This window comes from Astyanax mexicanus, chromosome 12 (genome assembly GCF_023375975.1).
Source record: "Astyanax mexicanus isolate ESR-SI-001 chromosome 12, AstMex3_surface, whole genome shotgun sequence".
NCBI lineage: Eukaryota > Metazoa > Chordata > Actinopteri > Characiformes > Acestrorhamphidae > Astyanax > Astyanax mexicanus.
This window is the reverse complement of record NC_064419.1, coordinates 50190922-50326128: the sequence shown is the minus strand read 5'-3', so window position 1 is coordinate 50326128 and position 135207 is coordinate 50190922. Positions and strand designations below refer to the sequence as shown.

The following is a 135207-nucleotide window of genomic DNA, read 5'->3' as shown; positions in this document are numbered from 1 at the left end:
GCTCAATAAGTTCTACAGGTCCTCAATTGGTTTCATCTTCGTATTTCAAAAATTGCGACGTCCACGGGCGTGCAAAGTTCTGCCCATTCATTGTCAATGGGCAAAAAAACGTGTACTTACGAAGTTTTTACGAAAAACGTAAGTCCGATCGGAAAGCTGTATACAAGCCCACCATTCCCGATATAGACGCACGTTTTCTCTTTTGAACGAAGTCGATATTTCGAAAACTGCGGCACTAGTTAACCGGACAAAAAACAGGTGGAATAATAATAATAATAATAATAATAAGAAGAAGAAGAAGAAGAAGAAGAATAAGACTTAAGAAGATCAATACTGTGATTGCATTACTGCAATCACACTAATAAGAAGAAGAAGAAGAATAAGACTTAAGAAGATCAATACTGTGATTGCATTACTGCAATCACACTAACTAGATTGCAGTTCCTACAGAAACTGCGAGTGTGATTGCAGTGCTGGCTGGTATCTGCTATGGTGGTGCTAAGGTGTTGCTAAGTGGTTGCTAGGTGGTTGCTAAGGTGTTGCTAGGTGGTTGCTAAGCTGTTGCAATGGTATCCGGGGTGGTTGCTAAGGTGTTGCTAGGTGGTTGCTAGGCGGTTGCTAAGGTGTTGCTATGGTTTCCGGGGTGGTTGCTAAGGTGTTGCTAGGTGGTTGCTAAGGTGTTGCTATGGTATATAGAATGGTTGCTAAGGTGTTGCTAGGCGGTTGCTAAGGTGTTGCTATGGTATCCGGGGTGGTTGCTAAGGTGTTGGTAGGTGGTTGCTAGGTGGTGGCTAAGGTGTTGCTAGGCGGTTGCTAAGGTGTTGCTATGGTATCCGGGGTGGTTGCTAAGGTGTTGCTAGGTGGTTGCTAGGTGGTTGCTAAGGTGTTGCTAGGCGGTTGCTAAGGTGTTGCTATGGTATCCGGGGTGGTTGCTAAGGTGTTGCTAGGTGGTTGCTAAGGTGTTGCTAGGCGGTTGCTAAGGTGTTGCTATGGTATCCGGAGTGGTTGCTAAGGTGTTGCTAGGTGGTTGCTAGGTGGTTGCTAAGGTGTTGCTAGGCGGTTGCTAAGGTGTTGCTATGGTATCCGGGGTGGTTGCTAAGGTGTTGCTAGGTGGTTGCTAGGTGGTTGCTAAGGTGTTGCTAGGCGGTTGCTAAGGTGTTGCTATGGTATCCGGGGTGGTTGCTAAGGTGTTGCTAGGTGGTTGCTAGGGTGTTGCTAGGCGGTTGCTAAGGTGTTGCTATGGTATCCGGGGTGGTTGCTAAGGTGTTGCTAAGTGGTTGCTAGGTGGTTGCTAAGGTGTTGCTAGGCGGTTGCTAAGGTGTTGCTATGGTATCCGGGGTGGTTGCTAAGGTGTTGCTAGGTGGTTGCTAGGTGATGTATATGCATAAATTAGATTAAATGGTGTTTGCACGTTGCTACGCAACGTGCAAATACATCAATCAGCTATGCACGCTAGGTTGCTCTGGCCGTTCGGGGGTGTCCAAACTTTTGACCCGTGGCTCCATTACACACAGTACTGGGGGGCCGGGGTGTCCAAACTTTTGACCCATGGCTCCATTACACACAGTGCTGGGGCTCTGGGGTGTCCAAACTTTTGACCCGTGGCTCCATTACACACAGTACTGGGGGGCCGGGGTGTCCAAACTTTTGACCTAATGCTGTTTTATCCCATAGCTGCTCCATACACTCACAGTACTGGAGTTCTAGCTACCTGTCCTTCGATCTAGCTGCCGTCCTCCGATTGGCCCCATTCATTCCAATGGGGCCACTTCGTACGACAATCGTACGAAATCCGTACGTCGTAACTTTTCGTAACGCATATTGTCGGAAAGAGCTCAATAAGTTCTACAGGTCCTCAATTGGTTTCATCTTCGTATTTCAAAAATTGCGACGTCCACGGGCGTGCAAAGTTCTGCCCATTCATTTTCAATGGGCAAAAAAACGCGTACTTACGAAGTTTTTACGAAAAACGTAAGTCCGATCGGAAAGCTGTATACAAGCCCACCATTCCCGATATGGACGCACGTTTTCTCTTTTGAACGAAGTCGATATTTCGAAAACTGCGGCACTAGTTAACCGGACAAAAAACAGGTGGAATAATAATAATAATAAGAAGAAGAAGAAGAAGAACTAGATTGCAGTTCCTGCAGAAACTGCGAGTGTGATTGCAGTGCTGGCTGGTATCTGCTAAGGTGTTGCTAGGTGGTTGCTAAGGTGTTGCTAGGTGGTTGCTAAGGTGTTGCTATGGTATCCGGGGTGGTTGCTAAGATGTTGCTAGGTGGTTGCTAAGGTATTGCTAGGCGGTTGCTAAGGTGTTGCTATGGTATCCAGGATGGTTGCTAAGGTGTTGCTAGGTGGTTGCTAGGGTGTTGCTAGGCGGTTGCTAAGGTGTTGCTATGGTATCCGGGGTGGTTGCTAAGGTGTTGCTAGGTGGTTGCTAGGGTAATGCTAGGCGGTTGCTAAGGTGTTGCTATGGTATCCGGGGTGGTTGCTAAGGTGTTGCTAGGTGGTTGCTAGGGTGTTGCTAGGCGGTTGCTAAGGTGTTGCTATGGTATCCGGGGTGGTTGCTAAGGTGTTGCTATGGTATCCGGGGTGGTTGCTAAGGTGTTGCTAGGTGGTTGCTAAGGTGTTGCTAGGCGGTTGCTAAGGTGTTGCTATGGTATCTGGGGTGGTTGCTAAGGTGTTGCTAGGTGGTTGCAAGGTGGTTGCTAAGTTGTTGCTAGGCGGTTGCTAAGGTGTTGCTATGGTATCCGGGGTGGTTGCTAAGGTGTTGCTAGGTGGTTGCTAGGTGGTTGCTAAGGTGTTGCTAGGCGGTTGCTAAGGTGTTGCTATGGTATCCGGGGTGGTTGCTAAGGTGTTGCTAGGTGTTTGCTAGGTGGTTGCTAAGGTGTTGCTAGGCGGTTGCTAAGGTGTTGCTATGGTATCCGGGGTGGTTGCTAAGGTGTTGCTAGGTGGTTGCTAGGTGGTTGCTAAGGTGTTACTAGGTGGTTGCTAGGTGATGTATATGCATAAATTAGATTAAATGGTGTTTGCACGTTGCTACGCAACGTGCAAATACATCAATCAGCTATGCACGCTAGGTTGCTTTGGCCGTTCGGGGGTGTCCAAACTTTTGACCCGTGGCTCCATTACACACAGTACTGGGGGGCCGGGGTGTCCAAACTTTTGACCCGTGGCTCTATTACACACAGTACTGGGGGGCCGGGGTGTCCAAACTTTTGACCTAATGCTGTTTTATCCCATAGCTGCTCCATACACTCACAGTACTGGAGTTCTAGCTACCTGTCCTTCGATCTAGCTGCCGTCCTCCGATTGGCCCCATTCATTCCAATGGGGCCACTTCGTACGACAATCGTACGAAATCCGTACGTCGTAACTTTTCGTAACGCATATTTTCGGAAAGAGCTCAATAAGTTCTACAGGTCATCAATTGGTTTCATCTTCGTATTTCAAAAATTGCGACGTCCACGGGCGTGCAAAGTTCTGCCCATTCATTTTCAATGGGCAAAAAAACGCGTACTTACGAAGTTTTTACGAAAAACGTAAGTCCGATCGGAAAGCTGTATACAAGCCCACCATTCCCGATATGGACGCACGTTTTCTCTTTTGAACGAAGTCGATATTTCGAAAACTGCGGCACTAGTTAACCGGACAAAAAACAGGTGGAATAATAATAATAACTAGATTGCAGTTCCTACAGAAACTGCGAGTGTGATTGCAGTGCTGGCTGGTATCTGCTATGGTGTTGCTAGGTGGTTGCTAAGGTGTTGCTAGGTGGTTGCTAAGGTGTTGCTATGGTATCCGGGGTGGTTGCTAAGGTGTTGCTAGGTGGTTGCTAGGTGGTTGATAGGCGGTTGCTAAGGTGTTGCTATGGTATCCGGGGTGGTTGCTAAGGTGTTGCTAGGTGGTTGCTAGGTGGTTGCTAAGGCGTTGCTAGGCGGTTGCTAAGGTGTTGCTAGGCGGTTGCTAAGGTGTTTCTATGGTATTTGGGGTGGTTGCTAAGGTGTTGCTAGGTGGTTGCTAGGTGGTTGCTAAGGTGTTGCTAGGCAGTTGCTAAGGTGTTGCTATGGTATCCGGGGTGGTTGCTAAGGTGTTGCTAGGTGGTTGCTAGGTGGTTGCTAGGGTGTTGCTAGGCGGTTGCTAAGGTGTTGCTATGGTAACTTGGGTGGTTGCTAAGGTGTTGCTAGGTGGTTGCTAGGTTGTTGCTAGGGTGTTGCTAGGCGGTTGCTAAGGTGTTGCTATGGTATCCGGGGTGGTTGCTAAGGTGTTGCTAGGTGGTTGCTAGGGTGTTGCTAGGCGGTTGCTAAGGTGTTGCTATGGTATCCGGGGTGGTTGCTAAGGTGTTGCTAGGTGGTTGCTAGATGGTTGCTAGGGTGTTGCTAGGCGGTTGCTAAGGTGTTGCTATGGTATCCGGGGTGGTTGCTAAGGTGTTGCTAGGTGGTTGCTAGGTGGTTGCTAGGGTGTTGCTAGGCGGTTGCTAAGGTGTTGCTATGGTATCCGGGGTGGTTGCTAAGGTGTTGCTAGGTGGTTGCTAGGTGGTTGCTAGGGTGTTGCTAGGTGGTTGCTAAGGTGTTGCTATGGTATCCGGGGTGGTTGCTAAGGTGTTGCTAGGTGGTTGCTAGGTGGTTGCTAGGGTGTTGCTAGGCGGTTGCTAAGGTGTTGCTATGGTATCCAGGGTGGTTGCTAAGGTGTTGCTAGGTGGTTGCTAGGGTGTTGCTAGGCGGTTGCTAAGGTGTTGCTATGGTATCCGGGGTGGTTGCTAAGGTGTTGCTAGGTGGTTGCTAGGTGGTTGCTAGGGTGTTGCTAGGCGGTTGCTAAGGTGTTGCTATGGTATCCGGGGTGGTTGCTAAGGTGTTGCTAGGTGGTTGCTAGGTGGTTGCTAGGGTGTTGCTAGGCGGTTGCTAAGGTGTTGCTATGGTATCCGGGGTGGTTGCTAAGGTGTTGCTAGGTGGTTGCTAGGGTGTTGCTAGGCGGTTGCTAAGGTGTTGCTATGGTATCCGGGGTGGTTGCTAAGGTGTTGCTAGGTGGTTGCTAGGGTGTTGCTAGGCGGTTGCTAAGGTGTTGCTATGGTATCCAGGGTGGTTGCTAAGGTGTTGCTAGGTGGTTGCTAGGTGGTTGCTAGGGTGTTGCTAGGCGGTTGCTAAGGTGTTGCTATGGTATCCGGGGTGGTTGCTAAGGTGTTGCTAGGTGGTTGCTAGGTGGTTGCTAGGGTGTTGCTAGGCGGTTGCTAAGGTGTTGCTATGGTATCTGGGGTGGTTGCTAAGGTGTTGCTAGATGGTTGCTAGGTGGTTGCTATGGTGTTGCTAGGCGGTTGCTAAGGTGTTGCTATGGTATCCAGGGTGGTTGCTATGGTGTTTCTAGGTGGTTGCTAGGTGAGGTATATGCATAAATTTGATTAAATGGTGTTTGCACGTTGCTACGCAACGTGCAAATACATCAATCAGCTATGCACGCTAGGTTGCTCTGGCCGTTCGGGGGTGTCCAAACTTTTGACCCGTGGCTCCATTACACACAGTACTGGGGGGCCGGGGTGTCCAAACTTTTGACCCGTGGCTCCATTACACACAGTACTGGGGGGCCGGGGTGTCCAAACTTTTGACCTAATGCTGTTTTATCCCATAGCTGCTCCATACACTCACAGTACTGGAGTTCTAGCTACCTGTCCTTCGATCTAGCTGCCGTCCTCCGATTGGCCCCATTCATTCCAATGGGGCCACTTCGTACGACATTCGTACGAAATCCGTACGTCGTAACTTTTCGTAACGCATATTTTCGGAAAGAGCTCAATAAGTTCTACAGGTCCTCAATTGGTTTCATCTTAGTATTTCAAAAATTGCGACGTCCACGGACGTGCAAAGTTCTGCCCATTCATTTTCTATGGGCAAAAAAACGCGTACTTACGAAGTTTTTACGAAAAACGTAAGTCCGATCGGAAAGCTGTATACAAGCCCACCATTCCCGATATGGACGCACGTTTTCTCTTTTGAACGAAGTCGATATTTCGAAAACTGCGGCACTAGTTAACCGGACAAAAAACAGGTGGAATAATAATAATAACTAGATTGCAGTTCCTACAGAAACTGCGAGTGTGATTGCAGTGCTGGCTGGTATCTGCTATGGTGTTGCCAAGGTGTTGCTAAGTGGTTGCTAAGGTGTTGCTATGGTATCCGGGGTGGTTGCTAAGGTGTTGCTAGGTGGTTGCTAGGGTGTTGCTAGGCGGTTGCTAAGGTGTTGCTATGGTATCCGGGGTGGTTGCTAAGGTGTTGCTAGGTGGTTGCTAGGTGGTGGCTAAGGTGTTGCTAGGCGGTTGCTAAGGTGTTGCTATGGTATCCGGGGTGGTTGCTAAGGTGTTGCTAGGTGGTTGCTAGGTGGTTGCTAAGGTGTTGCTAGGCGGTTGCTAAGGTGTTGCTATGGTATCCGGGGTGGTTGCTAAGGTGTTCCTAGGTGGTTGCTAGGTGGTTGCTAGGCGGTTGCTAAGGTGTTGCTATGGTATCCGGGGTGGTTGCTAAGGTGTTGCTAGGTGGCTGCTAGGGTGTTGCTAGGCGGTTGCTAAGGTGTTGCTATGGTATCCGGGGTGGTTGCTAAGGTGTTGCTAGGTGGTTGCTAGGTGGTTGCTAGGGTGTTGCTAGGCGGTTGCGAAGGTGTTGCTATGGTATCCGGGGTGGTTGCTAAGGTGTTGCTAGGTGGTTGCTAGGTGGTTGCTAGGGTGTTGCTAGGCGGTTGCTAAGGTGTTGCTATGGTATCCGGGGTGGTTGCTAAGATGTTGCTAGGTGGTTGCTAGGTGGTTGCTAGGGTGTTGCTAGGCGGTTGCTAAGGTGTTGCTATGGTATCCGGGGTGGTTGCTAAGGTGTTGGTAGGTGGTTGCTAGGTGGTTGCTAGGGTGTTGCTAGGCGGTTGCTAAGGTGTTGCTATGGTATCCGGGGTGGTTGCTAAGGTGTTGCTAGGTGGTTGCTAGGGTGTTGCTAGGCAGTTGCTAAGGTGTTGCTATGGTATCCAGGGTGGTTGCTTTGGTGTTGCTAAGTGGTTGGTAGGTCATAACTAAGCAGTTGCTAGGTGGTTGCTAAGGTGTTGCTATGGTATCCGGGGTGGTTGCTATGGTGTTTCTAGGTGGTTGCTAGGTGATGTATATGCATAAATTTGATTAAATGGTGTTTGCACGTTGCTGCGCAACGTGCAAATACATCAATCAGCTATGCACGCTAGGTTGCTCTGGCCGTTCGGGGGTGTCCAAACTTTTGACCCGTGGCTCCATTACACACAGTACTGGGGGGCCGGGGTGTCCAAACTTTTGACCCATGGCTCCATTACACACAGTACTGGGGGGCCGGGGTGTCCAAACTTTTGACCAAATGCTGTTTTATCCCATAGCTGCTCCATTACACACAGTATTGGAGTTCTAGCTACCTGTCCTTCGATCTAGCTGCCGTCCTCCGATTGGCCCCATTCATTCCTATGGGGCCACTTCGTACGACATTCGTACGAAATCCGTACATCGTAACTTTTCGTAACGCATATTTTCGGAAAGAGCTCAATAAGTTCTACAGGTCCTCAATTGGTTTCATCTTCGTATCTCAAAAATTGCGACGTCCACGGGCGTGCAAAGTTCTGCCCATTCATTTTCAATGCGCGAAAAAACGCGTACTTACGAAGTTTTTACGAAAAACGTAATTCCGATCGGAAAGCTGTATACAAGCCCACCATTCCCGATAAGGACGCACGTTTTCTCTTTTGAACGAAGTCGATATTTCGAAAACTGCGGCACTAGTTAACCGGACAAAAAACAGGTGGAATAATAAGAAGAAGAAGAAGAAGAAGAAGAATAAGACTTAAGAAGATCAGTACTGTGATTGCATTACTGCAATCACACTAATAATAATAATAATAAGAAGAATAAGACTTAAGAAGAACAATACTGTGATTGCATTACTGCAATCACACTAATAATAATAATAACTAGATTGCAGTTCCTGCAGAAACTGCGAGTGTGATTGCAGTGCTGGCTGGTATCTGCTAAGGTGTTGCTAGGTGGTTGCTAAGGTGTTGCTAGGTGGTTGCTAAGGTGTTGCTATGGTATCCGGGGTGGTTGCTAAGGTGTTGCTAGGTGGTTGCTAGGTGGTTGCTAAGGTGTTGCTAGGCGGTTGCTAAGGTGTTGCTATGGTATCCGGGGTGGTTGCTAAGGTGTTGCTAGGTGGTTGCTAGGTGGTTGCTAAGGTGTTGCTAGGCGGTTGCTAAGGTGTTGCTATGGTATCCGGGGTGGTTGCTAAGGTGTTCCTAGGTGGTTGCTAGGTGGTTGCTAGGGTGTTGCTAGGCGTTTGCTAAGGTGTTGCTATGGTATCCGGGGTGGTTGCTAAGGTGTTGCTAGGTGGTTGCTAGGGTGTTTCTAGGCGGTTGCTAAGGTGTTGCTATGGTATCCGGGGTGGTTGCTAAGGTGTTGCTAGGTGGTTGCTAGGGTGTTGCTAGGCGGTTGCTAAGGTGTTGCTATGGTATCCGGGGTGGTTGCTAAGGTGTTGCTAGGTGGTTGCTAGGTGGTTGCTAAGGTGTTGCTAGGCGGTTGCTAAGGTGTTGCTATGGTATCCGGGGTGGTTGCTAAGGTGTTGCTAGGTGGTTGCTAGGTGGTTGCTAGGGTGTTGCTAGGCGGTTGCTAAGGTGTTGCTATGGTATCCGGGGTGGTTGCTAAGGTGTTGTTAGGTGGTTGCTAGGTGGTTGCTAGGGTGTTGCTAGGCGGTTGCTAAGGTGTTGCTATGGTATCCGGGGTGGTTGCTAAGGTGTTGCTAGGTGGTTGCTAGGTGGTTGCTAGGGTGTTGCTAGGCGGTTGCTAAGGTGTTGCTATGGTATCCGGGGTGGTTGCTAAGCTGTTGCTAGGTGGTTGCTAGGTGGTTGCTATGGTGTTGCTAGGCGGTTGCTAAGGTGTTGCTATGGTATCCGGGGTGGTTGCTAAGGTGTTGCTAGGTGGTTGCTAGGTGGTTGCTAAGGTGTTGCTAGGCGGTTGCTAAGGTGTTGCTATAGTATCCGGGGTGGTTGCTAAGGTGTTGCTAGGTGGTTGCTAGGTGGTTGCTAAGGTGTTGCTAGGCGGTTGCTAAGGTGTTGCTATGGTATCCGGGGTGGTTGCTAAGGTGTTGCTAGGTGGTTGCTAGGTGGTTGCTAAGGTGTTGCTAGGCGGTTGCTAAGGTGTTGCTATGGTATCCGGGGTGGTTGCTAAGGTGTTGCTAGGTGGTTGCTAGGTGGTTGCTAAGGTGTTGCTAGGCGGTTGCTAAGGTGTTGCTATGGTATCCGGGGTGGTTGCTAAGGTGTTGCTAGGTGGTTGCTAGGTGGTTGCTAGGGTGTTGCTAGGCGGTTGCTAAGGTGTTGCTATGGTATCCGGGGTGGTTGCTAAGGTGTTGCTAGGTGGTTGCTAGGTGGTTGCTAAGGTGTTGCTAGGCGGTTGCTAAGGTGTTGCTATGGTATCCGGGGTGGTTGCTAAGGTGTTGCTAGGTGGTTGCTAAGGTGTTGCTAGGCGGTTGCTAAGGTGTTGCTATGGTATCCGGGGTGGTTGCTAAGGTGTTGCTAGGTGGTTGCTAAGGTGTTGCTAGGTGGTTGCTAAGGTGTTGCTATGGTATCTGTGGTGGTTGCTATGGTGTTTCTAGGTGGTTGCTAGGTGATGTATATGCATAAATTAGATTAAATGGTGTTTGCACGTTGCTACGCAACGTGCAAATACATAAATCAGCTATGCACGCTAGGTTGCTCTGGCCGTTCGGGGGTGTCCAAACTTTTGACCCGTGGCTCCATTACACACAGTACTGGGGGGCCGGGGTGTCCAAACTTTTGACCCGTGGCTCCATTACACACAGTACTGGGGGGCCGGGGTGTCCAAACTTTTGACCTAATGCTGTTTTATCCCATAGCTGCTCCATTACACACAGTCCTGGAGTTCTAGCTACCTGTCCTTCGATCTAGCTGCCGTCCTCCGATTGGCCCCATTCATTCCAATGGGGCCACTTCGTACGACATTCGTACGAAATCCGTACGTCGTAACTTTTCGTAACGCATATTTTCGGAAAGAGCTCAATAAGTTCTACAGGTCCTCAATTGGTTTCATCTTCGTATTTCAAAAATTGCGACGTCCACGGGCGTGCAAAGTTCTGCCCATTCATTGTCAATGGGCAAAAAAACGCGTACTTACGAAGTTTTTACGAAAAACGTAAGTCCGATCGGAAAGCTGTATACAAGCCCACCATTCCCGATATAGACGCACGTTTTCTCTTTTGAACGAAGTCGATATTTCGAAAACTGCGGCACTAGTTAACCGGACAAAAAACAGGTGGAATAATAATAATAACTAGATTGCAGTTCCTGCAGAAACTGCGAGTGTGATTGCAGTGCTGGCTGGTATCTGCTAAGGTGTTGCTAGGTGGTTGCTAAGGTGTTGCTAGGTGGTTGCTAAGGTGTTGCTAGGCGGTTGCTAAGGTGTTGCTATGGTATCCAGGGTGGTTGCTAAGGTGTTGCTAGGTGGTTGCTAGGTGGTTGCTAAGGTGTTGCTAGGCGGTTGCTAAGGTGTTGCTATGGTATCCGGGGTGGTTGCTAAGGTGTTGCTAGGTGGTTGCTAGGTGGTTGCTAAGGTGTTGCTAGGCGGTTGCTAAGGTGTTGCTATGGTATCCGGGGTGGTTGCTAAGGTGTTGCTAGGTGGTTGCTAGGGTGTTGCTATGGTATCCGGGGTGGTTGCTAAGGTGTTGCTAGGTGGTTGCTAGGTGGTTGCTAGGGTGTTGCTAGGCGGTTGCTAAGGTGTTGCTATGGTATCCGGGGTGGTTGCTAAGGTGTTGCTAGGTGGTTGCTAAGGTGTTGCTAGGCGGTTGCTAAGGTGTTGCTATGGTATCCGGGGTGGTTGCTAAGGTGTTGCTAGGTGGTTGCTAAGGTGTTGCTAGGCGGTTGCTAAGGTGTTGCTATGGTATCCGGGGTGGTTGCTAAGGTGTTGCTAGGTGGTTGCTAGGGTGTTGCTAGGCGGTTGCTAAGGTGTTGCTATGGTATCCGGGGTGGTTGCTAAGGTGTTGCTAGGTGGTTGCTAGGGTGTTGCTAGGCGGTTGCTAAGGTGTTGCTATGGTATCCGGGGTGGTTGCTAAGGTGTTGCTAGGTGGTTGCTAGGTGGTTGCTAGGGTGTTGCTAGGCGGTTGCTAAGGTGTTGCTATGGTATCCGGGGTGGTTGCTAAGGTGTTGCTAGGTGGTTGCTAGGTGGTTGCTAGGGTGTTGCTAGGCGGTTGCTAAGGTGTTGCTATGGTATCCGGGGTGGTTGCTAAGGTGTTGCTAGGTGGTTGCTAGGTGGTTGCTAGGGTGTTGCTAGGCGGTTGCTAAGGTGTTGCTATGGTATCCGGGGTGGTTGCTAAGGTGTTGCTAGGTGGTTGCTAGGTGGTTGCTAGGGTGTTGCTAGGCGGTTGCTAAGGTGTTGCTATGGTATCCGGGGTGTTTGCTAAGGTGTTGCTAGGTGGTTGCTAGGTGGTTGCTAGGGTGTTGCTAGGCGGTTGCTAAGGTGTTGCTATGGTATCCGGGGTGGTTGCTAAGGTGTTGCTAGGTGGTTGCTAGGTGGTTGCTAGGGTGTTGCTAAGGGGTTGCTAAGGTGTTGCTATGGTATCCGGGGTGGTTGCTAAGGTGTTGCTAGGTGGTTGCTAGGTGGTTGCTAGGGTGTTGCTAGGCGGTTGCTAAGGTATCCAGGGTGGTTGCTATGGTGTTGCTAAGTGGTTGGTAGGTCACTCCTAAGCTGTTGCTAGGCGGTTGCTAAGGTGTTGCTATGGTATCCGGGGTGGTTGCTAAGGTGTTGCTAGGTGGTTGCTAGGTGGTTGCTAAGGTGTTGCTAGGTGGTTGCTAGGTGATGTATATGCATAAATTAGATTAAATGGTGTTACATCAATCAGCTATGCACGCTAGGTTGCTCTGGCCGTTCGGGGGTGTCCAAACTTTTGACCCGTGGCTCCATTACACACAGTACTGGGGCTCTGGGGTGTCCAAACTTTTGACCCGTGGCTTCATTACACACAGTACTGGGGGGCCGGGGTGTCCAAACTTTTGACCTAACGCTGTTTTATCCCATAGCTGCTCCATACACTCACAGTACTGGAGTTCTAGCTACCTGTCCTTCGATCTAGCTGCCGTCCTCCGATTGGCCCCATTCATTCCAATGGGGCCACTTCGTACGACAATCGTACGAAATCCGTACGTCGTAACTTTTCGTAACGCATATTTTCGGAAAGAGCTCAATAAGTTCTACAGGTCCTCAATTGGTTTCATCTTCGTATTTCAAAAATTGCGACGTCCACGGGCGTGCAAAGTTCTGCCCATTCATTTTCAATGGGCAAAAAAACGCGTACTTACGAAGTTTTTACGAAAAACGTAAGTCCGATCGGAAAGCTGTATACAAGCCCACCATTCCCGATATGGACGCACGTTTTCTCTTTTGAACGAAGTCGATATTTCGAAAACTGCGGCACTAGTTAACCGGACAAAAAACAGGTGGAATAATAATAATAATAATAATAATAATAAGAACTAGATTGCAGTTCCTACAGAAACTGCGAGTGTGATTGCAGTGCTGGCTGGTATCTGCTATGGTGTTGCTAAGGTGTTGCTATGGTATCCGGGGTGGTTGCTAAGGTGTTGCTAGGTGGTTGCTAGGTGGTTGCTAGGGTGTTGCTAGGCGGTTGCTAAGGTGTTGCTATGGTATCCGGGGTGGTTGCTAAGGTGTTGCTAGGTGGTTGCTAGGTGGTTGCTAGGCGGTTGCTAAGGTGTTGCTATGGTATCCGGGGTGGTTGCTAAGGTGTTGCTAGGTGGTTGCTAGGTGGTTGCTAAGGTGTTGCTAGGCGGTTGCTAAGGTGTTGCTATGGTATGCGGGGTGGTTGCTAAGGTGTTGCTAGGTGGTTGCTAGGTGGTTGCTAAGGTGTTGCTAGGCGGTTGCTAAGGTGTTGCTATGGTATCTGGGGTGGTTGCTAAGGTGTTGCTAGGTGGTTGCTAGGTGGTTGCTAAGGTGTTGCTAGGCGGTTGCTAAGGTGTTGCTATGGTATCCGGGGTGGTTGCTAAGGTGTTGCTAGGTGGTTGCTAGGGTGTTGCTAGGCGGTTGCTAAGGTGTTGCTATGGTATCCGGGGTGGTTGCTAAGGTGTTGCTAGGTGGTTGCTAGGTGGTTGCTAAGGTGTTGCTAGGCCGTTGCTAAGGTGTTGCTATGGTATCCGGGGTGGTTGCTAAGGTGTTGCTAGGTGGTTGCTAGGTGGTTGCTAAGGTGTTGCTAGGTGGTTGCTAAGGTGTTGCTATGGTATCTTGGGTGGTTGCTAAGGTGTTGCTAGGTGGTTGCTAGGTGGTTGCTAAGGTGTTGCTATGGTATCCGGGATGGTTGCTAAGGTGTTGCTAGGTGGTTGCTAGGTGGTTGCTAAGGTGTTGCTAGGCGGTTGCTAAGGTGTTGCTATGGTATCCGGGGTGGTTGCTAAGGTGTTGCTAGGTGGTTGCTAGGTGGTTGCTAAGGTGTTGCTAGGTGGTTGCTAAGGTGTTGCTATGGTATCTTGGGTGGTTGCTAAGGTGTTGCTAGGTGGTTGCTAGGTGGTTGCTAAGGTGTTGCTATGGTATCCGGGATGGTTGCTAAGGTGTTGCTAGGTGGTTGCTAGGTGGTTGCTAGGGTGTTGCTAGGCGGTTGCTAAGGTGTTGCTATGGTATCCGGTGTGGTTGCTAAGGTGTTGCTAGGCGGTTGCTAAGGTGTTGCTATGGTATCCGGGGTAGTTGCTATGGTGTTGCTAAGTGGTTGGTAGGTCACTCCTTAGCAGTTGCTAGGTGGTTGCTAAGGTGTTGCTATGGTATCTGTGGTGGTTGCTATGGTGTTTCTAGGTGGTTGCTAGGTGATTTATATGCATAAATTAGATTAAATGGTGTTTGCACGTTGCTACGCAACGTGCAAATACATCAATCAGCTATGCACGGTAGGTTGCTCTGGCCGTTCGGGGGTGTCCAAACTTTTGACCCGTGGCTCCATTACACACAGTACTGGGGGGCCGGGGTGTCCAAACTTTTGACCCGTGGCTCCATTACACACAGTACTGGGGGGCCGGGGTGTCCAAACTTTTGACCCGTGGCTCCATTACACACAGTACTGGGGGGCCGGGGTGTCCAAACTTTTGACCTAATGCTGTTTTATCCCATAGCTGCTCCATTACACACAGTACTGGAGTTCTAGCTACCTGTCCTTCGATCTAGCTGCCGTCCTCCGATTGGCCCCATTCATTCCAATGGGGCCACTTCGTACGACATTCGTACGAAATCCGTACGTCGTAACTTTTCGTAACGCATATTTTCGGAAAGAGCTCAATAAGTTCTACAGGTCCTCAATTGGTTTCATCTTCGTATTTCAAAAATTGCGACGTCCACGGGCGTGCAAAGTTCTGCCCATTCATTGTCAATGGGCAAAAAAACGCGTACTTACGAAGTTTTTACGAAAAACGTAAGTCCGATCGGAAAGCTGTATACAAGCCCACCATTCCCGATATAGACGCACGTTTTCTCTTTTGAACGAAGTCGATATTTCGAAAACTGCGGCACTAGTTAACCGGACAAAAAACAGGTGGAATAATAATAATAATAATAACTAGATTGCAGTTCCTGCAGAAACTGCGAGTGTGATTGCAGTGCTGGCTGGTATCTGCTAAGGTGTTGCTAAGGTGTTGCTATGGTATCCGTGGTGGTTGCTAAGATGTTGCTAGGTGGTTGCTAAGGTGTTGCTAGGCGGTTGCTAAGGTGTTGCTATGGTATCTTGGGTGGTTGCTAAGGTGTTGCTAGGTGGTTGCTAAGGTGTTGCTAGGTGGTTGCTAGGTGGTTGCTAAGGTGTTGCTAGGCGGTTGCTAAGGTGTTGCTATGGTATCCGGGGTGGTTGCTAAGGTGTTGCTAGGTGGTTGCTATGTGGTTGCTAGGGTGTTGCTAGGCGGTTGCTAAGGTGTTGCTATGGTATCCGGGGTGGTTGCTAAGGTGTTGCTAGGTGGTTGCTAGGTGGTTGCTAGGGTGTTGCTAGGCGGTTGCTAAGGTGTTGCTATGGTATCCGGGGTGGTTGCTAAGGTGTTGCTAGGTGGTTGCTAGGTGGTTGCTAGGGTGTTGCTAGGCGGTTGCTAAGGTGTTGCTATGGTATCCGGGGTGGTTGCTAAGGTGTTGCTAGGTGGTTGCTAGGTGGTTGCTAGGGTGTTGCTAGGCGGTTGCTAAGGTGTTGCTATGGTATCCGGGGTGGTTGCTAAGGTGTTGCTAGGTGGTTGCTAAGGTGTTGCTAGGCGGTTGCTAAGGTGTTGCTATGGTATCCGGGGTGGTTGCTAAGGTGTTGCTAGGTGGTTGCTAGGTGGTTGCTAAGGTGTTGCTAGGCGGTTGCTAAGGTGTTGCTATGGTATCCGGGGTGGTTGCTAAGGTGTTGCTAGGTGGTTGCTAGGTGGTTGCTAAGGTGTTGCTAGGCGGTTGCTAAGGTGTTGCTATGGTATCCGGGGTGGTTGCTAAGGTGTTGCTAGGTGGTTGCTAAGGTGTTGCTAGGCGGTTGCTAAGGTGTTGCTATGGTATCCGGGGTGGTTGCTAAGGTGTTGCTAGGTGGTTGCTAGGTGGTTGCTAGGGTGTTGCTAGGCGGTTGCTAAGGTGTTGCTATGGTATCTTGGGTGGTTGCTAAGGTGTTGCTAGGTGGTTGCTAGGTGGTTGCTAGGGTGTTGCTAGGCGGTTGCTAAGGTGTTGCTATGGTATCCGGGGTGGTTGCTAGGGTGTTGCTAGGCGGTTGCTAAGGTGTTGCTATGGTATCCGGGGTGGTTGCTAAGGTGTTGCTAGGTGGTTGCTAGGTGGTTGCTAGGGTGTTGCTAGGCGGTTGCTAAGGTGTTGCTATGGTATCCGGGGTGGTTGCTAAGGTGTTGCTAGGTGGTTGCTAGGTGGTTGCTAGGGTGTTGCTAGGCGGTTGCTAAGGTGTTGCTATGGTATCTTGGGTGGTTGCTAAGGTGTTGCTAGGTGGTTGCTAGGTGTTTGCTAGGGTGTTGCTAGGCGGTTGCTAAGGTGTTGCTATGGTATCCGGGGTGGTTGCTAAGGTGTTGCTAGGTGGTTGCTAGGTGGTTGCTAGGGTGTTGCTAGGCGGTTGCTAAGGTGTTGCTATGGTATCCGGGGTGGTTGCTAAGGTGTTGCTAGGTGGTTGCTAGGTGGTTGCTAGGGTGTTGCTAGGCGGTTGCTAAGGTGTTGCTATGGTATCCGGGGTGGTTGCTAAGGTGTTGCTAGGTGGTTGCTAGGTGGTTGCTAAGGTGTTGCTAGGCGGTTGCTAAGGTGTTGCTATGGTATCCGGGGTGGTTGCTAAGGTGTTGCTAGGTGGTTGCTAGGTGGTTGCTAAGGTGTTGCTAGGCGGTTGCTAAGGTGTTGCTATGGTATCCGGGGTGGTTGCTAAGGTGTTGCTAGGTGTTTGCTAGGTGGTTGCTAAGGTGTTGCTAGGCGGTTGCTAAGGTGTTGCTATGGTATCCGGGGTGGTTGCTAAGGTGTTGCTAGGTGGTTGCTAGGTGGTTGCTAGGGTGTTGCTAGGCGGTTGCTAAGGTGTTGCTAGGGTATCCGGGGTGGTTGCTATGGTGTTTCTAGGTGGTTGCTAGGTGATTTATATGCATAAATTAGATTAAATGGTGTTTGCACGTTGCTACGCAACGTGCAAATACATCAATCAGCTATGCACGCTAGGTTGCTCTGGCCGTTCGGGGGTGTCCAAACTTTTGACCCGTGGCTCCATTACACACAGTACTGGGGGGCCGGGGTGTCCAAACTTTTGACCCATGGCTCCATTACATACAGTACTGGGGGGCCGGGGTGTCCAAACTTTTGACCTAATGCTGTTTTATCCCATAGCTGCTCCATACACTCACAGTACTGGAGTTCTAGCTACCTGTCCTTCGATCTAGCTGCCGTCCTCCGATTGGCCCCATTCATTCCAATGGGGCCACTTCGTACGACAATCGTACGAAATCCGTACGTCGTAACTTTTCGTAACGCATATTTTCGGAAAGAGCTCAATAAGTTCTACAGGTCCTCAATTGGTTTCATCTTCGTATTTCAAACATTGCGACGTCCACGGGCGTGCAAAGTTCTGCCCATTCATTTTCAATGGGCAAAAAAACGCGTACTTACGAAGTTTTTACGAAAAACGTAAGTCCGATCGGAAAGCTGTATACAAGCCCACCATTCCCGATATGGACGCACGTTTTCTCTTTTGAACGAAGTCGATATTTCGAAAACTGCGGCACTAGTTAACCGGACAAAAAACAGGTGGAATAATAATAATAACTAGATTGCAGTTCCTACAGAAACTGCGAGTGTGATTGCAGTGCTGGCTGGTATCTGCTGTGGTGTTGCTAAGGTGTTGCTAAGTGGTTGCTAAGGTGTGGCTATGGTATCCGTGGTGGTTGCTAAGGTGTTGCTAAGTGGTTGCTAGGTGGTTGCTAAGGTGTTGCTAGGCGGTTGCTAAGGTGTTGCTATGGTATCTGGGGTGGTTGCTAAGGTGTTGCTAGGTGGTTGCTAAGGTGTTGCTAGGCGGTTGCTAAGGTGTTGCTATGGTATCCGGGGTGGTTGCTAAGGTGTTGCTAGGTGGTTGCTAGGTGGTTGCTAAGGTGTTGCTAGGCGGTTGCTAAGGTGTTGCTATGGTATCCGGGGTGGTTGCTAAGGTGTTGCTAGGTGGTTGCTAGGTGGTTGCTAAGGTGTTGCTAGGCGGTTGCTAAGGTGTTGCTATGGTATCCGGGGTGGTTGCTAAGGTGTTGCTAGGTGGTTGCTAGGGTGTTGCTAGGCGGTTGCTAAGGTGTTGCTATGGTATCCGGGGTGGTTGCTAAGGTGTTGCTAGGTGGTTGCTAGGTGGTTGCTAAGGTGTTGCTAGGCGGTTGCTAAGGTGTTGCTATGGTATCCGGGGTGGTTGCTAAGGTGTTGCTAGGTGGTTGCTAGGTGGTTGCTAAGGTGTTGCTAGGCGGTTGCTAAGGTGTTGCTAGGGTATCCGGGGTGGTTGCTAAGGTGTTGCTAGGTGGTTGCTAGGGTGTGGCTAGGCGGTTGCTAAGGTGTTGCTATGGTATCCGGGGTGGTTGCTAAGGTGTTGCTAGGTGGTTGCTAGGTGGTTGCTAGGGTGTTGCTAGGCGGTTGCTAAGGTATCCAGGGTGGTTGCTATGGTGTTGCTAAGTGGTTGGTAGGTCACTCCTAAGCTGTTGCTAGGCGGTTGCTAAGGTGTTGCTATGGTATCCGGGGTGGTTGCTAAGGTGTTGCTAGGTGGTTGCTAGGTGGTTGCTAAGGTGTTGCTAGGTGGTTGCTAGGTGATGTATATGCATAAATTAGATTAAATGGTGTTTGCACGTTGCTACGCAACGTGCAAATACATCAATCAGCTATGCACGCTAGGTTGCTCTGGCCGTTCGGGGGTGTCCAAACTTTTGACCCGTGGCTCCATTACACACAGTACTGGGGCTCTGGGGTGTCCAAACTTTTGACCCGTGGCTTCATTACACACAGTACTGGGGGGCCGGGGTGTCCAAACTTTTGACCTAACGCTGTTTTATCCCATAGCTGCTCCATTACACACAGTGCTGGAGTTCTAGCTACCTGTCCTTCGATCTAGCTGCCGTCCTCCGATTGGCCCCATTCATTCCAATGGGGCCACTTCGTACGACAATCGTACGAAATCCGTACGTCGTAACTTTTCGTAACGCATATTTTCGGAAAGAGCTCAATAAGTTCTACAGGTCCTCAATTGGTTTCATCTTCGTATTTCAAAAATTGCGACGTCCACGGGCGTGCAAAGTTCTGCCCATTCATTTTCAATGGGCAAAAAAACGCGTACTTACGAAGTTTTTACGAAAAACGTAAGTCCGATCGGAAAGCTGTATACAAGCCCACCATTCCCGATATGGACGCACGTTTTCTCTTTTGAACGAAGTCGATATTTCGAAAACTGCGGCACTAGTTAACCGGACAAAAAACAGGTGGAATAATAATAAGAATAAGACTTAAGAATAACAGTACTGTGATTGCATACTGCAATCACACTAATAATAATAATAATAAGAAACAGACTTAAGAAGATCAATAGTGTGATCTGCAATCACACTAATAATAAGAAGAAGAAGAAGAATAAGACTTAAGAAGATCAATACTGTGATTGCATTACTGCAATCACACTAATAAGACTTAAGAATAACAGTACTGTGATTGCATACTGCAATCACACTAATAATAATAATAAGAAGAAGAAGAAGAAGAAGAATAAGACTTAAGAAGATCAATACTGTGATTGCATTACTGCAATCACACTAATAATAATAATAACGAGTGTGATTGCAGTGCTGGCTGGTATCTGCTATGGTGTTGCTAAGGTGTTGCTATGGTATCCGGGGTGGTTGCTAAGGTGTTGCTAGGTGGTTGCTAAGGTGTTGCTAGGCGGTTGCTAAGGTGTTGCTATGGTATCCGGGGTGGTTGCTAAGGTGTTGCTAGGTGGTTGCTAGGTGGTTGCTAGGGTGTTGCTAGGCGGTTGCTAAGGTGTTGCTAGGTGGTTGCTAGGTGGTTGCTAGGGTGTTGCTAGGCGGTTGCTAAGGTGTTGCTATGGTATCCGGGGTAGTTGCTAAGCTGTTGCTAGGTGGTTGCTAGGTGGTTGCTAGGGTGTTGCTAGGCGGTTGCTAAGGTGTTGCTATGGTATCCGGGGTGGTTGCTAAGGTGTTGCTAGGTGGTTGCTAGGTGGTTGCTAAGGTGTTGCTAGCCGGTTGCTAAGGTGTTGCTATGGTATCCGGGGTGGTTGCTAAGGTGTTGCTAGGTGGTTGCTAGGGTGTTGCTAGGCGGTTGCTAAGGTGTTGCTATGGTATCCGGGGTGGTTGCTAAGGTGTTGCTAGGTGGTTGCTAGGTGGTTGCTAGGGTGTTGCTAGGCGGTTGCTAAGGTGTTGCTATGGTATCCGTGGTGGTTGCTAAGGTGTTGCTAGGTGGTTGCTAGGTGGTTGCTAGAGTGTTGCTAGGCGGTTGCTAAGGTGTTGCTATGGTATCCAGGGTGGTTGCTAAGGTGTTGCTAGGTGGTTGCTAGGTGGTTGCTAGGGTGTTGCTAGGCGGTTGCTAAGGTGTTGCTATGGTATCCGGGGTGGTTGCTAAGGTGTTGCTAAGTGGTTGCTAGGTGGTTGCTAAGGTGTTGCTAGGCGGTTGCTAAGGTGTTGCTATGGTATCCGGGGTGGTTGCTAAGGTGTTGCTAGGTGGTTGCTAGGCGGTTGCTAAGGTGTTGCTATGGTATCCGGGGTGGTTGCTAAGGTGTTGCTAAGTGGTTGCTATGCGGTTGCTAAAGTGTTGCTAGGCGGTTGCTAAAGTGTTGCTATGGTATCCGGGGAGGTTGCTAATGTGTTGCTAGGTGGTTGCTAGGTGGTAGCTAAGGTGTTGCTAGGCGGTTGCTAAGGTGTTGCTATGGTATCTGTGGTGGTTGCTATGGTGTTTCTAGGTGGTTGCTAGATGATTTATATGCATAAATTAGATTAAATGGTGTTTGCACGTTGCTACGCAACGTGCAAATACATCAATCAGCTATGCACGCTAGGTTGCTCTGGCCGTTCGGGGGTGTCCAAACTTTTGACCCGTGGCTCCATTACACACAGTACTGGGGGGCCGGGGTGTCCAAACTTTTGACCCGTGGCTCCATTACACACAGTACTGGGGGGCCGGGGTGTCCAAACTTTTGACCTAATGCTGTTTTATCCCATAGCTGCTCCATTACACACAGTACTGGAGTTCTAGCTACCTGTCCTTCGATCTAGCTGCCGTCCTCCGATTGGCCCCATTCATTCCAATGGGGCCACTTCGTACGACATTCGTACGAAATCCGTACGTCGTAACTTTTCGTAACGCATATTTTCGGAAAGAGCTCAATAAGTTCTACAGGTCCTCAATTGGTTTCATCTTCGTATTTCAAAAATTGCGACGTCCACGGGCGTGCAAAGTTCTGCCCATTCATTTTCAATGGGCAAAAAAACGCGTACTTACGAAGTTTTTACGAAAAACGTAAGTCCGATCGGAAAGCTGTATACAAGCCCACCATTCCCGATATGGACGCACGTTTTCTCTTTTGAACGAAGTCGATATTTCGAAAACTGCGGCACTAGTTAACCGGACAAAAAACAGGTGGAATAATAATAATAAGAAGAAGAAGAAGAATAAGACTTAAGAAGAACAATACTGTGATTGCATTACTGCAATCACACTAACTAGATTGCAGTTCCTGCAGAAACTGCGAGTGTGATTGCAGTGCTGGCTGGTATCTGCTAAGGTGTTGCTAGGTGGTTGCTAAGGTGTTGCTAGGTGGTTGCTAAGGTGTTGCTATGGTATCCGGGGTGGTTGCTAAGATGTTGCTAGGTGGTTGCTAGGTGGTTGCTAAGGTATTGCTAGGCGGTTGCTAAGGTGTTGCTATGGTATCCGGGGTGGTTGCTAAGGTGTTGCTAGGTGGTTGCTAGGGTGTTGCTAGGCGGTTGCTAAGGTGTTGCTATGGTATCCGGGGTGGTTGCTAAGGTGTTGCTAGGTGGTTGCTAGGTGGTTGCTAGGCGGTTGCTAAGGTGTTGCTATGGTATCCGGGGTGGTTGCTAAGGTGTTGCTAAGTGGTTGCTAGGTGGTTGCTAAGGTGTTGCTAGGCGGTTGCTAAGGTGTTGCTATGGTATCCAGGGTGGTTGCTAAGGTGTTGCTAGGTGGTTGCTAGGGTGTTGCTAGGCAGTTGCTAAGGTGTTGCTATGGTATCCGGGGTGGTTGCTAAGGTGTTGCTAGGTGGTTGCTAGGTGGTTGCTAGGGTGTTGCTAGGCGGTTGCTAAGGTGTTGCTATGGTATCCAGGGTGGTTGCTAAGGTGTTGCTAGGTGATTGCTAGGTTGTTGCTAGGGTGTTGCTAGGCGGTTGCTAAGGTGTTGCTATGGTATCCGGGGTGGTTGCTAAGGTGTTGCTAGGTGGTTGCTAGGTGGTTGCTAAGGTGTTGCTAGGCGGTTGCTAAGGTGTTGCTATGGTATCCGGGGTGGTTGCTAAGGTGTTGCTAGGTGGTTGCTAGGTGGTTGCTAGGGTGTTGCTAGGCGGTTGCTAAGGTGTTGCTATGGTATCCGGGGTGGTTGCTAAGGTGTTGCTAGGGTGTTGCTAGGGTGTTGCTAGGCGGTTGCTAAGGTGTTGCTATGGTATCCAGGGTGGTTGCTAAGGTGTTGCTAGGTGGTTGCTAGGCGGTTGCTAAGGTGTTGCTATGGTATCCGGGGTGGTTGCTAAGGTGTTGCTAAGTGGTTGCTATGCGGTTGCTAAGGTGTTGCTAGGCGGTTGCTAAGGTGTTGCTATGGTATCCGGGGAGGTTGCTAAGGTGTTGCTAGGTGGTTGCTAGGTGGTTGCTAAGGTGTTGCTAGGCGGTTGCTAAGGTGTTGCTATGGTATCTGTGGTGGTTGCTATGGTGTTTCTAGGTGGTTGCTAGGTGATTTATATGCATAAATTAGATTAAATGGTGTTTGCACGTTGCTACGCAACGTGCAAATACATCAATCAGCTATGCACGCTAGGTTGCTCTGGCCGTTCGGGGGTGTCCAAACTTTTGACCCGTGGCTCCATTACACACAGTACTGGGGGGCCGGGGTGTCCAAACTTTTGACCCATGGCTCCATTACACACAGTACTGGGGGGGGCCAGGGTGTCCAAACTTTTGACCTAACGCTGATTAATCCCATAGCTGCTCCATTACACACAGTACTGGAGTTCTAGCTACCTGTCCTTCGATCTAGCTGCCGTCCTCCGATTGGCCCCATTCATTCCAATGGGGCCACTTCGTACGACATTCGTACGAAATCCGTACGTCGTAACTTTTCGTAACGCATATTTTCGGAAAGAGCTCAATAAGTTCTACAGGTCCTCAATTGGTTTCATCTTAGTATTTCAAAAATTGCGACGTCCACGGGCGTGCAAAGTTCTGCCCATTCATTTTCAATGGGCAAAAAAACGCGTACTTACGAAGTTTTTACGAAAAACGTAAGTCCGATCGGAAAGCTGTATACAAGCCCACCATTCCCGATATGGACGCACGTTTTCTCTTTTGAACGAAGTCGATATTTCGAAAACTGCGGCACTAGTTAACCGGACAAAAAACAGGTGGAATAATAATAATAAGAAGAAGAAGAATAAGACTTAAGAAGAACAATACTGTGATTGCATTACTGCAATCACACTAATAAGAAGAAGAAGAAGAATAAGACTTAAGAAGATCAATACTGTGATTGCATTACTGCAATCACACTAACTAGCGCTAGCTAACCTAACTATATAGATAATAAAACAAGTGTCTGAATGCTTAGTGCTTATGATATAGACATGTTTTATCCATAATCTGGTTCATCTGTATATGAACTCTTTATTATTACAATTTACAGATTATTTTATTTACGGCCTTGTAACGTTTCCTGGATATTACAGATATTATTTTATTTACAGAATGAATGTTTACTCCTGTTAACACTTCTGATACTTTTCTTTAAAACCCACAGACTTTTATTCTTTTCAGCTGCAGCTCCAAAACAACCAAGTCCAACTATCCTAACAGTAAAGATAATCTGCTGTAAATCAATGAAACTTGTGATTTTACTGTTATAAAATATATTTAGATTAAAGAAGGTTTCAGATCCAAAATCTTCTCAAAGCTCTGGTAAAACAGCATAAAATACAATCAGTAAAAAAAACCCCACCAAAATAAAACATACTCAGTGGATTATTTGTGACAATGACATAATATAATTGAATAAGACTTGCATAAATACATTTGTATCTTTATATACATTACATACAAATCTTCATGCACATATACCTTCTCAAATTTACTTTATAAGGAGAGCATATTAATGTAAAAGGGCTGTTTTTTTTTTTTCATTTTATGTATGTTGTATATGTTTTATTTATTTAGAATATTGTAATATTGTAGTTTGAATTCCAGTGTCCAAATATTCTTAATTATCAAAAGTTATTTATTTAAAATGGACTTAATAACAATAATTTCTGGGACCATATACTATCATCCATTAATTTATTTTATTCAGACCAGTCTATTAGTTGCCACTATTAGCAGTGGCATAACATAGTCTTGAAATAAAGGTATCTTTTATTTTAATAATTTCTGAAACAATATATTGACCACTACAAGACATACTGGTATTGAGACAGGCCTGTCAATATAAAACATTAATTGCTCTTTTTATGCTATTAATTTATCACTATATCATATATCATAGCATTAAAAAAGTTAAAAGTTGACATCAACATTAATATCTCAAATAAACAAAATAGTAACAGAAGGATGGATCTACTCAGTCCTGACCATAAACGATTTTAATAGTGTCCACGTCTTCCTCTTTCAGCATCTCTTTATTGAACTCATCCTTTAATGGTGAGAACAGACTGGCGTTTACTCGGATGATCCACTCGATTATCCTCTGCCTGCTGTAGTACTCCTCCTCCTCTTCCTTTTCATCATCATCAATATCGTTCAGTACCGCTCTTCGTTCTTCGCGTCTCGTTTGGTGGTTATTGTTCCTGTGTGAGCTGAGAGTTTCCTCCGTCTCGATGGCGGAGTCGGAGAGTTCCTGGGTTGGCCGTTGGGTCTTTGCGATGCTCCTGGAGTCTTTAACTCCATCCCTGATGATTCCACTGTCCTTAGCGTTGGGATTATTCTCCTCAAAATGTAAAATCTTACTGGATTGGTCACCTGCTGATGGATTTGGTGTTCTAATTCCAGGATCTGGAGAGTTTTGGGCCACGGTCAGCGTCGCAAAGCTGCGACAGATCAGGCCAACCGTTTTGTCCAAACGAGCACTCTCTCTTGGTTTCCATGAGAAAGCCCGGTGCCTTCGGAAACTTATCGCTAAGATATTCGTTTTCTTGCCCATTTGCAGTGCCTCGTGTTCCGTTATGCGATTCTGAAACAGAATCTTCGCTCCAAGCTTGGTGGACGTCACTCTCGAATCAAATATCGGAGGCAGTGAGTTGCTCTTCGCCAAGGTCCTACAGTTGCTTCCGTTGGGTTTATTGGTTTTATCCAACGATCCAGTCCGCAACACAACCTGTCGAGGTCTGAGCAGGAAATCTGAACGGTTGGCTCGATTCCCTTTCAAGGAACTCTCAGGAACTGATGACGCTAAAGGCCCAAACGAACCAGAAGCCTTGGGCCAATCGATCAGCCTGGAATGAACGTCTTCAACCATCGCATATTCCTCAAATCTGCTCAAACATGCTTCATTAGCCTTGGTCTTCCCACCCAAGCCGTCCTTCTGATTCTGATTATCCCGATTAATGGTTCTCATCGCGTTATTGTAGACGCGAGTGCAGTTGCGTTGTTGGGCCGCATGCTGAGAGAGACTGATCTGGTGGCTTCCACAGAAGTTCTGACTGAACCCGAGCTCCTCGGCTCATCCTTTATATCTCAGGACAGTGGAGTCTGTCTCTGAGACGCCTCGGCTTCACGTTCCCTCAGGCCGCCGGTCACCTGATCCGTAACCGAAGCCGCCGCTTTCACAACAAGCCACAGATCCCCAAACAAACACACGCCGCGGTGACCCGCCGCCGGCGGCCCGAATACACAGAGAACCGTTCAGCAGATTCAGCTGATCTAAAAAAAGAAAGCTTTGATCCTGGAGATGTTCCAGAAGAGCATCCAGTGATGTCCTGTGATAAATGCGTAATTATCAGATCATTATCGGCTCAGTCTCGTCTCGTCTCTCGCGTGACTGAATCTGAAATCTGATCTTCAGCAGGGATTATATCATGTCAGGTAGCTGAATCCTGAAATACAGCACATGAACACCCTGGTTTAAAGGAACAAAATGTTTCTACATGTTTTCTTAAAAAATCTATTTGTATTGCATGAAAAATGCAAGAGAGAAAGACGAAAACAAGATTAACAACTTTTTAATAACTTTTTTTTATCTTTTCCCAAATAAGGATTAAGCCCAGGCATAGACAGTATTTTTCAGTGCAAAATCACCATTTTAAAGCATGTGTAATCTAAGACATATATTGTTTAGTAAGTCAATCGATCAAAAAAATTACAACTGAATTCAGTGATTAATCAGGATTAATCTCACATTTTCTTCTTTTTAAGACTAGGTGTTTAATAATTGGTACTGAAATGTAAATAGAAGTGTTGGTAAAATTAAATTTAATTTAACTTAGTGGTGTCAATCACATATGATTCATTTAAACCCTGGTATTTCCCTGTATTGTTTGGAACATATCGTCGCTGTCCAATGAAAAACACTTATCTCCAAAACAGCAACTTTACAGTAAGTCAATGTAAAAAGAGTTTATTTCTGGTAATTTTGAAGAGTTTCCATTGTTTCTTTCATCAAGAAATTTAGGCACTGAGTAAGGGACAGTTTGTCTGTTCAAATTATGTAGTAAACTAAAAATCGACAAAAATAGAGTGTTTTTTATAAGAAGTCACAATATGCAGTAATAATAGTGTAGTGTAGTTTGTTAGGTCTAATTTACTGTATTACATCATCTAAGGGTAGATTTGATGCTTTGTAAACGAAAATATTATTTTAATGTGCTTTAGGTTATGTACTAAGTTTAATGTATAGCTTTAAATGGGGTATATAAATGCTAGTGTAGCTCCATATTCCACACACAACAAGCTGGAAATAGGAAACATGCTGTCAGCTAAGTGTTTGAGTGTGTGTGAGTGAAAGAGAGCCTATATTTCAGCATAAATTTAAAGTAATCTACCTTCGGAACCTGACAGTTGCGACATTTGTTGTCTCTAAACAAAACTGCGAATAAGTCAGCAGTTTCCGTTAACTCTCATGTTAATAATTCGGGTAAAAAAAAAAACTAACAAGTTAGTTTCCAGCATAATTGTGTGCGTTAACATGTTCATATTAAAAACACCAGAAATTATGAATTAATTTATATTATTACCAAAATCCAAAAGGAGATTGCCAGAAGACACGTACATACATTTCTTTATCCGATTTGCACTTGAAGCACAGATCTGGGACTTAATCTGGTTCGTAATATATCATAATAATAGTTCCACATTTTAGCCCTGTGGTTTGATCGATTCTTAACTTCCTTTCTTAACTTTTAACGATTCTGAGATGATTTTTGCAGTGCTGTTTTCTGTGTAAAAACTGAATAAGATGTTGAAGTTTGTGAAGAAGAGGTAAAAAAAAGAAAGAACCAAAAAATCTTTTCCAAAATCTCATTATTTTAATAAACAGAGATTAAGTGCTGAGCAATACTTTTTAAAAAAAGTACTTTTTATACTTTACACATCTTAGTGCTAACACATTAACTCTTCATTTATTACATTTGTAATAAACAGCGTGAATTATGGCATTAAATAATATTTGTAAACATCATTAAAAAAAAGAATCATGTTTTATGTGTAAGTTTAAACCCAGTATATAATTTAACCGAGGATATAAACAGTGAGAGTTACTGACAGCGTAAACAGAGTGTTTATTTATTTATTTATGACAGGCCTGTATCAGACGGGGTTATCGGATGATGTTCAGATGGCTGGTGTCGGAGGTCAGGTCGGTTTTGGACGGGTAAACCACCTTCAGGTTCCCCTCAGCATCCACCACCCTCACCTGCAGCACGCTCAGCTCGGGAGAGGCGGAGCTATTCACCGAGGGGTCAGAAGTCGCGTCATTCTCGCCGTCTGAGCCCGCCTCCTCCTCCTTATGATCAAAGGTAAACTTATTAAGCTCCGCCATTTTCTAAAAAAGAAAAATAAAGAAAAGATGAATCAGACAATCAGTTTCATTTTAATATCAGAGCTGCAGACAGTCTTACTTAACATCCTTTTAGGGAAATTTAAGATTTTACTTTTCTTTTTACATGCTTTTATTATGGATTTTTACATGCTTTATTTTTATACATTTTCTTGTTTATCACTTTTTTCCATATTGTCTTAAGTTTCATTTTATCATACATTACTGACATTTTTATTTAGTTTTTCAATCAATTAAATCAGTAATTCAACTAGCTTTTATTTTCACTCGGAAATACATTTAAACCACTTATTAGTACTTCCCCTATCACTAGTAATGCTCCAACAGAGAGAGAGCGTGTGTGTGTGTGAGAGAGAGAGAGTGAGCTCTGAGTTTCATCTTCTGAAGTCTCCGTTGCTCCACTAGCCGCTCGCGTTCAGTAAAACTGAGCCTGATCCTCTTTTAGAGGCTGTACGTGTGACGCAAGTATGTAAAGACGTGTGACTTGACCAGAAGAAGAACTCCCGCGAAAAACGACCCAACACCCCATTTTTTTGAATGAATATATTAGGACAAATGGTACCATAAAAATAAATATTTTATCCATATTCCTCCCCACTCAGAAATGCTTCTGCTTTCAGTTTAGAAACTAAATAATACAGACCACTGCTTTAAAGTTATGTAATCACATTATTATGCTTTTAAAATTATCAACAACAGAAGTGCTGGCAATTATTTCTGGAACAATACAATCTCCACACAAAAATAGTTATAGTTATTGTGACAGCAGCAAGACGAACATCTGAACTGAGAGCTGTATTATCTGGAACGTGCAGATCACGTTCTGCGGTTGGTTAAATATTTAGAAGGACTCGGAGCTGACGTAAAAGCCCAACACAGGAATGTAGGACAGACGTTTCAGGTGCTATCAGTGCGGGAATCACGCGCCCACGCCACAAACCTGTATCTCCTACTGCCCGTCTAACATTACAGCCCTTTATCATGCTAATGCTAATTAGAGTTTATATAAAAACACACTAATAAATAAACTCTAATAAATCAGCAGAGTGAGCTGATAATAATCAGGGGTCTGTTTCTGTAGCAGATCTAATGGTATGTAATAAACAGCAGTGTACACAATAAACAGCGTATGCAATTAATTGCGTATACAATCAACAGCGTATACAATACACAGCCAGTGATTCAGGTAGATGGAGTGAATACTGGAGCATGTCTGGTGATAACACACCTGAGAGAGCACTCAATCACAGGTGTATTGTTTGGTGCTTCTGTGACACAGGACACTCAGGGTTTTTTTTGTGTGTACATGAATGTGTATGTGTGTGTGTGTGTCACAAGTAAAGCCCTATCTGGACGGTATTATTTTCTCAGGGGGTTCTGGGTAATTTTCTCTTTTATGGGTGTTTTTTTTTATCCTCTGTGATTTTATTCCCGTCCAGAACGATCATGTACATGTTTTTCTCAGACGTCCTCTGAGAAAATTACAGGCTGAATTATCTACTGTTTTTCTCTGAACTCCGTGCTCCTCCGGTAATTTTAGTCCCGTCCGGACGCACATCTCTGAGTTTCGTCTCCTCGCCTTTAATAAAATAGATATTTGTCCACTGCTGCGCACCGTAATTTTACTTTGGGCACACCACGGTTTCCACAGAGATCCACGTTAAAAAAAACAACAGCGAGTGGAAATGGAGGAGCTACTGAACGCTGCTATGAGGTCATGTGACCGAGAAAAACTAAAGCCTAAGAACTCACTGATCCTCCTGTTTTTACAATTGCAGTCCGGATACAGGAGTTTTATCACTGTGAAATGTTTTTCACAGAAACTAATCCTGTCCGGATAGAGCTTTTGTATGTGTGTGTGTGTGTGTGTGTGTGTGTGTGTGATGCCGGTGGAGAAAGATGAGCTCAGTTCTTCCACTGTTGTTGTCCGGCAGGTCGAGCCTTGTCTATAAAAGGAGCTCGAGACCCAGAAACAGATCCTCTCCACACCACATCTCCACTGATTATTAATACTGTAACAGAGCCTCCATTACACTGCAGCGCTCTACACTAACCTTCCCAGCATGCTCAGCTCACAGCGCTCAGCAAGGGAAATGACTCTTCAGAATTATTTAATTGAAAATATTTTTCCTTTAGATAAGGCTGCAGATTCAGGGGTTTATGGACGTAGGGAATTGTGGGTAAACGGAGATGCTGGTGTTGTTTGGTCACTCAGGTTTGTGGAGAGTGGAGTGGGTGGATGCTGGTGTTTGAGAGAGCCTCCATGTCTGTGTTACCTTCTGGTTCTCTCTCTTTAGTTAGGCTGTTTTATAACAGTGGCTTATAAATACCAGATTTATATAAAACAGCCATATTCCTGCAATAATGTCCTGGAATAAGCTTTACATTCACAGGACATTTAAATGCTGTAGAGTGATTTATTTTCCATTATCTGCCATTATAATAGAAATAATAATACTAATAGAAAAAACATTCTGCAGTAAGACTTTTAAAATCTACTGTTTAATCTTACAACACTTACTATGATCAGCATGTCCATGACATCCTTACAGGTCTGCAGACTCGTAGAACTTGTGACCTCAAGGAACAGCTCACGTGTGGTCTTTCTGATCTGAGAGAGAGAGAGAGAGAGACACAGAGAGAGGAAGAGAGAGAGGGAGAAAGGGGTGAATTATGGGAGTTGTAGTGAGAGCTAATAGCGGGTGTAGCTTGATGGGACGTTCCATTTACACTAATATTACCACCATTAATAATGGTGACCAGGGGGTTTCTAGCTGGAATTGTCCATGTAAAAAGCAACAAGCTATTCTGTCCCATCACTTTTGGTATAACAGTGGATGTACATTTATTAGGATAGTATAAACACCATGAATAATAACAATTAAATTAAACAACCCAATCTTAGCTCAAAACGTGCAAAAGTCATGCACTAATTGTCTTAATTAGTCATGGGTGTGGTTAATTTTGGGCGTAACGTGAAATAAACCAATCAGAGTGTCTCTTGCTCATCAAGAGTAGAGCAGGTGAGCTCTGACTTTGGTGGATTGCTATTTTAACGGTGCAGCTACCTGGACGTGTCCAACAAACTCTTCTCAGCAGAGGAAACTGAGCTGCTGGTTGACGCTGTGAAGGAGCTCCAGCAGCTCATTTACGGGAACAGCAATGTTATTTTATTTACTATTCTGTTTATTGTTGATGTAAAAGTTGGGTTTGTGCTGCTGTGTGTAACGAACGTGCACGATAATCTTGCATGACTAGGATTGACTAGGATGACTAGGATAGGATTGGACAGCTGACTGTTGTCAGGGTTTTAATCAGTCAGTGGCGCACTTATATTTCCCGTCACCAAGATAGAAACACAAAAAAAATTAGACTGTTGACAGGGTGTAAGATAGTAATGAGCATCGTGCCGCGCCTTGTGCTGTGTGTACGATAGAGCCCTATTAAATCTAATAAATAATTCAGAACAGAGTTTTGACGCTCAGACTTCAATATTTTCACCATTTCTAAATTCAGCTGATTTTATTACAGCATATTATCCTGTAATGAACACCTGCGTAAAGAAAATAGAGAAGTTGATGCACTGAACTGAAACCACAGTGTGGTTTTTACGCGGACTCCATTAAAAATAAAGCAGAACATAATAAAGCAGGTGCTATTACACATTAACAGTGGCAGTTAGGGAAGTTATAATAATAATATTTATAGTGCAGTCCAGAGTATAACCACTGAGCCAGCAGATGATTTCCGATCATTAACCGCATCAGCAGAGTAACAGAGTGTTCTCTGGTCACGCACCGTTACTCTCTGACGCTGTTCAGTTCTAGAACATCACACCAGTAATCACCATTACTGCAGATTACCTTTGTCCTCTCGCTGTTGGTAATGGGAGGGAATGAGATCACATGGCCGTCAGCATCAACCAGGCAGGGGTAACGATCCTTCCCATCCAGCAGCTGAAGATACCTGTGATACAGAGGAAGCTGTTAGGGGTTTAACAGTACAGAAAATTCACGGTTCAGTTCACACCTCGGTATAAACTCCACGGTTCAGTATGTTTTCGTTACGTTTTCGGTAAGGTTGGTATAAAATATAAAGATGCTGGTTATACTGTATAGCCTCAACCTTAATTATCTTCATAATAAGAATGAATCTTCATTATAATCATGTTTAGTTTTTTGGGATGGGATGTTGTAACAGGGCTTGAGCTCTTTTATTAAATACTGAAAATCAGGATTCGCTCATACTGTCATCAACAGAATTACTTTAACTGATTAAACCACAAATATTTCTTTCTAAGAATATTACTGAATGCATTTCAGTGTTTGAGTTGTTTTAAGAAATATCAGCATTAGATCGTTAAAAATGAATTAAAATCGTGATTAATTTTTTTTAATGCTGGAATTTACCAGTATTATTGTGAGGGACAGTAATAGTGTAGTGTGGATTAGGTCTGGCAGACTAGATTTATTTGTGCTATATTATAATATCTTAGAGAGAGAGAGAGACAGGCCGACAGAAGGCACAAGCCAAAGAGAGAGACAGAGCGACAGACAGACGGTGCAAGCGAAAGATAAAGAGACAGACAAAAGGCGTGAGCGAAAGAGAGAGACAGAGACAGACAGAAGATGCGAGCGAAAGAGAGACAGAGAGACAGACAGAAGGCGTGAGCGAAAGAGAGACAGAGAGACAGACAGAAGGCGTGAGCGAAAGAGAGAGACAGAGACAGACAGAAGATGCGAGCGAAAGAGAGACAGAGAGACAGACAGAAGGCGTGAGCGAAAGAGAGAGACAGAGACAGACAGAAGATGCGAGCGAAAGAGAGACAGAGAGACAGACAGAAGGTGCAAGCAAAATAGACACACACACCGTACCGTGGCGGTTCGTAAAGAATACGCATATTGTTACACCCTATCAGCTACCTAAGTTTTTATCATCAATACTGAGCCAATAACGGAAATATATCGCAAACATAGAGCTGCAACAAAAAAACCCAGTTAATTCATTAGGGGTCCATAAAAATCTTATTTATTAGCATGATAATATAAAACAAATGGAAGCACTTTACAACTTTAACAACTATCAGATACAAATATTCAGAAACCAATATTACGTGACAGAGTGGCAAAAAAGCAAATTTAGCCAAATAATTCTCATTAAAAAAAAAACAGTGTTTTCTCTAATATTAGGATTTTTTTTGAGGCAGCAGTGGTGGTGTTTCACTATATCAGAGCTGTATAAATGCTTTGTTGTGCTGTTCTATCTATTCTACAATCAAAAATATACATTCAACTCAATCTGACCATTCATGATCATGTTCTGCCCACAAATTGAAAGCCTATCTGATCTAGGACCACATACGAAGAGCTAGGTTCAACATTAACAGACTGTGGGAACATGTCAAAACTGATCTTTACAAATCCGATGTGTGTGATTTTAGCCTGGTAATGTGAACGTAGTCAATATTTAAATCAGGTGGTTCACACAATCTTCTTTTACTGTGACCCATATCTGAGATCTGTCTGAACGGTTCGCACTGTGTAATTAGCAGGCAGACCAGTGCTTCACGTTAAGTTTTACTTTTATCCAGTGCCAGAATCACACGAGCTATGAATGAGTTCAGACTGCAGCTAAGCTCATCACAGAGAATTCACACCAGCATCGCGGAAACTGACACGTTATTCGTCCACGATCGGGTTTTTGTTTTTCACTTTCCTTTGACACGATAACAATTAATTACTCACTTGTGGAGCCCCGATACATTCTGTCGCTTCTTCTGTTTCCTCTGTTCATCCGCTTCCTGCTGCAACATCCGCAACAGATCCACAGCCTTCATCTCCTTACGACCCAGAGGAACTATCTACACACACATTAACACACACACACACACAAACACACATTACCACTAGTTACTACGTAATTCCATATGTGTCCCTTAATCGTTTTCATCTCTTTAATCAAGATTAATTTACCATGTAGAAACGTATAAATTAAATAAAGAAATAAAGAAAAACATTGAACGAAAAGAGGTGTGTCCAAACTTTAGACTGCTACTGTATATCTGGACTTGCATCTTATCCAATACCTATGCATAGATAATGTAAACATCTATGTATTCAGAATGTGTATTTTACTACATTAAACATTTAAACAGGGCAGTAATGTGTGTATAAATAGCAGTTCTGGGAATCAGCACTGATTTCCCAAATCAATTCCAGTCTGATTCACATGATTCAACTTGATTTGATTCAATATTGATTCACTTAGTAATATTTCATTTGCAATAAAATTATCAAAGTTGTAACTGTGGAAGGATTATTACACCCCTGTTAATATTAGTAGTGTTTACATAAAGAAGCAGTAACAATATATTTTTTGTAGTATATTTTCAATTCTGTCCAAAACAGGCTAATACTAAAAGATCCATCTTGGGTTTATATATGAGATATCAGATTCTTATGGGGGTACAAGAGACACTTGACTCAGTTTAAAATGAAAATGTACTGTGTTTTGAACGTCTGTGGCAGCTTTAGATATTGGGCTAGATTAAGCTTTTAATGGGCGGGTTTTAAGACAGTGATTTTTTTATTTGGTGGAACTGGCAACCCTGGCTGCAGCTCTCGATAACTCGCTTTCTGCTTTTTTCTATCAATCCAGAGACAACAGAAGCTCTTTATGTGGGGTTTAAACTCTGAGAGTAGGTTTAAATGTATAATAATCTGATGTACAGTGAGTACGGGTGTTGTCTTGTCTCTTATCTGGAGTGAGAGAGTGAGAAGTGTGTGTAAGCCCATTTATTACCCCTCCCACAGGGTGTTGAGCGCCCAGTCACTCATTCACAACACATCAACATTAGTCGAGGTTGTGGATTATGTTGAATAATAGTTGCAGTTTTATTTGCTATTACTTAATATTAAAATAAACGGCCGAGTGTGTTGATTTTTCTGAGTTAGACTGTAATAATCACAGTGCAGCATCATCAGACCTGTATCAGGAAATACACAGGAAGCATGACAGAGCTTCAGCCACTGCTGTCTGTACAGAAACAGCTGCTGTTCGAATGTTCTGCACAATGAAAAATCACAAAAAGCAAAAGCACCTCATTTATTATTAAACCCCTGAATTATCCGTATTCTCAGTGACAATTTAACCAGCAGATTAGAAACCAGATTCCACACCATTCATAAACGCCCGCACCAGATCTCATTAAATATGCATACCACCCCCTACTAGCTGTTATATAAGCAGTGGGTGTGCTCTGATTGGAAACTTACGCAATCTGTTATTGGGTAACCAATTACTGAGCAGCGTAGCGAGTAAGGATCGTTTTGTTCGGCAGGTAGCGAACTTTTACTACACGTTTTATTTTCTCCCTGAGATTCGCTTTAGAAAACTGTGTGTACTGTGTGCTCCAGCAGCTCATTTACGGGAACAGCAATGTTATTTTATTTACTATTCTGTTTATGGTTGATGTAAAAGTTGGGTTTGTGCTGCTGTGTGTTCATGTGTGTGTAATAAGTGGGGGTGTACGCTCGGCTCGGCACGGCGCCTGTGTTACCGAGATAGCGATGAACGACTGACTGTTGGCGTCTGTCTAGGTTGTATTCAGTCAGTGGAGCTCCTGTGTTTTCTGTTACCAAGATAAACAAGCAAAACTCCAGAAATGTACCTGAAGACACCTCATTTCCAGAACACCACGCCCATCAGTGTAGATATATTCAGAAGCTCTGCTGCTGTTTAAACCAGACAGGAGGAAGGAGTAGTGATAGACTGTTGGTGGGGTAAAAGATAGCAATGATACTTATCTCGTACCCTGAGAGCATCAGGAGGTCTGGCGTCGTACTGCAGCGGGGCTTTCAGTAAGCTCAGGTCGTGTGTAGCGATGGTAGCTGTTGTCCTTTTGGCACAAACGTCATCATGAAGCTTAGTCTGAAAAATAAAGACAAAATTGGTCACTTTTAAAGATAACAGGAGAGTTCAATTAGGATATATGAATTTTATTTTAGATCATATAAAAAAAAATCACCTTCTCCTTTTTATTCACGTTTGTCTACAACTTTTAGTTGCTGAGTTTCCTATTTATCGTTATCCATCAGAAATAATCAAGGTGTTTGGTTTCTGAGCCTTTTTTAAATCACTTTTTTTGAGGGATGCCCTGAAATGATTTTTTTTTTTTGGCCAAATTTACAAACCAACAATAATGAGCTCCTCCCCCAATATGAACCCAAAACTGGTCTCTGTGGAGTATGACTCGTTAATTTGGGAAATAAATTGTGAATTCGCCTTAAATAAAGATTAATTGAATTAACCTTCTAAACTGGTCTGTTGCTATAAATAAGCTTTAGAATGGATGGGAGGTTTGTAGGTAGTTTTTAAGTTTTCTTTAACAATGCAGCACATTTTAAACATTTTTAAGAGGTTACATTTTCTGTAATTTTGTTCTTCATTTTTCTACATCATTCTAAATCATTATTTTAGTGATACACCGAACACAACCGAATTAACATTCAATTTGTTTTCTTGTCTCGTTGTTTACCTGAGCTGTGAGGAACCTTTTAAATGCATTTCCCGGATTCATGCCTTTATCAATGCAGCACATTTAGAACATTTTTACAAGAGATTACATTTTCTGTAATATTTTTCTTATTAATTATTCTACATAAGAAATAAACATGTCTTTTGTTTCTGAGCCTTTTTAGAAATCACTGTTTTAGTGATGCACCGAACATTTTTATGGCCACATAAATTACCGAATTACCAGTTTTATGCAGCACAGTTAGAAAAATGTTAACAGAAATATTATTTTTTTCTTATTTATTGTTCTACATCAGAAATAAACATGGTCCTTTGTTTTTGAGCCTTTTTGAAAATTGCTATTTTAGTGATGCACCGAACACAATCGAATTAACGTTTTTTTTACGCTTTCATTCAGTTTGCCACTTTTTTCTCCACTGAATAAATGTAATAGCCACAAAATATTTTTATCTCGTCTCATAGTTTACCTGAGCTGTGAGAAACCTCTTGAGTGCATTTCCCAGATGGAGGTTCATTTTCTTTATCAATGCACATTTTGAACATTTTTACAAGAGATTACATTTTCTGTACTTTTTTTCTTATTTATTGTTCTACATCAGAAATAAACATGGTCTTTTGTTTTTGAGTCTTTTTGAAAACCACTGTTTTAGTGATGCACCAAACATTTTTTGGCCACATTAATGACCAAATTAACACGGTTTTTCACGTTTTCGTTCAGTTTGCTGCTTTTTTCTCCACCGAATAAATGATATACCCACCAAATATTTTTCTCTCGTCTCATATTTTACCTGAGCAGCGAGGAACCTCTTGAGTGCATTTCCCGGATGGAGGTTCATACCCTTCACGATGCAGCACACGATAAACGGCCTCACGTCCTTCACCAGCGGAGAGACCGTCACCGTCACCGGGGAATCAGATATGTGCAGAATCCGCACCACCATCTGCTTCAGCTCATCCACCTCCTCCTCTTCCTCCCTCTCCTTCCTCCCCTTCTTCCCACTCTTCTTCTTGGAGGCCGGCCGATTCGTATCGCTCTTCTCAGCGCTCTCCTGCTTCCACTTCCCCCGACCCCCGACCCTCAGGTACTCCAGCACAGACTTCGCCTGGCAGCCGTTCACCATCTTCTCCAGCCGCTTATCCTTCAGCTTATTCCCCTTAAAATTAATCTCCTTCAGTTTGGAACAGTCGGCCAGCTCGTACGGGATCTCCTGCAGCTTATTGTTGGACAGATCCAAAACCTGAACAGCAGAGAAAGATGATTAAATCAGCATTATAATAAACACACAGTAAAATATTAAAGATGCATTAAATAAACTGACTGAAATCATCCACAGCAGAGAAGAGGAGCTTTAATACAGCTATAGTTATAGAAAGCGGATAGTTCAGAATTGGAACCTCAATATAAAATGCTGAAATGTTCTAAATAAATAAATAAACTCAGTTTGGTTTCACTTATTTTTACTCTACCTCGCTCTACCTCCAGTCTTGACATGTTACATGATCACAGTCTTCAGTGTGAAGAGTTGGTGTTGGACATGAGTAATGCAGCTCTTTCTACGTGTTTAGTGTGAAATCTAATTTTAATCCTATTAATTGAAATATGATTAATTGTACAGCTCCAGTGCATTTCTAATAACAACAATCTCAGATAAAGAATGATATAAATGCATATAGGGCTGGACAATATTACAGTATTAATATAATCAAAAGGAAGCTGGATTATCAAAAGCCATCAAACCAAACTGAACTGCTTGAATTTTTGCACCAGGAGTAAAGCAGCATAAAGTTATTCAAAAGCAGTGTGTAAGACTGGTGGAGGAGAACATGATGCCAAGATGCATTATTTGAGGTCTGAAAGCTCTGCATCTTTTTGTTATTTCAGTCATTTCTCATTTTCTGTAAATAAATGCTCTAAATGAGAATATTTTTATTTGTAATTTGGGAGAAATGTTGTCTGTAGTTTATAGAATAAAACAACAATGTTCATTTTACTCAAACATAAACCTATAAATAGCAAAATCAGAGAAACTGATTCAGAAACTGAAGTGATCAGAGCTGTATATATATATATATATGAACCCTGGCGGACCTTGAGAGCGGGCAGGTTGTGTATGGAGGAGCTGAGCTGCTGGATCTGGTTCTCGGAGGCGATGATGGTGTTGAGGAGCTCCAGGCTGGGGGAGTACAGGTCTTCTGGAAGCTCCTCCAGGCTGTTTTTGGAGATGTTGATGGAGCTGAGTCTGGAGCAGCGGCTCAGGCCGCCGGGCAGCTGGGTGAGCTGGTTACAGCTGAGGTTGAGGGTGGTGAGCTCGGCCAGGCCGCTCAGCTCCGCCGGCAGCTCCCGCAGCGCGTTAGCGGACAGATCCAGCACCCGCAGCCCCGGCAGCTCGCCCAGGCTTCCGGGCACCGAGCGCAGCCCGTTCCGGCACAGCACCAGGCTCTGCAGCCGGGCCAGGCTCCGGAGCTCCGGCCGCAGGGAGCGCAGGCTCGGGCACTGGCTGATCTCCAGGTAGTTGAGGGCGGTGAGTGAGTACAGGGCGGGGTGCGGCTCCCCGCTGCCCGCCATCCGCTCATCCACCCCGGGTCCCTGCAGCACCAGCTCCCGCCGCCGCTCCTCCTCCGCCCGCTGCAGCTCCGGCCACACCGCGCCGTCCGCCGCCATGCTGTCCTCACCAAAACACAGGAACAGGACTTCCGGAACAGGACTTTTATTATTTAACAAATAATAAATAACAGCAGGATAACAAATAACTGTATTTCTGTAAGTTCTCTGTTTATTATGTGTTTATTTTATTTACGTATTTATTAATGTATGTGTTTCATATGTTTATTCTTATGTTTATTTATGTGAGGTTTTAATAGGATAACAATTAATTTATTTTGTCTTTTGTATTTTGCTATTAAGTTATATTGTTTTGATAGTTTCCAGGAGGATAACAAAATATTTTATTTATTAATTAAATAAGTGAGGCTTTTAGTAGTATAACAAAATATTTTTATTTTTAAGTTGAAATTCACGGTGGGGTAACAAATTGTTTATTTGTTGTTTAAATTGTTGTTTGATTTTGTGTAAAACAACATTTGTAAAATTATAATTTTTATTTATTTTATTTATTATTATTTCATTTATTTTTTATTTTTTTAATTAAAGTATTCCAGTAGGATAAAAAATAATTCCTTCATTCATTTACTAACTTAACTTATTTAATTATTTGGTATTATATTTTAGGATTTCCAGTAGGATTACAAATGGTTTATTATTATTATTATTATTATTATTATTATTATTATTATTATTGATTAGAAACTGTAAAACAGACAAATAATACAAAAAACATAAAATTGAAATAGAAAGTATTTATATATAAACCTAGAAGAGGTAATGCTAAATGAATCTTTGTGAATCTTTTTTCTTCACACATTTAGTATATAGAGGACTTAAAACTAATTAAATCTCTTGAGAAGATATGTTCCTTTTCATATAAAATGTTATATTTTGTTAGTATCATAATAAGGTTGATTCACTGGCCCAAAAATGATTAATAATCTTAAATATTTCTGATTATTAAAGTAAAACGTAAAGTAAACACAAAAAATACAAGTACCAGAATCCCTTTCGAAGCGCGCATGCGCAGGGCACGGCAACAGTTGTCAGGCAGTTGGTTATGGAGGTGAGAGGGGGAACAGGCTGTTTGTGGATTTTTGGGGTAAATAATGTTTAAATTCTCTAATTTCTCTGTGAATTCAGCTCACAGTCTCACACTGAGCATCTGTACTGTATTATAGAGGGGTTCTGGAGTGAATATTAGCGGTGTTAGCGCTGTAGTTAGCTGCTGTGTGTGGATTTATACCCGGTTTAGCTAAAGCTAGTAAAGCTCGTTCAGCGTTTCTGTAGAGATAATCCAGAGAGCAGCTCCTAAACCTGCTGTTATACACTGTTATATACTGATATATACTGATATATACTGTAATAATGTTACAAACTGTTATAAACTGTAATTTAACTAATGTACTGTAATATAAGTATAAGGGCAGAAGCTGGCTGGGAGCTGCTGTTTGTGCTGGTTACTAAAACACCGACTTAACAACGTCTGAACAACTTGGCAGCAAAAACAAAACACTAACTTAGCCAGAACTCCAGATACACACACACACACACACACACAAACACACAAACACACAGACTCACACTCTCACACATAAACACTTAAACACTTATAAACACACATTCTAACACAAATACAGACACACTCTTATACAAATACAGGTATACAATCTCACACTCATACAGGCAAACAAGCACTCACACAAACACATACAAATAAAGGCATACAAACTCACACACACACACACACACACACACACACACACACACACACACACACACACACACACACACACACATACAAATGCAGGCATACAAACTCACACAAACATGCGTACAGAAAGACAAACAAATAGACACAAACACTCACTCACACACTCATACAGACGCAAACACACATAAACACGAACACACATACAAATACAGATATACAAACTCACACACACACTCACATACAAATACTGGCATACAAACTTATAAATTATACACACGCTCACATAGAAAAACAGGCATACAAACACTCACTCATACAAATAAAGGCATACAAACTCACAAATACACACACACACACACAAACAAACACAGGCATACGAACAGACAGACGCAAACACATGCACACAGAAACACATATACAATAGACACTTACACTCACTCACTCACACATGCAAACACTCACAAAACTAACACAAACAAACACTTACACATACACTCGCACACACAGTGAGTATCATTGTGTCAATGGCATACAATGATTTTAGAATGAGAATAATAATGTTTATTTAAACAAATGAGACCAATTATTATAGAGTCTTTATTTTATGTTTTCTGATGTTGACCCACACTCTCCTCTGTGCTGCAGGTCGGGGCAGGATGCCACGTAAGATAGGATTCACTGTGGTCAGCTGGTCTGGCCATGAAGAGAATTACAGTGCCAAGGAGCTGATGATCCACGCCCCCACCGTCAGCGGCTGGAGATCAGCCAGGTAAACCACCCCACTCTCAGCATTACTGTATATTACAGTTTATTACAGTTTATTAGAGTATATTATAAATAAAACCAAGCAAACTAGCAGCTTCACAGTTTACACCCATATAAAACATTGAGTGAACTGAATACAGAGTTGGGGTTCTGAACCTGGTCTCAGCTCTGGGTTGTTGGTTCTGTTCTGGTACAGGTTCTGTCCGTTCCCACAAGAGATCACCCTGCAGATGGTGGAGAGGTGCCACGTTAAGAAGCTGCAGCTGCTGGCCCACCAGTACCTGATCTCAGCCAAAGTGGAGTTCCACATCGGAGACCGGCTCCCAGAACCCGCCTCACCCCAGAACTCCCAGCAGCTCCGCAGACTCGGGTCAGAGCATGAGCTTCATGTGTTACACTGTGTTCTGTTCTGTGTTTAATCTGGTTATTCCGGCCCAAGGGGAGACAGATTTCAGCACAACACCGCTTCTTTTTCTTCTTCTATTGTTTAATAAGTGATGATAGCGTCACTCTGGTTCAGTTGATCCAAACTGAGACACCCTCTTTTAGTTGGACTAGGTTTTTGTGGTTTGATCCAGACTGAAAAAATCTGAAACTCTCTCAAATGTAGACACTACGGCCACGTCTCCATCAGCAGCCGGAGTCTGAGAGAGAGTAGATTGTGCTGTTTTTTTCTGGGTGGGTACACACCCATTGTCATGCTGGTCGGCACAGGCGTCTCTTAAATTTTATTTAAATCCAAAAAAAACCCCTGCGAGCTGTCCGATCTCTTACAAACTGTTTCTTGTTTATCATCTAGCTATTAGAAAAATTTATATTAAAAAAGATGTTTGCTGAGATCAAAACAGAACAAAGCAAACATAAAAAGATTTGGCTGAAACAAAAGACCACAGCAACACCTTAGAAACCACCTAGCAACAACACAGCAGTTGCCACAGATGCCATAGCAACACCTTAGCAACCACCTTGCAACCACTTAGCAACCACAACGTATACCATAGCAGCACCTTAGAAACCACCTAGCAACCACACAGCAGTGCCACAGATACCATAGCAACACGTTAGCAACACCATTGAAACCACCACAGATACTAGTGATGGCAAACCGAGGCTTTCTGAAGCACTGAAGCCTTTTTCCTAATTGTATCGAAAAAAGGTTAATTACTCGGAGCTTCATAACACAGTGGACATCAGAGGCACCTGGTGGGCAAAACCTGAAAGTGCTTTGTGTATTTAAAGGACGAGGGGCGTTTTTTTTGTCTTTTTACAGTTTTTAAACCTGTTCCAGTGCATTTACATGACATTTGAGGTTTAAATAAAAACTGAAAAAAGGAAATGGAAGAATACTTTGATGTCTGGATAATTTAATGCATTATATTAAAAGACATAACTGTAATATATTTTTAATTAATATATAATACAATTAGAATGTACCTTGATAAGGCACACTGGAGAAACTACACTTGTAATTCTAATTGCATTCACATTGTTGCTTTTTTCCCTTCACCATGTTATTAATCTGTTAATATACCAAATTTTAAAATTATATTATTCACTATTATTCACATCTTTCCAAGCAGGGTTTGTAACATGTTTACATGTATCAATAGTCCATTGCCTATTTTTCCATGGGCAAGGCTCATGTAGATATGCTGCATGGGGGATATGGAAGAATTTGATGAAAGAAATGTATGCTCATAAAGGTGAAGGTGCTTGTGTAAGGGGCAGGGGGCACATATTTAATGGACGTGGTTATGTACATGTGTAATTTAGTTTTTATTTAGGAATAAATTTTTTTCCACAGTGCTGGGGTTCAGTTGGTTATTTCAAAATATGTTGTCATAAGGCAACACTTTTACTGGATGTATGCCATGACAGTACACACATTGAACTATGAGGATATATATGTATATATATATATATATATATATATATATATATAATTATTGTACACTCTTACAGAACTAATAAAATGCCATATGTCTAAAAGGCATAGTTTTCTTTCAAAGTTTATATTTTCTAAATAATAATTTTCTACCTTATTTGATGGCAAAAGTTCAAAGTGTTCCCAAACTTCAGAACGGCCTCTTTTTCTTACTGGTTCCATTCTAATATTTTATTATCTACTATCTATATCTTATCTATCTATCTATATATGACCTATCTATATCTTATCTTATCTATCTATCTATCTATCTATCTATCTATCTATCTATCTATCTATCTATCTATCTATCTATCTATCTATCTCTCTCTCTCTCTCTCTCTCTCTCTCTCTCTCTCTCGCTCTCGCTCTCTCGCTCTCTCGCTCTCTGTATCTGTATCTCCGCTAACAACCCTCGAACTGCGCGCCAGGATTTGCCGCTTTTGAATCTTTCCCTGAAGCAGTCACGTGGTTGTGTGCCGAAATGAAGCTTCGGACGTCATTGGTCACGTGATCTTTGTAGAACGAATCAAGCATCGGCTCAGTGATTCGAACCAATGCGTGTCGTTTTTTCAACACACGCCTCGAAGCTTCAGGTTCAAGGGTAGCATCACTAACAGATACCATAGCAACACCTTAGCAACTGCCTAGCAACCACAACGGATACCACAGCAACACCTTAGAAACCACCCAGCAACAATACAGCAGTGCCACAAATACCATAGCAACACCTTAGCAACCACCTAGCAACACCTTAGCAACCGCCTAGCAAACACAACGGATACCACAGCAACACCTTAGAAACCACCCAGCAACAACACAGCAGTGGCACAGATGCCATAGCAACTCCTTAGCAACCACCTTGCAACACCTTAGCAACCACTTAGAAACAACATGGCAATGACCATAGTGAACAGTGGGAGCCATATTAGCTGGGCAACCATCCTGCTTTTCCTTCAGGAAATGCACTTTTCTATTTTTTATTACTATTTTTATTTTATTCAGCCAAATATTTGCTGAATTCCTATAAAATATTATGTAATCAGGCTATAGAGCTCATTAATCAGCTGATAAATATAAGTATAAATGTTGTATCTATATGTATCTGTGTGGAATTCTCCAGTTTGTACAGGATTGTGTTCTGGTTCTGAAGCTGGTTGTTCTGCAGGTACGTGTCTCTCTCTAATAACGAGAAGACGGGTCTCCGAGCGCGAGAGCTGAAGTCTGTGCATGTAGACGCCGTGGGGACGTACCTGAAACTCACCTTTCACCGAAACCACGCCAATCAATACAACCTCTATAATCAGGTATTAAATACCTTTAATAAACAATATAGTGTCTTTTTATTTAGTTTTTACATTATCTCTTATATTCTCTTATATTCCTCTTATATATTCACTCTTGTATTGCAGGTTGCTCTGGTGGCGATTAATATTCTGGGAGACTCTGTGGATTTCAGTGATGTGAGTCCAATTGTAAGTAAAGCTAAATTCAGTGTGTTTGTGTTATTGTTGTTGTTGTTGTTGTAATACACCTCCGCGCCACCAGAGGGGGATATGTGCTTTAGATTACTGAAGATTACAGTGTTTAACAGTTTAAAGAGGGATCAGAGTTACTGTTCATTTATTTTAGTGCAAAAATCTCTATCACAAAGCAAATACTCACTCATATATATATATATATATACGTATATATATATATATATATATATATAAGTATTACAATTAGAGTACCTGCCAAATGTAATGTTTTTATTTCATCTATTTTTTTTCCTACATAGTAAATGAATAGTGAAATGATCTATCAGACTATGAAGGAACACATAATGAATCATGTAGTGATTCTCCCTTTCTCTCTCTCTCTCTGCTCTATCTCTCATTTTTTTCTCTTTCTCTCATTCTCTCTTTCTCTCTCTCTCCTCTCTCTCTCATTCTTTTTTTCTTTCTCTCTTCCTCTAATTCCATGCTCTCTCTATCTGTCTCCCCCCCTTTTTCTCACTCTCTCGCTTTTTCATTATTTCTCTAATCCCTCTCTCTCTCTCCATCTCTTATATTCTTCCTCTCATTCTCTCTCTCTCTCTCTCTCTCTCTCTCTTTCTATCTCTCTCTCTTTTTTCTCTCTCTTTCTCTCTCTCTATCTCTCTCTTTCTTTCTTTCTTTCTCTCTCTCTTTCTCTCTCTCTCTCTCTCTCTCTCTCTCTCTCTCTCTTTCTTTCTCTCTCTCTCTTTCTTTTACACCTGTCTCTCTACAGTCAGGCTGTAATCACTGAGTCTGTACTAGGTCAGGATCTGTCTCTGCTTTTCTAACAGTCAGGAGATATTCTTCTAATTTATACTCTGTTTTAGGACCTGATAGCGTTCCAGTCTCTCTTTCTGTCTGTCTGTCTGTCTGTCTGTCTCTCAAATTCAAATTCAAATTCAAATGGCTTTATTGGCATGAACTGCAAATAACAACTGTTGCCAAAGCTCTCTCTCTCTCTCAGCTCTGGTTTCATATTCTCTTTCTGTGTGTGTGTGTGTGTGTGTGTGTGTATTGTTGTGGTAATCTCTCTCTCTCTGTACAGAAACAGTAGAATAAGCTGCACAATAGAGCTGCACTATAAATGTGCATGTAATTAATATGAGTAAACTCACACAGAACACAGAGAGAGAGAGAGCTGTGCAGTCATCACTATTACACAGAAAACTGCATTACACACTGTGCATGACTATTTAACACAAAACTCAAACTGCACTACACACATTCAGCAACAGAGGGAGATCTTTACACCGCAGACTGTTCACAACACATAATAAAGCTAGTGATGGAGATAGTGTAGAGTTCTGAGGTAGAGAGTTTTTGTTTTTGCTTTTTTAAAAATGCATTTTATTTGTTGTATCATTGTATGATTTTAAAATTACAGATATAGTTATGGGACTGTATTATGTTAGAAATATTAGTTATGGTTATAGTCGCACTGGTGGACACAGATGTGCTGTTATGATATATTTTAATTTATGGTACCTCTTTCTTTTCTGCAGTCCAGCAGAGATCAGCTGATTGAGCAGTATCTCAGCAGTACTCAGCACAGCTCAGCACTGGACAGCTCATACACGGGGTGAGTTATAATGATGGAACTGGCACTCATCAGGATGCAAGTTAACAGCTCCCCAGATAAGAGCATCTAAATACTTCACAGAGTATTTAGGTTTGTTTAACACTGTTTTTAAGTTACTACATGATTCATTATGTGTTCCTTTATAATCTGATAGATCACTTCACTATTCATTCACTATGTAGTAAAAAAGTTTTTTCAGTGATGTTGTTCTCTGTTTGTAACAGGTCTAAGTACGAGTCTATCTCTCCTCTGGATGATTTGGCGTTTGATATGTATCAGGACCCCGAGGTTGCCCATATCATTCGCCTTCTGGATGACAAAAAGCAGGACATGGTGCGATTAGAGAGATACGACCTGGCCAAAAAACTCAAACAGGCCATCGCTGATCTACAGAAGGTACAGTTTCATCTTTACACAGTGAATCTTTATCTGTGTGAATGTAGTGATGATATTTTAGAGTGAAAGGGTAACAAATGTGTTTATTTGGGGTAAAACTGTTCTGTAGTCTCTAGTTTATATCCTGTTGCTTCCTCTATGCCGGATATAAGATGAGATTGAGAGGGTTGTCACAGTAAACATTTTTTGCAAACGATATATTGTCCCATGAATTATTGCGATAAACAATATTGTTGGCATTTTAAGACCATTCAATGGCACTGATATAATGACAACATAATATCATGAACAAAAGGTATTGTTCACGGACTTAATTCTGGAACCTGAAAAGTTCCCAGCTTGAACCAAAGTAGTTTATAGTCATTAATAATATATATACACATTGCAAAGTGCAATGTGTATCGTGGGGGAATCATGGGTCTGCCCCACACCATGACATGCAGCCCCGGTCTGTCCCAGCTGGCACACGTTGGACCGGTATAAAGAGCCTGCCTTAGCTGTCACTCGAGAGATACACTGATGGTACGAGGAAGGCTGAGGCAAAACAAACCTAAGAAACACTAGAGTTAAGTGAGTAGAGCTGCTCTGGGCCGTTAGTATATTTTTTAAAGTTTTGTTTTGGGTGTTGATTGTTCCATTTTTCCTATAAAAAAAAGGTTTGTTTTAAGTTTTAAGTTTACTCTCTATGTCTGTGTCTCTCAGTACGTCTGCGCTAGTGGGTCATGGTCACATTCACAATATATGTAAGTTCATTTTGTAAGTGCAAACACAATGGACGATATCACAATTATTAAAATGATTGAGATAATGTCCATTTATTGAACGATAAGTCGATAATGTAATTATTGTGACAGGCCTATTATAAAAAAAATAAATTGACACAATAAAAAACTTCATATAGTGATATAGCTGTATTATTGAAGGCAGTCTATTTTGAAATAATTTAGCTATTTACTGTATTTATTTATGTTTATTTGCAGTTTGTATAAATGCAATAAATATGCTGCGCTTTTCTTTGGTGGTCGATTTTTGCAGTTACATTAGCTTTACATTTTTGTTCATTTTTTTTGTTACATTATTATTTTTATAGAATAACAGACTCATGGTAAATAACTGTTTACAATATGGACAAATGCAAATGCGAATTTTTCGTTTTACCAAATGTTTAAAAATACTGTTTTATTTATACTACATAAAACAAACTTATTTTTATTTAGTTGCAGTAGTAATTTTTTTTTATCGAAATTATCGATATTATTTTAGGACTGCATCAGCCAGCCCTAATTTATACCCCTCTAGGTATGAAGCTAGTAGGTTAATTTTCATTTATCTGCTCCGTGGAGTCCTATTCTATTGGCAGTACTTATCTGTTGCCTTACATTTCTCAGGATATAAAATGTGAATGTAATCCAGATAATTCAGATAAATATTAACCACAGAATGTAAAGTATGACTGAAATGTTTGCCTGCTTATCAGTTGTACTGTAGAGCTGTGAGGTTTAATATTTTGAGATAAATTTAATAAATAAAACTTGTCCTTATCTTATTTAAATAACATTCTTTAAATGATTTTGGAACAATTTCCTAAAGGAATCTACAGCTAAGCTTCGTCCCCTTTAACCCTTTAAACCCTACAGACGGATTTACCATCCAAAATCTCACCTTGTGTTCTCAGCTAAATTACTCAGGAATCCCCTCACACATAAACATAATCCATATATGGTTAGAAAGGGCGGAGCTTACTCTTTCTACAAATAGTGATCACATCCCAGTACAGTAAAGCTAAATCTACCCCATTGAGAGAAAAACACCTAAAAAAGTGAAAAATCTCCTTCCCCAACCAATATTATTTACCTTTAGTGCTTCAAACATATTTATATGATGTTTCAAACCAAATAATATCAGTAAATAAAGACTCAAATGTGTCCACAGGAAAAGTGTGAAACTACCTGCTTTACTCAAACTAACACTAGGTATGGTGTGCGCACTACTTTATATAGTTTTTATTTTACTTGCACATTTTTACACTGAAAGTTCATAGGCTGCTCTGAGTGTCAGGTTGTTAGTATCTACATGTATCCTAGAGGTGTGATTATTGATTATTAAGATAAATAACTCCGTCTGATGCTGTTTCTCCATGTATTTTATCAAAGTAACAATTAATAAGCCATGTAATGAAGTATATATCATCAATATTCTTATGATTTCAACTCCATAAACACTCTAATCTATACACCATTTTTGAAAAGATATCTTAGGTGTGAATATATTTAAAGTCTATACATTCAAAAATAAGTAAAAACAAAAAAAAAACAGGTGTTTTTGGTAAAATTTAGAGCAAAACATGATCAGTTTCAGGAAAATATATCAATTCTGCTTCCTTTTACATTTTAAATGATGATATTTTGGAGCAGCCGTATGTCTTCTGGAGTAAAAGAGATCAGGGCATGTGTCTGTCTGATATAATTACTGTGTTATAAGACCTGAAAGAAGAACTGAAAACAAAAACGAAGAATAAAAAACTCACTAAAACAGCCTACAGTTCAGAGGGTTAACTGTGTGTGTGTGTGTGTATTTGTGTGTGTGTGTGTGTATTTGTGTGTGTGTGTGTGTTCAGGTGGGCGAGCGTCTGGGCAGGTATGATGTGGAGAAGCACAGTGCTATAGAGAGGGAAGATTACGACACGGCGAAGGAGAAGAAAGAACAGATGGAGGCGTACAGACTCAGAGTCTACCAACAACTCCAACTACACGACCTGCTCGACATCACACAGGTAACATAACCCCCTCCACCATTCATCCACCTGAATTACCCATTTATCCCTCTATAACACACTGTCTGCTCATCCACCCCCATCTCCACATCCATCCATTCATTTCCCATAAACACCAGCATATCCTGTAGCTGATCTACAGCGTATATCTCCAGCAGATCCCCCCCTGTACGCTCCAGCTTAGCGCTGTGGTTAGCAGCTAATGCTAATGCTGCTCCAGCAGTGCTAGCCGGGTTTATCAGCAGGCTACAGACTGATAATACTCACCTCTGAATAGAGAAAGAGCTAGCACTTAGCGCAGTGGTTAGCAGCAAATGCTAATGCTAAAACTGCTCCAGCAGTGCTAGCTGGGGTTAGCTGCAGGCTACAGGCTGATAATACTCACCTCTGAACGGTGAAAGAGCTAATGCTTAGCGCTGTGGTTAGCAGCTAATGCTAATGCGGCTCCAGTCTTGGTGCTGGAGAACTAAACTTTCTAGAACTAAATTTCCTTCGGGATAAATAAAGTATCTATCTATCTATCTATCTAAATTGAAACTCCTGTATAACTCTGTACTTCAGCGGAGTGTCTTTACTGCTCCTTAATACCTGACTGATAGAATTCATACATAAGGAGCACCGATTATAAGGAGCTCTGATGATTTTTGGGAAAATTTTAAATGTGAAAAATCTGATATCCTTCATTCCTGCAGAGAGATTTGTAGATCCGGTGATGATATATTCAGTTTATCTGTACTGTAACTGTATCTAACGCTGCTGGTTTTTAGTTACAGATCCGGAGGACGGTGGAGGACGTGCAGGACAGCGGCGTCCCCTCCCCGAACGTCCCCTCGCTCCGAGACGAATCTCGTCTTTCTGAATCACCAAAGAAGAAGAAACCGGATCAGCAGGAGGATCAGATTACCCTAAAAAAACCCAGCCCCCAGCAACCCCACCCAACCCCACCCTCACCTCCGCCGCACCTTCCTCACGCTGACGTGAGTCTCACGCGTTCACTGCTTCCTGTTTCCCCTCAGTGTTTATATTTACCCAACATCATCTGACTGATAAACCCTCCATTACTCAGCATCACTCAGAACCGGGTTCCCACAGCTATTTATACACAGTGACGGAGCTCCGCCCACGAGGATCACACACACTCTTAGAGCAACAAAAATCATCACAGTTACAGTAATCATAATAACCACAGATTTAAAATAAATATCGCGTTTAAATAAAAAAAGCAATACAAAAGTAACATGTTTCCTGGAGATAAAGATAAATCTGCGTAAAAGTTGGGAGTGCATGTCTGAATCGTGAATTACGGTAGTAGGGAAGAACACCGTAGCAACAAACACAGATACCATAGCAACACATTAACAATCACCTACCAAACACTTAGCAACACCTTAGCAACCACCCATCGACCACCATAGCAAAGCAACACCTTAGCAACCACCTAGCAACACCATAGAAACCATCACAAACAGCACAACAACCACCACAAAAACCATAGCAACACCATAGCAACATCATAGGAACACCATAGCAATGGCATTAGCAACCACCACAAACACCAAAGCAACATTATATCAACTACTTTGCAACACCTTAGATCCCAACATTTTAGCAACCTCCTAGCAATCTCTTAGAAACACCATTACAACCACCACAAACACTATAGCAACATAATAGCAACCACCATAAACAACACCATAGCAACACCATAGCAACCACAACAGATCCCAACATCTTATAAACCTCCTAGCAACATCCTAGCAAGTGCATAGCAACACCACAGCAACCACTACAGATACTATCACTACACCTTAGCAACTACACCATAGCGTCTACCACAGATCACAACATCTTAGCAACCTCTTTGCAACATATTAGCAACCGCATAGCAACACCATTGCAACCACTACAGATACTATAACAACAACCTAGCAACTACTTAGCAACACCATAGCATACACCACAGATCCCAACATCTTAGCAACTACTTAGCAACATCTTAGCATCCACCAAAAATACCATAGCAACCACATGGCAACACCATAGCATCCACCACGGAAACTATAACAACACCTTAGCAACCATCTAGCAACACCTTGGAACTTTTTGCAGCAACATCATACCTGGGATTCTATAACGACTATTTTTATTAACCCTTTAGTGTAATAGAGGCAGGTGTGTAGTGTGTGTTTGATCAGTATATGGATTATGCCTCATGTTTCCTCAGGTAAGTTACCTGTCGTATGATGAGAGACCTTTACCTGCACTGAGGAGGAGATCAGGAGACCAGACCCAGCCTGAGCTCTCACCGACCCTGCAGAACCAGAACCAGAACCCAAACCAGAACCCAAGCCCGAGCTCCCCGCAGAGTCCGAGAACCTCCGGAGAACCAGAACCGCTCTCAGAGAAAACCCAGAGAGAGGCCAGCCTCCCCCTCGAGATCTACGGAGACGCCGTGGTGAGATTAACCCTCCCCGATCCGGACTTTACACCAACAATAAACACAGTACTGAAATAAAATGAGCTGCTGGAGCTCCTTCACAGCGTCAACCAGCAGCTCAGTTTCCTCTGCTGAGAAGAGTTTGTTGAACACGTCCAGGTAGCTGCACCGTTACAATAGCAATCCACCAAAGACAGAGCTCACCTGGTTCTACTCTTAAAGAGAATGATGAGCAAGAGACACTCTGATTGGTTTATTTCACATTACACCCAAAATTAATTAACCATCATTAATTAAGAGATTAATTGAGCCGTGCAAGGTGTACTTTTCCCGTCGTTACGATAGCAAAGACACACTGATGCGCTCTAAATTAAGCTGCACGGTGCACAGGTGTTTTACCTTACAGATAGTGTACCTGCAGTAACTCATGTTCTGAATAATTTACCAGAACATGAGTGAATAAGCTTTTAATGTGAAATTCCTTGACTTTTATTCATTTCAGTCATAAGAATAACATTTAAAAATTGAAGATTCCAGAATTGGATTTTGTTGAGTTTCTTTGATTTTACCAAATTGAAAACCTCTGGAATATAATCAAGAGGAAGATGGATGATCACAAACCATCAAACCACCAAACTGACCTGCTTGAATTTTTACACCAGGAGTAAAGCAGCATAAAGTTATCCAAAAGCAGTGTGTAAGACTGACCATATTTACCAAAACTTTCCATTCATTTTGTATTTCACAATTTTAAATAATAATTTTGTTTCCTTCTTCTCCTCAGGTGTCGGGGGCGTACTCTAAGACCTGGTCCTGTAGAGAGGATGCTCTGCTGGCGGTGTGTAAGAGACTGGCTGAAGTTCCTCCAGGATTGTCTAAAGCAGAACTGAGGAGTCTGATGAGAGCAGCGATCTTCCTCTGCAGGAGAGCTCTCTCAGATAAAGTCTCGTCTGTAAGTAACACACATCTTTTTTTTCCAATTGCACTGTAAAACCTGACGAGTTAAAGGTCACCTTCCGCGAAAATCCGATTTTTCTTGTTTTTTGTGGAATACAGTAGGTCTCTCCGAGTTGAATGTGTACACCTGCACATTAAACTGTTTTGCAGCCCCCATTGTCTGCAGGAGCTAAGCAAAGAAATCCCCCCTCCCCCCCTCCGAAAAACGGGTGAATTTTGAATTATCTTTCTGCCTACGTAGACAGAAACTCACAGACCAGCCCACCTTGGCTCGAGAAACTCCCAGAGGCGGAGCTGAAGCGACGCAACATCACCGCTCATCAGTTAGGAGGTGGGAGGCAGTGAGCGGCAGAGCGGTGGAGGGGCGTCGCAGTGCTCCTAGCCAATCAGAGGAGAGATATTTGCATGCTGTTTGCATGTATGAATATTCATGAGCAAAGCTGGAATCCGGTCATTTTGGACACACCCCTAAAACAGTCCATTAAAAAAGAGCTATACAGAGACACCTGAGCACTTTCTTTTTTACAAAAACAGCTCACATGTCATTCATTCATACTAGAGACCACAACTAGACATTTTAAAATGAAAGAAAAAACGACGGAAGGTGACCTTTAAATAAACTCAAACGATTTGAGGAAACTGATTGCCTTAAACCATTTAAGTTTAATAACTCAAACAACATCAGCATAAATCATTAATTCACATAAATGAGCTATAATAGAGTGAACAGTATTGAGAGCACAGCCAATAGAGAGTTACTATATCAGCTCAGAAAAACGATGTTTGTTCTTACAGCCTAAAACAACACAGAGGCTAAACCGCTAATCATGATATATGATCTACTGTACAAGAATCACTACACACTGATGGTGAGTGTCTGTCAGAAACTGTTGGACACACCCACTCAGTATGCAAATAGATTTTGCCAGAAGCCAATAAAAAAGAAGCTGGTAATGACAAAACAGACTAAACTCAGTTATTATTATAAGTTGGTTCAACTCAAATCTCAGTTTAAATGTATATAATAGTTGGGCCAACTCATTAAAATTAAGTATGTCTGACTCAACAGAAATGCAATTACACCTTAATGCTTAACTTAAATTCACTGTTTTTACACAACTGAAAACGTGAAAATGGACCCAAAACTTCTTGAATTTTACCTTGTGAAAGGTGTATGAATTATGGTAAAAAAGCGTTTTCACATCTGTTGTTGGTTTCTTTAGTCTGAATCAGTTGGAGCAGTTTGGAATTAAAGTATTAAAGTTGCTGTTTATCAGTCATAATTCACTTGGTTCTCCAGCTACCAAATAAAACATGCAGAATCTTAGCACTGTGGGATTTCCTTAAAATGTGAAATGCATTATAAATAAAAAGGTATAATTATTATCATTATTATTAGAATTTTAATGTCAGTTAATGTTACCTTTCAGGCTATGGTACTAATATATTCTATATAATTCCTTTTAATATATTCTAATCTGGTCTGGAGGATAAGGGGATGTTTTATGAACTGTGGATTAGTGGCGTAATCCCATTCGTCTTTTTTTGAGTGAATAATTGCGAAAGTTTTGGCTGTTTTTTTGTTGTTTTATCATTATTACAGAAGATCCAGCACTTTTCCTCAGAGTGCATCAGCTGCCTAGTGTTGCTGCGCTGAGTCTGACTTTCTAAATATTAAAGTAATATTATGTGAATATTGATTTATTGATGGTATTATTAAAGCAGGAAGCATTTGACCCTGAGCTGTTCTTCCTGTCTGTGGGATTTATTTAGACCTTCAGCTCAGTTTACTTTAGTTTAGACGTGATTAATAGTGAGAAAACTTCACCTTTAGTTAATGTGAAACCGGCCAAGGCAGTGTCATCATATCCTTCCCCTGAATAACAGAGCAGTGATCACACAAGGTCATGAAGCAGAGCTGCAGATTCTCCAATCATTCAGATACAGAGAGTAATGATTAACCTGCTGATCCATTTATCCACAGATATAAAGATAAATATAAATAATACTGATATTTATCAGAGCTACAGACTTGATAAATATCAGTATTATTTATATTTATCTGTATCTGTAGATAAATGGAAAGCTTTAGAAAATCAAGAGACCATTTAAAAGTGTTTCTTTGATTGGTACCACTTTAAATTAAGGCTCCTTTATAAATAGTTTGTAAAGGAATTTAATAATAGTTGTAAATTAAGTTGTAAACACTTTAAAAACATTAATAAGCACCTAATAAACACATAAAGAGAAAGAAGAAAATAACTTTTTTAACATATAAAAAATTTTTAAAAAGTCAGTTTAGGCATTTAATATGTTATTATAGTTAAATAAATAAAGTTATTAACAGAAGTGTAAAATAAACATCTAGAAAGATCTAGAAAGAGAGGTTTAACAGTACAAATGAATGTGGAAACACTATTTGGTACACAGTAGGCCACTGTTGCCCTCTCTATTCATGTGTTGTAACTGATTGATTATTAATGGTTTAAAACCTAATTAATAACCATTTAATACATTCCTTTATAAACTCTTTATAAACACTTCGTGAAGGAGCCGTATTTTAAAGTGATATCCTTTGATTTTACCAAATAGAAAACCTCTGGAATATAATCAAGAGGAAGATGGATGATCACAAACCATCAAACCACCAAACTGAACTGCTTGAATTTTTACACCAGGAGTAAAGCAGCATAAAGTTATCCAAAAGCAGTGTGTAAGACTGGTGGAGGAGAACATGATGCCAAGATGCATGAAAAAAACTGTGATTAAAAACCACCAGGGTTATTCCACCAAATATTGATTATTTCTGAACTCTTAAAACTTTATGAATATGAACTTGTTTTCTTTGCACTTGATGATACTTTCTGTTTTGGATGAGTTTAATGCAGAACATTTTAAAACGTGTTCAGGTGTTTGAGTGTTTATAGCTGTGATGTTTAGGAGAGTTGTGAGGAAGTATACGAGCTCTATGTGCTAGTAGATGTTCTCTCGGCGTTCTCTCAGATTTCAGCAGGTTTCTGTGTGCTTGCTGTGTCTTTATTCCGCTGTCAGCTCTCTGATTAATCTCCTTCAGTGGAATCCTGGAATATGACCCCGTAAATCTGCTGCTCCTTTCAGAGCTTCATTCATAAACTCTTAAAAACGGCAGAGAGAGACAATAACGGCCCAGTGCTGGAGCCGATCCCCAAACCCCTCTCCCTCCGGCCCTACGGCTACACAAACACCAGCTAAACACTTAACCAACGTCTCTACACCAGCAAAACACAGCAAAACACCAGCTAAGCACTTTACCAACGTCTCTACACCAGCAAAACACAGCAAAACACCAGCTAAACACTTTACCAACGTCTCTACACCAGCAAAACACAGCAAAACACAGCTAAACACCAGCAAAACACTTTACCAACAAACCACAGCAAAACATTTTACCACCATCTCTACACCAGCAAAACACAGTAAAACACAGCAAAACACCAGCAAAACACTTTACAATCCCCGCTGCACTGCTGATACCACCGTCTCTATACCAGCAAAACACAGTAAAACACAGCAAAACACAGCAAAACACAGCAAAACACAGCTAAACACCAGCAAAACACTTTACAATCCCCGCTGCACTGCTGATACCACCGTCTCTATACCAGCAAAACACAGTAAAACACAGCAAAACACAGCAAAACACAGCTAAACACCAGCAAAACACTTTACAATCCCCGCTGCACTGCTGATACCACCGTCTCTATACCAGCAAAACACAGTAAAACACTTTACCAACAAACCACAGCTAAACACAGCAAAACACCAGCTAAACACTTTACCAACAAACCACAGCAAAACACAGTAAAACACCAGCTAAACACTTTACCAACAAAACACAGCAAAACATTTTACCACCATCTCTACACCAGCAAAACACAGCAAAACACTTTGCAATTAGTGGCTAATGCTAATGCTGCTCCAGCAGTGATATCCGTGGTTAGCAGCAGACTACAGGCTGATAATACTCACCTCTGAACAACAAAAGAGTTAGCTATTAGCACGGTTAGTGGCTAATGCTAATGCTGCTCCAGCAGTGCTAGTCAGGGTTAGCAGCAGACTACAAGCTGATAATACTCACCTCTGAAGGGCCAAATGGCTAGCGCCAAATGGTTAGAGGCTAATGCTAATGCGGCTCCAGCAGAGAACTCCACCCAGCACCATGACCCCAGGCCTTCTGTACGCATGTTAATAAACCGCTGATTTTAATTTTATGTTCTAAATCACTCCTCTATAGTGTGGCAGGACTACCCCCCAAGTTTCATTCCGTGTGTTTTGGCATTAAGAACGTTACAGTACGAGTAGCATCATCTTCCTCTTATCTTGTCCAGGTGTTCCAGGCGTCTGTGAAGCTGCTGAAGATGATCCTGGGTGAGTTTGTGTCGTCTCATCAGCTGGGCAGGTCAGAGGTCAGTTACTGTGTGGAGCAGACGTTACCTGTCCTGCTGTCCCGCACCGGAGAGACCACGCCCAGACTCCGCACCCTGGCCCTCACCTGTGTACAGGTAAACTACACCAAACCTCACCAAACATTACTTTAGATTATAATTATTATAGCTGACTCCACCCTCAGATAAAATTTAAAAATGCTAAAAAAAAATAATAGGAGGACTAGTTTAGGAAGCACTAATGGGTAATGTATGGGTTTAGGGGCGGGGCAAAAGGGAGAGCTGCTGATTGGACTAAGCAGTGTGCTTCTGATAGTGGTGAGACGCAGATGGTTGGACGTTGTCAGCAGAGGGGCGGGATTATTGATTGACTGACCAAAGTACACAGAAACATCATCCTCTCCTAAAGCACAGTTGAACCTGTGGGGGCGCTATAGAGGCAGAAATTATAACCACAAACCACAATTAAAGCATTTTTAAAAGTTTAGGAAATGTTTATAAAAAATGTAAGCAGGACTGGTATGATTTATTACTTCAAAAGATATGATTTAGGGTTTTAGTGACTCTTTAATAAATGAAATAATCCTTTAAAATTACCTTTTTGTATTTACTCAGTTTCTCTTCGTTTAATATCAAAGTTTGTATGATAATCTGAAAAATGTAAGTATGACAAAAAGCAAGAACAGAACAGTAAGGGGGGAAATACTTTTAAATAGCAATTTCCAGGCCTGGATAAGCTTAGAAAAAAAAGAAATACCCAGAAAGTTTTGGTAAATTCATGGAAATTTGCAATCTACAAACGTGTTTCCATTTATTGACAGAGAAAAGCTGTTTTAAGCTACCAAAATACATCAGCTCAGAGTTAATCCAGTAATTTAACCCTACACAGTGGAGCTCTCAGGATCTGACTCATATTATTATTATTAAAGAATGTGTCAGCATTGCTTAAAGAAATGTTTTTTTTTTTTATCAGTATAGTTTTCGTTGATTTTTGTTTTTATTGTGCATGTCTGCACTGATGTTTTAAAAATCGTATGGCCATAACAATTAGCACTGAAGGCCTGGAAATGTAATGAAAAAGTAATTTAAATGTATTGGTTAAAAGTGCATGAACCCTGATCATTGTAAACAGTAATTTAGTATTAGTCTCAATACTTATAGTGTACAGTTATAGTGTACAGTACCAGTCAAAAGTTTGGACAAACGTTTTATTATTGATAATGTTCCATGATTCTAATACTAAACTCATCTTCCAAACTATGAAGAAGAACATATGAAACATGAATATTAAACAAACCAGAATATGTTTTTTTATATTTTACCTTCTTCAAAAAATGCAGCTGCTCTTGTTTAGATGATCAGTTTTGAACATTTCTGCTGGATTTTCTCAGTCAGTTTTATGAGGTAGAGTCTCCTGGAATTCAGGCTTTCAGTTAACAGCTGTGCTGAACTCATCAAGAGTTAATTACTTGAATTTCTTGTCTCTTAATAAAGTGTTTGAGAGCATCAGTTAAAGTAAAGTAGTGAAGAGGTAGAGTTACAGGTATACAGTGAATAGTGAATATTTCAGTAATGTTCTAATCCACATTATGAGAAGAAACAAGAACTACTCAACTAAATACCATTGAAAAAATATATTATAATGATAGAACTGGCACTCATCAGGAAAGGATAGAAGAGCGAGAGTTTCCTCTGTTGTACAGGATGAGTTTATCAGAGTTTCCAGCCTCAGAAACCACAAGTTAACAAACAGCTCCCCAGATAAGAGTATCTAAATACTTCACAGAGTATTTTAGTTTGTTTAACACTGTTTTTAAGTTACTACATGATTCATTATGTGTTCCTTCATAATCTGATAGATCACTAAGCTGTTTAATTACTATGTTTAAAGTGTTTAGCTGGTTCTGTACGTGTTGTTCTGATTGTTTGAGAGTGTTTACTGTGCTGATCTCTGTAGATCAGTATCAGGTTTAGGCTTTAGGAGGGTAATTGTATATTTTAAAGGTGTTTTTGTTGTAAGATCAGGGTGATGATGACTCTGTAGGAAGTGTATCTGCAGGCTGATGGTGTGAAACGTTAGACGGAGGGTTTAAGGCGGTATGAATTTGTGTAATGCTGTGTGTGGAGGGATCAGATTATAGTACGGGGCATGGTGTTATCAGATACACGCGTCTCTTATTCAGATACAGGGATTCACCAGTAGCCCTGCGTTTACTGCACATTCCTCACATTCAGCACAGTTAAATAACACTACTGATCTCAGACCTGACCCAGTTCTGTACTTCACTATCACTCTGATCTTATTTATCTTATAATATAATTTAATAATGTGCTGTTTGTCCCAGTTTTAAAGATATCTATCAATCAGTCAGTCAATCTTTATTACACACTCGGTAGATACATTGAGGGTAACCTTCATTTTTAATGTAGTTGATCTTACATAAAATTCAAGGGATTGAAACTTAAGTTTAAATGATAAAAACAAGCAAACAATGAGATTTAATTAAAATAAAATAATTCCAAATAAAAGGATACGCAAACAGGCTAAAATATAGAGCAATAAAATAAAGAGATAAATACGTAGAATAATATAATATAGGCAAGGCAAGTTTATTTATAAAGCACCTTTCATACACAACGGTCATTCAAAGTGCTTTACAAATTAGAAAATACACAGAGAAGTCAAATTTAAAAACATGTAAACGAATAAAAGTAAAAATAGAAATAAAAAACTAAAATAAGAATAAAGCATGATTGATTCAAACAGGATTAAAACAAAGAGATGTAAAATTAAAAACATGTAAAAGAACAAAAAAGAATTGGAAATAAAAATAAAATAAGGATTAAGCATAAATAAAACATGATATATAAACAAAGTTAAAAATAAAGGACTAAAATAACCACAGTTATAAAAGTAAAGTAAATGGAACTAAAATAAATAATAATAAGTACAAAATATATAAAAAATAAAAGGAAGAAAATAAATGAAATAAAAATAAAATAAAAAAAGGCCAAAAGTAAAGGCTGTAACAAAACAAATAAAAGGATGAAATTGATAAAATAAATAAATTAAAAGGGCTAAATGGTAAAACATAAAATTTAGATAAATAAAAAGACACAATAATTAAAATAAATAACAAGGTGAAAGACAATATGAAGATATGTCTGAACTGCACACTTTAGATAGACAGACAGATACTTTATTTAACCCGAAGGAAATTTAGGACATTTTAGGCCTAAAAATTAGGGATGTATTGTAGTAATTATTTGTTTTCATTGAATTATTTCTTTTTTTGTTGCATAATTGCATAATTAAATAAAATGTTTTTTTTGTGGTCTTACTTTACAAAAAAGCTATTTAAAACTGTGATAAAAAAAATAATTATTAAACCCTGATCATTTTTAACATCACAACAAAGCTCTGTAAAAAAAATAAGAACCCACTTAAAAATGTTGAGTTTCTTTGATTTTACCAAATTGAAAACCTCTGGAATATAATCAAGAGGAAGATGGATGATCACAAACCATCAAACCACCAAACTGAACTGCTTGAACTTTTACACCAGGAGTAAAGCAGCATAAAGTTATCCAAAAGCAGTGTGTAAGACTGGTGGAGGAGAACATGATGCTAAGATGCATGGTGATTAAAGACATAAGATTTTAGAAAGTTCACCATATTTTGATGAAAGGTTTACTTAGTAAAGTCCAAATTAAATAAAATAGTCCTAATAAAATATGAAGTATGGGGTTATAGGGAGGCGTGTGCTCTGTAATAGATGACTCTCTCTCTCTCTCTCTCTCTCTCTTTTCTCTCTCTCTCTCTCTCTCTCTCTCTCTCTCTATGTCTCTCTCTCTGTCTCTTTCTCGGCGGCTCTATTACTCTCTCTCTTTCTCTCTCTCTCTCTCTCTCTCTCTCTCTCTCTCTTTCTCTCTCTCTCTTTTCTCTCTCTCTCTCTCTCTCTCTCTCTCTCTAATTAAAGCAGTTTGAGCAGTACTGGGTATGAATGGAGCTTTTGTCTGATTCATGACGACGTCCTGTTCTCCAGAGACCTCTAATACTACCTCACTCCTTACTCTACACGTTACACTCCTCACACTCTACACACATTACACTCTACACATGACACTCTACTTAGAGTGTAATCTACACAGGCAGCTGTTCAATAAATTTGCCAATGAAATAATAAAATTTATAAAGTACACTGTGCATCTTGCCACAGTTAGTTTCTTCTCTGCAGTATGTGATCGAGACCTTTTCTAGGAGTGCCAGTGTTGCACGGTAATGGCACTCTGACCGAAGCAATAATGCCAGCTATCACTGACATTAAGACAAAAACAAAAAACAAGAGACAAGATAAGACAGCCATAGTGACCGTACCTGTGCTGGGCACAGATAGAGTGTGGTTTCCACCCTTTAACCCCGTGAAAACATTTGGGTTCAATATTAAAAGATAAATATGAGACAAAAGATGAGGATTTTATCGTTAATATCCAGTTTTCTCCATCTGGATCTGATACACAGGTACGAAGATAGCGGCTTCTGTCTGTCTTATGAGCTGATGGTTTTCTGTTGTGGTTTTCCTTGATCTACCTGTTCAGTGTCTGTTATTTAGTACACCAGTGACGACTTTCTTCTTCAGGACATTTCATACTGTTGAATTGGATATGAATAATGTTTGTGCTCTAAAGGCTCTGATTGATTTCCATCTTCTTTCAGCTTCACCGCTGTTTGTTTTTTACAGAGATAACAGACATTAATATTACATTATATGTTGACATTATATGCTTGTGTGTGTAATTTCTAACAGCTGATCTTGGACTGTTAGCTCTGCTGATTGTTAGACACCTTCTTTAATAAGATATAGAGAAGCAAAATGTTCTCTACCAAAACTCTGATCAGACTTTATATTAAGTGAAAGTTTTATTAGGGGTAAAAATGCTGTGTTGTGTGTGTGCGCGGGTGTGTAGTAAGGTTTTAAGACTGTGTCTCTCTCTCTGCAGGAGATTGCTGTGTATAAGGAGGTACGTTTGGTGCAGTTGGTTCCCTCTGAGCTGGTAAAACCCATAAAGCTCAGTCTGCCGTCTCGCCTGGCCCTCAGCCGACTCCAACTGCTGGAGAAACTTCTGGAACAGCTGGGCTTTAAAGACTCCGGCTTTACCCTGGAAAACGTCATGCGGGTACGTCACCCCACTCTGCTGCACCTTTTATTACTCACTCTTACCCAATTACTCAATAATATATAACTTATTTATTAACACTGACATTCAGAACCTCTAAATTGTATAATCTGACTTGATAATTTGTCGATAATTTCTATATTTACTAAATTATGACCCTAAACTTGCACTTTACAATGAGGGTACATCAACAGTACTCACCACAGGATGTCTCAACTAATTATTAATTGAAGCAATTTAAGATAGGGCTGAACGATTTATTGTTTTTTAATTGAAATCGCGATTTAAAAAGACTTGATTTTTCAATCGCAGGAGCTGCTATTAGAATCAGCCAATACCCTGCGAGTGTGTGTGTGTGTGTGTGTGTGTGTGTGTGTGAAGTCGCAGCTTGCTCGTCCAGAGACGCGTGACAACGTGGCGCCACATGTGCCATGACGCCGGTGCGTTTGTAGTCCATGGAGTGGTGGGTATTGTAGTCTTTGGTCTCATAGTCACTCCCATGCTCAGCAGGAATGACAGGAGGAGCAGAATGGGCCGTGGCCGGCGTGATAATGTCTTAATATTTATTTTACCTAAATTCTATAATAAAAATAAGCTGTGACACTTTAAAAAAAAACACACATTCTCTTTTTCAATGCGTTTTCTTTATTTTCATGACTATTTGCATTGTAGATTCTCACTGAAATGGTAATCCAGCATTTGGTTTCCAGTATGAATCAGTGAAATGCTGATTTTGGCAGACTTGAAATAATGGCTGAGCTCAAACACAGAGACAACTACACAACTCCAGCAGCTTCTACCCAATAAAAACACTGTGCTCGTCATTTATTAACCATAATTACGATAAAATGGTGAATTTATTTGAGGACATGTCGCTCAGCCCTGAATGCTGTGAGCGGACCGTGTTGTGCAGACAGTCGATGATGTCATCACCTCTTCAGGACTGACGTACTGCACTGCATCATGGTCCGCACCCACGTCCTGAGCCCAAACCTTACGTACCACAGTGACCAAGAGACTATTCTAATACTCCACGACCTTTCTCACAGTTTCCCACAGTTCAGAAACACACACACACACACACACACACACACACACACAATCTCCTTACTTTTTGGACTAGGTTTAGTTCAATATATTCAGAAGGTCTTAGGACAGGGGTGTCCAAACTTTTTTTGTTGGGGGCCAGAAGGAGAAATATATTTGAAGTCACGGGCCACACTAACAAATTATGAAATATACCACTTAATAATACTCAATAATACTTTTTTCCTGATTATTTCATTTACACATCATTTTACTTGACAGTGTTGTGTAAACTAAGATTTTTCAAATTGATGTTTCATTTCATGATGTCTCTTAATATTAAACTCCTTAATTACAGCAACTTTTAGACTCTTTGGCCCGTTTTTCTGCGCTAGAAATGCGCACTCTCTCCGCTTTTAGACTCTTTGGCCCGTTATTATCTCACATTATAAAAACCTGCTTAACAGCGGGCCAATTTTCTTTCTATTTCTAAAATACCTCTCGGCCCGCTCCAAAAAAGGAAAGCCGTAGTTTGGACACCCCTGCCTTAGGAGATTTTAAACTCTTTAAAAAAGGATAATAGCATTTAACGAAGCTAATTTTACCTTTAGCATCTCTTTGTTCTGTGCAAATTTCACCTACATGTGATGTAGTGTGGATTTCTGTGTCTCCATATGGCTTTAATTTAGTATAGTACTGCTAGAAGTCAGGTGTGAAGTGTAAAGTCATAAAGAATGTGTGTGTGTGTGTGTGAGTTTAAGTGTGTGTGTTTCCTTTTTATGTGTACTGTATTTTACAGGCTATAAGCACACCGTATTATAAAGTGCTCTATCAATGAACATCTGTTTTATCGTCTATTTTTTAAAACAAAAGGATTATACCGGATTATAAGGCGTATTTTAAGCAACAATAGTAAGGAACAGGGGTGTCGCTTGATGTAAATCTACACAGATTTCTCTCCTAAAAACTGTGTATTTGGGTGAGTAAAGTATTACAGTATTTTAGCTTGGTTTTAGCATGATAAACACGTAGACTACAGTCCGATACACTCGCCTCTGAACAGTGAAAGAGCCAGGAGCTCTGGATTATAACTGGATTACTGGATTATAGCACGGAAAATACGGTACTTCATTTTAAATGAACATCCCCTTTGTAATAATGAGTTATTATACAGTACTGCGCAAAATCTTTAGGCACCTAAGCAAATTACACTAATCCATTTATCTCAGCAATATGAGTGTTTTTACCTGAAAAAAGCACCACGAATGATTTAAACAGATGCAAATAATCATAAATACAGTAAAATGTAAGAAGGAATTCTCATTTTTAACTATAAGTATGTTTTATATCCTGTGAGTCGAGCTGAAGAATAAAGTGTAGAGATTCCAGATTTCTCCTGGATGCTCCTCAGACAGCGTGTGTTTATTATTATGTTCAGTTCCGTCAGCAGCTCACCTGATTTACTGTAACACATTTATCAGTAATTTACCACCAAACCAGGTGTTGATTAATATGATGAGAACTATTAAACTCAGATTAAGAGGAGGAGAGATTAGGAGATGCTGTTTTAAGGAAAACTTTTGTAGCTTTTTGTAAAATTGCTGTTTGTATTTATTGTAATGCTGTAATGTGTTTTACTGAGATCATAAATAAACACTTACTGCACAGATAAGAAGCTTTTTTCTCTACTGAAATTCACACAGGTGCCTAAAACGTTTGCACAGTACTGTATACTTACATATTATATTAAAATAACTGAACCTGCAGTATTAGGGCTTACCCAGACTTTTCTATTAATTATTAATATTTATATGCTCATTAATACACATGCTTCCAAACATTTTGAAATCCTCTCTTTTATATAAAATGTTTAATTAAACTGTCTGGTTATAACATCTAATAAACGCCGATGTTACAGATCAAAACATACAGGAGCAGATCAGCAGAATACAGTGATGTGGGAAGTGAGTGTGTAATGTGAGAATTGGGTTTACAGTCACTTCAGTCCACGATATTTTAATAAAAAACTCCAAATAAATGTATTTTTGTGTTGAAATGCTCTGCTCCCCTCCTCCCTGAGTAATTTCTCCTTCATGGCAGTAATTAGAGGAGTTTCTGCAGTGAATCCGAGCTGAACAGAGGGGTTTTGTTGGGATGGCTGGAGGGTGGAGGCTGTGAGTAACTGAGCTGATGCAGTCAGTGCTGAACTCAACACTGTCCGACACCATCCATCACCATCTCCCGCCTCTACAGCCCCACTATAAACCATCCCACTGCTGAATAACCTGCACTACTCTCTCTATTACATACTCTCTACTTTACTCCTCCATTCTCTGCACAATATACAGCTCTAAAAAGAATAAGAGCCAACTTAAAAATGATGAGTTTCTTTGATTTTACCAAATTAAAATCCTCTGGAATATAATCAAGAGGAAGATGGATGATCACAAACCATCAAACCACCAAACTGAACTGCTTGAATTTTTACACCAGGAGTAAAGCAGCATAAAGTTATCCAAAAGCAGTGAGTAAGACTGGTGGAGGAGAACATGATGCCAAGATGCATGAAATTAAAACTGTGATTAAAATCAAACCAGGGTTATTCCACCAAATATTGATTATTTCTGAACTCTTAAAACTTTATGAATATGAACTTGTTTTCTTTGCATTATTTGAGGTCTGAAAGCTCTGCATCTTTTTTGTTATTTCAGTCATTTCTCATTGTCTGTAAATAAATGCTCTAAATGAGAATATTTTTATTTGTAATTTGGGAGAAATGTTGTCTGTAGTTTATAGAATAAAACAACAATGTTCATTTTACTCAAACATAAACCTATAAATAGCAAAATCAGAGAAACTGATTCAGAAACTGAAGTGCTCTCTTCATTTTTTACAGAGCTGTATATCGCTTTAGCATCGATATCACAATGTACACATGTTCTATGTCAATATCTAGTTTAGATTTTTTTTGCTTCTTAATATAAATAAAGAAGAATTTACATTTTGTTCTTTCCAAATTAAAATATGTACCAGATTATATCTACCTGTTTATATTTTTCTAATGCAGGGATGTTTAAAAGTTTTTGCCCCCTTCATTATTTCCCTTTGATTTTTTTGCATGTTTCTCACTCTTAAATGTTTCAAATCATCAAACAAAATTAAATATTAGTAAAAGGCAACACAAATAAATAGAAAATGCAAGTTTTAAATTAAGTTTTTTATATTAAGGTATATGGCCCTGAGTGTTTGCATTAAATTGCAGTGAGTGTTTCACAGAGCTGTGGAGGAACTCTAATTTTCTAACTTTAATTCCTTCATATTGCAGTTGAGTTTTCCAGCATTAATTTCCTTTTTAAGATCATTTCACAGATTCTCTATAGGATTGAGGTCAGCACTGAGCTTCAGCTGAGGTTAGTGAGTGGCAGTGAGAGTTTGAGAGAGGTAAAGTGATCCAGACTAGTGCTGACTGACATACTGCTGCAAAGTGTGTGTGTGTGTGTGTGTGTGTTGGCCACCTGTGCAGCCTGAGGAATGTTTAGTTGGTAAACTGTGAATCTGCAGCAACAATAGCCGTAAAATTTTCACACTGAGCTGCAGGATCAGATTTACACCACTGTGTGTGTGTGTGTGTGTGTGTGTGTTTAAAATTCATGACTTCTATAGACAGAATGCACCTCGGTAAAGTGAGAAATGTGCTTAAAAAATGTCTGAAAGCTGTATGTCTGATCATTGCTGGATGCACTTTTCAGAGATTGGATGAAAAACTGTATAAAACCAGATAAATATATAAAACATTAGTGCAAATATAGAGATATAAAAGCTTAAGGCTAGGAATTATTTCCCCAATTTACACAGCCAATTTACCAACCCACTCATTAGGACTCCCCCTATCACTAGTAATGCTCCGACACACCAGGAGGGTAAAGTCTAGCACACGCCTCCTCCGATACATGTGAAGTCAGACTCCGCCTCTTTTTGAAATGCTGCTGATGCTGTAGCATTTTTGAGTAGCATCACAGCGCTAACGCTCGGAGGAAACCGCTGCTACTCTGTTGGTTCTGATACATCAGCTCACAGACGCAGCCTTGTGCTGATCCACATCACCCTAGGAGTGATGAGGGAAAAAGAGAGAGCGCCATCTACTGTACTGTACCCACCCAGAGAGAGCAAGACCAACTGTAATCTCTCAGGGCTCCAGCAGCTGATGGCAAGCTGCATGACTGGGATTCGCACCAGCTGATCAATCTCCTGATCATAGTGGCAACTGCTGGTCCACTCGGAGCCCCCTGTGTTAAATATTTACAAAAAGTATATAATTTACACAAAGTAACGCTACATGTTATAACGTTTACAAATTTAGTGTATTTTTTTAAACTAATCTCAGAGTATTGTGATGTCATAATATTGTGATGTCATATAATTCACCCTGTAATACTGTAACACTGTTGTGTTGTAGCGATTGGTCTGTAAATACCAGGTTTATGTTGAATCACATTCTAACAGTGAATTTACCTGTAAAACAAGTGACTGTTCCAATTGGCTGTTCCAAGACTGAATAAGTTGGGATCTGATTTATTATGAGTTATTATTGGTTATTATTGGTTCTGTCTCTCTCTGTAGCATATATACCTGTCTATCTGCTGTATCTTGTATCTGAGGGGTTCTCTCTCTCTGTCCACTCCGGGTCTTTATCAGTTAATAGATTGATTATAATATATTTATTGGTCACTCTGACCTGAGTGGACAGCAGGTCTGGGTGAGGTGGTTGCTGTGGGCTACTGGAGAGTATCCGCCTTCCTCCTGCTGCCCGTCTCCCGGGTGACGGGGTGTTGGGTCGGACCGACCCGAGATCAGGTTTCCTGTAATTAAAATGAGGGAAGAGAGACAGACCCGGAGTTTGAATAACATCAGTGTATAGAGAGAGAGAGAGAGAGACAGACAGAGAGAGAGAGATGGGCAAAGAGAGGCAGAAACAGTTAAAATGAGGCAAAGAGAGAGACCGAGGTAGAATGAGGATTGAGTGAGGTGGAGTGGGGTAGAGTGAGGGAAAAGCCAGGATGGTAAAGTGATGGTAGATCAAAAGGTAAAGTGGGGGTAAAGTGAGGGGAGAGCATGGTCGAGTAAGGAGAAAGTGAGGTAGAGTGGATCATGATAGAGTGATGGTAGAGTGTGGTAAAATGAGGGTAGAATGAGGCGCTGTGAGGTAGAGTGAGGGTAAATATAAAGAGAGGTAGTGTGAGGTAGAGGTCCACAGTAAACAGACAAACCAAACTACATCTTATCCTGATTTATTTTCAATCTGAGACGGCACTTTACTGGATTTCAAGATCAAATCAAATGTATTTGTATATCTCTTTATACAGCAATACGGAGCCTAAAATACGGCAGAGTTAGCTTAAAGCTAAAAACAGACAGTAGAGCTCCCTATAGCCACAGAGCTGCTCTGCTCAGCTCAGGCTAAATTAATGAAAACCTGTAAAAAAAAAAAATAGGGTTCAGTATTCAGAATTTGTACAATTGTACATCCTAACTAGACAGTAGTAAAATATAGTAAGATGTATTGTATCTAAACGTGTGTGTGTGTGTGTGTGTGTGTGTGTGTAGTTTCTGGTTGGTGCATTAGAACACAGCGCGGCGTCGGTTCGAGAGCTGGCTGTTCGGTTGGTGCAGATGATGTACCGTAACCACGGCGCTGCTGTACTGATCTACCTGCCCCCCGACGACGCCAGCGAGCGGAAAACCCTCATCTACAAAAACCTCTTCCTCTCATTTGCCAAGATCGACGGAAAACTACCCGACCCTCAGGTAAAACCACCCTGCTGTACGATTAAACCTTACCGCCAAACTCATCGCCAACCTCACCACCACCCTTCATCTCCAGTCTCACCACTATTCCCCTCAGCCAACCTCATTAACAACCTCACCACCAACTTCATCACCATCACCGCCAGTCTCACAGCCAACCTCACCCCATCAAACCTCACAGCTAAACTCATTACCAGTCTCAGCGCCAACCCCACCTCCAAACCCCACCTCCAAACCCCACCTTCAACCTCACCGCCAACCTCACCAACAACCCCACCACCAACCTCACCACCAACCCCATAATAAACCCCACAGCCGACCTCATCTCCATCACTGCCAGTCTTACCTCCAACCTCACCACCACCCTTCATCTCCAGTCTCACCACCAAACCCCTCAGCCAACCTCATTAACAACCTCACCACCAACTTCATCACCATCACAGCCAACCTCACAGCCAACCTCACCCCATCAAACCTCACAGCTAAACTCATTACCAGTCTCAGCGCCAACCTCACCTCCAAACCGCACCGCCAACCTCACCCCATCAAACCTCACTGCTAAACTCATTACCAGTCTCAGCGCCAACCTCACCTCCAACCTCATCTCCAACCTCACCCCATCAAACCTCACTGCTAAACTCATTACCAGTCTCAGTGCCAACCTCACCACCAACCTCATTACCAAACTCACCGCCGACCTCACCGCCAAGCTCACAATAAACCCCACAGCCAACCTGATCACCATCACCACCAGTCTCACCTCCAACCCCACAGCCAGTCTCACCTCCAGTCTTACTGTCTACCTCGTCACTATGTATTACAGAATGAAACAGTTTAGTAATTCCTCCTGTTTCTTAGTCAGATATCATGATCTTATCCTGTAACTCCACTGTAACTCTATAGTAACAGCACTGTAAATCACAGTAACTTTACTTTAACTCTACAGTAACCCCACACTAATGCTTATATTCATGGTAGTATAATATGACTAATTAAAAACCGACTTCTCTCTTCATTTCACTCTTTTTCTATCCTCTCTCTCTCTCTTTCTCTCTCTCTCTCTGTTTCTCTCTCTCTCTCTGTTTCTCTCTCTCTTTCTCTCTCTCTCTGTTTCTCTCTTTCTCTCTCTCTCTCTCTGTTTCTCTGTTTCTCTTTCTCTCTCTTTCTCTCTCTCTCTCTCTCTCTCTGTTTCTCTATTTCTCTCTCTCTCTGTTTCTCTCTCTCTGTTTCTCTCTCTCTCTCTCTCTCTGTTTCTCTCACTCTCTCTCTCTCTCTGTTTCTCTCTCTCTCTCTCTCTCTCTGCAGGTGGTGAAGGGTGGAGATCAGGTGGAGGGGGCGCGGGAGAAAGCGGAGATCAGGAGCCTGCAGGAGCAGCTGGCGGTTCTGAAGGAGATCAGTGTGAGTTCCTCTGCCAGATATGATGTCATTCAGATTACAGATTACATCATCATATCCATTTACCCTCTCACTGCAGGAAAAAACAGCCCTGACACACTTTCACCTGCACTCTATATACAACTTTATATAACACTAAAGAACACTATACAGCTCAGGAAAAAAATAAAAGAGCACTTTAAAAATGATGAGTTTCTTTGATTTTACCAAATTAAAAAGCTCTGGAATATAATCAAGAGGAAGATGGATGATCACAAACCATCAAACCACCAAACTGAACTGCTTGAATTTTTACACCAGGAGTAAAGCAGCATAAAGTTATCCAAAAGCAGTGTGTAAGACTGGTGGAGGAGAACATGATGCCAAGATGCATGAAAAAAACCTGTGATTAAAAACCAGAGAGAATATTTTTATTTGGAATTTGGGAGAAATGTTGTCTGTAGTTTATAGAATAAAACAACAATGTTCATTTTACTCAAACATAAACCTATAAATAGCAAAATCAGTGGAAAAAGTAAAAAAAAAAATACTATTGTGTAGCAGAAACACAGTAAATACACATAGAAACTATAGAAAAAAAGATTTACACATATAACTTGCACTATACATCCAAACTGTGAATATACAGCTGTTTACATCTCTTTTTTTCTACATATCGACATATCGATAAAATAATATTTAGACGCTTATAAGACGCTTAAATAATGCAATTCATTGAACATATCACTAATAATGCAGTAATAAAGGTAATATTTATTATTAATATATTATTAATAACTTAAACCTTTATTTCTTTTATAAAGGAGAAGGGGAAGGAAGAACCCAGATCACCTGAGAAACATGCTAAACCAGGTGCGTTTGTGTGTATATGTATTTACTCCCACATATATTATGTTTATTCTTCACCCTGCAGAGATTATTATATATAAATATCTGTCTAATATCTGTCTACAGGTATTAAAAAGGAAACTCCGTCCATGTCTGGTGATGCAGGCAACAGGAACCAATCAGCCGGAGCCAACAACTTCGACAAGTAAACACAAAAATATATAATATATATATGTGAATATAATATATATGTGAATATAATATATATGTGAAATACTATTCATTCACAGAATGAATAGAATTTATTAGGGATGCACCAATCTGCCTCTTTTAGTTCTGATTTAATACAAATATATTGGGTCCTATTTTATTGACCAATAGGCGTAAACAGTGCACTATGCAACTTGATTTAGGGCGTTTAGGTCAGTGTGTCTTTGCTATCATAACAACGGGAAAAGTACACCTTGCGCCTGTGTTACCGAGATAGCGATGAACGTCTGACTGTTGGCGTCTGTCTAGGTTGTATTCGGTCAGTGGCGCTCCTGTGTTCCTGTGTTACCAAGATAAACACACCTCATTTCCAGAACACCACGCCCATCAGTGTAGATATATTCAGAAGCTCTGCTGCTGTTTAAACCAGGCAGGAGGAAGGAGTGATTATATGGGAAAAACTTAATGTCATGTTACTTAAATACATTTATAAACTGCTATTTAAACACTATCCTATACTTAATACACGTGATTTATTTTCAATTTAGTTAATGTAGGGACAAATCAGATCCTCATATCAGATTAGTGCATCCGTGGTATTAGCTTGTGTGTGTTTAATGTTATATTGTTGTTATTATTATTGTCTTATACAGTCTGTGTATATTCTGTGGAGAGAGAGATCAGGCGTTTACAGAGGAGGGACTGGACCTGCACTACTGGAAGTACTGTCCAATGCTGTGCCGGTGCCTCCACTGCAGACAGGTACAACACCTCTATAAAACTACTTATATATATATATATATATATATATATTCACAAACTAAGCATTAAGTGCTCATTACCTATATCATTAGCTTCACTGGTCATATTAAAAACATACCATATTTACGCATAATGTTATGTAATGTTAAATAAATGCTAACGCTTTATTTACTGAAGGGGAAATTAGAGATTTTTACTTAGTGATTTATCAACTACGCTGCTCATAATGTAAAAAAAATAAAATAAAAATAATGCATGCATGGTCACGACTTATTAAGGTCCTAATGTATGGGAGCAAGATAATTAAGGCATGGGAACGAGGTAATTAAGGTGTGGGAATGAAATAATTATGGCATGACCACGACTTTTTAAGGGGTGGGAATGAGTTAATTAAATCGTAGTCTTTAGGATCTTATTCCCACGCCTTAATAAGTCATGGCCTCGCCTTAGGGTCTCATTCTCACGCTTTAACCTTTTCAGACAGTGTTGATTACAATGGACATAATGAAATTTCACTAATTGTACACTAATTGTTGTCCATCAGAATCGATCATAAATTAATGAAATGAAACAGTAGCTTAGCCCCGCCCTCTGCACTGGATAAATAGTTAATTAGATTTATTGTTATATAGATCAAATATCAGGATAGTAGTATCTTATTTTGGGTGCATTACAGACAGAAAACAGCCATCGTCGCCATGCATAGTTTTCTTTCTTTTTTTTTTTATATACTCCGTAATCCACATTAAACACTGTTTTAGAGTTTTCACAGGATTAGCATTAGCTGCTAACCGCTATAACCCTAAACCTATTTAATACTCCATTATCCTTCTCATCAGCGCTGATATCTCAGTTTATAAAGAGATAAATCTGGATAATCTGTGCCGAGCTGATTGGGGGGGGGGGGGGTATTGGGGTATCAGTGTCCCTCGTGTCCCTCGTGTTTCCCGGGTTCTCCAGGTTGACGTCTCACTTTAGAGGTTAACTGTGTCTCTGTTTGCTTTTGCTACATTCCAGCCGTGTGGAACGCTCTCTCTCTCTCTCTCTCTCTCTTTTTTTCTCTTTCTCTGTTTCTCTCTCTCTCTCTCAGAACTGTATTGACCTTTCTCAGATATCTCACATACTTCCCCTCATAGCCCCGCCCCCCCTCCGACAACAGTAATAAAACAAATAAAAAGGATGAAATGAAAAAGATAAATAAAATATGATCAATGAAAAGTAAGAAAAAAAAATTATATAACTAAAAAAGGCTAAACGGTAAAACAAAATTAGGTGAATAAAAAGACAACATAAATCAAATAAATAAATAAATAAATAGGTAAAAATTAATCTACAATGTAGAAAATACATTAAAGATATAAAGGAAAACACTTAATGAAAAGGTGTTTGACTGGTACTGTACATGCATTTCAGACCTGCTACACACAGTAATGTGTTTTTATCTCTCTGTGTGTGTGTGTCTGTATAATGTGTGTGTGTATTGTGTGTGTGTGTGTGTGTGTATTGTGTGTGTGTGTGTTAGGTGGTGGAGATATCCAGTCTGACGGAGCACTTGTTATCGGAGTGTGAGCGCAGAGCTGATTTTATTCAGTGTTTTCGTTGTTCTGAGGCCGTCGTCCGAGACCGGCTGACTGAGCATGCTCAGAACTGCAGCCGTGAGTACTCACCATGTGATCACACCCCGTACAGTTCACACACACACACACCACTGCACCACAAACACCACTGCACTACACACACACATAACTTCCTGTGTTTATAAACCATAAAAAACATGAAAACATGACGAGAACAGTGGATGAGCTGAACTCACCTCTCATGAATTTAAATACACAGAATTATACAATGTCTACCTTTAATTGTTTAGTAATAGTTATTATTTATTATTGAGTAATTACTCTGAATTTTTAGTATCTGTGTAAAGATAAAGTAAAGAAACACACACACATTATACTTACTCATTTATTTATTGAGGAAAGTGATCCAATACTACACGTCTGTGAGTGGTTGATGCACACACACACACATAACTTCCTGTTCATAAACCATCCATACACAAGAAAACATGACAAGAACACTGGGTGTCCTGATCTCACCTCTCATGTATTTAAATACACAGAATTACACAGTATTTACCTTTAATTATTTAGTAATAGCTATTAATTATTATTCAGTAATTACTCTGAATTTTCAGTATATGTGTTGTAAAGAGAATAAAATAAAAAGAAAACCAAATCAAACAAATGAGACACATATATTAGGCTTGCTAATTTATGTATTGAGGAAAGTGAACCAATACTATATATTTGTAAGGTGCAAAAGTACATGAACCTCTGGGATGAGTAGTTTGAAAGTAGTTTTTAAAGTGAGCTTAGAGTCAGATGTTTTCAATCAATGAAAATAATCAGGTGTGAGGTTTGGGATCACAAAGAACCCCAGCGTAACTTCTAAGCAACTGAAGGCCTCTCTCACATTGCCTAATGTTTTAGCATTGTTATCTCAAGGTGCACATGAGCAATAGTCACATCTCAGGACGGGCGATTTTACTTAAGGCAATTAAATCAAACATGTCATGCTGCAATGTTTTGATTCTTGACACTAGAAGTAGATACACAGCGCTGTCTCTGTGTCTGTGTGAGTGACAGGCTGCTGCTGCCTGAGAAGTGTGAGGGGGAGGGGCGGGAGTAAACACAAGGTAATTGCATGTCCTCCATCCACATGGTTGGGCACGTGCTTGTAAACGTGAGCACGTGTGTAAAGCTGTGCTCCTCAGTCCAGCACAGTTTAGCAGTGCAGATATTTCCAGTTACAGCTGAATTCACACTTTTAATCCCAGAAAAACAAACACTCTTATTTAACTTTTAAAAAGTAATTTAAATGCTGATTAAAGAGCCGAGAACTGTTGTTTTACTGTTTTTCTTGGGTTTTGAGAATTTGGCGCTGACTCTGCTCTCGATTGGTCCGGATGTGAGACTCGATTGGTCAGTGTGTGTGCGGATGGCATTACCTCACACTGAGTAACGGTTGAGTTCTGTGTTTTTTTCTAATCAGCCCTTCCTGTCAGCGGGAGCTGCAACCACTGCCCACTGTGCCACCAGAACGCAGCACCAGGAGAGGAGGTACACACACACACACTATACACACACACACACACTATACACACACACTATACACACACACACACACACACACACACACACAGTTTGTGTGTCCTCTGGCAGTGGTGTGTTGAGACTGGTGGTGTGTCCTGCTTTAACCTCTCTCTCTCTCTCTCTCTCTCTCTCTCATTCTCTTACTCTCTAATTCTCTCTATCACACTCTTTCTATTGCAACCTTTCTTTCTCTCTCTCTCTCTCTCTCTCTCTCTCTCTCTCTCTCATTCTTTTACGCAGTCTCTCACTCTTTCTCTTTCTCTCTCCTTCTCTCTATCTATGGTATGTTCACATTACCAGGCTGAAGTGACTCAAATCTGATTTTTTTTGCTCAATGTTGATCAGATCTGATTCTTTTCATGGCTGTGTGAACGTGCCAAATCAGATTTGAGTCACTTTCATACGTGGTCACAAATCAGATACGTATCTGATACACGGATATGCAACATGAATGTGAATGGTCAAATCATGCAGAATTAATGCGTCGTTTTTGCTCTTTTACGCATTAGTATTAGCATTAGCATTAGCGCTACACGCTTCTCTCTCGTACCCACACTGCATCTCTAGGTGCAGCTGTGCAGCTATAGCTGATAAAAACAGTAAAAGCAAACCCCCTGTCCTTTTTTCTCCTCCTGGAGCTGAGCATGAACTTCAGAGCAGCTGTTTACTCTCCACTCCAGCAAAAGATGCTCCACATATGAGCTGCTAACTCATCCATTTCCCTTTATAAAGCTACGAGTCTCTCCTCTCTCTAATATGAGGGTTTTTGTTGTTGGTGAAGAAGGAGGCGTTTATACAGGTATCAATGTGCAGCATGTGAGACGATTCAGGAACAGATTTGTTCAGTTTCTCTCTCTCTGGTGTTATCAGAGTTGGTCTCTGATGGGGAAATGGGTTACTCCACAGTAAATGGTGGCCGTGTATCCGGATGATGATGATGAAATAGTGCTGTGTTGCAGAATGAGGGATATAAAGGTTGTATTAGTGAATGGCAGTGAGAGATCATCACTCTGTGCTGATGGTGGAGACAGACAGGCGTGCACCATCTGGCAGACAGAGCGTTTCTCCTGGTTCTGAGGCTCTGATTACAGGCAGACTGGTGAACACAGGTGAACACCACCTCCACTGCTCTCTGCTGCCAAACCCTGTAACTAACACACACACACACACACACACACACACAGTGGTGTTTAAACTTTTAGAACAGAATTTTCTAGATTTCTGACTCCCCCTATCACTAGTGATGCACCAACACACCAGGAGGGTGAAGACTAACACATGCTTCCTCCGATACATGTGAATTCAGACTCCGCCTCTTTTTGAGCTGCTGCTGATGCTGTAGCATTGCTGAGCAGGAACGCTCGGAGGAAAGCGCGGCGACTCGGTTCTGATACATCAGCTCACAGACGCAGCCTTGTGCTGATCCACATCACCCTAGGAGTGATGTGGGGAGAGAGCGCCATCTACTGTACTGAACCCACCCGGAGGGAGCAGGGCCAATTGTGCTCCCTCTGAGCGCCGGCTGCTTGATGGTAAAGCTGCATGAGCGGGATTCGATCCTGCGACCTCCCGCTCATAGTGGCAGCGCTTTAGACCGCTGATCTAAAACTAGATAAAGAGAAACCAAAATCAAACAAATGAGACACAAATATTATACTTGCTAATTAATTAATTAATTAATTGAGGAAAGTGATCCAATACTACATGTCTGTGAGTAGGATTAGCAGTTAGTTTTAAGGTGAGAATGAGAGTCAGGTGTTTTCAATCAGTGATAGATAGATAGATAGATAGATAGATAGATAGATAGGTAGATAGATAGATAGGTAGATAGATAGATAGGTAGATAGATAGATAGATAGATAGACAGACAGACAGACAGACAGACAGATAGATACTTTATTGATCCCAAAGGAAATTTAGGCATTTTTTTTTATTATTATTTTCAAATTTAGTGAAAATAATCAGGTGTGAGGTGGGTATCTTCTAAGCAACTGAAGGCCTCTCTTACATTGGCTAATGTTAAAGGAGAACTCCAGTGTGAAATGGACTTTGGTTGTATTTATTAAAAGGTGATAAAAAGTACTTATCTTTGTTGAATGTCTCTCCTCCGCTCTCCTGCAGCTTTCTGACATCCAGTATTTTCTGCACTTTTCCCAAACAGACTTTAGAATGAGTAATACAGGGCATATTTTACCCTGCAGATAAATCACTTTTTACACCGTTATTCAGGATTAAACTAGCTCCACACTTCATTGGTTGAATTAACTGAACTACAGTGGTGTGTGTTTGGCGGTTTTGGAGCCTCTACTTTCTCTCTGCATGTTCTTTCAGATACTGAACAGATTATTCTCCATGTATGAGAGTCTTAGTTTGTGTACAGAGCTGCAGTATGAGTGCTTGAATACATCACGCACACACACACACACACACACACACACACACACACTCCTTTGACATCACAGTAACTGTGTGTGTGTGTGTGTGTGTGTGTGTAGGGTTGGAAGTCTCACCTCATGTACAGCAGTGCTGGTTGCACCCAGAATCCTCGCAGGATCCAACAGCATCGAACTCACACACAAGGTAACCCATTCATCCCCCTCTAATGCCTGCTAAACCCCCACCAAGTCTCCGCTAAACCCCCTCAAGTCCCTGCTACTCTTGTTCTTCCTTTTTTGGGGCGGTCCTGATGAGTGCCAGTTTTATCAAAATCTTTGATTAAACATCTTTTTTGCAGCTTTTTTTCTGCACTTGAGGATAGTTTCTTCAGTGTTTTTAAAATTCATTTTTTGGATTGACTGACCTTCATATTTTTTTAAAAGTAATTTTTTACTTTTTTTTTAGAACATTACTCAAATATTCACTATTCACTGTATACCTGTAACTCTACCTCTTCACTACTTTACTTTAACTGATGCTCTCAAACACTTTATTAAGAGACAAGAAATTCAAGTAATTAACTCTTGATGAGTTCAGCACAGCTGTTAACTGAAAGCCTGAGTTCCAGGTGACTGGAATGGACGCTGGATTATACTAAAGAATGCGGGTTAGTGACTAAAAATTGAGAATTAATGCACTAAACGAGTCACTTAAGAATTTTTATTGTTTTCTTGTAAAAGTGCTGGAACTTTTTTCAATACGAACTCAATCTTTGGGGGAATGTTTAGAAAATATGCGTGGGTTAGTCTGTGGGAAGCGCTGGTAACCGAGATAAGTAACCAAGATAAGATAAACACTTCAGAAATGAGGAGAAACCTTTACAGATATTTTTTTGATTAAAAAGATAAAATGTCTGCATGTAAAATCGTGATTACTCCATTTTGAAAATCGCATTAAAACTGTAATTGGAATGAATTGAATTAATCATGAAAATCACCCAGCACTAGTCCCACCCCTCTTTTTGTGTTTAGGTTTAGGGTCTGATTGTTTACCTGCACTGTTTTCTGTTTGATCAGGAAAGACAATCAACACGGGAACGTCAAAACCAGCCGGAGGAGGAGGAGGAGGAGGAGGAGGAGGAGCTGCAGTGTTTGCTGGGGGTAAAGGCCGAGGGGACAGCAGGAGCAGCAGCCGAATCCCGGCACCAAAACCCAGCAGAACCAGCCGGGTCAGTCCAGCCAAAACCCAGAACCTCAGACCAGGACCAGCCTAGAGTTTAACCAGATTATTAATGTAGAACAGTTACAGGATTCCTCCTGAACATAAAGCTCTTCTGATCTGCTACTGCTCAGTCTGCTGAAGCTACACGCTAATCGCTAATCTCACCACCGTCTCACCAGCGTCACTCTTCATCATTATAGGTCAAAAACTATGAATATGAATAATAGTGAACAGATTGATCAGCAGTGTTCTCAAGTCTGACAGACGCACCTCAGCGAGTTCACACGCTCACACACCACACATGGTATTTCTCACGCTTGCCAATCCATCGGCTGTATATTATAATGAAGTCTCGTTGAGCCAATCAGAATATAGATCGCTCTGTTGTTAAGCAGACCTAGTCAAAGAGGCGCGAAGAACTGTCCGATTCAAAAGTTCTGAAACACACGTCGGTGAACACTACCCCCCCACCCCCCGCTAATCTCACTCCCACCAAACTTCAAAACTTGAGAGCCCTGTTGATCAGAAAGGTGTAACCAGTCACAGTAAACTCTTTCCCAGGAGAAAGCAAGGTAGATTTTTCTTAATCAAACATATGGGGTCCTATCTTATTGTGCACCCTGCAAAAGGTGCATTGAGGTGCTCATCGCTATCTTTCACCCCACCAACAGTGTATTTTCACTCCTTCCTCCTGCCTGGTTTAAAAAGCAGCAGATCTTCTGAATATATCTACACTGATCTCTAATCTCACCACCAGCATCACTCTTCATCACAGAGTGACCAGAATGATACACTGAAAAAGATCCTAAAAAGTGCTTTTATTTTCACTCGTGGCGCTGATGTCATTAAGATGACTGAGAGTTTCACCATCATTAGTATTAAATAAACACTAAATCTTACAGGGTTTAAAACATCAAAACTAAAAAATAAAGCTGGTGAAATTATTCATGCATTAAAAAACATAATCTAATAAATAATCAGGGTTTATACGGTCGTGAAAAAGGTGAAAAAAAGTAAAAATTTCCTGTCGTTATGAAAGCAAAGACAGACTGACACGCCCTAAATCAAGCTGCGTGGTGCAGGACTCTCTTATAAATGATGATGATGATTAGTTTGTGCTGAGACTTACGCTCTTTCTTATAAAATTCATACCGTTCTGATCAGAAACTGTAATCTCTCTACAGATTTCAGTATGTTTACCTTTTTTATTCGTCTGTTTACTGAAGTATCAGTAGAGTCCGTCTATTTTGTAACCTGTTTATATTCTATTCTTGTACTGTACTGTTTTTATACCCGTCTTATTGCTCTGATATTGGGTGTGTGTGTGTATAGATATGTATAGATATGAATAGATGTGTAAATGAAGCACTTTGTCACATTTAAGTACTTTTATACTTAACGTAACTGTACTTTTTAAAGTCTGCTGTATGTAGACTGAAGATGAGAACTCTGTTAATATGCTAAATATGCTTTTTGTCACTGTAATACTCTAATTTCACAGAAATAGCATTTATAATGTTATAATGTCGTTACAGTCTCGGTGTTTACACACAGGTGTGGAGAGAGTCAGGTATCGGTCAGGAACAAAACCATAAAATAAAAAACATGCCCAGAATAGACATTAAAGGAGAACTCTAGTCTAAAATTGACTTTTATTGTAGTAAAACATGATAAAAAGTGCTATTTTTTGTTGAATAGCCCTTCTCTGCTCTCCTGCAGCTTTCTGAGATCCAGAATTGTTATTCTGTTTTCCAAAAATCGTTATAATTGTAATAATATTTATGCTTCTATATTATCATTATATAAGTGGCATTTTAATAATCTTAAAATTACAATAATATAATGTATTGCAATAATTTACAAAGTGACGATATATATATTCCACAAAATACTGTTATCATGACAGGCCAAGTTATCGATCTTAAAAAATAAAACAAATATTATACCGTATTTTTCACTCTATTAGGATCTCCGGATTATAAGGTTAACAATGTTAAGTAAAGCTAAATTAAGTTAAAAAAACTGTAATAAAAATAGACTTTCTTTTAAAGGTAAACAAGTGCTGTATGTTAATCTACACAGATTTCTCTCCTGAAAGCTGTTTTTGTTTGTTTTTGTTTGGGGGGGGCTTATGTTTATTTACAGTAAGTTTAGATTTCCAAATTTCTCCAGCACTCAGTAAGTCTGGAGCATTAGCAGCTAACTGCTCCAGCAGTGCTAGCCGGGGTTAGCAGCAGGCTACAGGCTCATAATACTCACCTCTGAACGGTGAAAGAGCTAGCGCTTAGCGTGGTTAGTGGCTAATGCTGCTCCAGTCTGGGTGCTGGAGTAACTTTACTGAAACTCCTGTATAACTCTGTACTTCAGTGGAGTGTCTTTACTGCTCCTTAATACCTGACTGATAGAATTCATACATAAGGAGCACCGGATTATAAGCAGCTCTGATGATTTCTGGGGAAAAAAATACAGTACTGTATACAATTCTACAGTTTTTATAATAACTATAATAACTATAAATTAAAAACAGTGAGGCGGCTGATGTGTAAGTTGTGATATTAAGGAACTCAGGGAGTCTGGGCTATAAATGTAGAATCCTCATATTTAAGAAAGAAAAGTTAATATTAATACTTTAATAATGTGATTTTTTTTTTTTGTGAGTCTGAGCTCATAACATTCGTCACTTCTCAGAATTAAACTCTATACACTCTTATACAACTCTATTAAAGCTTAATAAATCTATATTAAAGTGCAAATACGTATATTTTTCCAAAAACAGAACAGAATAGAATAGAATAGAATAGAGTGTAGAAGTAAAGACTGATGGTTAAGGTTGTACTTGGTCCATCCTACAGGTCTGGATACCAAAGACGTGTATTTTAGCACTATTAGACTTTACAGGGTTAATGAAGCACAATTCACCGGCTGTTCTGTTCACACTTCTGTATTAATAAGCGCTTAATTTCACAGATTCGTACATATGATATTTATAAAACATTGTTTTTACACAATAATTTACTCCAATCACTAACTAATAAATGTTCCTCCATATTTACCAGCTCAAAAATAATTAGGAATGTAATTAATAAGCTTTTAATGGGCTGTTTTTGTGTGGCCTGTTCCTTTATTCCAGTTGATAGTTTACTAAGACATTATTCACTGATTCAGCAGAGACTGATCTTTACTGTACAGTGTTACTAACATCACTGCAAACTGTACAGAACAAAAACCTGTTTCTGTTCAAATACCAAACACAAATATACACATACAGACATGATGTAGTGACTTTAAATCAGTGTAGTATTTCAGTTTAGTATTAGTATTTATGAAACTATATAGATATATAGGAATATTATTTTGTGGATTTATAGATGTGTGTATTTTTGTGTGATTTAAAAAAAGAACAGTATTTATAGTTTATAAATCAGGGATGGTACTAAGAATTATATCATATTGATTAGTTTATTTTAGCCAGTGTTCATTTATCAGAGAATTATTAACATCAACATATTCTATTTTTAATACACCTCCAAATACAAACATATAAAGTTCGCTATTATATAAAATTAGGAAAATGACATTTGCATAACTTATTTTAGGTTTGACCTGATTGGTTCTCGTCAGGCTGTTGAATGTTTGTGTGTTTTGTATTGGTGTGTGTTGGAGGAGATGAATGTATTAAACTGGTGTTAAACTGGTATCAGTTGGAATCTGTTTACTGTGTGAACAGTCCTAATGTTTAAATAAACTGGTTTCAGTATGGTGTGATGATACGGGTGTCATATTCTCTCTGTGTGGATCTGTTTACTCTAAACAAACAAATCACAGGGTTTCGGTGTGACATCATCGCTGACATCACTGCAAAAACATTGCATCTCTGATAAGGGCGTGAGAAAATACTGACGTGTCATTATTACGATATTTATTATATAGATTTTTTAGAAGTACAGTAATGATTTATGATCATTAGTTTAGGGTGTTTTCTCATTCCAGCACTGTTTAGATGATCTGTACCATTTTAAAATAAGGGTTTATACAAGAGTATATTAAAGGTTATTTATTAGGTTATAAACCATTAATAAGCAGTTATAACACATAAATAGGAAGGGCAACAGTGTGATTCAACATTTATTTACACTGTTAAGCCTCAGATCTTACTAGATACTGATCTTACTTTATCTTTTCCATCAGTCAGCATTAACATTTCTGTTAATATCTTTATTTAATAAATAACATTATAAAAATATTATATAACTAAACTGACTTTCCATATTATTTTATTAGATATGTTGAAAAAGTAATTTTTACTGTTGTGCTGTTTGTTTTATTTTAACTTATTTTATAACCTTTAATAAACTCCTTTATAAACTATTTATTAACCCTTTATTTATTATTTATTAAAGAATGATTATTTTAATGTGGTACTGGATGTTTAAATCAGACTCTGGTTAGGTTTATAATGTTGGTGAAATATCGTACACCATGTGTAAGGCGCTCATTGCTATCTTACACCCCACTAACTGTCTATTTTCACTGTGTTTGTTTTGCTGTTTACTGTATTTACTTTTAATTGTCTGTTTGAAGTGCAGCACTAAATAAGCTGCACTAGGTTTTTGTTATATTATTTTATTTTTGTTATTTTATTTTGTTACACTTATTATTATTATTATTATTATTATTATTATTATTATTATTAAAGTCAGGGTTTTGATAAGTTATGGTTCACAAAATAGACCAACTGTTATATTTATATTTAAAAAACATGTTTGTTTATTTTATTGCAGTAGTATATTCTTAAAATATATTTTGTTACGTTTTCATTTTGCCAATAATTTAGTTATCACAAAAAAATACCCTGAAATATCTGGGCTAAATGTAAAAAAAGGAGACGATACTAATTACTAACTGTTAAAATTACTATTAAATGCCCCCCTATTTTTATCAGCTCAAAAATAAATAGAAATGTAATTTATAAGCTGTTTTATGCCAAAGTGTGGCCTGTTCCTACAGTGATAAAATTTAGTAGATAAAGCGAACACGAAGTACTTATAATTTTATTCTTCTTATATTTTTTATTTTGTTACATTATTATTATTATTATTATTTGTAATATTTTATACAAAATCAGGGTTTTGGTAATTTACTGTTCACAAAATAGACAAATATTTATAGACTGTTATATTTATGCTTAAAAAACTGATTTATCTTTATTTTTGTTGCAGTACTACATTCTTGCAATACACTTTTTTTTATTTTGTAATTTTGCCAATATTATTTTTATTGCAAAAATACCCTGAAATATCTGGGCTAAATGTAAAAATGTATAAGTTAAAAATTACTGACTTTTTACAAGATTAAAAATAAATAGAAATGTAATTTATAAGCTGTTTAATGTCAAAGTGTGGCCGGTTCCTACAGTGACAAAATTGGTAGATTTTGTCAGCGAACATGAAATTCTTTAAATTTTATTCGTTACATTTTTTTTTGTTCCATTATTATTATTATTTTTGTTTTTTATATACAAAATCAGGGTCTTGGTAATTTACAATTTATTGCAAAAATACCCTGAAATATTCTGATATTATTTTGGGGTCATATCGCCCAGTCCTAATTTAATCACATATCGCAATACTTACAGTATCGAAACACTTTATTATAATCCCTGTATCATGATTTATATCATATCCCCAGTTTCTCACCAAAACACAGCCCTAAAAAAAGCCCTGCACTTCTATAGATGTTGTTCTGGGTTCTTTTGAGACCTCCTGGATGAGTTGCCCATGCTCTTTTGGAGTAATTTTGGTGATGTTGATCCTGCTTATCGATAATGCATCACAAACCAAAGTGAAACGATACATAACAATATCAATATATTGTTCCATCTTTAGTATTAAAAGTACAATTATATCAGTAAACTAAAATAATTTGTAAAATGACAATAAAAGTTTATTTCAATTATTTGCAAGACAATAGATAATCAGAACAGAAAACAATAGTGAGTCGCTGTGAGCTGTAGTGCTTCAGTTTCTTTGGTGTAAATAATCTGCAGTACAGAACAGACCGGCTCTTTATTCTCAGTAGAGAACATTTAGAATTAATACAATCCAGCAGCTGGTTGAATATCTGGCAACCCCAGAAAGTATAGCATACAAAACAATTTATATATACAATTAATTTAAATAATCATTTAATTAAATTAAACAAGGAATAGAAACAATTTTCCTACAGCTAAACCCAAACCCAGCTTAATTTATAATATTTCTATATTTATATATATATTTGTTTAAAATACAAATATTAAAAATACAAAAAATTATACAGTAATGATGATGCATTACTGTAGTAGTAATGTCAGTGTTGTTCCAATAATAATAATAATAATAATAATAATAATAATAATAATAATAATATGACAATGTATATACATATATAAATATATTACATACATCTGAATCAGTTTCTCTGATTTTGCTATTTATAGGTTTATGTTTGAGTAAAATGAACATTGTTGTTTTATTCTATAAACTACAGACAACATTTCTCCCAAATTACAAATAAAAATATTCTCATTTAGAGCATTTATTTACAGAAAATGAGAAATGGCTGAAATAACAAAAAAGATGCAGAACTTTCAGACCTCAAATAATGCAAAGAAAACAAGTTCATATTCATAAAGTTTTAAGAGTTCAGAAATAATCAATATTTGGTGGAATAACCCTGGTTTTTAATCACAGTTTTTTTTTCATGCATCTTGGCATCATGTTCTCCTCCTCCACCAGTCTTACACACTGCTTTTGGATAACTTTATGCTGCTTTACTCCTGGTGTAAAAATTCAAGCAGTTCAGTTTGGTGGTTTGATGGTTTGTGATCATCCATCTTCCTCTTGATTATATTCCAGAGCTTTTTATTTTGGTAAAATTAAAGAAACTCATCATTTTTAAGTGAAATCTTTATTTTTTATCTAGAGCTGTATAATAATAATAATAATAATAATAATAATAATAATAATAATAATAATAATAATAATAATAATAATAATAATTATTATTATTATTATTATTATTATTATTATTATTATTATTATTATCATCATTATTACTCTGAGCTGGGAGATGTTTGTGTGGTACTAAAGGTTCCAGCCTTCCAGACTCAGAACTAAAATCTGAACAAAGACAACAGTGTCCAAACCCTGTCCTAAAGTAGCTCTCACACACACACACACACACACACACACACTCAACCGTCAAGGTGCTACAGAGGGTTTTTGAGCAGTGCCACAGAAGATCCACTGTTGGTTTTCAGTGTTAAACTTCTTCTGCTTGTCTTGATTACTGTAATAAACATATCATATGAAAATGATTCATCTCATTGCACTAAATATTGATAGAATAATTAAATAAAATATTTACACTGCTTTTTAGGATTTTTTTTTTTTTTTTTTGCACTGGATCAAATTAACCCAGGAACACCATTACTGTTCCTGACAAATGAACCTAACAGGAGGGTTAAATAATAAATATTTAGTTTTTAGTTAAACTCGTACCACAGTTTCAGACCCACCGGTGTAGAGCATCACTCAAAGAACCCTTTGTAGCACCACCACACACACAAACACACACCATCACTCATACTCATACAGCTCTGTAAAAAAAAATAAGAGAAATGATGAGTTTCTTTGATTTTAGCAAATTAAAAACCTCTGGAATATAATCAAGAGGAAGATGGATGATCACAAACCATCAAACCACCAAACTGAACTGCTTGAATTTTTACACCAGGAGTAAAGCAGCATAAAGTTATCCAAAAGCAGTGTGTAAAGCTGGTGGAGGAGAACATGATGCAAAGATGCATGAAAAAAACTGTGATTAAAAACCAGGATTATTCCACCAAATATTGATTTCTGAACTCTTAAAACTTTATGAATATGAACTTGTTTTCTTTGTATTATTTGAGGTCTGAAAGTTCTGCATCTTTTTTGTTATTTCAGCCATTTCTCATTTTCTGTAAATAAATGCTCTAAATGAGAATATTTTTATTTGTAATTTGGGAGAAATGTTGTCTGTAGTTTATAGAATAAAACAACAATGTTCATTTTACTCAAACATAAACCTATAAATAGTAAAATCAGAGAAACTGATTCAGAAACTGAAGTGATCTCTTAATTTTTTATATGCAGAGCTGTATAAATATATAAAACGCAGTGTTCCTGTAGAGCACAGCAGTGTTATAGGCTGTAGTTCTTGGCGCAGGTGAGTTTGGGGTCCTGCACCACGCTCCACATCCTCAGCAGGTCTCGGGCGCTCAGTTTGTGCACTACGATGAGGTTACGGAAGAAGCAGGGCTCGCTGTTCATGGAGCTGCTCATCTTACGCTTCACGATACCGAAGGTACGGAAGCCCAGGTGGGACTCTGGGGTTCTGCCCAGCTTCTGCAGGCACATCCCGAGGAACACGTCGTCTATGGGGAACAGCTCGAGACCCTCAGAGACCACGAAGAGCTGGCGAGCGATCCAGGAGGACATGAGGAACCCGCCTCCACCCACGTACGGTGGGTAGGGCTTGTCGAACAGCTCCCGTGGGATGTAGTACTTGCTGTGCTGGTTCCGGATGGGAATGGCTTTGGAGATGGTGTCCCCAACGAACAGCTCGCGAGCTCTTCCCTCGTCCGAGCGGAAGTCGATCAGCTCCACCAGGTTGTCCGTGCTGACGAAGACGTCGTCGTCACCTTTGAAGACGAAGGGGGTGTGGGCGCAGTAGATGTTAAACCAGCGCAGAAAGTTGACCTCCTTTAGGGTCAGGTTGAAGAAGGTGTCCTGAAAGTCCCACTGCAGGATGTCCCCGTAGATCCGGTCCTCATACTCCAGCAGCTTCTGCAGGTTTCTGGCGTCCTTCCCAGGCGAAGGGGTACCCAGCAGGAACAGCGTCCTGACTCGGCGTCCTCGTACCGTACGCTCTGCGCCCCAGGTCCTGCGTACGGCCTCGCGCCGCTCGTGCTGCTCGGTCACCGACTTCACCACCAGCAGGACGTCCACGTCTGCACTGCACTTCTCCGGGTGGTTGAGCAGCATCGGGAAGTACCTGCAGCTCCGGTGCAGCACGAACTGCTGGAAGCGAGGCTCAAGCCGGCGCGCCAAGTCCACGGCACGCGCGTCCACACTGCTGCAGTTCGCCGCCTCCACGTTCCAGGACGGAAGCACCGGGCTTCTGGTGAGTGCCGAGACATTTCCGTCCCACAAGCTGGAGGTGTTTGCCTTTACCTCCCTGTCCCTCTCCTTCCACCACTTGCTCTTGGGCTTCCAGAGGAGCTCCCTCGCGCCGGTGTCCGTCACTCGGAACTTCTGGATGGTCAGCAGGGTCCCAAACAGCAGGGTGAAGCTCAGCAGGGTCTTCCAGAGCTTTCTACGCCGGAACAGGTGATCCATAGCAAGAGATCACTCATGCAGAACAGACAAGCGAGTGTCATCTGCTGCTCTTCTTTGCGCCTCGAAGCATTTTGAGGAAGGTACGGCACTCCGAGGGAACACTGGGGTACTCTGAGGTCAAGCTTAGGCACTGAAGCTGAGATAAAGCACTCTGGAGCTGAGATGAAGTGCTCTGTGGTGGGATGTGGCACTTCAAACCCAAGACGGAGCACCCCAAGCATACACTAGGGTACTCCGAGGTCAAGTTTTGGCACTGAAGCTGAGATGAGGCACTCTGAAGCAGAGATGAAGCAGTCCAAGGCTAAAATGGAGCACTCCGAAGATCAGATGAGGCACTCTGTGATGAGATGAGGCACTCCAAATTCGAGATAAGCCACTTCAAGGCTACACTGGGGTACTCTGAGGTCACCCTTAGGCACTGAAGCTGAGATGAGGCACTCTGAAGTGGAAATAAAGCAGTCCAAGGTTGAAATAGAGCCCTCTTAAGATCTGATGAGGCACTCTGTGATGAGATAAGATACTCCAAATCCAAGATGAGGCACTTCAAGGCTAAAATAAGGTACTAAAGCTAAGCTGAGGATGGGATGTCCGTGGCTCTGCTCAGACTCTGTTTAGCTGCTCACTCAGCTCAACCTCCCTCTCAGACTGCCTGCCTGAACTTTTCCAACTCAAGAAGAGAAAGAGAGAGACAGAGAGAGAGGGTGGTTGTTAAGGAGGAGGGGAAGAGGTGGAGTTGTTAAGGGGGAAGGGGTGGGTTTATGGCAGCTGGTAAAGCCACCACCCCTGCCCAGCCCAACCCCCACCTTAAAAATGAGCCCACTATCTCCTGCCTCCGTCCAGCACTACTCTAGTTACAGTGCTGAAATATCCTGCCCACGGTGTGTGTGTGTGTGTGCGTTTAGTGTGTGTTTGTGTTTAGTGTGTTTGTGTGTGTGTGTGTGGTTACTGCTATTTCAATGATTTAAGTTAAATCATGTTTAATCATTACAAGAAAAATATTTTTGTAAATTACAAAAATTACTCCTAATTATGTATGATTAACATTGTGGTGGTGTATGAGGTCTAAAGCCCTATCTGTACAGGATTATTTTCTCAGGGGGTTCTGGGTAATTTTCTCTTTTATCCTCTGTGATTTTATTCTCGTCTCTGAGTTTCGTCTCTTCACCTTTAATAAAATAGATATTTGTCCACTGCTGCGCACCGTAATTACACTTTGGGTGCACCACAGTTTCTATGGAGATCCACGTTAAAAACACAACAGCGAGTGGAAATGGAGGAGCTACTGAACGCTGTGATGATGTCATGTGACCGAGAAAAACTAAAGCCTAAAAACTCACTGATCCTCCTGTTTTTTCAACTACAGTCCGGATACAGGAGTTTTATCACTAAAGAGTAGAAGTGTGAAATATTGATTTTTACTGACACTCCTCTGAGAAGAAACTAATCCCGTCAAGATAGGGCTTAAGACAACATAATTGAAAACGTCAACTATGAGAATTTGTCGATATGTCAATAATATGTAATTTTGAGTGCACTACACCCTGTGGGAGGGGTAATGAATGGGCTCACACACTTGGACCACTCTTTCTTAGTCTTCAAACATGTAAACACTCCAGATAAGGGACAAGACAACACCCGTACTTACTGTACATCAGCTCATTATATATTTAAACATTTTCTCAGCATATAAATCTCACATATAGAGCTGCAGTTATCTCTGGATCGATACAGAAAAACAGAGAGCGAGGTTTTGAGAGCTGCAGAAAGGGTTGCCAGGTCTAGCAACAAAAAATCCTACCCTTAACCCGCCAATCAGAAGCTTAAGGTTTGCAATTAAAGCTTTTTGGCAGCTGAGATAAATATAAAATTAGACCAAAAAAGAAACCCACAACATTTGAACACAATATTTAAAAACTCCATCAGCACAGCGCACAACAAACACCTCATACAACACCCAAATAATAGCTTAAATTTACTGAAGTTTGTATCAATTTTAACAATTTTTTGTTTCTATTTGTGTTTGTTGTTGTTTTCCTTTTTTCCCTCCTCTATTTTGCAAATTATATGTATGTATTTTATTAACTCCTAATAATCACTGGAGCTGAATCAAGATAATTCACATATTAATACTGTATATAAAAATAAGTACATTTAATAAATAAGAAAGGGTACAGTAGAAGTAGGCGATATGACCCTAAAATAATATCACAATATTTCATGGTATTTTCGAGGTTCTGATACTCTTGTTGACATGACAAAACACTCAATTTAATACATGATTTTAATAATACACTACTGCAACTAAATACAAATTAAATTTTATTATTGCATATGATATGATATGTCACACCCCTACCTGAGATATTAAACAATACAAGAATTTTATCATTTTATTTATGACAGAAGTCAATGATCCAGAATTATTAGTCATGATACAAATAATATTTCACTCCAAATATCTCCATATATCCAGGATTAAAGTAAAATAAATGATACTGTACAGATATAATCTGTCTCTAGTAGATATATAATGGCAAATGAGAACAGTGTGAATTTTTCTTTTGATAAAAACAGTAAAAAAAAAGTAGTTCCTTGATGTGATAATTAGGGGTGGGTGATGTGGCTCCATATGTCAGGATATAATACCAATAATTTACCATATTCAAAAATGTTGGTGATGTTATTATGTATGATACGATATGGCACAACGCTAGTGTAGAGTTGAGTGTACATAAACGTATTAAACTCATCACGCTCTACTGCACAGCTGTAGCTTAAAACTTAACTTCAATAACTTTATTATTAATTATTAATAATAATAATAATAATAATAATTATATTCACAAACTCAACACCACATTCAATTAAAAGAAGAGTTAACTTATGTAGAGTATAATGGAAAAACTATCAGTGTAAAATATGCAAACGGCGCCCCCTTCTGATATATTCTGATATAGAATTAAACAGAAATGAAAAATAAAGAAAAGCACAATAGCGCCACCTACTGCCTAAAATTAAACAATCTTAAATCACAACAAGGGAGATACAGCGCTGTAAAAAAAAAATAAGAGATCACTTAAAAATGATGAGTTTCTTTTTTTAGCAAATTAAAAACCTCTGGAATATAATCAAGAGGAAGATGGATGATCACAAACCATCAAACCACCAAACTGAACTGCTTGAATTTTTACACCAGGAGTAAAGCAGCATAAAGTTATCCAAAAGCAGTGTGTAAGACTGGTGGAGGAGAACATGATGCATGAAAAAAAAAACTGTGATTAAAAACCAGGATTATTCCACCAAATATTGATTATTTCTGAACTCTTAAAACTTTATGAATATGAACTTGTTTTCTTTGTATTATTTGAGGTCTGAAAGCTCTGCATCTTTTTTTTTATTTCAGACATTTCTCATTTTCTGTAAATAAATGCTCTAAATGAGAATATTTTTATTTGTAATTTGGGAGAAATGTTGTCTGTAGTTTATAGAATAAAACAACAATGTTCATTTTACTCAAACATAAACCTATAAATAGCAAAATCAGAGAAACTTATTCAGAAACTGAAGTGATCTCTTTTTTATATTTTCCAGAGCTGTATGACAAAAACAAATGTCCTCCTAAAACAAAACGTTCTGCATTGTCTGAAAAAGTCTTAATAAAATGGTTAGAAATGCAATATTTATCTAGTTTTGGTAAAACTTTACAGAATATAAAAAATATATGGCCTTAGTTAGTATGTTCTTTATTGAAGGAATTCCAACCAAACCCCATAATTATATGCACTATTATTATTATTATTTTTTTTAACAGAACTGATAGATTAGGTTTGGACATCACTGGTATCGTATCGCCGGTTCGGTGGTATGAGTGGTATCGCCCGGCCCGGATAAAGGTTACCGCGGGGCCGCCGGATCCTCCCTCAGCGCGGGCGGAGCTTCAGCAGAGCGGCGGCGGAGGAGCGGGAGTCGGGCTCGGGAACACGGCGTGATTCAGATGAGAAATAAACAGGTACAGTAATATAATCCCGTGTTTTCAGCTGTTTTAACGTTAATCTAAATGTGAGTGTGTTCAGTTTAGTGTGTTTAGGGGAGTTTATTAGTTAATTTAGCGGGTTTATAGTAAAGTATATAAACAGCGCTCCGGCTCTGGGTCTCCCGGCGGTTGTTAGTTACACTAACGCCGGGCGGAGGGGCTCAGACTGCGGGTCTGAAGGGGTATTAGAAGCGCTGAGCAGCGTGCTGTAGGTAATTATATTATAATACAGGGGTTCTGTGTGGGGAGTAAAGGGTTAAATACCGTAAATACCGGTAAAATCAGTGTTAATGATCTCCAGCTGTGAGCTGCTGATCACGCGCTAACACTACTGCAGTTAACTGAGCTAACGCTAAACTAGCCTAGCATGCTAACCATAACACTAGCGCTAACTCGTGCTGTGGAGGGTTATATCTCTTATTTTTAGTATTACACACATTATAATAGCTAATAATACATGTATCTCTCTCTTGCTGTGTGTGTGTGTGTAGAGTTACAGGAACCGGAGGGAACAGCGCTGTGTTTCTGTACAGCGGCTCGGTGTGAAAAGTTCAGCCGAGGTTAGTGTAGTGTCACCCGGCGGAGCCTCCGCCCAGTCCCCGCCCCTTCCCTCCACACAGTTCCTACATCCGGGCTCTTATCAACAGAACCACACTGTAAACACCAACACACACACTATACACACGTTCTCTCTGTCCCTGTCTATTCTCTCTTTTTATATTCTCTCTTTTTCTCTCCATCTCTCTAGTGTCTTTTACACTATTTTCTGTTTCTCTACTTTGTCTCTCTCTGTTCTCCATTTTCTCCCTCTCTCTTTCTAATCTTTGTTCTTTCTCTCTGTTTCTCTCCATCTCTCTACTTTCTCTATTTTTGCTCTCTCTCCATTTTCTGTCTCTCTCTATATTCTCTGCTTTTGTTTTCTCTCTCTTTTCTGTCTCATGTCTCTCTGTCTCTCGCTGTCTATTTTCACTCTGTTTTCTCTATTTTGTTTCTATCTATTGTCTCTCTGTCTATTTTCTGTCTCTCTCTTTTCTCTGTCTCTCGCTCTCTCTTTTCTCTCCAGCTCTGTTACCTCTGTCTATTTTCACTCTGTCTCTATGTTCTCGCTGTCTGTCTTTGTCTCTATTTTCTGTCTCTCTCCTATCTCTTGCTTTCACACATCTACACACTCCTCACGCATGCTCACTTTCTCTATCTCTCACTCACTCTCTCTTTCACTCTTATACTCTTTTTTTTCCCACTCTTATACATTTCCTCTTTCACACACCAACACTCACTCTCATACATTCTCTCTCAAACACACACATTCTCCTTTTTTGTCAAACACAATCTCTTTCTTGCACTCAGAGTTTCAGTGTCTCACTCTTGAGTGCACATCTACTCTTACATACTCACTCCCACACACACTCTTTGCTTTCACACAAGTCCTGTCTCTTGTTCTCTTTAACAGTAGGTCTGTCATGATACCGTTTTTTTTTTTTTTTGTAAATAATATATCATCCCAGAAATTATTGTGATAAACAATATTTGTTATTTAAATTAAACCATTTAAATTCCACTGACAAAGTGATGATAGTACAGCATAACAAAGCAATTATACTCTTTTACTTACAACAACATTTTAAATAATCATAGTTTGGAAAAATATATATATTTATTCTTCACCTCCTGCAGTCCACACTGTTTGTATGGAGCATTGGTCATTTAGCATGACTGGATAAAATACTGTCCACTGTTATATATGGGAACAAACATTCAAATGAACACGAAATAGGCAATATCACGACTATCAAATATATATGTCATGTCCACTTATTGTACGATAAATGGATAGTGTGATTTGTTATCTAACAGTGTGTGTGTGTGTTTGTGTGTGTGTGTATTTGCAGCAGCAGCAGCAGTGTGTGAGGAGGAGGAGGAGGAGGGAGGCACTGAGTAGTTTATTGGACGTGGCTGGCAGGGAAGGCAGGCGGCGGTGGCAGATGGCAGGAGAGAGTGGCGGGAGAGCGCAGCTCCCCAGCAGCACAGCGGCGGGTGGAGGAGGAGGAGGAGGAGGAGGAGGAGGAGGAGGAGGAGGAGAGGAGCAGGTTCTGGAGGACCGGGGCGAGAGCGTGAAGGTGCAGGCGGGGCCAGCGCAGTGTAAGGACCCGCGGGGGAAGGAGAACAGTGCCGGGAACTCGGCTGCCGCCGGCGGCGGGAAGAGGAAGCTGGAGGAGCCGGCGCTGAGCGGAGCGGCAGGTCAGACGGACCGCAGCCTGTTCTTCGACGAGGACAGTAATCACATTTTCCCTGTGGAGCAGTTCTTCGGGAACCTGGATACAGTTCAGGTGAGATCATACACGCTTTCCTGCTCTTATCAGACACACAGGAACACACATGATCTATTAAAATCCAGTACAGAGTAATCTTCTGTCTTTTAATTGACTGATTATTATTTCACAATGATAATCAAAATTGCTCTATTATTATAAAGGCTAAACAATAAGAATTGACTTAATACAATACACTTATATGATGCTTGCATGTCTTGGTTACATGTCCTGTGTACAAAATGCAATGCAGTTAGAATTTACTGTGTAAACCAACAATATAAACATTTTACTCAATTAGAAAGAAAGCTAGAAAATCAGGACATTACAGCAGGATTAATGTAAACACCTCACAGATTACAGCCTTATTTTCTCTAGTCCACTGCAGCCATTAAATCATCCCAGTGTTACAAACATTAAAATATTAGAGGAAGTTAATCATAAAACCTTTTTTCTTGTTTTTTTGCTTTAATGATAATTAATGATGTCATATGATAAGCACTGACTCTGCAGGGCCAGTCTCAGTGTAGTGTACATGTCCTGTGTAAACATGTAAAAATGCAATTCAAATAGATTAGAAATGGATGAAGATTTTTACCCAAAACAAACAAATCATATGTAGGAATGAATTATTAAAAATAACTCTCTCACTTTCTCTCTTCCTTACTTTCTCTCTCACTTTTTCTCTTTTTTGCTCGCTCACTTTTTCTGTTGTCTCTTTCTTTTGTCTTTCTCTGTCTCTTGTCTCTCTCTCTCTTGTCTCCATCTCTTGTCTTTCTCTCTCTCTCACTCACTCTGTCTGTCTCTTGTCTTTCTCTGTCTCTCTTGTCGTCTTTCTCTTTTGTCTCTCTCTCTCTTGTCTTTCTCTGTCTCTTGTCTCTCTCTCTCTTGTCTCTCTGTCTCTTTGTCTCTCTCTCACAAACTTTTTCTCTCAGGCAGCTTTACTTAATTTTTATAAGGTTTCTAATCTGAAGATGTTTATAAAACTCATGTGACGTTTAAAAAGCATGTTTAAAAACAAGTCCTTTGATTTTCTCCCTGTTACTGGCACTCACTTCTGTTGTTTTATGTTTTGAGTAACAGGAATGAAAGTAACAGGAATGAGTTTTTAGCATAGAATTAGCCGCTGAATGGCGGCTATGCTAATAGCATGAGGACACTGATCACATTCTAGTGATTTTCCCAAAATTTGTATTTTAAAAATAAACCAATAAGATGTAAGAATGAATTTAGGTAACAGGACTGAGTGTTGAGATTGAGCTCCTCAGTCATCGTTACAATAAGATCAAATATACAGAAAAACTAATGAGGAACTTTGGGAATTTTGGTCTTTCCATGATCATCAGAAGAACCAGCTGATGATGTCACTTCCTGTTGTAGAATCATGTTTCAGATGTTCAGGATAATGTGGTTTCATAATGTGTTTTTTTACCGTGACACAACACAAGGACACTAAAATGTGTTTTAATTTAAATATTATGGATTTATTATATATTTTTTAAAGCATAGATGGGATTTGGAGAAACACAACAATACAAATTAAATTGCATCTCTAAAGGATAACTTTTATGGTAAAGTTTATAGTTAGAGAGTGGGATGAAAGGGTAACTAATGCTATTTTTCAGTGTTTTAAATAGTTTTTATTAATGTTTTTAATGACATATCTTACTTTTGCTATTAGATAGTATAGTACAAGACACTATGCTTAATAATAGAATGTATTTTAAAGTTATTTTGTGTGCACATGTATACATGTAATATCCTAGAAACAGAACTGGCACAGATTCGTATGGAATATCGGAATATGCCTTTAGTCTTTTCAGTAAGAATTCATTGAATATTTGCTGCATCTCTAAAAAAAAAATGTATTTTTATTGTATATTTTCAGGACTTCTCTGGGAGGACGTCGTCCGCTACAGAAGGCGTGAGCCGGCGAGAGTACAGGAGACGCCATTACTACGCCAAAGACGAGAGCGATGAAGAGGAAACGTGACCAACGTCTACAAAACAGCAGCTGAGTAAATCTCCTGTACACCACCGTCCCAATATTACTGAAAAACAGAGAAACTACTCTAAAAAAGACTGAACTGCTTCCACTACGGGAAACTTTATGCTTATATATATATATATTAGTACAAAAAAACAAACAAAAAATGCCTTTTTTAGAGGCTGTTCTTGCTTTTCTTACTAAAAAAAAAGATCTTTAGATCAGGTTCATTTCTTTTTTTTTCTTTTTTTTTCTTTTTTTTTTTTTAAACCAAAGCAGCCTTACAAGTGACTCTGTGTTAATATGATCTACATCAGAGAGCTTCCTTCCAGCAGAATTAAGCCCCACCCACTAATCAATAGTCAATCAACCAATCAATCAGTTAGAGCTGAGAGATTGATCAGCTGAATGTTGGGTGTGTGTAAAGTTTATTAAAGTTCATGCAGCAGAAAAAAGTGTCCCAAATCTGTTTTCACTGAATACAGTTTACAGTTTATTTTGGAGAAGATGAAACCAAAACTTCACGTGAAGCGCTGATGTTCAGTGTGTGAGTTTTAGGGCCGGTGTGACATTTACATATGTAACAGTTCAATTTTCTAAATGTTCAAAATAAAAATAAAAATTGGGGTTTTTCATTCAGTATAGTAAATTTAGAAATTAGTTTTTCATTCAGTTTTTCAATTTTCTATTTTTTTTTTTCATTTTAACCTTTCTTGACTTTTGTTACAAGATGCAAAAATTGATTGTAAGGGGCAGAGAAGGAAAACTAAATATTATAAATATTAGGGGAAAACATATTTTTTCTACACTGCACTAAAAATGTTAATAAAAAAAAAAAAAAAAACTTTTTACATCCACCAATTTTACTTTTATTTATTTTTTTGCTTTTAGCCTCAAACAGTCAGAAAATTAATTAATTAATTAAGCTAATAAACGACATTAACTCTTTATTTCAGGAGTGTGAACAGTTAATTCAGTTTAATATTGGATATATGATCCAGATAATAAAAAAAAAGTTAGTCTGAACAGTTCATACTTCTAAACTGATGCTCGTGTACCAAAGAGCAGCGCTTCACGTGAAGTTTCAGTTTCATCTTCATCTTCCCGCTCACTGCTGTTAACCATGTTTCCCCCCCCCCCCCCCCCACTCATTCTGCCTTTTTTTTTTTTGAGATGTGCATAACATATCATATAACAGACATATAACCGATTCATTACCATTACTATTTGGAATTAATATATCAGATTTTTATTTTTACATTATTTACACCACGCCTGTATCATATGTATTAGAAATCAGATTTGGGACACTTTTATTTATGTAATTTTTACCTGCTGTTTTGGCCTGGAGGTTATATAGTTTATAGTTCATAAAATGTATAAAAAGTGACCTGAAGCCTTAATGATGAACGTAAGCACTAAAGGGGAATGATGTCACTGAGTGGCCTGAGTAAAGTAAATGCCTGTTCACTATTGAGGCTGATTTATTTCACGTACTGCAAACTACTCTATCCTAACCCCAGCAGCAGCACTCGGGTTTTCACTAGTAAAACCTAAACCTACAGATCTCAATAATGCAGTTTATATCATTTGATATTAATTATGAAATATGTACTAGTTATAATTTAAGATTCGTAAAACCATTCTGACTAGTCACATTTTACTCTAGTTAGAGATACCTGTAATTACTATCAAATGTGATTATCAGCATTAGATTTTGATACAATAAAAAAAACGATATACTTACAGCTCTGTAAAAAATGAAGAGATCACTTCAGTTTCTGAATCAGTTTCTCTGATTTTACTATTTATAGGTTTATGTTTGAGTAAAATGAACATTGTTGTTTTATTCTATAAACTACAGACAACATTTCTCCCAAATTACAAATAAAAATATTCTCATTTAGAGCATTTATTTACAGAAAATGAGAAATGTCTGAAATAACAAAAAAGATGCAGAACTTTCAGACCTCAAATAATGCAAAGAAAACAAGTTCATATTCATAAAGTTTTAAGAGTTCAGAAATAATCAATATTTGGTGGAATAATCCTGTTTTTAATCACAGTTTTTTTTCATGCATCTTGGCATCATGTTCTCCTCCTCCACCAGTCTTACACACTGCTTTTGGATAACTTTATGCTGCTTTACTCCTGGTGTAAAAATTCAAGCAGTTCAGTTTGGTGGTTTGATGGTTTGTGATCATCCATCTTCCTCTTGATTATATTCCAGAGGTTTTAAATTTGGTAAAATCAAAGAAACTCATCATTTTTAATATGATGTCTTGTTTTTTCAAAAACTATATATAATTTTTTGACTGGTGATGTATTTCACACCTGATATCTGAAATTACAGTTTCTCCTAAACTGCATTACAGAGATCAGTAATTAGATTTGTACTGGTAAATCTGAGTTATATAAGTATTAAACAGTGTGCTGTATGCACGGTATATATGGTATATATGGTATATATGGTATATGTGTTATAGTGATTATTATGATGAGGTGAGGTAATTATTGGTGCTGTTATCTTGTCGTGTGATGAGTTGTTTGTGCAGACGGGGTGGTGATAGACGGGCGGGGCGGATCTCAGACTGTAATTCATGTGTTTATGTTCTGTTAGCTGAAGCGTGTCCTGCTTGTTTAGACTCGGCCAGCTGTTCAGATTCCAGAATAAGAGTCCCGATCAGAAACACAGTTTAACCTCCGGTAACACTACTAATATTCTGTTCATAAATACCAAACTAAGGCCTTTTTTTAAATAATATATATAATATATACAAATGAAAATGTTCTCTTGCACTCCCCCTCACATTTTGCATTTCTATTATCAAGTTTTGTTTGGATTTTCCATTTATGTTATCGATTTCCATATTTATTTTGCCCACCCCATTTGGTTCCATTGAGTTTGGATATATTGTATGATTAATTTATTTTATTACCAGTTGAATGAGTTACATAAATGTAAATATTGGCATGAATTTGATCATGTTTTGGTAAAGTTTCCCTAATAATTAGATTAACAGAGAAAGTTATAATTTATAGAAATGTTAATATATCTGAAAATAGTTTATTATTTTTCCCCCTTTAGTATCAGTATTTTCTCCTCTAGTGATGTTCACAAATTAAACTAAAAACAAACTAAATACTTATGATAGAATGTCTCAGATAATTATTAACCGACATAAATTAAGACTTTATTAATCATTACAATTTAGTAACGTTTAATGTCTTAATTAGTGTCAATTAAGACATAAAATACTGTTATTACTGTTATAAGTGCTGTTAATAATGTTGTAAAGTGTTATCAGTTGTTCCTGAGTTCAGATGTATTGTACGATTGATAAGATTCAGTCGAATGAGTTACATAAATTTAGATATTAGCATGAACTTGATTTTTTTTTTTAAATAAATAAAATAGATGTAATGGATGTATATGATATTTGTTTATATTTGAAAATTGTCCAGTTTATTATTTTTGTAGTATATAATTTTTTTCTCTCCTTTAGAATAGAGTGATACAGATTCAACAATTAAACCCATTTTTCTGTAACACTTTAAAGGAGTGCATTAATTAACAGTACTTAATATAGAATTTAAAATAGAGTTTCAAATAATTAATAAAGTCTGATGATTACTAAATTAATTAATTACTTAATGAGGTTCATAATTATGAATTGTCATTATTTAAAAAGTTATGTTAAACAGTGTCTTAATTAGTGTCAATTAATAATAACTTGAGACACTCTAGAACAATACTTATTGTTTAATGCTCTTTATTGTAAAGTGTTACCAGTTGTTCTGTTGTCATCTGAAGCGTATTATAATAATACATATAAATGTACCTTTTTTTTTTTTGGAGTGAAGATGTTCATTTATGTTTTTTTTTGTTTGTTTTTCCCCAAATCCTCCACAAGGTGCATTATAATTATGATTAAGGAAATGTAAAACTTAAACTGTAGATTATCTGCCTCTTTTACTTTTATATACACTTTATAACTGAACATATATTTCTATTGTTCTGTCTCTCATTAAGAACTGATTGATACTCTGAGTTCTGATTGATTATTGTATATCTGTAATTTTGTGCTGTATTGTGTGTATATAGTTTGTTGTATGAAACATTTGCACTAACTTTATAATCTTTATAAGACTTTTAACAGTGTAATTTATTTTATATGCGCAGGTCTGTATAAACCGAGAGACTTTAGTTTAGTAGTTTTGGTTTATGATTATAGATTTGTATATTTTTGTATCTGATTAAGAGCTAATTTTGCTACCAAATACCAGGTTTGTATATGATCTGTAAACAGCTGATGTATTGATCTGTTTTATGCTTTGCAAATATATCCTACAAAACAAAATATAAACAGAAATGTGCAGATCAGAGACGAGTGGAGTTCTTTCTGTAGCTTTGAAGTGGAGCTCAGAGGATATTTTATTGATGATGAAGATGAAGATGAAATGTTTGTTTCTTGCCAAAATTGTTCCTTATAATGTTAAAATACATGAATATATTTAATCTACAATTCAATGTATTTGCATTGTGATGAATGTTTTTATTTCTATTACTTATATTTTATATTGCATTTTTAAATTTAATTCATATTGTATATCAAAGATTGAAGTGAAAAAACAAATGCAATATAATTTAAAACAAATATATACAATAGAAGTAATAGAAATAAAAACATTTCTTAGAACAATGCAAATACATTAAATTGTAGATGAAATATATTCATGTATTTTAACATTATAAAGGAACCATTTTGGCCAGAAATATACAAGATTTGGTTTGAAAGCCAAATGAAAAATACAGAAATACAAAACATTTCAGTTTTATGACTTTCCCCCCCCCTAACTGCATCAATTAAAGAATTAAAAGCAAAAACAAAACCACCATATACCCTGAGACAAAAAAAACAAACAAAGCACAACTAATACAAATATAAACATATATAAATTAGTGATTGTCAGGAATAAGTGAATCAGTCTTTTTTAACATTTCACTAAATTAATATTGTCATTTCACAGATCATTTCAGTTTTACAATATCTGGAGAATCCCTGATTAATATATGCAATGAAAAGGTAATGTTTTCATAAGTGATCTAAACTGTAGACACATTTCATAACGAACACTCCGTTCACGAGGATCACACACAACTGCACCTAAAAATCAGGCTCGTGAAAAATCATAATAGTAATCATAACATATTTAAAATAAAAAAAAATATATAAAGCATGTTAATAGATATAATCAAAAATATATGTATTTGCTGGAAAAAAGAAGAATCAAAAGAATCAGTGTTAAAGTTTGAGTGTGCGTCTAAACTGTGTATTACGGTAGTGCGCGTGCACAGCAGAGCTGGGGGAGAAAGCTGCGCTACATCAAGCTGCTGTTAAATAAATACACTGAAGACTTTTAACAAAACATTTTGCATAGTATTAATCATGATTAAAAAAAATAAAGTTATATTACTGTAGGAGGATGCTGTTCCAGTGATTTTGAAAAATTAAAAAAAGAAAAAAAAATTTGAAAGAAATAAAACACCTATTTGGTTGTATTTAGACCAGAAATTAGACTCTGATTAAATGACATTACTGAAGTCTTAAAAAAAAAAAAGGAAACACTTATTAATTAAAGGAAAAGTATTGATAATTTATGTTTCAGGTAATAATAGTGTAAAAATGTAATTAGATTAATTAGAAAATTGCCTAATTTTGTGAGTTTGGAGTTTTATAAAATCAGCAAATCAAACTGTAATCAAATGAAACCAACAATGATTTAAGTATCAGGTGATATTACTATAGAATTTTGGGATAATGAGATGTTAAACTTAGGTAAAATGGCAGAATTTGATGTATTAAAATTATTGTATGGGAAGGACGACAATGCATTTGTGCTTTAGGCACCAGCCCTGATTTAAAGGGTTAATTTAGTTAAATAAAAAGTTATTAAACATTATTATACCAAAAACCTGAGAGTGAAAAGGGTATTTTTGAGTTTTGTGGTTCAAGTTCTCATTATCAGTGTATACCTCTTTAAATTTTACTTTTAAAAAATATATAAAAATAAAATAATTATAAAAATATATTCCCTGTCATTTAAAATAAAAAAAACACTGATTTAACAAAACAATGGAAAATAACATAAAAACACTTGAGAGAAAAATAAAAAGTGAAAGTTAATTACTGCTCCTGCAGGTAACGCTGATGATAAGCCCCGCCCCCTGGCTGCACAGGTGAGGTTCAGGTGTTTTTACCGTGGTTATAGAGCTGGCAAGGGTCACAGGATAAGTTGTGAGCTCCTTTCTTGTGGCAGACGATGTGAACCAGTTTGAGGTTGGTGCGTGTGAACAGCAGCCTGTAGAAATAATCCAAATTAATGCTGCTGATCTTCTGACCATGAAGAGTTTCAACCAGCGCCGGCAGAACCGCCCTCTTCTTCTCAATCCTAAAACACAGGAGTTTATATATTTATATAAACCATCAATCACCACATTAATGTTTCTACACATATATTATCCACTGATATACAGGTACTTAAAAAACTAGAATATCATTGAAAAGTTGCTTTATTTCAGTAATTCAGTTCAGAATGTGAAACTCAATACAAGGTTCATACACTTTTTAATTTTTTATCAATAATATTCTATGATTTTTCATGAATTTTCCATGCCATTTCTGAAAATTCTCAACCAGTAAATTATTAAATAATTTTTTTTACAACCAATAAACAAAAAAAATATTAAAGTTTTAGATAGATAGATACTTTATTTATCCCGAAGAAAATTTAGGCATCCAGCAGCTACAACACAATACAATAAGAAACATATTTAAACATAAATTAAAACACAGAAGAATAGAAAATATATAATGCTATAAAAATATATAAAATTTCTATACAAGGTAAAGATCTATCTGTAAACAGAGCAGTGCAGCAGATGTTGCTAATGGTCATTAAATAATTAACAGAGTAACATTTTTTTTCATGACTTTTTCAAAACTTTATGGGCGTTTTATTTTTCCAAAATGTATCCAGGACTGTTCAAAATTCATGACTTTTTCTTAAATATGTAGTTTCAAGGTTTTATGGCTATTTTCCTCATTAACAAGCATTTAATTTTCTTTTTTCACGTCCCACTAGAGCTGTGGTTAGCGGCTAATGCTAAAGCTGCTGCACCCAGCCTTAGTGCTGGAGAAACTTCACTTAAAATCACTTTTAGACAAAATACTGGAAATCTAATGCTCACACTAACTGTGCCTAAAAATCAGGCTCGTAAAAATAATAGTAATCATAACATATTTAAAAATATATATATAAATAAAAAGTAAAGCATGTTAATAGATATAAGCAATCCAAAAATAACATTTGCTGGAACGAAAAAGTTTGAGTGTGAGTCTAAACTGTGTATTACGGTAGTGCGCGTGCACAGCAGAGCCGGGGGAGAAAGCTGCGCTACATCAAGGTGCTGATGTCTTTTGAAAAACATTTTCCATAGTATAAATCATGTTTAATTTTAAATTATATTACTGTAGGAGGATGCTGTTGTAGTTATTTAAAAAAAGTAAATTTGAGATAAACAATGAAAAGTTACTTTATTTCCAAAATAGACCAGACAATTACTGATAGGTAATCAGATCTTACCTGTGGTCCAGGTTCCAGGTGCTGAAGAGTATTCTGCTCTCTCGGTTGCCGTAAGGATTTATTGAATGAAGAGATTCACAATTCTGCTCATCAAACGCTCCCTGATAACAAATCAGAACATTTAATTCTAGAGGTGTGTTTAAAAAAAATCAATTCTTCAATTTAAATTGATCGACGTTTGAATGATCTGATATGGATTCATATAAACCCGAGTCCCGCCCTCTGGCTGGAGTGATCAGTGGAGGATTCAGCATAGGGGTGGGCGATATGGCTCTAAAATAATATCATGATATTTCAGGGTATTTTTGTGATAACGATATACTTGGCGATATAGGAAAACAGAAGAAAAATTCATTAATTTCAGGAATATAGTATAATAGTATACCAGTATAATCATAATGTGGCAAAATAAATAATATAGCATAAAATAATATAATGCAGCAAAAAATATTGCAGAATATTTAGTGCACTAAACAAATATACAATAAATACACCTAAAGCTTCACAGTTAATAATAGACTACTTTTAAGACAGAACATCCCTATTATCACAATATGGATTTTTAATATCATGATATTTCTGTTTCATGATATATTGTATACGATATAATATTGCCCACCCCTACTTCAGCACTGCGGGGAGTTTCTGTTTCTGTAGAAATGTAAGTGTTTTTCTCCTGTATTTTCACTCACTGCTGCCTGTGTTTATTAAACTACTACATTTAACACTGATTTAACTTGTTTTCCTGTGATGTTTTCACCTGAACTTTATTTAAATTAAGATCTGACCAGCTCAATCCACCGTTTTCTTAGCGAAAGATTCGGTTAGCCAAATCACCGGAGAAGCTAATCCCACTTTAGCCGGATTAACTAGACTTACATGCAGCCGGCACACTAAACTACCCACATTTACTTAAATTAATCGATTTTGAATCAAATCGGGAACTTGTGAATCAGAATCGAATCAAACTGGGAAATCAGTGACGATACCAAACACTAGTTAATTCAGTGTATTTCTATTATAAAGTATACACACATTTACCTAATTTAGCTACATTTAATTACAGTTTTAGGGCATTTCCACACCTGATCTGAGTTTAATCACCTATTTTCAGTTCACTTCTTCTACTGTACTTCTCTGTAACTGATTTAAATATCTAATTTACAGTAGGAGGTTTATATGGTACCTGGCAGGTGAACCACCCGTCGTCGGTACAGAGGCGGTGCTGCTGCTGCTCCGTCCGGTCGAAGTAACGGCCGTTATAACGGTCAGATTTCAGCCGTTCCACCAGATTCACCACCAGCTTCTTATACTTCTCCCTCTCCCTCACACTCACTATACTCTGAGCGTGCCCGTCCACCTACACACACACATATACCAAAAGTCACGGGACAGCAGTATACAAACTGATTATTAAAAGTAAAGTGTTAGTGTCACTAGCTGATTTCTTCATGTACAAACATTAAGAGCTGGGCGATACGGCCCTAAAATAATATCACAATATTTCAGGGTATTTCTGCAATAATGTTAATCTTAGCAATAAATAAAAATAATATATCATTTTTTTTTTTTACTAATTTAAAGAACATACTCCTGCAACCAAATCAACATTAAAATTGATTTGAGTAAATTAATAAATAATAATACAGTTTTCAGTACAGAATACTGAATATGCTTTTCTAAATTACATTATAACTGTCACCATACATTAGGAAACAAAACAATGACACACCCCTAGTAACAATAATATATATTGCATATTGATGCTGTCCACTAAAAAAATAAAATAAAAATAAATTAATAAATTATCAATTACTAGCTTTTCACATGATAAAAAATAAAATACAATTAAATATATATATATATATATATATATATATATATATATATATATATATATTCCTTACACCATGTAAAGATAATAATGTTACAATAGCGAAGTATTTTAGTGTTCCACTGATGCAGGATACTGATAACATTTAGTAATTATCATTTAGTTTGTTTGACTAATATTAAAAAATCTAATATATTAATGAAAATGAATCCTACCTCCTTCAGGTAGCCTCGTATCCTCTGTTCACAGTTAAATCTCATATACGCAGATTTAGTCTTAAACCTCGAATCAATACCTGAAAAATAAGAGATTCATAATGAAGTGATTTTCTTCAATGGAAATAATTAAATTATTATTTCTATAATACTGGTGTTAAAAAAATAAAATAAGCTAACATCCATCCATGGCTGTGAGTCTTTTATTTTAAAGATGAGAGAGAGAGAGAGAGTATAAAACAAGAGCCAGATTTTTAACTATTTGTGGTGAAAAACATTTTTTTTGTTTTGTTTTTATAAGCAGGTCAGCTAGAAAATCATTTTCAGTGCCTTTGAATATGAAATATGAGTTTTTAGTGCTGCTGAGTTGCTGGGCTAATAGCTACTCCATGTGTGAGCAGAAAGATGCACTCTGGAGAGGGATATCCGGTTAATGGCGTTAAAGTCTTAATTCCTTTTTATCCACAAAACACATAATTAAGTTCCTACAGTGATCCTCATACAAAACTGCTGTATAAAATTGCCCAAATATGATCTGGTAAGTTTGCAGGATCAGTTTATTAGAGAAATAACCACTGATTACCATGACTCCTGGTGCCAGCTGCTGCACTATGTGAAGTCTATGTATTTATATGTCTATGTTATTATCAGTACAGTGATGGCGGCGCTCGGAGCTGAAGCTATAGGAGTTATAGGATGTAAACAGTGTTTTTTAATAAACTTCTTTTTAAGCACTTTTTAAGTTATTAATGCCTCATTTTAAATATCAGGACTCTCCTTTTGGATTCTAGTAAGGAGATGTGGAGCTACTTTGAGCTGGATAACGGTGTAAAAAGTGATTTATCAGGGTAAATTATGCCCCGTATCTCCCAGTCTGAAGGGTGTTTGTTGGATACACTTAAAATTTCTGGATCTCTGAACGCTGTGGGAGAGCGGAGGTGTGCTATTCATCAAAGATAAGAATTTTTATCATGTTTTACTGCAATAAAAGTACATTTTACACCAGAGTTCTGCTTTAATATACAATACAGAACATTTTAAAATAAGGAAAAAACTCTGAATTGACTGATGAATGGGTTCATCTCTTCTATTTTCCTATACTGCAGTTTTATCGTCCTCTAAACACTTTTATAATCACTGCTGTAACTTTAACTGATTATTTATTATTACCCTGAAACCAGTCCTGGTCCTGGGTGCGGTTCTCCAGCTCGGCGCTGTCCGTCAGGTTGTTCAGCAGATCTCCCAGCAGTTTCCTCCTCTTAGCTGGAAGCTCCTCGCCGTCGTCCGTCAGCAGACGCTTCGCCGCGCTGATGAGCTCGTCTGAGTGACGGTCTGAACCCAGAACCTGCCTGATATCATACAGCACTGCGGGGAGGAGATTCATAAGAGATTAATATCAAAAATTCATAGAAAAGATAAAAATCTGTTTTAGAAGAATGAAAAAAAAGAGAATAAAAAGTGCATATCTGACAGAAGATCCTACTAATCTAATTTATTGAAAGATTAGGGGGGAAAAAATGTCAAAGTAAAAATTCCCTTTTGACACACTGAAACATTCTGGATTATCTATATTTATCACAAAACAGTTCATTTCAGGCAAAAATTTGGCATCTGTCATCACACAATACATTAAGATCATTACGCAAGAAATATTACTTCACGTTATCGGCGCTAGAGATCAGAGACAAAATTTTAAAAACAAATAACATTAGTTTTTATCCTCCTGTATACAAACAATACAATTAAAGTTTTCTCCTGAGAAATTATCTGTAGCATCTATTTATTTATTTAACATCTAACTTACATACTCTTCACAGTTTACCATTTTTTATTAAATTAACAGCTTAAATAAAACAACAGTTCTATTGAAACAAATAATATTAAATAAAACCTTCCGTGGTCAGCGTCTTCTTTTTTCACCATACAAATAATACTTCAACAAGTATCAGTTTCATATATCTAGAAATTGTTAGAAACCATTGATTTTATATCATAAATAATAATTATTATAATAAAAAAAAAATTATCACCCACTAAAAATAATAAATACTGATAAATCCATCACTGCACATCCCTAGATTAAACATCAAGATAATGGGAATTTGAGATTTTGGTAATATTACCCCAGCCCGTGGGGAAAACCTGCCTATTGTTTATTATTTTGTCAAAACGCAAAATTATATATTTAATTATGTTTTAAGTAGAATTTATGATTTTTTTATGCTATTATTTAGATATTATTTAAACAGAGACTCACAGCCGCTCCGGCTCTGACCCTCAGAGATCAGCAGGACCTCAGTGTTCTCCGGAACATACTGAAAATAATCCTCCGTTATCCGCGTCCCGTCCTCATACAGACAACACTGCAGCTTCTGCTTACAGCCAGAGACCTAATAACACACAATCAATCAATTAATCACTCAAACAATCAATTAAACAAATTAAACAATCAGCCAAACAGCCAATTAAACGGTCAACCAATTAATTAACCAATCAACCGGACAATTAATCAATCAAACAGTCAATCAGCCAGTAAAACAGCTAATAAAAAAAATCAATCAGCCAGACAATAAATCAATCAGGCACTTAAACAGTCAATCAATCAAATCAAGAAATGAAACAAACAAAACGGTAAAAAAGGAAGGAAAAGTGAAACGTTTCTGAGCAGCAGCACTGAGAGCGGAACCAGGTGTTCCGTCGAGTTGCGCTACCCGTCCTTATATGACACCTACGGACACTGCGCATGCGCTGACCCATGTGTGTTTGATTCACAGTTTAAGTTTTTTTTCCTTTAGGTAAATACGGGTTTTCTCTGGTATTTTACACAGTCTAAACTTGCTGTTACTGTATTTGTGAGTGTTATAAAACATAAGTGGTTTTATAAGCGATTATCTCAAAAACGTAATCTTTACCCTGTATTTCTGTTGGGAACATCTGATATAATGTGTTCAGTCTGTGCTGCTTTATCTAAGAAACTTTAGCAGAGCTAGTAATAAATAAAGTTGATATTATCGCTGTCTAATAAAAAAGTATATTTAAAACAGCAGCTTTACAGGAGAGAGATAAAAATCTTCTAAACTTTCAATGGAAGTCAATGTAAAAAGAGTTTATTTCAGCTCATTTTTGGTTTAGTTCAGAAAGGGGCAGTTTCTCTGTTTAAATTATGTAGTAAACTAAAAATCCACACAAATGAGAAACTTGTTTTTCATTCGACAACAACAATATAACGTTAGACCTGTTAATGCAGAAACATGACTCCGTCCGAACTAAACAAGGGGTAAATTAGTTAGTTAACAAACATTCAGAGCTTCTCATTATCTCGGGGGGTTATTACACGCTCACGATATAACAGAACTGGCTCTGTTTTTACACGAGTTATTTAGTTTTATCGTATAAACAGTGAGTTTTACCGAGTACTGCTGATCTACACTATGGTAGCGGGATTCGGCAGGCTAACTCAAACAGACAGGGCACCGGAAGTAAAGCAGAACAGAACAAAGCGGTTGTTTTATTCTAACTTACCTTAAATAATTCGCTTCCCTTCTGGATCAGCTCCTTCAGTGTAAACGCGGCTACTCCGAATTTCTCAGCCCGTCCGGATATCCGCACTTTAAACAGTTTGGGTTTCCCCGCGCGCGGCGTCCGAGGCGGCATGCTGCTCCCGCTGCTCCCGCTCTCCGGTACCGGTCTGTAGTACAAACAACCAAACAGCGCAGAGTACCGAGTAGCGCCCCCAGCGGCACTGCAGTGTAACTACACTACACCCCCAGCGGCACTGCAGTTCTTATAGAGCGATAATAGATGTATTTTTCTCGAAAGCAGTTTAATATTAAAGTTATTTTGTAGTTTAAATGCAGCACCAAATATTAGGAGCTTAAGTTCTGTTGTAGATTTATTGTTACATTACATTGTTTTTATGTAACATTATTTATTTTGTAATTTTACATTTATTATTTTATACAAAATCAGAGAGCTGGTAAGTTATTGTTGATCACAAAACAAACATTAATTTTTTTGTTGTTTTTACAAACTAAAAATTTAATGTTTATTTAGTTGCAGGAGTATATTGTTGAAATCAAAAATCATAAATTATTTATAATAAAATATTTTGCCAAGAATATTATCTCAAAAATACCCTCAAATATCATATCATACCATCATATCGGCCAGCCATAGACAGTAGCATACTCATAAATAAGCAAAATATTTTTATCTTTAAAAACCCTGATATTTTAAGCCCATATTCAATTTTGTTTGTGTGGATTATTCTCAAAATGATTATTTTCAGAAAGTTACCTCATGTATATTTATAGCACTAAACTATTAACTTATTTTTATATATGGTATAGAAGATATTAGGTAATTTGTGGTTAAAATAAATCAAATAACAAAGAGACACAAAATGAAATAAAATATTTGTATATTTTTTATTGAAAGCCATAATTGATGTTTAACCCTCTGGGTGCAGAAGTGTTTACATCTCACACAGTTAAAGGGATAATTCAATATTTCAGCATTCACATAATTCTCATTTTATCTATATTCCATCTATCCAAGGAAAAAACTAACATTTCCTGCAAAACTGTTTAATTATCCCTTTATGTTCTGGGGATAATAAAACATTTAATACATATTTGGGCTTCGGTTCAGATTCTGAAACTTGCTGTGAGGGAGAAAGGGTAGATAGCAGATCGATCCTATCCACACTGTTTATAGATCAGCTTTTATAAAATACAGGGCCAGACTTTATTATCTTAAAGGAAAACTTCTAATCGTTTCAGTCTGATCTGTATATTAAACGTCCATCACCACAGACAGAAACTGATTTACTATTTTACTCACAAAAGGCCTGAAAATAAACTCGCCTCAAAGGACTTTTATTATAGAAACCAATAAAGTAACAGCTGCTTTAGCTCCGCCCATCACTGGATCCTATTATTAACTGGCTTGAATCACTTTGTGTGTTTACAAACACATCAAAACAATCTGTTCATAATCAGATTACTGTCTTTAATAATTTATGTAGTAATTATGAAAAGCATTATACATTTCCTTACATCTAAAAAGCTCTAAAAATCCAATTAAGAATGACAACATCTGATGAAGAGAGCTGGATTTTAGATCAGAAATCAGATTGCTCATATTTTTCAGGGTAACATATAAAATCTGATTAATACATCTGATAAAGAGATTTGGATTTGAGCTCAGTAATCAGATTTTTTTCAGTGAATGTGAACTCTTAACTAGAGTATTCTGGGATTTTTCTGACTAAGGTATAAACATCTGATAGAGAGATGGATTTTAGCTCAATAATCAGATTTTTTTAAGATCAGACTTGGAAGTGGAAAAATCTGATTAAGAGAGCAGCTTTTTAATTCAGTATTCAGATTTTTTTTTTTTAGATAAAAGTAAGGTTTCAAAATCGGATTACTAAATCTGATAAACATGTATTTTAGCTTAGTAATTAGTAATATCTGATTACACAAATTTATGTAACTGCATTAATATGATAACTGACGAACTCTAATACCGATGTTCTACAGTAATCAGATTATGAAGGGCATGTAAATGCACTGTTTTTTTGTTTTGTTTTGTTATTTACTGCTGTAATCAGACCTGTGACGGGTAACGGGGTGTAGAAAATAGAAACAGTCTGATAAGGGATGAAGTTTTCCCTTAAAAACGTAATACTACTCAACACAACACTGAATCTCTCTCTCTTTTTCAGTCGATATCTGATACTGTGCGTAATCTGATAATATTCTGAATGGATTTAAATGCAGGATCCATTCAGGTTGACCTAATCCAATCATGCAACACCAGACCGGACGTTTTCAGGATTTGGAAAAGGGAAAGGCTCGATTCACACAGCAGGAGAAAATGATAAAAATCTGATATTTTTGGTCATGTGATACAGGTGTGTTATTGATGTGTAACAGCAAAAACTTAAGATTGAATCTATATAATCGATATTTAAAATTTAAGCCACTTCAACAAGTGTTACTGAAATCTGAATTACAGCAACGCGACTCAGTCTGAACATCCAGATCAGAATTAATGCATGAAAAATGGATGATCGCAGTGAGTGAGGGTTTCAGTTGTTAAATACTGAAATAACAGAACCACAATACTGTAATACTGTAAATTAGAAGGTATATATATAAAGCTCTGTAAAAAAAAAAAAAAAAAAGAACACTTAAAAATGATGAGTTTCTTTGATTTTACCAAATTAAAAACCTCTGGAATATAATCAAGAGGAAGATGGATGATCACAAACCATCAAACCATCAAACTGAACGTAAATCTAAAGTAAATTAACATCAGATTTGGTGAGAAAAATCAGATTTGAGCAGCTTTCACCTGCTGTGGGAATTTTTCGGAAGTTTAGAAAAGGTTGTTTGCAGTAAAAGGAAAAAAAAGACATTTATGTTTATATAATTATAATCTTCCTACAAATATTCAAGCATTTGTATTTTTTATGTTAAAGAGGAGATGCACGGTCAGCCTGTGTATAAAATATAGATAGAAAAACTAGAAATTCATTTCTATTCCTCGGCCGTTTCCCGCTCTGTTGATGTGTTTACGGCTCTTAATGTTAAAAAGTCTTTTCTGTTTTCCCAAAAACTCTCAATAAATTAGAAAGTAAGATACAATAACAGAAAAGCAGAACACAGCCATACGAGAGCGCGTCATAAATGCAGAATATTAAACTGTGTTTAAAGGAGCAATAAGCAGCATTTTCCATTTCTGTTTTTATTTATTTATTTTCCTTTTAGTTTTTTATTTTCTTCTCAAACCAACCCAATACATGCTGCTAATGCTGAAAAACAGCATGACCTACTGTACTCTCTCTCTCAGACTCCAGCTACTGATGGAAAAACAACGCAACCTACTGTCCATCAGCTGCCGGAGCCCTGAGAGAGCACAGTTGTCCTTGCTGTTTCTCTCTGGGTGGGTACAGTACAGTAGATGGCGCTCTCTCTTTCCCTTCATCACTCCTAGGGTGATGTGGATCAGCACGAGGCTGCGTCTGTGAGCTGATGTATCAGAACCGAGTCACTGCGCTTTCCTCCAAGTGTTCAAAAAAAAAAAGTTCAAAAAGAGGCGGAGTCTGACTTCACATGTATCGGAGGAGGCGTGTGCTGGTCTTCTTCACCCTCCTGGTGTTGGAGCATCACTAGTGATAGGGGGGGATATACAGCTGAGCAGGTAAGAGCTCGGTAGAATAGCTAAATTGAGGAGAAAAGTGAGATTAAAAAATGATTTTAAAATTCAAGATATGCATCGTAGGCCATAAGCATATCTGCCCCCTGCTGGCCGTAAGGCAAACGTAACAAATACTGCCCCCAGTGGCCACCTGTAGTAACGCAGTTTACACGGTAAAGGAAAATGCTGCTTACTGCTAAATTCATTATTAGGATTTTTAGGTTATTATTTTATCCAGTATTGTTAAATAAAACTGAGACACACACACACACACACACACACACATTCACTCATCTTGACACGTACACACACACACACACACACACACACACACACACACACACACACACTTGCATTGTCAAGTCCCTGGTTTGGCAGTCGCTGTTTAATCATTTCAAGTGAGCTGATAGGAGGGGTGTAGTGTTCCTCTCGTTCCCTGTATCTCTCCATCCTTTACATCATCCTCATCATCGTTATCATCATCTTCATCTTCAGGTCACCCATCTTCATCACATCACGTCCGCTCGTTTGTCCCTCACTTTGTTCCGTAGTTTAGTCCGAGCTTTAAACGCAGCGGAATTGAAAAGATGCTGCAAAAGAAGATTAAACATATGTGAGTTAAAATTAATATATTAATACACTATTATAAGGTGAATTTTGAGTTGCAGCATATTTACTTACTTTTACACTTATATAAAGCCTTTTTTGTTACTTAAGGACGATTAAAAAGTTGCATTCCACACACAAACACTGGTGAGAAGCAGCAGCCAATCACGCAAAGCATACTCTCAACCGGAAACCACCGTCCACCTGGAGGACTGAATGCAGCACTGAGTCGCTGTACACATTCACACACCAATTTCTCCAATTTACCTAATCTCTGATATTTGTCTAAATTTTATACAAACTCTGTGTAACAGAAATGTTTTTACATTTCCTCTAAATAAACACATTATTACGCATATAAAGGAATGTTCATCTTTACTTTAAACAACCTTTTACATTTTAATAATAATTTAAAAGAATTCTGCATTTTATACATTTATTTAACTATTTAAAAAATAATAATAAATAAATAAATAAAAACTTTTAAGTTGTCCACCATGTCACTGTAAAATATCCCAGTAATTGAATATGTGTAGAAAATCTAAATGTATCTATGAAACAGAATAAGAACAATCATGAATAAATCTATATGTCTGTAACTTTAGCTTAAACATGTTTCCATTAAATACCAATTTTCGCTAAAATCAGAGAGTAACTACTGTAACAGGGTGGATGCATGCATGACTGTAAATAAAAAGTAATGAAAATGTCAATTAAACTTATTGAAAATATAATGTGTTAAGTCTGAAGGCTTTTAAATATGATGAAGAGAATACCGTATTTTTCGGACTATAAGGCGCACCGTATAATAAGGCGCACGATGAGTGAACAGTCTATTTTTAGTGTTAGTCCATACACAAGGCGCACTGGATTATAAGGCGCACTAAATGAAACTTTATTTATATCAGTAACAATAACTCTGAGCAATAAATCCTTCACAATATCTGTGAAAAATAACTGTACAATCTCAGAACAATAAATCCTTCACAATAGCTGTGAACAAAAACTCCACAACAACTGAACGATAACTCTCTAATAGTAACTCGCAGCAGTCTCTCAACACAATGAAAACAATGCACTCACTTTTTCAGTTCATTCCTCTTCCACAAATCCATCAAATTCTTCATCTTCAGTGTCTGAGTTAAACAGTTCAGCGATTACAGCATCAAGCATCTCCGGATTCCTCTCGTCATTATCAGAGTCAGTCTCGTTGCTGTTACTCAGCTGTTCATTTCCCGAGCTACTGCTGTTGCCTTGAGACGAATAGAGACTGTAGAAACGCTTCGTCCCTCTGCTCTCTGCTCAATAACCCACTGTTCAATGTTGTCCTCTAACTTTGGCCATCTCGCTTTGTTCCCTCGGAAACTCTGTTTGGTCTTCCTTACTTGGCGCAGGTCATTTTCTTGCTTCCTCCACTTCCGTACCATTGATTCATTAATGTTGAATTCTCTCGCAGCTGCTCTATTCCCATGTTCTACTGCGTGACTGATAGCCTTGAGCTTAAAATCCGCATCGTAAGCATGTCTCTTAACTGGAGCCATTTCACGGTCCTTACACACACACCTATGTTGAAGCACAGTTAGTATTACTCCGCTACGCTCCTGACAACGGTAGCCGTAGCGCTCCGACAGACCATAATATTACTATGTTGAAGCACAGCAAGTACCGTATTACTCCGCGACGCTCCTGACAACGGTAGCCGCAACGCTCCGACAGACCATAATATTATGTTGAAGCACAGCAAGTACGTATTACTCCGCGAGGCTTCTGACTATAATAGCGTGTTGTGCCGAATTCGGTGAATAAAACGGTTTTAAAACAGAGATAAAGATTGGATAAGTTTCATTTCTGGATGAAGTGATTTCCAGCGCTGTTTGGATATAACTGTGGATTACAGGAGACTGGATTGATGGATTCTCTTTAGTCTGGACGCGTTTTGAAGGTAGGACCTGTGGCTGAGCGCGGGTGTGTGTTCGGGGGGTGGCGGCAGTGACCGGAGGTTACCCCAGGACAAAAGGAGAGCCTTTTATTACTGGAAACATGCGCTCTGACGCAGCTCTAATTCATGAAACATACATCGTACAGTAAAAGCACAGTTCTGGAATCCGGAGAGCCAGACGGTTCGAATGGTGTATGACATGACCGCATTCGATGAAATATGGACGAACGATAAACGCAAATATGAGAGTTATGAATTATTAAAATCATAACCAAGGCATATTTCGCCCTAAATGTTTATTTTCTGAAAGGATATTCCGCTAAATAGGCTAAATAGCTCAAAAGCAGAGATTCTAAGCTTTAAAATGGTATATTGGATGTCTATATTGAACCTGTAACTGTTCATAACTATTCAGAAACACAGCCAGTTATGAAATATTAAATATTTCTGGCCCACCGGTGGGCCAGCGCGTGTTAAGAGGTTAACTTTACTTAGAAGTGGGCGCTAAAAAGAAACAGTTTGTGCTATTACCCCAGAACGGGTGGAAAGGAAAGTTTACCGGCACCTTGTTCTGGCCACGGAGCTACAGTGGAAACTAGCTACCCTGAACCACAGCCGAGAGGCAGTACGGCAGTCAAAGGTAACCGCGCGCTAGCCCAAGAGGGGGATCTTTTTCTGGCGTGGGTGAGGAATTCTGCACAACAGAGCGCCGTGTACCACATAAAAATCGAGGTCAGTAAACACAAGCAAAATCCATACACAAGGCGCACTGCATTATAAGGCGCAATGACGATTTTTGGGAAAAAATAAGTATTTTAAGTGCGCCTTATAGCCCGAAAAATACGGTACATCAGAGCCAAAAGGCACAGAATTCTGATAATGATAATAATAATAATACATACAGACGCAGCCTTGTGCTGATCCACATCACCCTAGGAGTGATGAGGGAAAAGAGAGAGCGCCATCTACTGTACTGTACCCACCCAGAGAGAGCAAGGACAACTGTGCTCTCTCAGGGCTCCGGCAGCTGATGGCAAGCTGCATGACCAGGATTCGAACCAGCACTTTAGACCGCTGAAACACTCAGAGCCCCCAGTAATGTATTGTAATTGATGTTTACCCTCTCTGTGCGGGAGATCTTGTTGGCCTTGACTGAAGCGTCCAGAATGAGAGGAGCTCCCAGTCCAAAAATATCCCTCAGCAGCGGATTAAACTACAAACACAGAATTCAGAAATACATTAATATCAGAAAGAAGAACAATGTAATCAATATTTTATTCATACATAGTAAATGAATAGTGAAGTGATCTATCAGACTATGAAGGAACACATAATGAATCATGTAGTAACTTAAAAACCAAAATACTCTGTGAAGTATTTAGATACTCTTATCTGGGGAGCTGTTTGTTAACTTGTGGTTTCTGAGGCTGAAATCTCTGATTAACTCATCCTGTACAACAGAGGAAACTCCTGCTCTTCCATACTTTCCTGGGGTGATCCTGATGAGTGCCAGTTCTATCCTTATAATGTTTTTTTTTTTTTTGTGGTGACTGCACTTGAGGATACTTTCAAACATTTCGAAATTCTTCTTTTCGGATTGATTGACCTTAATTTTCTCCCAAAGAATGTTTTCTTTATTTAGTTGAGTAGTTGTTTCTTCTCATAATCTAACTCTTCACTACTTTACTTTAACTGATGCTCTCAAACACTTTATTAAGAGACAAGAAATTCAAGTAATTAACTCTTGATGAGTTCAGCACAGCTGTTAACTGAAAGCCTGAATTCCAGGAGACTCTACCTCATAAAACTGACTGAGAAAATCCAGCAGAGATGTTCAAAACTCATCATCTTAACAAGAGCAGTTAGTTCTACTTTGAAGAATGTAAAATATAAAACATATTCTGGTTTAACACTTTAAAACTTTAAAATAAGACTACCTTTATAAAGGGGTTATAAATGGTTTACAATTAGTTTATTAATGGTTACTAATTAGGTTGTAAATGCCTTAAAACACATTAATAATCATTAATAATTAATAATTCTACACAAATGTAGAAAGGGCAACAATATAAATGGCTGTGGGTTCACTATTTGGCAAAAAACAGGTCTACGTATGTGTTATAACTGATTATTAATGATTTTTAAGGCATTTACAGCCTAATTAGTAAGCATTAATAAACTAATTGTAAACCATTTATAAACGCTTTATGAAGGTAGTCTTATTATAAAGTGGTACCCATAATTCCATATGATTTTCTTCATAGTTTGTTATGATGTTATATATGTTTCATCATAGAGTTATGATGAAATAAGTGATAATTTAGTGAATCACTGGTTGAAGTGAGTCCTCCTCACCTGTAGGTGGTGACTGATGCCGGACTCCAGCACCTCTTTAAAAGCGTCGTAGATTCTGCGCCGCATCCAGCCGTCGATGTAGATCACCTCCACCCCAAACCGGATCTTCTCCTCCGAGAATTCATCACTCTGCATTAAACACAAGAGAGGAAGAGAACGAGTGAGCAACACAATCACTGACACTGGATTGGATTTAAAGCGGTTTTAGTTTATACTTGTATTTTTATGTGACTTATAATCCTGTTATAATCCTGATTAAATAAGATGGATGAAGTGACCAGGTGTAAAGAGTCTAGCGGTGTGATTTTACCTCGATGTAATGCAGGACCTCGCGGAAGATGGAGCGCTGTTTCCGCCGGTCGTTTTTGGCTCGATGTTTATTTCCGTCTGTGGCCAAACCCTTCAGACTCTCACACAGAGCGTCACAGTCCTCATACTCATACTCCTGCAGAAAAAAATATATAATTCATCATCCTAATACTCACACACACAACTGTACACAGGGTATGAATACTTTTACTTCATCCTGTAACATAACTGTACAATATAAAGTGTATAATAAATTAGTCACCGTTCAGCATACATTATTTTGCCTTTTTAATTAATTTATTTGAATTAATTTATTTATTAAAACACCAAAAGTGCCTTTTTTACCCCATTTTCAACCAAATATTATAATTTGCCAAATATCTGGTGAATCCCAGATTAAAAGTAGTAATTTATAGAGAATTCCTGCACCTCGTCAAAATCTCGTCCCAGTTCGTACAGCAGAGCGATGGTTTCTCCCACTGCGATCCTGAAGTTCACCTCACTGCTGTCCAAACACGCCTGCAGCCGCGGCAGATGACTGAAAGGGGGAGGAGTTAAGAGTCGAAAGCTTAGTACAGCCAATAACAGTGCAGTATCAGCCCTCACTACAACTCCCACAATTCACCTGCACCCACTATTATTATCAGCCCTCACTACACTACAACACCCACAATTCAACTGCAACCACTATTATCAGCCCTCACTACAACTCCCACAATTCACCTGCACCCACTAGTATCAGACCTCACTTCACTACAACTCCCATAATTCACCTACAACTCCCATAATTCACCTGCACCCGCTATTATCAGCCCTCACTACAACTCCCATAATTCACCTACAACTCCCATAATTCACCTGCACCCGCTATTATCAGCCCTCACTTCACTACAACTCCCATAATTCACCTGCACCCACTATTATCAGCCCTCACTACACTACAACATCCACAATTCAACTGCAACCACTATTATCAGCCCTCACTACAACTCCCATAATTCACCTGCACCCGCTATTATCAGCCCTCACTTCACTACAACTCCCATAATTCACCTGCACCCACTATTATCAGACCTCACTACAACTCCCATAATTCACCTGCACCCACTATTAGCAGCCCTCACTACAACTCCCATAATTCATCTGCCCACACTATTATCAGACCCTCACTACAACTCCCATAATTCACCTGCACCCACTATTATCATCAGCCCTCACTACAACTCCCATAATTCACCTGCACCCACTATTATCATCAGCCCTCACTACAACTCCCATAATTCACCTGCACCCACTATTATTATCAGCCCTCACTACAACTCCCATAATTCACCTGCACACACTATTATCAGCCCTCACTACAACTCCCATAATTCACCTGCACCCACTATTATTATCAGCCCTCACTACAACTCCCATAATTCACCTGCACCCACTATTATCAGCTCTTACTACAACTCCCATAATTCACCTGCACCCACTATTATTATCAGCCCTCACTACAACTCCCATAATTCACCTGCACCCACTATTATCAGCCCTCACTACAACTCCCATAATTCACCTGCACCCACTATTATCAGCCCTCACTACAACTCCCATAATTCACCTGCACCCACTATTATCAGCCCTCACTACAACTCCCATAATACACCTGCACCCACTATTATCAGCCCTCACTACAACTCCCATAATTCACTTGCTCCCACTATTATCAGCCCTCATTACAAATCATTGCATGGATATGTATATATATACATATATGTGTGTATATATATGTGTTTGTGTGTGTGTGTGTGTGTGTGTGTGTGTGTGTGTGTGTGTGTGTGTGTGTGTGTGTGTGTGTGAGAGAGACTCACTAGGTGACCATGCTGTTGACGCGGGAGGCGGGGCACAGTGTGAGCAGTAGTGCCCAGGCCTGTAGGGCGGCGCTGTGGAGCGCTGGAGCTCCAGCCTTTACTGAGGGTAAACTACCATCTGCCAGCGGATACGAACCTACAAACACACTCTCTAAACTCCCCATACACTTCAACAAGTCCTGAAACATAATAAACACAGAAAAAACTTAACTTACCAATAATAAATATTACATTAAAAAAGCATAACATTTTTTAGCTTCTCTGATCATATACAGCTCTGTAAAAAATGGAGAGCACTCCAGTTTCTCTGATTTTACTATTTATAGGTTTATGTTTGAGTAAAATGAACATTGTTGTTTTATTCTATAAACTACAACAACATTTCTCCCAAATTACAAATAAAAATATTCTCATTTAGAGCATTTATTTACAGAAAATGAGAAATGACTGAAATAACAAAAAAGATGCAGAGCTTTCAGACCTCAAATAATGCAAAGAAAACAAGTTCATATTCATAAAGTTTTAAGAGTTCAGAAATAATCAATATTTGGTGGAATAATCCTGGTTTTTAATCACAGTTTTTTTTTTCATACATCTTGGCATCATGTTCTCCTCCACCAGTCTTACACACTGCTTTTGGATAACTTTATGCTGCTTTACTTCTGGTGTAAAAATTCAAGCAGTTCAGTTTGGTGGTTTGATGGTTTGTGATCATCCATCTTCCTCTTGATTATATTCCAGAGGTTTTTAATTTGCTAAAATCAAAGAAACTCATCATTTTTAAATATACAAATGGATAACTGGTGTAGAAATAAGGAGGGTGGGTTAATACTTACATCGATATCGTCTGACGCAGATACATAGCAGCACATGCCCAGTGCACGAGCACACTAGAGTGAAAAAAAAATTATACAGTTATACTACTCATACCCAAACAATAATTAGTATTAATATTAGTAATTACTATGCAATTACTATGTAATTGGAACACATTTCCTATATTAAGGAAAAGTTTTTAGATTACACTGAACTATCTACATTACTCACACTCTGGCGAGCTGATAGGCTGGCACAGCTGTCACTCAGGATGGAGCCGAGGATAGGACAAAGCGTCTTAAAGCCCTCCTCCCCTTCGACTCCGCCCCCCAGCTGTACACAGAGAAGAGCACACAGCGTGGCTGCAGCCGCCTGCTCCTCCCCTCCACCTGCACGAACACAGCATTACATTACAATACAATATATTACAATATATTACAATATATTACATTACAATATATTACATTACAATATATTACATTACAATACAATACATTACATTAGGCCTGTTATGATAACTACATTATTTACTACTCGTAAAATATACGGGCCCTATTTTAGTGATTTATAGGCGAGCCGTCAACCAGCTTGATTTAGGGCGTGTCAGTGTGTCTTTGCTATTGTAACGATGGGAAAAGTACACCTTGTGCATCTCTAAACACAAAGCAAAAGTCATGTACTAATTCTCTAAATTAATCCAGGGTGTGGTTAATTTTGGGTGTAATGTGAAATAAACCAATCAGCGTGTCTCTAAGAGTAGATCAGGTGAGCTCTGACTTTGGTGGATTGCTATTGTAACGGTGCAGCTACCTGGACGTGTTCAACAAACTCTTCTCAGCAGAGGAAACTGAGCTGCTTCACTTTAAACAGAGCACTTTTACTTATGAAATGTGAAAACTTTAGAATTTAAAAGGCATTAATAAAAGGATCCTGGTTTAAAAAAGGGATTTGCTTCAATCTGACAGTTTAAGTTACAAATTGCACTTCTATTTATAATTCTAAAAGATATGCCTTTTATATTTTTACAACTTTCATTCATGTTTCTTAATTATTGATAAATTGCCATTTGATTAATTCCATTTATTTTCTGCACAGCTGTCGTTATGTTAACGTAACATTACACATTAACCTAACATTATTAATATAGGGGTGGATGAATAATGTAGCAGACGTAAAGTACAGATACTAAAGAAGGTAAAAATACTCCAATAAATGTAGAAAACTTTTAAATCTAATAAAAAAAATCATTAAAATTGATTAAAATTAATAATTAGATTAATCGACTAATCTGAAACATATTTGTTAGACTAATTGTTATTTAAAGAGTGTATTTGCATTTTTACCAGGGTTCATACATTTTTAAGCCATACATCTTCATGACTTTCTTATAAGGGCAACTTTTCATGACCATACGATTTTAAAACATCAGATGATGCAATAAAACTAAAGATAAAACAACTAAACAACATTTCTTTAAGCATTGTTTACACAATCTTCAATAATAATAAAATGTGAGTCAGATCCTGAGAGCTCCTATTTAGGGCTAAATTACTGAATTAACTCTGAGCTGATGTATTTGTAGCTCAAAATAGCTTTTATCCATCAATAAATAGAAACACACATTTGTAGACTGAAAATTTCCATGACTTTACCCAAATGTTTCTAGGTGTTTTAATTTTTCCAAAACTTATCCAGATCTGGAAATTGCGATTTTCAAATTGCATGACTTTTCCAGGTTTTTCATGACCAAACAAACCCTGATTTACACTATTACACAGTTATACCAGTGAAATACAATGGTCATAAATTACAATAATATAATATATTATTGTAATTCTTTCTTGTACAATATAAAATATTGTGTCCGTATCAGTGCTCACCTTTCTTCAGGCTGCGCTCCAGACAGTCGCTGACGGTGAGGCGTCTCTCCAGCAGGAAGTCGTACAGCAGCCGTGAGGAAAACGCCGAGCGTAAACTCGTCAACGCCGCCAGACGTGTCTTAGCACTGGACACAGAGACACAGCGTCAGGGGGAGGAGCTTAATCTGCATATCATTAATAATAATAATAATAATAAAACACTGTGGTTCAGTAACAGCAGCAGGTCAGGAGGAGGAGCTAAAGCTGCAGGGATCAGGGGGAGGGGCTTAAAATGCAGATCGTTAATAATAATAATAATAAACACTGTAGTTCAGTAACAGCAGAAGGTCAGGGGGAGGAGCTAAAGCTGCAGATCATTAATAATAATAATAAAATACTGTGGTGCAGTAACAGCAGAAGTTTAGGGGGAGGTGCAGGGGTCAGAGGGAGGAGCTAAAGCTGCAGATCAATAATAATAATAATAATAATAATAAAGCACCGTGGTTGAGTAACAGCAAGAGGTCAGGGGGAGGAGCTAAAGCTGCAGGGGTCAGGGGGAGGAGCTAAAGCTGCAGGGGTCAGGGGGAGGTTCAGTAACAGCAGCAGGTCAGGGGGTGGGGTTACCTCTTGTCCATCATGTTGTCGATGCACTGCTTCAGTTTATCCTCCGTTTCCTCCTGAGCCGTCTGTTCATCCACCCCCTCACCTGCTCACCAGGATCACACACAGTTCACCAGGATCAGACACGATTACAGCCCCACCAATTACGAATGATCACTTTCACTATTAATTCAATTCTTCTGTTTCACATTTTTATTATTTTAACAATTTCTTTAATCCTGAGCCGTTCAGACTAGAATACATAATAAACATCCAGTAAACAGAATTCTAATACATAAAAAATTATTACTTTTCTAATCCGAAAGAAAGAAAGAAAGAAAGAAAAGGAGGGACGAAAGAAAAGAACATAGAAAAAGATAAATAAAAATAAAGAGCAAAAGACAAGAAATAAAAAAAATTATTAACTAACTTGCTAAATCTAAAGTAAAGATAAATATTTGAAAGAAAGAAAGAAAGAAAGAAACAATTGAATTAACTCATTTTCTAATCCTAAAGTAAAGGAAAACGGTTGAAAGAAAGAAAGGACTGATAAAGAGAATGGACAGAGTGAGAAACAGACAAAACTGAAACAGTAGAAGGAGAAAGACAAAGAGAAACAACACAACTACAATAATCATAAGCGTCTTTGATCTCCTCTGAATATGATACACTGTATCCTCTTCACACCTGTACCCTGATCAGATGGGTGATCAGATTACCCAGGTGTGAACGGTGTGTGTGTGTGTATATAGTGTGTGTGTGTGTGTGTGTGTGTGTGTGTGTGTGTGTATATAGTGTGTGTGTAGTGTGTGTGTGTGTGTGTGTGTGCATACCTGATCCCTCGTCCAGCACTGAGGCGCTCTCGCTGGCACTGCTGTAATGACTGAGAACTTCAGACGCCAGTTCATCATCACTCGCTCCAGATTCCCCTCTCCCTCCATTCTTCCCTGAGAGAGAGAGAGAGAGAGAGAGAGAATATAGAATATTAAATATTAACTCATACTGGAATAAAGGTTTACAATTGGGGAAACTGGTGGAACTGGAGATGAAGAAATGGGATGAAATGGGAGAAAATGAGAGAATGCTCCTCACTGTTAATAAATGAGCAACAAATCAACTTATTTTACAAATATTTAATAAAGGATTTAACAAAAGGTCACACAAAAATGCCTAAACAAACCATAGCAAACCATATATAACTTTATTCTACAAATGGCATCCATTAAAATGGCTAAATCCAGCATTTTAAACATTATTAATATTCAGTAATCAGTTAATTTCCATATAAAAAATAAGTAAAGGCATCCTGAGCAGAAAATGAAGCACTGCACATGCAAGATGACAGAGTGCAGGACCAAAACACTCACGCAAAAGCAATCAAAAATTACTGTATTAAAAAAATCATCAATTTACTAACAATATGCTGATATTATAATAATAATACACTGTTTATAAGTCTGAAGCAGGCAGCCGCCACAAAGCTAGCAGCTCTGAGTTTGAGTTATTAAGCGTGTAATCTGATATAGAGGTGTGAGCTGTGTGTATATATAAATATATAAACATATATGGGCACAAAAGCATATACACTGCACTGCACAGGTAATCTGCTGGTATTATAATGTACCTGTGGGTCACTGATCAGCAGTAACGATGCACTAATACTGTATCTGGCAACCGGAACAACACTGTGACTTGATGGTTCTGTATGTCTGCTGGAATATTGTAAAAGTTTAATTTAATGTTCTCCTTAGAAACGCAAGACAAAATACTGAATTTTATTTTACTTAATGTATATATTGGTGAAAAAATATAAATTATGGAAAAACTGCAAAGATATGTATTTGTAATTTGGTTTCAGTCTTGGTTTTTGGTCCAAAACGTAAATTTCAGTGCATCCCTGTTCAACAGTTGATTTGTTCATCTTTAACTGTAAACTAGGGGTGAGCGATATGGCCCTAAAATATTTTTACGATATGTTATAATTATTATAAAACACTAAATAAAAATATATATTTTATTATATAGAATATGCTACTGCACCAAAATGAGAATTACATTTTATTACTGTATACAATAAGATATGGCACACCCATAACTGGGATATTAAAATATATATTTTAATATTTGTAACAGAATTCAATGATACAGTATGATCAGTCATGATACTAATAATAATAATAATGCTACACTCTAAATATCTCCATATATCCAGGATTAAAGTAAAATAAATGATACTGTACAGATATAATCTGTCTCTAGTAGATATATGATGGGAAATGAGAACAGAGTGATTTTTTCTTTTGATAAAAACAGTAAAAAAAGTAGAACCCTGATGTGGTAATTAGGGGTATCAACAAAAATAAAGGGAAAAAAGGAAGAAAGCATGCATGAAAGATAAAGAAAGAAAGAAAGAAAAATAAAAAAAGAAAGACAGAAATAAAGAAAAAAATAAAGAAAGAATGAATGAAAGACAAAGAAAGAAAAACAAATGAAATTTACCATTTTTTATCCAAAAGAAAGAAAGATGCAAAGCATAAAGAAAAAGAAAGAAAAAAAGAGAGAACGAAAGACAAAGAAAAAAATTAACCCGAAAAAAAGAAACAAACAAACAAACAAAAAATAAATAAAAAAGGAAGAAAGAATGCATGAAAGACAGAAAAATAAATTAAGAAAAATAAAAAAGAAATAAGGAAAAAAATAAAGAAAGAATGAATGAATGAAAGACAAAGAAAGAAAAACAAATGAAATTTACCATTTTTTAATCCGAAATAAATAAATAAATAAATAAAGAAAAATAAAAAAGAAAAAGAAAAAGAAAGAAAGAAAGAGAGAAAGAGAGAGAATGAAAGACAAAGAAAGAAAAACAAATGAAATTAACCATTTTTTAATCTGAAATAAAGAAAGAAAGAAAGAAAGAAAGAAAGAAAGAAAGAAAGAAAGAAAGAAAGAAAGAGGCACAATATTTCAGGGTATAATATTGTTCACCATATTAAAAAATGTTGATGATATTAGTGTGTATGATACGATACGGCACAAACAGGTCACTTAAACATCAGATACTGAGAAAATAAAAATCAGCACGTCTCTACAGCAGCTCTGGTGTTTCAGACTCTGCTCTTCAAAAGCTCACAACCTTATATAAACCCGTTAACCCCTGATACAATACCTCACCCCACACACACACACACACACACACACACACACACACACACACACACACACACACACACACACACACACACACACACACACACACACACACACACACACACACACACTCACACTGACTACACACACACACACACACACACTCACACTGACTACACACACACACACACACACACACACACACACACACACACACACACACATACACAAAGACACTCACACACACACACTCACACTGACTACACACACACACACACACACACACACACACTGACTACACACACACACACACAGCAGACCCTCAACACACTAATCCTCAACACACTAGAAAAATCTGAACCAGCAAACTCATTCACACAGATCACCTCCACCCAACACACCTCACACTCAGAGTATTCACTCACTAGTTCTGCCCCCTCCCCCACTCACCCCGCTGACCTGCACTGACACTGCGTTTAAACAATCCGTGCCCGAGCACCCTTACCTCATCACTTATCACCCTTACCACTGCTCAGTGGGACTGCCAGTGTTGTGCTAAATTCAGTACCCCCGACATGCAAAGCACCCTCTCTCAGGAGTGCATACACCCTGCGTAGCGCACCCTGAGTAGCGCACCCTGCGTAGCGCACCCTGCGTAGCGCACCCTGCGTAGTCTATGGCGTAGGTTCAACACAGAGGTGTAAACTAGGCTTCAGAAATACACGCCCAGAAAAACAATACAGTATTTCAAAACAAAACATTGTGATACTTCAATATACTGATATTTTCTTACATCCCTAATCTACTATCCGTCTTATCTATCTACAATCTACATCTATTGTTTAACTGCCTTTTTAAATTCATGCAATTGGTCTGAAAGTCTGAACCCTTACAAAAAAAAGACCCAAATGACCAAATTTCAGTACTCTGGTTCAGGATCTTTCACACCTGATAATCTGGTTTAGAATAAACTGAAGTTCTAAAATCCGGATTAAACGAGACAGGTGTGAACGGGGTTAGGGTCTGCAGTCTCCACTGCAACATATATTTAACCACCTCACCAACCACCCCACACACACACCAACCACCCCACACACACACACTATACACACAGACCTCCTCCAATCTGGGCCAAAGTTCAACCCTGCCTCCACACACACACACACACACACTATACACACACTGAGGCTGAACTGTGCTCTATAGGAGGCCTTTCTGTTCTAACAGAAGAGACACAGATAAAAGAAGAGCAGAACAATAAAACTGAACAAAGAGATAAAAAGCTTCATCATTAAATCTCCAGTTCTCAAACACTGTTACCAGTCTTCAGTCTCCACAGCCGTTCCCATGGTTACAGAGAGTCCCATAATCACCAGAACACACCATCAAATCAAACTGATCTCAAAACAGAAAAACTAGCAATACACACCTAATACACTCTAAACACACACTGACTAACACTCCCAACACACACACACTCCCAACCACACACACACTCCCAACCACACACACACACACACACTCCCAACCACACACACACTCCCAACCACACACACACACACACACTCCCAACCACACACACACACACACACACTCCCAACCACACACACACACACACACACTCCCAACCACACACACACACACACTCCCAACCACACACATACTCCCAACCACACACACACACACACAACCACACACACACACACACTCCCAACCACACACACACACTCCCAACCACACACACACACTCCCAACCACACACACACACTCCCAACCACACACACACACTCCCAACCACACACACACACTCCCAACCACACACACACACACACACAACCACACACACACACTCCCAACCACACACACACACTCCCAACCACACACACACACTCCCAACCACACACACACACTCCCAACCACACACACACACTCCCAACCACACACACACACTCCCAACCACACACACACTCCCAACCACACACACACTCCCAACCACACACACACTCCCAACCACACACACACACACACTCCCAACCACACACACACACACACTCCCAACCACACACACACACACACTCCCAACCACACACACACACACACTCCCAACCACACACACACACTCCCAACCACACACACACACTCCCAACCACACACACACACTCCCAACCACACACACACTCCCAACCACACACACACTCCCAACCACACACACACACACACTCCCAACCACACACACACACACACTCCCAACCACACACACACTCCCAACCACACACACACACTCCCAACCACACTCACACACTCCCAACCACACACACACACACTCCCAACCACACACACACTCCCAACCACACACACCCAAACACGAACTAAATACACTGAACACATACTAAATACAAGCACACTCCCAACACACTCTCAAAACACACACACTCCCAACATACACACTCAATACACTCTCAAACCCGCGTCCAGCACACTCCCCCAAACACACTCCCCCAAACACACTCCCCCAAACACACTCCCCCAAACACACTCCCCCAAACACACTCCCCCAAACACACTCCCCCAAACACACTCCCCCAAACACACTCCCCCAAACACACTCCCCCAAACACACTCCCCCAAACACACTCCAAATGCTCCCAAACACACACTATAATACATGCTCCCAACACTCCCTAACAGCTCTGCTATACATTAATTTAGTGACGCCATTAAATAAACACTAACCAAAGCCACCAAAACACATCAATAAGGTTTACAACAGTGATGACATCATCAACTCAAGTCACGAAGAAAACAAGTGTGATATTGCAGTTATGGCTGAGTTCACACAGCAGGTAAATGTTTCCATTAGAAAACTAAATAAACTAAACTAACGGTCCTGGCAGAACAGGCCCGTCACATTAATTACACTATCGTATTTAACCTATGATATATGGATAAACATATTTCCTGACCCTGTTATGCTACTTTAGTGAGAAACCCATTTTTTATTATTTAAAGTGGGGATGGACTGAATATTTGGCAACCTAAAATATTCAAGAGTCAATAAGGCTCTTCCCTCCTTTAATTATTAAAAACACAAGAATATGGTTTATCACAGTTATTTAATCATATATCAGGTATGAGGCAATGCATTACCCAATATATTTTAAACATTAATTAATGATATATAATAAAAAAAATAAATAAATAAATCAAAGCACATGAAACACATCTGTCAGACTTACAACACAGATGACGTCATCACAGTGAGTAGGAACAGGAAGTGAGGAAGTGTCTCCAGTGTGATCAGAGATAAACAGCTCTAATTAACTAAAGGAACTGAAACTCAGACACAGCTCACAGCCTGAAGAGCGTTATACACTTCATTCACTTTATACACAGGTGTTCAGCCGGCAGGAGCTGGGAGGAGGCGGAGCTGCAGTGTGGTTAGTGGGATGTAAAGGGGGCGTGTCTGCAAAGGCCTGGAACTGACAGGAAGTGATGTAATATAACGAGAAGGATGGGATCATGCACACAGTTACTGCAGGACAAACAGCATCACCTCCTCACATCCACCTCTTTTTAAGCTGCTGCTGATGCAGCATTACCGAGTAGCATCACAGCGCTAACGCTTGGAGGAAAGCACAGTGTCTCGGTTCTGATACATCAGCTCACAGATGCAGCCTTGTGCTGATCCACATCACCCTAGGAGTGATGAGGAGAAAGAGAGAGCGCCATCGACTGTACTGTACCCACCCAGAGAGAGCAAGGACAACTGTGCTCTCTCGGGGCTCCGGCAGCTGATGGCAAGCTGCATGAACGGGATTCGAACCCACAAACTCCCGATCATAGTGGCAGTGCTTTAGACTACTGGATCACTGAATATTTTAACCATCAGTTTCCATACAGAGTGACAGTGAACATCAGATCTGATGAAGAGGAGGTGATGAGGAAGATGATGGTGGGGAGGATGAAGGTGATGGAGATGGGGGGTAAAGAGGCTGGTGGAAGGTTGAGGGTGAATATGCTAATAAATGATGGAGCTCAGGCTGAGCGAATGAAGCGCTGGTTAAGGTGATGTTGGTAAAGGTCAGAGGTCACGCTACCTGGCCGTGACAGTGCAGTCTTGGCTGAGAGCTGCAGCTGTAGCACTTCCTGTCGGAGTGAAGCTGTTGCAGGAAAACAACATTTACATCATTTAACACTCAAAACTCACACCGTACCTGTACACCTGTACACACCTTCCACACCTAACTCCAGGTACTCACTGCTTACACCACAGCTTTTCAGCCTGTGGGCCGGAGTGAGGGAGTGCGTGTGTGATTTAACAACTTTATTGTAATAAATAAAAACTGATGCGTTTTAATGTGCTTTTAGAAGCACATTATTAATAACAATAAAAAAACAGGATTTCCAAGGGGGGCAATAGAAAAAAATATATATATACATACAAGTCAATTTGTCCATTTCTATAGTCTCATTTTATCTTTGGCATGCACCAAAAATTTGGCAAATGATATTATTTAGCTAAAAACGTATAATAATTTATTTAAAGTCAAAATGCAGTGTTTCCTTTAGAAAATTCACACACAGCACTGTCTATCAGATAACAGCTATATAAAACACCAGTAGAACATTGTTATGCTCTATTTGCATAAGTTAAATTATTTTTATTATTATTATTATTGTTATTGTTATTGTTCTTATTATTAACCAAGACTACAAAAACATTTAGGCTATTTCATTTATGCAAATATTCAATATTTAGTATTAATTTTTGTTCTGTTTTAGACCAGAATTTTTATTTCAGTGTATCCTTAATTCCTGTATTATGAAAATGTTAAAATAATGGATAGAAAAATAATTTAATTGTGGAGAAAAAAAAAAAAAAAAAAAAAAAAACTTTAAATCCATTGATTTAATGAATCCTTATTCATTATTATTAATTTATACTTATTTGTATTAGTTTCAGCAGATCTATTGTTTTATTTTACCAGTTAATTTAAAAAAGAGGGTTAAATCTGTGATCAGTCTGTGTAAACAGTTAGATAAATACGAAGAAAAAAATATCGTTATTGTTTGTATAAAGCTGGTTATAATCTAAAATATAAGGTATATAAAATGTTATATGTGTTTAAAAAGATATACTGGGGAGTATAGTAAGTTATCCAAGTGTATATCAAATATTACTGCATTCCTATAATAAATAAATAAACATATGGAGATAGAAGGTTTTTGTAACTTTAGTACAGAGAGAAAGTATTGTAGGAAGCATGTGCACTTTCCAGGGCAAGACATGTGGCTGCCGTCCAATCAGAGACAGGAGTATAATAAGCCCCGCACTGCAGAGAGAGAGGTGTCCTAACTGTGCCTGAATCAAATACTACTAACATCCTAAAAAAAACTGAGACTTTACATTAAAAACATTAAAATATTCACTAAGATTTATTTAATATTTTCTTTTGCACTATTCATATTACTTGTATTAATACTTTATTTTATTTATATTAATGCATTTATATTAAGTATTTGCTGCTTAAATTATTCCAAAAGTCAGTCTTTAGATCTGCCTTCTTTTAAAATCTTTAAAAACAGCTTCAGTCAAAACCGTAAACCCAAACCCAACATTACTGTAATTATACGCCTATTTTTACTGTGAGTTTTTGAAAAATATGTCTAACAGTAATAATTTAAAGTAAGCAGATGTGGAAGTAAACCTTTATATTACTTATTACCAATTTCTACACAAAGACAAGTATATTTTTACATGTTTATTTTGTATACTAGTAAATCATACAGTTTACATTTAGTATCAAAAAAAGTCTTAATTTACTTAGTCCCATATGGTATCACATTTTAAGAGTTTTATTTTTAAAGTTCATAGTAAAATACTGCTATGTATTGTGAAGCTCCAGTTCAGTACAGTGGGTTTTACTGGGGTAAACTGTAGTTAGGACTGGTGTTACTGGTGTTATTTTAGGTTTTGCTGTAGCAGGGTGTATTTTAGTTGTTTGACACTTCCAAAAATATGCACTGTGGTATGTGCTGTAGCTAATGTTACCTTACACAGAGAATAACTGTAATAAAGAGCTAAAAACACACACACACACACACACACACACACACTTATAAACAAACTATACATATGATCTGAAAAAACAGCCTTATAATAGCTTGCTATTAATGGAAAAATTAGAATTGTATGCATTAAAACTTTAATGTCAAAGTCTTAATTTTATTTTGTCCCATATGGTTTATAAGTTTAGAGATCATAATCTCATAAAACTGGACTATTTCGTCTTGTAACAGAAGCAGGTTGGATTATAGCATTTGTTATTGAAATTTTGTGTGATATGAAAAAAGATTGACTTTAAAATAAAAATTTGACTTTTAACACAAACTGCAAAAAAAGTTGCACCCTGATGATCCATATGGCCCTAAAATAATAATATTAACAATAATATCATCATATTTCAACATACAAAACTCTCATTTAAGCTTTTAATTTATTTTTTTGAGAGGAAAAATAGATATATAACTTTTAAAAGCTTTGTAGTCCTCGTGGATATATAAAATATACATTTTTATTATGATAAGTCCAAGATAACTCTAACCTCCAGAAACCCGCAGCAGTGCAGAAGGTTCTACCTGCATACTGTTGCTCAAAGTTAACTAATGAAAAAATAGTTCTAGTTTAGTTTAGAACAATAATATAGTAAAATGGGATGGAAACGTGTTAAAACTAAACATGTGCTTTGTTGCTTGAGGTAAAACACTATTATATTTTTCTCTATATGGATAAATAATATGATAATCTACATTATATTAAACAGTTATCTGTAGATTATAATCCCCTGTATTTAAACTCACCCTTGGCTGATCCGCCGCCGCGTTTCCCTCTCTTTGCCCGGGGCATGCTGCTGCTGCTGCTGCTGTCCGGGGGCCGAGCCCGAGTCCGCAGCGGCTACAGGCGGCTGGAGAAGCAGCAGGAGCCGGTATACGGCGCGGTCCGAACCCGGGGCTTAAAGTTCTGATCCAGAACCCGGCGGAGAGAGACTGTCAGCGCTTTAAAACTCTCAAAAAATCACACACTTCCTCCAAACACTAATAAACTCCATTAATAAACTCTATTAATAAAGTGCAGAAACTCGCGGAGCAGCCGGTAATCCCCGTGCTGCAGCTCCGGCTCCGCGCGCCTCCGCGGCGGGATTATCTGCGCTGGTCCCCGGGGAGCGGGACGCTGATGCCGTGCTGAGATGGCTGAGATTTCTCGGTGTTTTCGGGCCGGAGACTCGAGCACGCTGCTGCCGCCGCCGCCGCACACTTCACCACCATCTTCCCCTCGATACCGCTCTCCACCCGCCACGCTCCACCTCCACCCGCCGCTACTGGGTAATGTAGTTTCCGGAGGTTTTACTCTACATACAACACAGTGAGAGCTGTAGGAGAAAAGGACTACAACTCCCAGAATACCCCGCTGCCATCAGCTGTTTGGAAATGTTTGGGTCGTGACGTAGCCTCCCAACACGAGTTGTTGGTGTAGTTTGTTGGGGGAGTTTAAAACTTAAGCAGAGTTTAACACTTTTTCCTGTTATTTATTAATATTTATCTATTTAATCCGAGGATTAAACAGGACTTTAAGAGTAAAAACTAATGAACAGTGAACGCTGGAAAGTAAACAGTAGGTATGAGTGTTTTATTGGGGGTGAAAAAGAAAAAAAAAACTCACACGTGACCATTTTCCAGCCTAGTAGGCGGGCAAACCATAAACCATATGTACTA

The 135207-nt window shown here is 39.3% G+C and overlaps 6 protein-coding genes across 7 annotated transcripts; 2 read left to right on the top strand and 4 right to left on the bottom strand.

Annotated features, from left to right (window-relative positions):
- Positions 1-27163: 27163 nt before the first annotated feature.
- lrrc47 (leucine rich repeat containing 47) lies at positions 27164-38934 on the bottom strand. The gene is made up of 7 exons (XM_007236682.4): positions 38340-38934; positions 37039-37488; positions 35528-35644; positions 33460-33575; positions 31579-31681; positions 30237-30326; positions 27164-27700 (listed from the first exon to the last, which is right to left on the bottom strand). Exons 1-7 carry the CDS (start codon positions 38910-38912, stop codon positions 27476-27478), a joined length of 1674 nt encoding a protein of 557 aa, XP_007236744.3. The 5' UTR covers positions 38913-38934; the 3' UTR covers positions 27164-27475.
- Positions 38935-39895: 961 nt separating this feature from the next.
- cep104 (centrosomal protein 104) lies at positions 39896-83073 on the top strand. The gene is made up of 22 exons (XM_049485601.1): positions 39896-39957; positions 41215-41338; positions 41531-41704; positions 44427-44565; positions 44671-44733; positions 46278-46354; positions 46579-46750; positions 49368-49523; positions 50291-50500; positions 51748-51978; positions 52745-52912; positions 57285-57458; positions 62343-62519; positions 69150-69350; positions 70656-70748; positions 71549-71597; positions 71700-71778; positions 72437-72545; positions 74068-74200; positions 75597-75664; positions 78193-78277; positions 79150-83073. Exons 2-22 carry the CDS (start codon positions 41226-41228, stop codon positions 79344-79346), a joined length of 2868 nt encoding a protein of 955 aa, XP_049341558.1. The 5' UTR covers positions 39896-39957; positions 41215-41225; the 3' UTR covers positions 79347-83073.
- Positions 83074-86326: 3253 nt separating this feature from the next.
- On the bottom strand, positions 86327-89410 carry b3gnt7l (UDP-GlcNAc:betaGal beta-1,3-N-acetylglucosaminyltransferase 7, like). The gene has a single exon (XM_007236681.3). It carries the CDS (start codon positions 88711-88713, stop codon positions 87517-87519), a length of 1197 nt encoding a protein of 398 aa, XP_007236743.2. The 5' UTR covers positions 88714-89410; the 3' UTR covers positions 86327-87516.
- A 3120-nt stretch (positions 89411-92530) lies between these two features.
- Positions 92531-97295, top strand: c12h1orf174 (chromosome 12 C1orf174 homolog). The gene is made up of 4 exons (XM_049485628.1): positions 92531-92722; positions 93238-93306; positions 94639-95073; positions 96944-97295. Exons 1-4 carry the CDS (start codon positions 92708-92710, stop codon positions 97046-97048), a joined length of 624 nt encoding a protein of 207 aa, XP_049341585.1. The 5' UTR covers positions 92531-92707; the 3' UTR covers positions 97049-97295.
- Positions 97296-101983: 4688 nt separating this feature from the next.
- Positions 101984-110443, bottom strand: dffb (DNA fragmentation factor, beta polypeptide (caspase-activated DNase)). The gene is made up of 7 exons (XM_007236680.4): positions 110261-110443; positions 108996-109128; positions 107909-108103; positions 106739-106818; positions 105876-106049; positions 104690-104790; positions 101984-103495 (listed from the first exon to the last, which is right to left on the bottom strand). Exons 1-7 carry the CDS (start codon positions 110390-110392, stop codon positions 103291-103293), a joined length of 1020 nt encoding a protein of 339 aa, XP_007236742.3. The 5' UTR covers positions 110393-110443; the 3' UTR covers positions 101984-103290.
- Positions 110444-111146: 703 nt separating this feature from the next.
- On the bottom strand, positions 111147-134795 carry ifrd2 (interferon-related developmental regulator 2). 2 transcript variants are annotated; one of them, XM_022666095.2, is made up of 13 exons: positions 134296-134795; positions 131532-131594; positions 125121-125234; positions 124312-124393; positions 123709-123833; positions 122060-122217; positions 121849-121902; positions 121013-121191; positions 119583-119691; positions 119155-119289; positions 118845-118973; positions 117610-117702; positions 111147-114534 (listed from the first exon to the last, which is right to left on the bottom strand). In XM_022666095.2, exons 1-13 carry the CDS (start codon positions 134339-134341, stop codon positions 114454-114456), a joined length of 1368 nt encoding a protein of 455 aa, XP_022521816.2. In that variant the 5' UTR covers positions 134342-134795; the 3' UTR covers positions 111147-114453. The 2 variants fall into 2 exon arrangements, with proteins under 2 accessions (XP_022521816.2, XP_022521817.2); XM_022666096.2 differs by lacking the exon at positions 131532-131594 and having other exon boundaries at positions 134296-134794.
- Positions 134796-135207: the final 412 nt, after the last annotated feature.

Coding starts and splice junctions, on each gene's coding strand:
- lrrc47 (XM_007236682.4), bottom strand. CDS start 38,912: ATGGCGGCGGACGGCGCGGTGTGGCCGGAGCTGCAGCGGGCGGAGGAG. Junction 37,489..38,339: donor ACAACCTGCCCGCTCTCAAG/GTCCGCCAGGGT, acceptor TCTGCTGTTCAG/GTTTTGGATCTGTCCAACAA. Junction 30,327..31,578: donor CCAACAGCGAGAGGACAAAG/GTAATCTGCAGT, acceptor TCTCTCTCTCAG/ATCAGAAAGACCACACGTGA.
- cep104 (XM_049485601.1), top strand. CDS start 41,226: ATGCCACGTAAGATAGGATTCACTGTGGTCAGCTGGTCTGGCCATGAA. Junction 50,501..51,747: donor CGCACCTTCCTCACGCTGAC/GTGAGTCTCACG, acceptor ATGTTTCCTCAG/GTAAGTTACCTGTCGTATGA. Junction 62,520..69,149: donor CCCTGGAAAACGTCATGCGG/GTACGTCACCCC, acceptor GTGTGTGTGTAG/TTTCTGGTTGGTGCATTAGA.
- b3gnt7l (XM_007236681.3), bottom strand. CDS start 88,713: ATGGATCACCTGTTCCGGCGTAGAAAGCTCTGGAAGACCCTGCTGAGC.
- c12h1orf174 (XM_049485628.1), top strand. Junction 93,307..94,638: donor GTGTGAAAAGTTCAGCCGAG/GTTAGTGTAGTG, acceptor TATTTGCAGCAG/CAGCAGCAGTGTGTGAGGAG. Junction 95,074..96,943: donor GGAACCTGGATACAGTTCAG/GTGAGATCATAC, acceptor GTATATTTTCAG/GACTTCTCTGGGAGGACGTC.
- dffb (XM_007236680.4), bottom strand. CDS start 110,392: ATGCCGCCTCGGACGCCGCGCGCGGGGAAACCCAAACTGTTTAAAGTG. Junction 109,129..110,260: donor AGGGAAGCGAATTATTTAAG/GTAAGTTAGAAT, acceptor GTGTGTTATTAG/GTCTCTGGCTGTAAGCAGAA. Junction 106,819..107,908: donor GGACCAGGACTGGTTTCAGG/GTAATAATAAAT, acceptor CTTATTTTTCAG/GTATTGATTCGAGGTTTAAG.
- ifrd2 (XM_022666095.2), bottom strand. CDS start 134,341: ATGCCCCGGGCAAAGAGAGGGAAACGCGGCGGCGGATCAGCCAAGG. Junction 121,192..121,848: donor CTGCGTCAGACGATATCGAT/GTAAGTATTAAC, acceptor ATTATGTTTCAG/GACTTGTTGAAGTGTATGGG. Junction 117,703..118,844: donor GCATCAGTCACCACCTACAG/GTGAGGAGGACT, acceptor CTGTGTTTGTAG/TTTAATCCGCTGCTGAGGGA.